Source organism: Trachypithecus francoisi, unplaced genomic scaffold (assembly GCF_009764315.1).
Source record: "Trachypithecus francoisi isolate TF-2019V2 unplaced genomic scaffold, Tfra_2.0 Lachesis_group1, whole genome shotgun sequence".
NCBI lineage: Eukaryota > Metazoa > Chordata > Mammalia > Primates > Cercopithecidae > Trachypithecus > Trachypithecus francoisi.
The window spans coordinates 58603192-58747370 of NW_022681454.1; the positions used below are offsets into that span (position 1 = coordinate 58603192).

At 38.1% G+C, this 144179-nt stretch overlaps 1 protein-coding gene and 1 long non-coding RNA gene across 2 annotated transcripts; one reads left to right on the forward strand and one right to left on the reverse strand.

Moving 5' to 3' along the window:
- Window positions 1–2838: 2838 nt before the first annotated feature.
- BTC (betacellulin) lies at window positions 2839–53872 on the forward strand. Its single transcript, XM_033214431.1, has 6 exons — window positions 2839–3263; window positions 27247–27345; window positions 42406–42523; window positions 48186–48332; window positions 50496–50605; window positions 51960–53872. The coding sequence occupies exons 1-5, from the start codon at window positions 3200–3202 to the stop codon at window positions 50602–50604; spliced, it is 537 nt and encodes a 178-aa protein (XP_033070322.1). The 5' UTR covers window positions 2839–3199; the 3' UTR covers window position 50605; window positions 51960–53872.
- Window positions 53873–68596: 14724 nt separating this feature from the next.
- Window positions 68597–102201, reverse strand: LOC117086357. Its single transcript, XR_004438302.1, has 4 exons — window positions 102100–102201; window positions 74603–74818; window positions 73660–73803; window positions 68597–68690 (listed from the first exon to the last, which is right to left on the reverse strand). It is a non-coding gene; the product is annotated as an uncharacterized LOC117086357 (long non-coding RNA).
- Window positions 102202–144179: the final 41978 nt, after the last annotated feature.

Sequence of the window (144179 nt, forward strand, 5' to 3'; positions counted from 1 at the left end):
TGAGACTTTGTCTCAAAAAAAAAAGAGAGATACAAGTCAAACACATTGAGAAATACATATAAAAATGGATCCCCTAGAGTGAAGAGGAAGATACAGGAGAGTAGGCAGGAAAAAAAAAAAAAAAAAAACCTCCCTCAGAAAAACTAGATTATAAAATAAAATTACCTGAATACAACATTTGAGCAGTGATTTTTCATTGATATTTTCTTAGAGACCAATTTAGTAGTTTTAAATAAAATATTTGAAAGTTCTCTCTATATAACTATATCACTAATAATCTACAATGCATGATGCTTATCATTACTATAAAAATTACAATTTTAAAAATGTCTTTCTTCATTTTCATTCACCCATTCTTATTAAATTAAATAAAGTTTATGGTCATCAGGAAATCTTCCTATACTACTGAATGCCTTAAAGTCTTAATTTGGAGAATACATGTTGACCTAGAAGGAATGCATTCCAAAACTTTCCTTTCCATCATAGCGTGTGTCTTTTTATGTGTTGTGCCAGATAAGTAACTACACGTTTATTTTGTCCTGTACGGAAGACAGGGAGGACTGTCCCAGCTGCAGGCTGTTCTGTGTGGGAAGAGAAAAGGCTGATGCTTAAAGGCCCTCCAAAGGAATCTACTTAAGCCTCATACCAGATTTGGGAGGACTGGTTATACCTGCCTAAACCCGGCACAGGAAAAACAGCACTCAAGCAATTCCTAGCTTGGGGTTACTAGAAATACAAGTTTTACCTTGTGACTCTGGTGCAACTTTGGTCTATTTTTCTCTTAGTAACAGCTCAGCTTGCAAACTAAAGCATTGAGACACAACTCAGTTACATCATTGAGGCCCCAAGAAAATCGATTGTTACCTTCCACTCTTCCAAACTTGATGGTTGTATTCCAGATGCCTCATAAGCAAATGACTTGAGAGAGACAGGTGGTTGGAGGGCAGCGGGGGTGGGGGGTTGGGGTTGGGGGAGGGGGGGAAGAAAAAGAAGGAGGAGAAGGAGAGGGAAGAAGGGGAGGAAGAACAGAGAGAAAGAGAGAAAAGAAAAGAAACAAGCAAGCAAAAAAAGACAGGAAAAGTCTCCTAACCTTGAAGAGATTGGATATCCAGTGTCAGAAAATTTGGAAGGCATAGTCTTGGTAGTACTTATTTTATTTATGGTGGTAAATAAAGCCCTCAGGGAAGGTTATTGATTTATCTGTCCTATTTAGTATATTAAATTATACTACTTCATATTCTAGTGGCCTGAAAAAGTTAATTTACCACTTGAATGGCATGAATGATGAATACTTACACCAAGTCCTGGAATTTTCCAATGCTCAACAAACATTTAGTACTTTTTGTTTAGGTCTCACTTTTTTTTTTATTAGTATCTACGAAAAAGGAAAAGAAAATTGTAACATTCTGTTGGGGCTAACAGGGCAGCTGTTGGCTAGGCTAAATGTCATCTTGGAGTAAGAAATACTTTAACTTAGGGCACTGATGCTGGGAGATGGAGAGAATATCAGAAAGGATAAAGGCAGGGTGGAAGTGTTGAGAGGGAGGGAGATGTCAAAATCCATTGGCTTCCAGTGTTTCTGCTCTTTTTAGCTGGGGTGCAGTAACCTTCCATCTTACAACTTAGGGTTTCTCTAAACTTCATGCCTGCCCTCTCTACCAATGTTTTATGAGCTGTCATGTGGGACTAGAATAGGATTCTGAAAATTAAGAGCTGCTTTTTATTCCACTGGATATATCAGTTGCCTGGGGCAGTAAAATGATTTGAATTAGTTTTGAAATGAAATGTCATTCGTGGGAGAAAAATACACAACAATTTATTTAATTTAAACAACAGGACGGCGAGGAAGAAGCAGACACCCAAGCTACATTTCATATGTAAAATAAGGCTTATGTGACTTTTGGATGCTATAGAAATAAAATTTCTATACTGAGGGGCATAATTATCCACATAAATCTTATATGAGGAACACAGATCAGTACAAAAACAGCTGTACTTTTTGGTTATCTTGGAGGCAATATCTAACTACATAAGGTAAAATTGGATGCTGTTTGCTTTGTCAAAAACCTGTGAGGATGTCTTTCTGTTCCAGAAAGTGCTTAGTGCAATTAAATGAAAATATACTGAATACATGAGTAAATTCATAAATAGAAATAAAAATGAAATTTCTAAAGTAGGTCCTGGTGAGTCCAAATTTTACAAATTATTAGACCACAATGCACCTAGAAACTAAGACACTAGCTTGAAGGCTTTTTTCATTTCCTTTCTTTTCTTTCTATTTTGTTCCTTTTTTTTTTCTTTTTTTGGTTGTCATTGTTTTGAGACAGTGTCTCACCCTTGCGCCTAGGCTGGAGTGAAGTGGCTCGATCTCCGCTCATTGCAGCCTCCATCTCCCAGCCTGAAGCGATCCTCCCGCCTCAGCCTCAGGGAATAGATGGGACTGAGGGTGCACTTTACCGTGCTCGGCTATTAATTTACCTTTGTATTTTTTGTAGAGACAAGGTTTCGCTATGGCTTCAAGACTTTAAAAGGCAACAATGACTCTTTTGAAATTGCCTGCATTATCAAATGCCTGAAGTCAACCACAATGAATGGTGACTATGGTTTCTCCATGACACTAGCAATCCTCTGAAATAAAGGAAGTTAGAATTTCAAAACACCTTTGGGTCTCTGACTCTTCCTCGGTGGCTTTCAGGAGTTTAGGTCAGCCTGCAGGCCCGACGAGCACCCCGGACACCCCTCCACATGGATTCTTTACATCTTCCTCCCTACCTTGTTTACGCTCTAAGGGGGAGGGAAATGAACAGTCAGGTGAGACCCAGCAGGGGGAGTGGTGAGCTGGTCCGAGGGCAGCCCGAATATGTCCCTGAGTGTGGGTATGGGTGTGGGGCAATTTGGGTGGGAGCAGCGTGGAGGCTCCCAGGACCAAGTCCTGCGCCTCTTTGGCGGGGTGTGTGCAGGAGGAGCGGGGATAAATAGGAGGCTCCCTCCTCCCGGCGACATTCACGGAGCCGGCCGGCAGCCCGCCCTGGGTGTTTCCCTGCCCTGTAGCCAGGGTGCCAGCCTGGGAAGTAGTTTCGTTTCCTTCTGGCTCCGGGATTAGTTTCCAGGCACCCTCTCAGGCGCCCGAGGCCCGGGAAGGGGGCGAAGAAGGAGGGAGACTTGTCTAGGGACTGCCCGGCCCCGCAGAGCGGGTTTGATGGACCGGGCCGCCCCGGGCAGCGGCGCCAGCTCCCTGCCACTGCTCCTGGCCCTTGCCCTGGGTAAGTGGCCATGCTGGGCACTGGAAACCATCAGGAAAGTCTGGGGCTGGAGTCGCGGGGAGGGCGAACCCTGAACCGAGCTGGCATCTGGACAAGAGGGCGCGCTCGGGCTGGCAGGCGCGGGTTGGAGAACTTTGAAAGCTGGGAGAGCGCGAGGTTAAGGATCTGGCACTTGGGCACCTGGGGCTGCACCTGTTGGAGGCAGTCCCTAGACGCGTGAGGAGGCCCGAGGGCGGAAGCGATTCCGAGGTCCTCGCTGCCAGTGCTGCAAGTAGGCCGCCAGCTGTTGCCTTGTGCGCACAGCAGAGGGCCTGGCGGCGCCGGCGGGGTGTCCACCGGGGTGAGGCGCTGTGCCCGCGAGTTAGGGCGGGGTGGGGGCGAGCAGGGAAACCCACTAAAGAAGCTCACGTGGGAGTATAGACCAAGAAGCATATCCTGCAGGAGGCAGAAGAACGGGAACTCTTTGACTGGAGGTGTGATCACCTGGCGTTAGGAAACAGTGCCAGCGGGAGGGGAAGTAGCAGGATGCCTAGAGCCCTCCAGAGGCTCTCTCCTGCCTCCTGAGGAGTCAGAACTCACAAAGCAGAGCTAGAACTTCAGATGTGGCTGGAAGCAGGCCTCCCCTTCCCCTCTCCCGAGGGAAGGTAATGAGAAGGCTTCTAGGTAGGAAAAATCCCAACTCCTCAAAGTATACTCTCTGCATCATGGTCATTTTGCAGGGCAGGGAAGGGAAACCAGTGACATTTTCTAATCTTAGCTGGGCTGTAGACATATCTGGGTTTGGAGCATTTATGTGGTAGGAGGAGAGTCTCCACAGCTGAAGTGTCACCACGATATCACTCCTACCTTCAAGCCTGGGAAGGGGACACCACAAATGAAAAAGAATGGGAATTCCTCTTATGGAGGAAAAAGAGGGGGAGTCTAAATGAAAACTTTCATTTGACTGTGTCCTTGGAGTAAGAGAGGTGGCTAAAAAGGTACAGTGAACTTGGTTGGAGGTGGATTAGACTTAGGACCAAGGTCAGAGAAAATAAACTTATTTAACAAACCCTGAAGAGGAAGGAGTCAGTAGCAATTTAGTGGTAGAGTGAATGTGTACGTTCACGAAGAAGACCAATGGGGCTGAAACTTAACCGTAGAAATAGTACTGATGCTTTTGCCAGCATTGCTTGCATGTTCTCTTCCTTCGCCATGTCTAAACTGTACAACAGTCAAAATATTCCCTGAGAATCTGTCATAGTCAGCAAGGTGCTGAGGTATGTAGGAATGGAGGTGGGGAAAGGGCTCATGAGATTCCTAAAATAAAGCATGATTCCTGCCCTAGAACTTACACTGAATTTGGAAATGCAAGCCCAGCAGTGTAACCTGTGGAAAAATTCATGAAATCAGAAAAGGGAGAGAGAGCTCAACAGTGGGGCCTGAAATAGTGGGGAAAGGCTAAATGGAGGGCACGAATGGGTGCCTTGAGGCTTGGGTAGAGTTTGCAATAGTAGAGAGGAAAGAGGGAACAGAGACCAGGGAAAAAGCAATTAGTAAAGGGTTGGTGATGTGAATGAGAGTGCTTTACTGGAAAGAGTAGAATTTCTGAGAGGCAGATACATTATGAAGAACTGAAAAAGCCAGATTAGAATATTTGGAAAAGAATCAATAAGCTATTACACACACACACACCATCACAGGGCTTGACTAGGGAGTGATATGATGCAAACAATGATTTAAAGGTGATAAATCCGGCAGTGAGGTGCAGTATAGGGAGTGGGGTGCCTGTGGGCCAGAGGACCTGATTGTCTCATAGGTGTAATATGGGCATGAGCTAATTGGGGCCTAAATTAGGGTGATGTTTTAGCAGAAGTGTCATAGTAGAAATGACTATTTAAAGTCGATGGACATTCTTTCCCCTTTACTATCACACAATATTTTCTTCTCAAAACTTGTCAAAAGACAGAAATGAAAAACAAAGAGCAAAACTCTAATTTAGTGCTGTTGTACACTCAGGGTAACCTAAATGTACAACCCTCCTGTTAAATGATTGGCTTGGGAAATTGAATTTGGTCTCTAGATCCCCTTAAAGCTCTACTTCTTGCAGAATGCCAAAGGATGTAATTTGTTGGCATCACTGTTTCCATTAAGTGGTCTTATTTCTGTCATACATACTTTACTTTTAAGTCCCTTTCCTAAATTATGTCACATATTGTTCTATTGACTTTTCGAAAAGAATGTGAGCAATAAGATGCATGAGGCACTGGTGTGTGTGTGTGTGTGTGTGTGTGAGAGAGAGAGAGAGAGAGAGATGGTGGAAATGCAATGAGAGTGGGCATTGAGCAGACATGAGCCCTGGTTCCAGTTCTACCATTTCATGACTCTAAGATGTCTGTAAGTTATAACTTTCTGGGCATTGTTTTTCTCATTTGTAAAATGAAGAGGTTTCATTAGATGGTGTTGCTCTTTCCATGTCACATTCTTTTCAAAAAGTAAACAACACAACATGTGATGTAAATTAGAAATGGCTTATGTCTATTATAAATGTAGATGCTTCTTACATACATCTGGCATTTAGTAGATGGATCTTTACAGGATAACTTCCATTCTAACATATTGAAATTGTGTACTACTTTCTTTGGGAAATTTTATAAAAACAGATGTGGGTTTGGAGATATAAAAAGAATGTATACCATAAGCAGATTATATGGTACAAATGCATTTAATATAAATATAAATTATGTTTATGCATTATCGATATTCTTTATATGCATTAATTTGGTTTTATTTTCTAAAACCATTTAAAGGTGTTTTCTAAGTCAGTAGAAATCCTGAACCATTTAATCTTACTTTCTCAAAAAATGAGATTTTCCAAAAAGGGCTCATATTTCTCTACTGTATTTTCTTTTTCTTTCCTTCTTTTCTTTTTTCTTTTTTGTTTTTTTGAGACAGAGTCTCACTCTTTTGCTCAGGCTCAGGTACAGTGGCATGATCTCTCAGCTCACTGCAACCTCCACCTCCAGGGCTCAAGTGACCCTCCTGTCTCAGTCTTTCCAGTAGCTGGGACAACAGGCACTCGCCACCACACCTGGCTAATTTTTGTATTTTTTGAAGAGATGGGATTTTGCCATGTTGGCCAGGCTGGTCTTAAACTCCTGGTCTCAAGAGATCTTAGCAGATAAATATTTGTTGCTGAATTAAGTAGGGAGAGATAGGACATTCAAGTGCAGAATGTCCTATCTAGGGAGACATAGGACACTCAAGTGCAGAGATGTCACATTGCGTATAACAGGAAAAACCAATACTGGAAACTAGTTCTTTTGACTTATTTAAAAAGCATGTAAGCTCATCCTAGCTGTCTCCTACACCTTTGCTTCCCCTACTGCCTACCCACACATTTGTGCCATCCCTGGCTCTGGCTATTCTCTGGCAGATTCTTGGACTCCTGGCTCTTCCTTGCTTCCAGGAAACCCTGCTTCTCCTAGCTCAGGGCTAGGCTAGCCTGGCTGATAATGTTCAATTGCTATTGGTCAGACCAGGTGCTTTATTTTGGACTGAGTCTGGCCTGTGTCAGTCTGGACATCCTAGTCTGATAGTCTGATTCTATCCTTGAACTTGTGGGTGACTCCTGTATATTCTCTAGTCTGCTTAGAGCACCAACACCTAGGGGATGCTCCTTTGGGGAGATGGAGAAGGGGTGACATTGCTTCATAGTCTCCCTGATAGAACCCACATGGTAATTACTGAAAATTGGTAAAAAGAGCGTATCTTGAGGTAGGGTCATGTAGTGGTCAAGCCTGTAGACTTTCAACCAGACCTTTGGGGCATGGCCTCCTAGTGCTGTGACTTGCTGGCTCTGAAACTTCGGGCAAGTCTCTTAAACCTACTTGGCCCAGTTTCCTCACCTGTAAAACCTAATAGTAATAGACCAATGCAATTATGTGAATTAAATGCATTACTATGTAAAGCACTTAAAATGTGCCCAAAACATAGAATAAGCATGAGTTATTATAATAGACAGTAGGAAAGCACAGGACAAATCATTAATTGTTATCAATACCTCTTAAAATTTTTTGACATTTTGATTCTGGATACTTCCCGAATGTCATCAGGTTCTACTAATTAATGGGAAGATTTTTGTTGCCTTCATTTCTCAAATTCCTGCTCCCACTAGTTATGAAATAGGTAATAGATAAAAATCCTCAAAAAGAGTTTTATTTTGACTGGTTTTGTTAAAAAGCAATAAATGTAAAAAATAAAGCTGCAAAAGGAAAAGGCATATCTACTCTTGAAAAAATAAATGCCTCTACAGATTCTTCTTCCCCTGCCAATTTTGATCCTAATTTTATGCAATGAAGAGCTTTACTGCACTTGTCTAGCATTGATATCAGACAAAAAAGTTAGACTGCACTAGCAGAGTGAAATAAAATATTTAGAAGGTAATTTTAATATTTTAGGAAATCTCGTCAAAATCGGGTTGTCAGATTTATTTGAATTATATAAGTAATTACCTTAATTAAAAAGAAATAAAACTGTCATTTTAGAAGAATGGATGATGATGCAATGTCAAAAGTTGTTTCCATATATAAGAAAAATACATTAATTTAGGAAAGTTTTCTTAGGACAAAATAATTTCTTCAGATGCTTAAGAACAGATAGCCATGCATAAATATTGTTATTCTGTAATGGTTGCCTTGTAACATTGAGAAAGCTGCTTAAACTCCTTTTGTGTAATTCTCTCACCTATAGAATTTTAATAAAGGTAACTACCATTTAGAGACACAGAATTATTTTGAGGATAAAATGAGAAAATGTAGGAAAAGATTTTAGAAGTATAATTGGCAGGTAATATTCAATGTATTATTACTATTTTATCTTCATGAATATCCAGATAACTTTTCAATTATTTCATGGGTATTTGTCTAAAAAGAACTAGAGTCGGTGTTTATTAAGCCAATTGGAGTGTTAGAGTTTGTACTTTGATCAAAGGAAACTGCCATAATAGTCAACACTGGAGGCAAGCAAAGGAAAATAGGGCAGGAATTTGCCCACCATGGCCACGCTTTCAAAAGTGCTTTGAATTGTTTCCTTAGAATGTAAGCTCCATGACAGCAGGGGTTGTTTACAGTTAGAGCTCAGTTCCTATGTATATAGTAGGTGCTCAATAAATACTGGTTGAATGAATGAATCTCAGTGGGGATAGTCCAGGAAGTCCTTCTAGGTCAGTGACTTCTCAGAGCATATCACAAAGATGTTGATGTGAACTCTTCTGTTTCCTCACATACATAGTCACATCCACTCCCTTTCTCCCTGACACACACTTTCCTAGTTTTGATAATCAAAATGTAAGAAACTCGCTTTCTCCCAGAACTCTTTGTATCCTATCTTTAATGTCTTCAGATTTGCTAACGATGACTTATTTTTGATATACAGCTCCTTGCTGAGATGGCAGCTGACTCTGGTTTTGCCAAATAGGCTGACCTGGTATGAATTTTGTTCATGAAAGGTGATTACTGACTATCGCCATTAGCAAAATATTAACTTAACTAAATGCATAGCTCTTTTGCTCATGGCACAGTACTTGGCAGGTTGATGAAAAGTACTATCATTATTTCTAAACATGTGATACTGAGGAAGACAGACCTAAAAGTTTTTACTAATTTAATTTTACTATTTTAAAGTATGTATAATATTGTTTACAGTGTGTCTAAATTGTATTAAACATTAAAGAGAAAAGTCTAAGTGTAAGCTATTGTCTTTCTAGAAAGACTTACATAGGATAGAAATGTTCATTCCAAATGAAGCATTGTATAATAGTTCAATCCTTAAGGAAGTTTAAATTACATAGTACGGATTAAATATGATCTCAGAAAAGGAGAATTTATTACGGGCTGCAGAGATTGGGGGAAATTCACTAATAGTGACAATTCTTTCTTGGTAGTGGTGAAGGAAAAAATGGGAGAAAAATTAAAAGGTGGACAAATTAACAAATTAATAGTTATCATTTTTTTTGTGTGTAGCAGTAAGTAGACCCAAATATCTCAAACAAAAGTTAACTTTGTGCAGTTTTGAAGGAAATAATGTCTGGTTAAGAAAGCACGATTTCCAAAATGAGGGCATTAGTCAGAATCCTGAATTCTTGGTACAGTTCTATCTCTGTAGGATATCCTAGGAATTGGAGGCAGGGGATTTTATAATTTAGACAAATTCATGCTTTTTGTTACAAGTTAGACTTAAAATATTACATGGTCTCCTATCTGAGGAATTTATTAAAATACTCTGGAAATATCTAGACTTCCTTTTACCTTATTCCCTACAGCTTGGGGACAAGCTGGCCCCACCTTTTGTGTAAGGTCCAGATGAGTGGTTTACTGGTTTGCTGGTTTGCTTCATGTTTCTTTTTCTGTGTTCCCTAATCATGTATTGCTAGGCTTTCTTAGGTTGGAGATGGCTCATAATCAGGAGGTCCTCCAGGTTCATCTTAGGGTTACAACAGCACCTGGGAAAAAAAAGACTTTACAGATGTGGGAACTAACACTGTGAAAGATTAAGTAGCTTCCCTAAAACATAGTATATGCTTAGAACTCAAATTCTGATCTTCATGACTCCGCATGTGCTTTCAACTCTACCATGTCCTGCTTTTATGCTTATTGATCTTAGGCTGTGCCAGACCCCAGCTGGTACTGGATCTTCAAAAAATTATACAAAAGTTGGTCAAGAGTGCTCTCAAGTCAAATTTAAGAGGAAAGCAATTTGATTAAAATTCATATGTTTTATATTGCTCAAAATGGCTAGCCTTTCCAGGCATATTTATATCTTAAAAAAAGAAATCTTAGTATTTCAATGGTATATCTAATTGTTATAATTTAAAGAAACAATGAAATACTTTTTTAGATGGTTGGAGGGAGATGCAATATTTAATCTTAATTCACATCAATTAAACAAGGTCAAATAACCATGAAATACTTTCATTTATTCTCTAGATTTTCTTTCCTGAGGATATGTAGTATATTACTTACCTGACTCATAGACTAGAGGTATTAATTACAAAATGGGGAGGAGAAGTTTAACAGTATTCATATTCAGTCGCCTTGTTTTAAAGTGATGAGCTTGTTGCATAACAGGATGAATTACTAATATAACATTTTCCTCTTTGCAAGACTGTGGATTTATTCACTTGTTTAACTATTTAGTTTTGAAGAGTTACATAAAACGTATTAATTAAATGAATGAATGAATGTAAGTGGCTATTGGTAGAAGATGCCCAGTCAGTAAAATGACAACAGGTAAAGTAAAAAAAAATTTGTATTTCTTGTTGGCAAAACACTGATCCCAGATTCAGAGATGTGGTAGAAGGACAGGTTTCTCCATCCCTTGTTATATGGGACTTGCTGCTAGCAGTGCTACAGATTCTTTCACAAAAGGACTTTTCTTTTTCATGTAGCATTTCTTCTATTTCTTATGTTTTGTATTGAGGATTCAGACTGCTACATGTTTGGTTCAGGGCAGATTTTACTGGTCAAAATGTAAACTTAAAAATAAGTGTCTAAGTCGGGGAGGGAAGAGCAATGAACTCAGGGCACTCTCCAGTGGTTTATTTAAAAATACCCTTGAATTCTGTGAGATGTCAGATGATATTTCTCTCTTGTGTGATTAAAATTGTTTTTAACAGAAATGATTTTCATGAATAGTGAGTAATCAAGTTGTTGAATTCATGGGTTTATGTTTAGTATTAAACAGAAAAACAAACTTTTGGTGGCTCCTATAGAAATAGAAATAGCTTTGCTTTAGAGACTGACTGCAGCCTGAGTTGTTAGTGTTGAGAATCCCTAACTTATTTAGTATTATGTATAAAGATTTCATTACAATCGTCTGAATTTTTTAATAGTTAAATTTAAGCACATTACACACGGATCTTTGTTCTCTACCCTTTGGAGTGAGCTACATAGTCCAGGCCATACTAGAATAGGCGAGAACCACTTCCCTCTGTCTTCTAGTGCAGAAATCCTGTAGCACCACCAGGAAATTGTCATCAGAGCTGAATTAAGCACTTACAGGACACTTACACTTGACTTGTTCACGATCACCTTCCTACTGAAATGCCATCTGGGTTTCTGACACTCAACAGGTCTCATCTCTTAGGGTGACAGACACAGGATGTTACTACATATTCAGGTATCTCCTTGACCTTCTCTATAGAGTATCAACATAGTTACTTACATTTTGGGGAAGGTTATAATTGTAAAAGCATTTTGCTACCCATTATCTCATTTGATCTTCACAATAAAAATAATAGCAGAACAGTTATGTAATATGTGAGAGACCCTGTTCTAAGACCATAATAATTCATTTCATCCACATAACATTTATCTAACACAGGAGCTAGGTTGATATCATTATTATTCCCATTTATAGAGTAGGATATGAAACACAAAGGGATTAAGCAACTTGCCCAAGGTTCTGGCTTTAGGAGAACTATGTGTGTGAGGTGACAGTTTTTTCTTAGTCCTGATAAATTTACCACCGTAAATATAATGATAACATTAGAGGAAGCTGAAAGTGGGTAAAGGGTGTGTGAGAATTACCTGCACTTTGCAACTTTTCTGTAAATATAAAATTTTTCCAAAATAAAAAGTTTATTACAAAAAAAAGATACTGCAGGAAATTCCAATTACTAGCCAGTTTAGCTATTCACCTGCTTAGAAAATAGGACTTGACACATCAAAAATCTAGAAAGATCTAAAGTTAACACCCTAACATTACAACAAAAAGAACTAGAGAACCAAGAGCAAACAAACCCCAAAGCCAGCAGAAGACAAAAAAATACCCAAGATCAGAGCTGAGCTGAAGGAGATAGAGACACGCAAAACCCTTCAAGAAATCAATACATCCAGAAACTGGTTTTTGAAAAAATTAATAAAATAGCTAGCTAGACTAATAAAGAAGAAAAGAGAGAAGAATCAAATAAACACAATCAGAAATGATAAGGGAGATATCACCACTGACCCACAGAACTACAAACAAACATCAGAGAATACTATAAACACCTCTATGAACATAAACTAGAAAATCTAAGATAAATGGATAAATTCCTGGACACATACATCTTCCCAAGACTAACTCAGGAAGAAATTGAATCCCTGAACAGACCAATAATGAGTTCTGAAATTTAAGCAGTAATAAATAGCCTGCCAACCAAGAAAAGCCCAGGACCTGACAGATTCATGGCTGAATTCTACCAGAGGTACAAAGACGACTTGGTACCATTTCAACTGAAACTATTCCAAAAAATTAAAAAGGAGGGATTACTTCCTAACTCATTCTATAAGGCCAGCATCATCCTGATACCAAACCTGGCAGAGATACAAAAACAAAAAAAGAAAACTTCAGGCCAATATCCTTGATGAACATCAATGCAAAAATCAACAAAAAACCGGCAAACCAAATCCAGCAGCACATCAAAAAGCTTATCCACCACAACCAAGTTGGCTTCATCTCTGGGATGCAAGGTTAGTTCAACATATGCAAATCAATAAATTTGACTCATCAAATAAACAGAACTAAAGACAAAAACCACATGATTATCTCAATAGATGCAGAAAGGCCTTTGGTAAAATTTAACATCCCTTCGTGTTAAAAACTCTCAATAAACTGGTATTGAAAGAACATACATCAAAGCAGTAAGAGCCATATATGACAAACCCACAGCCAGTATCATACTGAATGGGCAAAACTGCAAGCATTCCCCTCAGAAAGCAGCACAAGACAAGGATGCCATCTCTCACCACTCTTACTCAACATAGTATTTGATGTTCTGGCCAGAGAAAGAAATAAAGAGTATGCAAGTAGGAAGAGAGGAAGTTGAATTATCTTTGTTTGCAGATGACAGGATCCTATATGTAGAAAACTCCATCGTCTCAGTCCAAAAGCTTATTAAGCTGATAAGCAACTTCAGCAGGCCCAGGTTACAAAATCAATGTGCAAAAATTCCTAGCCTTTTTTTTTTTTTTTTTTTTTGAGAGGGAATCTCGCTCTGTCAACCAGGCTGGAGTGCCGTGGCACTATCTTGGCTCACTGCAACCTCTGCCTCCCAGGTTCAAGCAGTTTTCCTGCTTCAGCCTCCAGAGTAGCTGGGATTATAGGTGCCCGACACTATACCCAGCTAATTTTTGTATTTAAGTAGAGACAGGGTTTCATCATGTTGGCCAGGCTGGTCTCAAACTCCTGACCTCAGGTGATCCATCTGCCTCGGCCTCCCAAAGTGCAGGGATTACAGGAGTGAGCCACCACATTGGCCTAATCCCTAGCATTCGTATACACCAACAACAGTCAAGCCAAGAGCCAAATCAGGAATGAACTCCCATTCACAATTTGCTACAAAAAGAGTAAAATACCTAGACTACTCAACTTCAAACTATACTGCAAGACTACAGTAACCAAAACAGCATGGTACTGGTACAAGAACAGACACATAGACCAATGGAAGAGAATAGGGAAATCAGAGATAAGACCACACAGATACAACCATCTGATCCTCAACAAACCTGACAAAAACAAGCAATAGGGAACAGATTCCTTATTTAATAAATGGTGCTGGGAGAACTGGCTAGTTATATGCAGAAAATTGAAACTAGACATCTTCTTTACACTATATACAAAAAATAACTCAAGATGGCTTCAATACTTAAATGTGAAACCCAAAACTATAAAACCTCTAGAAGAAAATCTAGGTAATACCATTCAGGACAATGGCATGGACAAAGATTTCATGACAAAAACACCAAAAGCAATTGCAACAAAAGCAAACATTGACATATGGGATCTAATTTAACTAAAGAGCTTCTGCACAGCAATAGAAACTATTATCAGACTGAACAGATAACTTGCAGAATGGGAGAAAAATTTTGCAATCTATCAATCTGACAAAGGTCTAATATCCAGAATCCACAAGGAACTTAAGGAAATTTACAAGAAGAAAACAAACAGCCCCATTAAAAAATGGGAAAAGGACATGAACAGGCACTTCTCAAAATACATACACATGGCCAAGAAACATATGAAAAAAAAACTCAACATCACTGATCATTAGAGAAATGCGAAGCAAAACCACAATGAGATACCATTTTCACACCAGTCATATTGGCTATTATTAAGAAGTCAAAAAACTACAGATGCTGGTGGAGTTGCAGAGAAAAGGGAATGCTTTTACACTGTTGGTGGGAGTGTAAACTAGTTTAACCATTGTGGAAGACAGTCTGGCTATCCCTCAAAGACCTAGAGGCAGAGCTACCATTTAACCCAGCAATTCTATTACTGAGTATATGCCCAAAGGAATATAAAGTATTCTACTATAAAGATACATGCATGCATATGTTCAGTGCAGCAGTATTCAGAATAGCAAAGATATGGAATCAGCCTAAATGCCCATCAATGATAGAATGGATAAATAAAATGTGGTACATATATACCATGGAATACTATGAAGCCATAAAAAGGAATGAGATCATGTCCTTTGCATGGACATGACAAAGTTGGAAGCCATTATCTTCAGCAAACTAATGCAGGAAAAGAAGACCAAACACCACTGTTCTCACTTATAAGCAGAAGCTGAATGATGCGAACACAAGGACACATGGTGGGTAACAACGCACACTGGGGCCTGTTGGGGGATAGGGAGAGCATCAAGAAGAACAGCTAATGGACGTTGAACTTAATACCTAGGTGATGGGATGATGTGTGTAGTAAACTACTATGGTACATGTTTACCTATGTAACAAACCTTTATATCCTGCACATGTACCCCTGAACTTAAAATGAAAAAAAAGAAAATAGGGCTGGAAATATACCTGAATCATTTCACTGATTATAATTTCAGGGTCTAGCACAGTGCCTGGCATGCAATAAATCCTCGTAAATGTTTGATCAAATATTGATTCCATGGATGTTTTGTGAGATTATGTGACATTACAAAAATGAAAATCACTGACTTTTTTGGTCATGTCTATGACGGAGACAAAGTCGCAGAGATGGAAAGCAGAATAGGGGCTGGGAGCAGGGGCAAGTAAGGTGTTATCGTTTAATGGTTATAGAGTTTTAGTTTTGCAAGATGAAAAGAATTCTGGAGATGCATGGTGGTGATGGTTGCACAATGTGGATGTATTTAATGATACCTTAAAAAAGGTTAGGATAATACATTTTTTGTTATATGTATTTTACCGCAACAAAAATAGTGAAAAAAAAGAAGACAGAGGTAGATTATTTGTGGCAACATATTTATGGTGTAGGAGTCAGCAAAAGAGCTGGTGAAGCTGAGTAAAAAGGAGAGGATAAGTAGGAAGCCAAGAATAGGGGTAGATTTTAGATGGAAGATTTGGGAAAGTCAACCATATCAAATACTCTAATGTGGATGTGAAGGAGGATGAGGCTAAAGAAGAGGCCACTCTTGAGTGAGCTATGAGGAAATTATTGGTGCTCTTGAAAGACAAGAGACAAGAGATTATTGGTAACTGAAGACACACACACACTCACACACACACACACACACTCGACTGAGAGAATAGAAATTGGGGTTGTGGATGGAAAAGAGACAAGATTTGGCTTATGAGAATCAACTTCAAATATGTGAAAAGTCATTTCAACCAAGGTTTCCCCTGTATAGTTCAGAGAATACAGCTTACATTAGTGAACTAAAATTCCAGGAAGGCAGCACTTACCTTCATTTGGAAGAAATTTTTTCCCAAATGGAGCTTTGAAAAAAGTGGAGCCAGTTGCCTTGGGATGTGGTGAGCTTCCCCTGCCTGTACACACACGTGGTCTGGATGGTACATAAATGGAGTTGTGTAAAGGTGATTCTTAAGGTGGGTAGGGACTGGGCTATGACCATCAACTTTTCTTAGGTTCTTATGAGTACAGGATGATATTACTGCACTTTGGCAATGTTTTTGAGGTTGAAAGATAAAATTTCAGAATAAGCAACTCTCAGTAGATTTCCCTGGGAAGGACAGAAGACACAGGCCACTTGGAATCTGGGAAACCAAAAATGAAGAATTTTTAAAAAGACAATTGAGTTTTTCCCCCAAAACTGAATTCAGTAACTGTGTTCTCTTATGGTCCTCATCTTGGAATATAGGTCCTCATCTTGGAATTCTGTGCCCCAGGCTTAGTTTTTGTGTTAAAGACATTGCATATTTCAGATCTTACCATCTATTAAAATAAGAATGACAGACTGATAGCTTACTATGAAGGGGACAAATTAAGCACAACTACAATAGGTAAATGACATTGACAAAAATTTCAAACATTGTTACATCAGGAGACAGTTATCTGTAACATTGCCATCCTCTGATAGAAGACTTCTGTGAGGAAAATCCCGGCTCATTTTTAGGTAAAAGACAATCATCATGCAATGGAGGGTCAGAAGAGTGATTGGAAGTTTGGTTGAGATATGAGATGAGACTACACACAAAATAATAAACTTCACTTCCACTTGCCTTTGCAGAAACATAACAAAGAATACACACCTCACTCTTAGTGATTTCCACACAGCAGTTGTCTTCACTATCAAATACTTAGTGAGTGGTTTTCTCTACTAGTCAGATTCTTAATTGGGAATCTGTCTTTCAGGATGTGGTGGGCAGGCCTTGAGAAGCTTCTGGCAATATGTGTTGTGACTATTTCTTAAGGAGTCTTCTTTTCATAGGCCACACAACAAAATCAATTGAATTGTTTCATAGTCACACCAAACACACCAAGAAGGCCATTGTTTCTTAATACTTTTTTGTATAATTCTTCACTCTGGCTGAACAGTTTTACTCATTGTCTCCCAAAGACACCAAGCTCATTTCTATGTCATTTCCTTTGGTCCTCTGTGTTTAAGTTCTGTGAAACTTTTCTTTTTGATTTCTCCAACTTAACATATTGCCACTTTTTGGAATTCCAATACAATTTATGTTCTAAATACCTGCTGCCTAAAATATTCTGCCTAATCTTTCTTTCTTTATATTCCTAGTCTCTGCAAATGGTTTTATTGATAAAGATGATAATAAATTCAATGCTAAGTTGTGTTGGCTTACTCTAACTCATTCAAAGGGTTTAAGTACTGGGGCTTTTTCAGGTTGGGTGAGCATCTACTCTGAAATCTTATGTTCTTTTCTTTACCATTATTAACGTTTGATGCCTATTTCCTCATGGATCAGAGACCGTGTTATCACTAGATCCAGAAACCAATGCCACAGTTTCACCTCACTTTGCACTTGGATAATCCTCCTTGAAAACAAATTGTCCTTTTTCCGTGGTTCTTTCACCTCCTCTCTTTGAATTACTATGGAAATTCAGTGAGCCCAAAACTTTTCATTCAAATTGTCACAATGTCTAACTGCCTGGTTTGGCCTTACTATAAAGGAATGGGAATCAAAAAGTCAAATTTTGACAACTGATGATTTCTGAGAAACTGGCTTCAGGTTATTTTGGAGTTCCTACTAAATTTAGTCATTCAATCAATTTGTCACAAATTTAATAACGGTAATAGTAAAAAAAAGTGGTGATTTACCGGCAAAGGCATTGTCATGTTGACAGTTTTCAGATACCTGAATTAGTTTGTATATGACAGGTTGTTAAATTACTTTCCCTTCTGGGTTGTAAAAATATAAGATTGTGAAGTACTTTTATGAGTTAAAAACCATATTATCAATCACTTTTAGCCTTTCCTAAACATCAAGATATTATTTCTACCAATTCAGAATAGAGCTTTACGTTGGAGGAAGAAGGAGTTCATATTTTATTTTTCTGAATTTGAATGAACACACACTATTTGTAAAGACCCTCTTCTTTTTTTTCTTTGCTCCTGTCTCTGCTTCCCATGTTGGCCCTGGAAACCCAGAAGCCTGTCTTTCAGTTTTAGAGAATAGGCGGTTCTCCAGAAGATATGATTTAAGAGAACTTGGAAAATCCCTCTTTGTCCTGGAAAACTGTTTCCCAGGAGATGTACTGATGTTCAAATTGCTCACTGTGTTGGGACACAAATATTGTGCACTTCCTAAGAGTCTTTCAACCACCTTCATTGCCTCTTGGTCAGCTCCTCCCATGCCAGGTTGCTCCACTTTGAGACTTGGATAAAACACCATGTCCCGGGTCGTGAGTTCTGGCCTCTCAGTCACCAAGGGGTCAGAATAGAGGGAGTTAATACTCAGTGGTGTGAATTTTGTCCAGTGGGAAATTGGCGATGAAAGTGATTGGGTCTGATACATTCTTCCTTCTTTCATTTTTTTTTCCAGTGGACTGCTTCAAGGTGTGAGTCTTTTTCTTGAACCATTCATGTGGCCTACATACTAGTGAACTTGCTGTCTGAGCGAATTTCTGTGTTTCTCTGCATCTCGCTTTGATACTACACACTGCATGATAGATGCACACATTTTATTGTTCTGTCCCTTTTTTTTGCTTCATTTCCTTTCTTCCTTATTCTCACTACCCCAAGCTTGTAACTCTCAAATAAAGTGGTAATCCCTTAGTCTGTATATCAGGTTCTGCTTTCAAGGAAACCCAGGTTGAGACACTCTAGATTTTAGAGTGTTTCTTTTGAGTTTTCTTAATTTCTCTCTTTGCAGGTCTGCTTTGAAAGCAAATACATTTAGAAAGAAAAATCTGTTCAAGTATTGTGTTCTCCTTGGGACCATGTTAAAGCAGAATGAGGACAATGGTTTATAGGTGGGCAAAAGACAAGAAGAAGAAAAAGTAGAAAAGAGTTAACAAAAAAGGAGAACACTGTCACGTTTCACCCATTTCACAGTTCTCATCTCAGCTAACCACAAACCCAGTGTTAAACAATATTTTCACTCCCTATTTTTTTTTTCAAACTCCACATTAGATAGGGTCTCTTTTTGGACTTGGAAATTACTCCGTGTATATAGTATGCTTATTTAAGATTCTGTTTTCTTCCTAACAATGAAGATGTAATAAGAAAGTTCCCCAAATGCTTATTGCTTTTACTCCTAGTGTTGATTTAAACTTAAAAACTTTATTTTTTACAAATTAGAGATATGATTTATAATTCACTTGATTTTTAGTCATTACTCTCTATGATCTGACTTTATCAGCTATATTTGTATTATTGAATCATTTAACCAACCAACTGAATCAGTAATCCCAACTGACATAAATGGTATGCTGAGTCACTGGCCGAACTCTTCTGAAAACACAAAAAACTATGCATATAGAAGACGCCATATTCCTATTAATTAGCTGAGGCACATTAACTTCAAATTTTTTTCACAAATTAGAAAGAACATGCAGATAGACCAAGATATAGTTTTGTCTCATTAAGTACATACAAAAAAGCATACTGTTGAATGTATGCATATATATGTGTATTCATCTTTCATAGTGTATATCAGAAACATATTTTATACACAGTGAAATCACACTATAAATGTAGAAATTTGTCAATATCCACTTATGAGGCTGCGAATCTAGTTTCCTACCAGCGTAATTTAAATTTTTGTTCTTTTATTTCTGGTCACTTACAGCTACTATTTTTTGAGCGCTTACCCTGTGCAAGGCATTACCTAGGTTAAAAATTCATAATTTCTACCCTCCACCTTGTTTTAAGCACACAGCTAAATTTTCGCCAGGCTATGTAAGTTAGGTATTATGGGCCTCAGTTTACAGAATAGGACCCTGAAGCTCAGTGGTTGAGAAACTCAATCCTAATTATAAATGTGGTGCTTAAAAGGTCCTAGGATTCAAAAACAGCTCCATTTGAACCCAAAGCTGCCTTTTCTCCATTACTCTGCACTGCTTCTCTTTAATATAAATAAAATTATAGTGGGGTGACTATGAAATATTCTTCTGATTTCTGCTTATGTTCATAGGTTGCTAAATTCTTCTTTGACTTAAAGCTAGATTTTCTAATGAGACATGGAATGTGATTCTAATCTTTTTTTTTTTTTTTTTTTTTTTTTTTTTTTTTTGAGACGGAGTCTGGCTCTGTCACCCAGGCTGGAGTGCGGTGGCCGGATCTCAGCTCACTGCAAGCTCCGCCTCCTAGGTTCACGCCATTCTCCTGCCTCCGCCTCCCAAGTAGCTGGGACTACAGGCGCCCGCCTCGTCGCCCGGCTACTTTTTTGTATTCTTTAGTAGAGACGGGGTTTCACCGTATTAGCCAGGATGGTCTCGATCTCCTGACCTTGTGATCCGCCCGTCTTGGCCTCCCAAAGTGCTGGGATTATAGGCTTGAGCCACCGCGCCCGGCCGATTCTAATCTTAAATAACACAATTTGGCAAGGAATCACTGGATTTAGTATACATAAGTAGAAGTTTGGAGTGTATCTAGGAAGATGTCCTGAATCATCAGAATATAAATGAATGGATATTTTGTGATATTATATTTATTTTTAAAATACAAAATGCACTTGGCTCTAAAAATGGAAAATTCAGCTCAGAGATGAGGCAAATACAACATACATGACTGTTTAAGTTGGTCATATATGATCTTTTTAAATAGTTGACCCAGCTGGTGTACTACTTACCTCAGCATTAGCAGTGACTTTGAGACAGCGTGTCATGCTCCTTGTCAGGCTGCCTCTTTTTGAATGCTCGTATTGTTTACGCTGACTTCATTCCCCATGCTGACTGATGGGGATAATACTTTTAATACATTCTGTAATATTTAACTTGAGAATCTCAAAATGCATAAAAGTAAATACAGCCATGATTCACTGAAGTAGAATTGGGTTTATTTTCCTTTTGTCTTTAATTTTATGAGTGAAGTTGATATTTTAAAACTATCCCCAGAAATAGGGACTAATTTCTAGTCACTTAGCAAATGCAGTTAACATTATTTTATTTTGTTTTTATTGCTTTAATGCACCTGAGAAATTCTTCAGGTCATGCAAAGCAGAGAGGTATGGACAATAGGTTGAATGAAAGAATCAGACAACAAAAAGATTGTGAAATATTTGAATGATAGGTGAAATCTGACCAAAAAAACATTCAAAAGGAAAAAGTATAAAAACCATTTTCTTAAGGTAAAGAAAAATGCAACAAAACAGAACTACAGTAATGAAAAAAGGAAACCATAAATACATTGCTTTCCAGCATTGTAAAAGATAGTGGAGCTTCATTTTACGGTAAGGAGAATAAAACCCTGGTATTAATGTGACAGGCAAAAAGGGCTGCTATGTTATGGGGAGCTCCCAGTGTGGGGTCTGAAAGCCCCACTTTATTCTATCTTTACCAGACCATGTGGGATGGCACTTTATTTTGACTTTGCATTTAGAACAGGATGACAAGGCTTGTGAGGGGTCTTGATGATACCATAAAATATGATAGAAGGAACCAGGATGTTTAGCCTGAAGAAGTGAAATTCTTTCAGAAAGACTTGATAGCTGGCTTCAAGTATATGAGAATCTGTCAAGGAAAAGAGAGCTTAGACTTATTTTAGGTGACTACAAAGAGCAGAGTAAAATAACAGGAAGGCAAAAAACCAGCTCAATATAAAGAAGCATTTACAGCTTTAGAAGTAGGTGGTTAATTTTTTTGAATGAATGAATGATCATGATTGAAAGAATTGATGAATTGTCTCCTTGAAATGGCATATATTGGAAGAGATTGTAATTTCTGTGCTGAAATTTTAAATATAGGCTTGATGAACTTTCCCAGAGGATGATTTCTGGGGAGTTGAGAGTTAGTTGGTGGGAAATTTTAAACTTTTAGTTTTTACTAATTCTAAATTTTAACATAACCTATGATCTTTTTGAGTGGAAATCTTACTATGTTTTCTACAGCTGAGTATCATATTTTCCTTCATTTTCTTTAAAATACAATTCATGCTTTCCCTGATAAAGATGATTATTTTAATAATGTATGTTCCTTTAAACATTCTTATTTCGCTGGATTTTCAGAATTCTGCCCTTAATCAGCCTTTTCTTTTCACATTGCCTTTTTTTTTTGAGAAGTCTATTCTCATGGAATTAAATTCCAGTTTATTTTCCATGATTCCCCAAAATAGAACCTGTAGCTTGGCTTTGCTCCAAAGTTCTGGATCTACACCTCATCTACTGTCTTCTAGATGAGCCACAGTCATCTCAAAGTCAGTGACCCAAACTGAATTCCTCTCTACACCCAACCTGTTTCCCTTCTGTGTACCTTGTATCTTTGTGATTGGTACCACAATCCAGACAGTTATTCAAGTAGCAAACTCTGGGGTCATCCCAGACTCCTTTTTTTCACTTCCAGTCACCAGGTCTTTCATATTTCATTTATGGCTATCCCTTATAGGCCTTTCTTCTTTTCTGCATACCCGGAGCTACAATCTTGGTTTAGGTGTGTCTGAATCACCCATGCTGATATTAAAGTAGCCTTTTCAAAATGGAAAAAAGTAAAAAGATGATTCTGTTGTTTCTCACTTGAAACTTTTCAGTGGTCTCAACCTAACTGCATAACAGAATCCCAACTAATCCACATGGCATTTAGGCCTTTTGTTGCCTACTTGCTTGCCAGGCTCCTTTTCCATCACAATCCCCACCTACCCTCCAAAGAAGCAGGAAAAGTTGTGCTGTTTCATGCCATGTCTTTTAAGAAGTTATTCCTTTTGCTTACTACAAATTGTTCGTCTTTTTTTTTTTTTTTTAAGAATGCCCTGGTTAACTATGACTTTATTTATCCTTTTCTTAAAAATTAATTATATTTTTAATAAAATGATAAGTATACGTTTTTTAATTTAAAAAATCAGTACTAAGAGGCTTATAACAATAAATAGCAAATCTTTGCACCATACTTCTCTGCCTCTCTACCAACCACTTTTGACTCTTTTTGATGTTTCTTCTGGTATTCAACTGTTTACTGCAGATAATTTCCTTATAATGCTACTTCTTGACTTGTCAGGTTTAGACTTTATGTGCTGACCTTATCTTCTCTCATAATTCCAGGACCGATACTCAAAACATTTAAGAACTGGCACAGCACACACTGATTAGTCACAACAAGTTATCCCATATGGTATATGTGGGCTAATTACTGGCCCTGAGTTTATGAACATATTTTGTTAAATTATCAATATTGACATTATAACCACATAAATATTATCCACTGCTGAAACAATTAACATATTATGATTATTATCTTGTTTACACATTTTTTTGTTTTTTAAAAAAGTTATTAACTGATGCTTTTAAAAATCATTTATTCCTCATTAAGAACTCATGGCAAATCTCAATTTCTCCATGAAGTCTTTGCCACTAAGCAGAGTTGATTCTCTATCCTATTACTTCTGCATTATCATTGTTGTTGTACATATTATGCTGTACCTTAAAGATTTGTGTGTCAGGCCAGGCTTGGTGGCATGTGCCTGTAACCCTGGCAGTTGGGGAGGCTGAGACGGGTGTATCACTTGAGGTCAGGAGTTCAAGACCAGCCTGGTCAACACAGTGAAACCCCATCTCTACTAAAAATACAAAAATTAGCCAGGCATGGTGGCAGGCACCTATAATCCCAGCTACTCGGGAAGCTGAGGCATGAGAATCGCTTGAACCTGGGGGGTGGAGGCTGCAGTGAGCCGAGATTGCACCGCTGCCCTCTAGCCTGGGAAACAGAGTGAGGCTCTGTCTCAAAAAAAAAAAAAAGAAAAGAAAAGAAAAGAAAAAAGACAAAAGAAAAAGAAAGTAAAAGTGCGTGTCTATCTTACCAGAATGTGATCTTCTTGAGGTTAATGATAATACCTGTGTCTGTTATCTTAGAGCCTTCAGTGTCTTGAGTCTTGCACCTGTGTCAAATACATAGTCTTAATAAATATTCATTGTATTATGAATGAACAGGAGTGTCCTTTTTCTTTATGGCAGCCTTTATTGTTTAGTAGATAGTTTTGTGAGCATTTATCTGGTTTCTGAGTCTCTTTTTACAGATCACAAACTCAAATACCTGTTAGGGCCTGAATAGTTAAAATAGATAAGTGCAGGAAGCCTCATGAGTTCTGGGGCACTTAAAGGGGTCACCTGCTTTTTAGTTTCAGCCAGTTGTTGCTAGGAAAGTATTTTAGATCTGTCTTGCCAGATTTTCCACTATTTCAATGGAAGAAGAAAATTCAGGTTTAATATGAACTGCCTTGATTCAATTATTAAAAACTGTGAAGGTCAGGCAAATGCTTCTTCAGGCTCACTTTGGTTCACACCCACCAACCTGTGACCTATAGGTTGCTGGGGTGGGCAGGAAGAGGAGCAGTGTATGCTCTGCTTGGTTTGGGAGCTGGCTTGGCTGAGGATACCTCCTCCCCATGCTTTGCTTCCACCTGTGAGGACACTAACCTCCTTTTGCCAACTGACACCAGCATGTGAAAAGAGGCTTAGCAGAAGGAGCCTGAGCCGTAGCCCCCAGACTATGGGGATGTTTGAAGGCCTCAGCAGAGTTTCAAAGGAATTGGAACTCCCTCTGTGAGTGGAATTGGAGAATAATGGGTTAAATTATAAGTGATAGTGAGAAGGCGTGCAACTGGACTGCAAATTGTATAGCATGTGCCAAGCCATGTGCTCTTTTTAAAAATAAACTTAAGTTTTACAATAACCCCAAGAAGGGGATACTACCATCCTCAGGTTGCAGATGCAGAATCTCTATGAGATTTAGAGATTTTTTATTTTTGTTTTTAATTTTTAGTTCCCATCATTAGAAGAGATTAAGGCCTCCTATTACTGCCCATGAAGAAAACCCATGGATGAGATTTTAGAAATGAATTAAACATATTTTATTATTTTCCACTAGAAATTGCTCCTGGGATTTTTGAATATAAAGAGTTTTTTTCTTGTTCATGTATAGATTGATTCATTCAGTCTTTTAACATTTGTTGAATATTCGTTAAATTCTGTATTAGGCACCAGGATTACAGAGATGAATAATATAAAATTCCTGTGCTTCAGAAGCCCTAAATGATTGCTTGTTTCTATTTGTTCTAAGTGTGAAGGAAAGGGCAGGTGCTGGGAGAAAACGTGTAAATAATCTAGAAATTTGGTAGCCAAATTACAGTTTACAAAAGAAATACATGAGTCACCTCTTTTTTCTTGTTGCAACAGATAAAATGTGCTTTTAGAAAGCTTAGAAAGTACAAATAAGGAAAAATTAAGAAAAGTGTTGCCTTCAGGAAATTGTGAGCAACTCTCTACTTATTCACCTTTTGACTATATGGATAGGTTTTTACATATGTTTGAATATCATCTTTTAATGGCTGAATAGTATTTTGTTGCATGAAGGTAGTTCAATGTACTTAATCCTCTATTGTCAGTTATTTAGGTAATCTATATTTTTTTTAAACTCATGCCATTTTGTAGCTAAATGTCTTTATTTAACGTGAATTATTTCCTTAGGAAAAACCATTAGCAATGTAATTACTGAATTTAAGACTTATACATTGTGTTTTCATTTGCTTTAGTGTTTTGTATAGTGCTAAATTGTCCTCAAGGAAAGCAGTACTAATTTACCCATCACCAATGGATTTGAGTTTCCATTTCTCTTTACTGTTACCCATGCTAGGTACAATTTCTTTCTTTAAAAAAATGTTCCACTTAGATAGGTATAAAAGAGTCTCTCTTTTAAAAGACCCTTTTGAAAACTCTTGACCTTTGAATTTGCTAGCCGCTATCACTTTCTGGTACAGTAGTAGCACCTTGTGTTATGGTTAATTGGCTCCACAGCTTGGGGGCAACTTGAGGATTTTGCGATCTAGCACATTCTATTCACCTGTGTGTTCCTGAATGTCCATGAATGTTTGTTGAACAAAATTGAGTTGGAGAACATCTGTAAGTTTAGAAATCATTAAATGTATAAATTTCAATACAACTGGTGGACAGGCTATTTTATTCTTGTCAGTTGCATAATAATAAGTAATTTTTATTGCACGTTGCTTACATACCAGCACCGTGTTAAGTGCTTTTCACAGTTATCTGGCAAAAACAGCTCTTAAACTCAAGACCAGCTAATTTCTAAGCCATCTTTCTCTTTCTTGACTTTCCTCCCTCCTCTCTTCTTTCTTTTTCTATTCTTTCCTCCTATTGTTATGGACATGTTTAAACATATACGAACTAGAGAGGACAACATAATGAACCTTGATATACCCACCATCAGCTTCAGCAATTATCAATATGTAGCCAACCTTATTTCATCCATGCCTTTTCATCACTTCTTTGTATCCTCCTTCTCATGTTGGATTATTTCAAAGCAAACATCAGATACATAAATTTTATACATAATTACACACACACACACACACACACACACACTATAGACCCTGTTTTTTAACCTAAACCACAATATCATTATCATACTTTAAAATATCTATAACTTTTTAAAATATTATCTAGTGTCCAGTCAGTGTCAAATTTCCCTGATTATCTCGTAAGCGACCTTTTCTGGTTGGTTTGTTTGAATCAGTATCTACACAGGTACTGCACATTGTATTCTGAACCATTCTAACCACAGCATAACATTCTTCTCTACCTTGTAAAACATGTGGCCTGTCCTTCTCAGAAACAGAGATTCTTAGCTGAAGGAACTAAAATTTTTAAAGAATTCCCATGGATCAAATATCTCCCCAGAAAGAAGCACACTCAGTTGTTAACACCTGAGAAACGCTGGGTCTATATGGAATGGAGAAGGCACTCTGCTTGCCATGGAAGTTCACCATCCACTCTCCCTGGAAATTCATCAGTATATTCACTGAGGGACTGGGAATTCAGCTACTCTTACTTCTGTTTTTGTTATAAGGCTCTTTCACAAGCTATGGCCACGTTTCTTCCTTAAGATCCATAGTTAGATATAAGTGATGGTGACTTGAAAATTCATTCTTAAGCAATGAGCTGAAAATGTGCAGCATGCTGGCCTCTGTATCTCTTCTGGGAGTGAATGACTTGGAAATGGAAACCATAGGTTGTTATTTTCATAAATGTGTGAAATGGGTGATGACTTTGATAGACTGTTTCACAATAAGCAAATTTTCATGTCTGGTTTTGGTTGTGTTTTGAACTTGAAGGTCTAGTGATCCTCCACTGTGTAGTGGCAGATGAAAATTCCACCAGAAGTCCTGAAACCAATGGCCTTCTCTGTGGAGACCCTGACGAAAACTGTGCAGGTAATGTTTAACAAACTTTATATTCAAATCTGAGTTTTAATTTTCTGATAATAATAGAACTCACAATACTAGGTAATTATTTGAGCACATATTGAAGTACCAGCCACTGTGCTAAGTGCTTTATATACAGTAATTCATCACTACTCACAAGAGCCCTCTGAGCTAGATAATGTTTTTCATTTTATTTCAAGGAAAAACCTACAAAGATTAAGTAACTTGCCAAAGGTCATACAGCTGGAAAATAGCAAATCTGGAATTCAAATGCAGGTCTTTCTGATTCTAGTGCCTCTAGTCAGTCACTGTATTTTGGGTCACAGATGCATGTTCCAGACTCTAGCATGTGATATCTTAGTCTGGATTCATGAAAAGCTGACATATTCTACTCAAATTTAAATTCCTTTTTTCTTTTCTATTTCTTAGTTAAAAGAAGGGAATAAGGCAAGGATTTTACATATTTTACCTTGGAGATGCTTGAATTAGTGTTCTGAAACTTATCAGTCTAAGGCAGGAGTTGGCCTTAGTAAAGGGTTAGGTAATAAGAGTTTTAGGCTTTGTGGGTCATGATGTCTTTGTCACAACTACTCAACACTGCCATTGTACTGTGAAAGCGGTCATAGACACTGTGCAAATGAATAGGTTAGGCTCTGTTCCAATAAACCTTTAGTTAGAGAAACAGGCTGTGGGCCAGATCTGATGCTTGCACTACAGTTTGCTGACCCCTGGGCTAAGGTTATGTTTGCTCTGTATAGATTGTATGGTCTGGTCTTCTACTGAGGTTATTTCTGACTTAAAAAAAAGAAAACAAAACACAGGCCAACTAAAAAAGTAGGGTGCAGTGGAGAAGAGCCTCCTGTATTCCCTGGAAACTTCTATGAACTGGGAGCATGGTGACTTGGTGTAAACTGCTCCTTTCCTAGCACTCTTGGGAAGTTGTAACAGAGCCAGGAACACACTGAGCAAGTCTTCCTGATGTGACTCATCAGTTCCAGCCCAATTTTCCCCGTTCATCCCTCACAGTAGTGGGTGGTCAGAGGGTGCTCATCGGCTGTAGAATCTAATGATGTCTTAGGTCATGTTTGGGTCTTGTCATCCTTGTAGGCAGAAGAACAAGGCCAACTTTATGTGTTCATGTGTTTTTCTTCAGTCTGGTTTCAAATGTCTTCAATGATGGCATTTTTTCACATTTCCCTTGGGAAATCATTCCATAATTTGATGACAGACAATGTTCAAAACTCTTCCTCATCATCATCCTAAATGTGTTTTCTAATTTTATTTTTATGGTAGTAAGAACATTTAACATGAAACCTACCCTTTTAACAAATTTAAAGTGGGCAATACAATATTGTTAACTATAGATTAGCAGATCTCTTCAAATGTATTAATCTTGCACTAACTGAAACTTTGTATGCATTGAATAGCAACTCCCCAAGCCTCCAGCAACCACCATACTACTATCTGCTTCTATACATTTGGCTATTTTAGTTGCCTCATATAAGTAGAGGCATTCATATTATATTTGTCTTTCTGTGACTGTCTTATTTCACTTAGTAAAATTTCTTTCAGGTTCATTCATGTTGTCAGGATGGCGGTATTTTTCTCTGAATAATATTCTATGTATGTACCATACTTTCTTTATCCATTAATCTATCAGTAGACTCTTAGGTTGCTTCCACCTTTTGACTTTTATGAAATAATGCTACAATAAACATGGGAATACAAGTATCTCATTGACATCCTGATTTTTATTAGGTTATTTGTTTTCTTGTTATTGAGTTGTAAGAATTCTTTATGTATTTTGGATATGCGTAATCAATATGTTTTGTATAGTGCTAAATTGTCCTCAAGAAAAGCAGTACTAATTTATCCATCACAATGGATTTGAGTTCCCATTTCTCTTAATTGTTATAACTTCTAACCTTGTCTCCGCACAGCCCAAACTCTGTTGTTTCTTTTTCTGTGAAGAATCTTTTTCATTTGACATAGTCCCAGTTACTTATTTCACTTTTGTCACCCGTGCTTTTGGTGTCACATCTAAGAAATCATTGCCAAGACCAATGTCAAGAAGTGTTATCTTATGTTTTCTTGCAGGAATTTTACTGTTTCAGGTCTTAAATATAAGTCTTCAGTCCATTTTGAGTTGATTTTTGTGTAATGTAACAAGCGAGTCCAATTTCATTCTTTTGCATGTGGGTATCTAGTTTTCAAACATCATTTATTTAAGAGACTACCCTTTCCTCTTTGTGTATTCTCAGTACCCTTTCTGAAGATCAGTTGTTCATATATTCATGGGTTTATTGTTTGGCTGTCTACTCTGTTCTATTGGTCTTTATGTATGTCTTTATACCAGTACCATGCTGTTTTAATTATTGTAGCTTTGTAATATGTTTTAAAACCAGGAAGAATGATACCTCCAACTTTGTTCTTGCTCAAGATTGTTTCAGCTATCCAGGGTCCTTTGCAGTTTCCTTTGAATTTTAAATTTGATTTTCCATTTCTGTAAAAAAAAGTCATTGGAATTTTGATAGTCAATCTATAGATCACTTTGTGTAGTATGGACATTTTAACAATATTAAATCTTTTAGTCCACAAAAACAAGATGTCTTTTTATATACTTTTGTCTTTTTTAAATTCTTTAATTAATATTTTATAGTTTTCAGTGTACAAGTCTTTCATTTATTTAGTTAAGTTTATTCCTAGGTGTTTTATTCTTTTTGATGCTATCGGAAGTTAGTTTATTTTTTACGTTGCTTTTTGAACAGTTTGTGATTAGTGTATACAAATACAACTGTTTTTTCATGTTTATTTTGTATCCTACAACTTCGCTGAATTTGTAAATTAGTTCTTACAGTTTGTGTGTATTTGTATATTTGTGTGTATCTGTTTGTAGTCTTTAGAATTTTATGTTTAAGGTCATGTCATCTTCAAGCAGAGATAAAATTCTTTTTTTTTCAATTTAGATTCCTTTTATTTTATTTTTTCCTAATTGCTCTGACTAAGACTTCCTGCACTATGTTGAATAGAAGTGGTTAGACTGGGCATTCTTGTCTTGCTCCTGATCTTAGAGGAAAAGCTTTCTAATTTTTTACCATTAAGTACCATGTTAGTTGGGGGTTTACATATAAGGCCTCTCTTATGTTGTGGTAATTGCTTCTATTACTAGTTTGTTAAAAGTTGTTATGAAAGGGTGTTGAGTTTTGTCAAAATGAATTATGAATGAGTCTATATTCATTAAGGACATCGCCCTGTAGCTTTCTTTTCTTATAATGTCTTTGTTTAACTTTGGTATCAGGGCAATCCTGGCTTCGTAAAATGTTTTTGGAAGTGTTTCTTCCTCTTCAATTTTTTGAAAGAGTTTAAGGATCGGAATTACATATTTAAATGTTTGATAGAATTCACTAGTGGAGGCATCTGGACCCAGGCCTTTATTTGTGGAGGTTTTAGATTATGACCAATTTCCTTATTAGTCATAAGTCTGTTCATATTTTCTGTTTCTTTATGATTCAATCATGGTTGATTGTTTGTTTCTAGGAATTTATCTGCTTCTTCTTGGTTATTCAATTTTCATAGTAGTCTAATATAATCTTTTTTATTTCTGTGACATCACTTCAAAAAGCACAAAAAATAGAAAAAGCTTATAGAATAAGATATAAAGAAAATATTTTTGTAGAGCTGTACAGTGTGTTTGTGTTTTCGGCTGTTATTACAAGAGTCAAAGGAAAAATTAATAAAAAAGTTTATACAATAAAAAGCTATAGTAAATTAAAGTTAATTATTGAAGAAAGAATTTTTTTATAATACAAATGTATTGTAGCCTAAGAGTACAATGTTTATAAAGTCTACGGTGGTTTATGATAATGTCCTAGGCCATCATGTTCACTCACCACTTCGTCACTGACTTGCCTAGAGCAGCTTCTAGCCTTGCAAGCTCCTTTCATAGTAAGTGCCTTATATAGATATACTATTTGCAAACTTTTATATCATATTTTTACTGTACCTTTTCTGTGTTTAGATACAAAAATACTCACCATTGTGTTATGATAGTCTACAGTGTTCAGTACAGTAACATGTGATATAGGTTTGTAGCCTCAGAGCAATAAGCTATACCATATAACTAAGGTGTATATAGCCTACACCATCTAGGTTTGTGTAAGTACAGTCTATGATGTTTGCTCAATGAGAAAACTACCTAATAATACATTTCTCCAAACATATTCCTGTCATTAAGTGATGGATAACTATATATCATCCTGGTCCTTTCTGGCCTACAAGGTTTCTGCTGAGAAATACACTGAGTGTGATGGAGGTTCCTTTGTGCTTGAAAAGTAAATTTCATCTTGCTCCTCTCAAAATTGTCTGTTTATTTTGAACGTTTGATAATTTGATTGTGAGGTGTCTTGGTGCGGATTTCTTTGGGTTTATGTTTTTGAAATTTGTTGGTCTTCTGAATATGTATGTACATTTCTTTCCTTAGATTTGGTAAGTTTGGGGCATTATTTCTTTGAATAAGCTTTCTGCCCCTTTCTATTTTTCCTCTTGGACTACTATCAGATATATATATTGGTCTGCCTGTAATTATGGTGTTTCGTAAGTCCGTTAAGCTTTTTCACTCTTTAAAATTCTTTTTAAATTTTTGTTCCTATGATTGTGTAATTTCCAATTATCTGTCTTGAAGTTTGCTAATCCTGTCTTTTGCTTGACATAGTCTGCTGTTGAACCCATCTATTGAATTTTCCAGCTGAGTTACTGAATTATCCAGCTTGAAAATTTATGTTTGATTAAAAAAATATTTTCTACCTCTTTCTTGAAAATTTCACTTTGTTCATGTATTGTTCTCCTGTCTTCACTGAGCATCTTTATGATAGTTATTTTAAATTCTCTGTCAAATAAATTTTACATCTTCATTTCATTAGTGTTTTTTTTTTTCTTTAGGATATATTTACCTGTTCCTTCATTTTTCTTAACTTGCTGTGTTGGTGTCTGTGCATTAGAGAAAACAGCTACCTCTCCTGTCTTCATGGACTGGCCTTATGAAGGAGGAGACTCTCATTAATCAGTCTGATTGAAGACTTGGGGGCCCTTCGAGGCTTTGTGCTAGTCCAACTCTCTTTGTTCTGAGATCTAGGAACTTTTCTTCTGATCATGCAGTGCTGTGTTAGGGGTAGGGATTATGATCAGAGACTATCTCAGATTTTTTTACCTTCTTCAGTGTGGCTGCTTTTGCATTCACTTAGCGGACAGGAGCTTCTCAACTATTTTCTGAATTTCTTACAAGAGAATTTGTCTTTGTTTTGTAATGTTGACTTAGTGTGTTTGTGGAGGGTAGGATAGTTGGAGGCTTTCTATTCTGCCATCTTGATGTTACTCCTCTTTTTTCTTTTCTTTGAAACAGTTTTTATTTCAATAGTTTTGGGGAAATGCCCATCAATGATAGACTGGATAAAGAAAATGTGGCACATATACACCATGGAATACTATGCAGCCTTAAAAAAGAATGAGTTCATGTCCTTTGCAGGGACATGGATGAAGCTGCAAACCATCTTTCTCAGAAAACTAACACAGTAACAGAAAACCAAACACCAAATGTTCTCACTCATAAGTGGGAATGGACACAGGGAGGGAAGCATCACACACCAGGGCCTGTTGGGGAATGGGTGGCAAGGGGAGGGAGAGCATTAGGACAAATACCTAATGCATGGGGGGCTTAAAACCTAGATGACTGGTTGATAGATGCAGGAAACCACCGTGGCATGTGTATACCTATGTAACAAACCTGCACATTCTGCACATGTATCCCAGAACTTAAAGTAAAATTAAAAAAATAGTTTTGGAGGTACAGGTGGTTTTGGTTGCATGGGTAAGCTCTTCAGTGGTGATTTCTAAGATTTTAGTTCACCCATCACCCAAGCAGTGTACACTATATCCACTATGTAGTCTTTTATTCCTCACTCTGCTACCAATCTTCCCCTCTCAGTCCCCACAGTTTATTATAGCTTTCTTGTGCCTTTGCATCTGATATTGTTTGACTGTGTCCCCACCCAAATCTCACATTGACTTGTAATAATCCCCAGGTGTCAAAGGCAGCAGGGCCAGGTGGAAATAATTGATTCATGGGGGCGATTTCCCCCATACTGTTCTCATAGTATTGAATAAGTCTCACGAGTCCTGATGTTTTTATAAACGGGAGTTCCCCTGCACAAGCTCTCTTGCCTGCTGCCGTGTAAGACATGACTTTGCTCCTCAATCACTGTCTGCCATGATTGTGAGGCCTCCCCAACCATGTGAAACTGTGAGTCAATTAAACTTCTTCGTTTTATAAGTTACCTAGTGTTGGATATGTCTTTATTAGCAGCATGAGGACAGATTAATAGAGCATCTTCATAGCTTCTCTCCCACTTATAAGTGAGAACATACACTATTTGGTTTCCCATTCCTGCATTACTTCTCTTAAAATAATGGCCTCCAGTTCCATCAAAGTTGCTACAAAAGACATTATTTTGTTCCTTTTTATGGTCAAGTAGTATTTCATGGTGGATATAAATCACATTTTCTTTATCCATTCATTGGTTGATGGGCGCTGTTTTCTAATTTTTTATGTACTACAAATGGATGTAGTTTTTATATGTCTCTCTAATACCCTTTAACAAAAAGAGGGGTCTAAGAAAATCCTTGAACAGAATAATCCCCAGTCTCTCACTCTAAGCCATTTTGTTGTCTTAGGCAGCTTTCTGCTTCCAGCACCAAAATTTTCATTTTCGAAGTCTATGCCCATCATTGCAGACCTTCCCATCACACGTCTTCCATAGTAACTCAGTGACAAGTTGCAGCCTTCATGGTCTTAGCGTGCCACAGGTCTAATCACTCACCGTGTAAAAGCCGGTTTCCCACAGTGCAGAGGCTACAGTATATGATCTTTATTTTTAATTTTTTAAAATTTAATTTTACTCATTTTTGCATTATTTGCATAGTTTTAGCTTTTAAATTTATCTCTAATTTTTTCTCTGGAGGATCACTGAGGAAGTAGTTATTTTTGTTCACCCACTCAAATCCATAATGTTCTCTGAATTAGTTGTAATTTCTTTTCTGAGACATAGTCTGGGGACATGTCCAGATAATTATTTTTTGGTATATTTTCTGTTTTCTTTAAAATTTATTATGATTATTTTTAATTGACACAATAATTATACATATTTATAGGATACAGTGGGCTATTTCAATGCATGTATACAATGTGCAATGATCAAATCAGGGTAATTAGCACATATCTATCACCTCAAGCATTTATCATTTTTATGTGTTGAAAATATTCAAAATCTTCTCTTTCAGTTATTTTAAAATATGCAGTAAATTATTGTCAATTATAGTTACCCTACAGTGTTAGAGAACATTAGAACTTTATTCCTCCTATCAAACTATAATTTTGTATCCTGCAATCAATCTCTGACTATCTCCCCACCTCCTCAGCATCCATGAAAAGCGAAATTTATTAATCTCTGATTCTTTTTTATCACTATTGCTTGTATGTTCCCTTTCCCTCCCACTCAGGAGGTTAAGCCTGCATTTATAGATCTGATAAATATTTTCGTAAAATTATTGTAAATTTTGTAAACTATTTTACAAATATTAAATATAAACATATTATTTACAAATAGTAAATGTCAAAGCTGAAAACTATGCAAATAAGGCAAAAATGAGTATGTGACTTAAAAAAATTAAAAATAGAGGCCATATACTGTAATATCTACATGGGGAAACTTTCTTTTACACCATGAGTGATTAGGCCTATGGCACGCTAAGACCATGCAGGATGCAACTTGTCACTGACTTACAATAATTTTAAGAAAATATTATTTGTAAATTATTTTAGTAAAGTTATTGGCATAATTAAGATACAAATACATTGGTGATTTGGTGGAAGATCACTTTGCTTAAATATCACAATAATAACATAATGTCAGAAAAATTATTTTGTATTTTCCTGTAGGGGATATAGAATTTTTTCTTGCAAATGGGCTTAAAAACATAGTTACACATTTTACTATTTGAGGAGTATTATCTAGAGATGGAGAGAAGACAGACTTCAACATGGCTATATGTTGAGAAATCAATGAGAAACCAGAAATACAGAGCAAATATGCTTAATTATTTCTTTGGTTTACTCTTCTTCTCCTAGTATCCTATTAGAAAACAGAAAACAAACAAAAAACATCTCAAGAACACAATTCTAGAGGTGTTGAAAATCAACTGATTTGATTTTGAAAATTTTAATCAAGGATGGAGCTTCTTGAAACTTTTGTGGCACTGAGTAGCGTTATTTATGTTACTACTGTCCTTTCACATTATCAGGCTAAAATAACTGCATTACCTTAAAATATCGGGTAAAATTAATAGGTAGACTATGCTAAATATCTTTGAGCTTGATCTCTCAGAATCTAAGGTAGATGGGCCTACTCTTCTATGATGGTCACAATAGCATTAATTAACTTATTTAAATCAATTTTCTTCCCCTTTCCACCCTCCTTCTCATTCTCCTTCCCTCTTTACTTTTTGTTTCCTTCCTTCCTTCAGCCCTCCTTTCCTTCCTTTATTTGGTGATTTATTTTATTATACTTTATTCCTTTGGGGCATAGCATCATCATCAACAATGACACTTTCAATAAAAAGATAGCATCCATCATCTATTTATCTCCTACTGTGTGCCAAGGACTGTTCTGAGTGTTTTATGTATATAAATTCATTTAATCCCATGGGGTACCTACATTACTCCCTTTTTCAAATGAAGACACTGCGGCACAGAGAGATAAAGTAATTTGTTCAAGATCACACAGCAAACAAAGTAGCCTGACATGAATTCAGAGACATCATCTCTCTAGAAAGTGTGTTGTTAATGAGCATGCTAAACTGCTTAGAATCATGTGGGAAGATCAAAATGTGGAACGTGTGAGAAAAATGTTAAAAGTAATAACAATCATTTCCTGAAGGTAAAGTGCAAATGAGAACAGTAGGTTCTTGAAAAATAAATTAATAGGGTGCTGGAATAGATCTTCTGTACTGACTATATCATTTTCTAACTTGGGTGATGCATTCATTCATCTTACTGATATTTGTGAGCACCTACTATGCAGCAGGCTGTCGTCCAGGTGTCAGGGATGCAAAAATGAGCAGTGGTCAAATACGAAGTCAGAATGGTAACGGAGAAAGAGAAGTAATGAGTACTGTATAACAGAGCCTTGCCAAGGAGTATAAGGCCTTCAGCTTTTTCTCTGAGTGAGTTTTAATGGCATTACTCTGGTTTTTGTATGCAGATTTGATAGTCAAGTGGGCAAAGGCAGAAGGAAAGAGACTAGCTAAAGGTGTTGTTATAGAAGCTATTTCCAGCCTGAGACGCTACTGGGCTCAGACCAGGTTAGTGGAGATCGTGGGATTATGCTGCATATATTTTGAATGCAGCCAATAGGATTTGTTGGTGCATTGGATGTAGGGTAAGAGAGAAATAAGTCAAGATAATTCCAAGATTTTTGGCAGAAATAATATAAGAATGGATATTATTTACTGAGATAAGGAAAGACCAAGTTTCAACGGGAAAATCAAATATTCGATTTCAAAAGTGTTAAGTTGAAATGTCAGTTAGATATCCAAGTGAAGATGTTAGTTGGACAGTTGGGATTGAAGGATGATATCTAGGATGTAAACTAAATTTAGAAATTGTTATCATAAAGATGTGCTTAGGACAGGAGACTTCATGAGCTTACCCAGGAAGGAGAAGAGATGAAAGAGTATCCAGCCCTGCTGTATTTGCAAAATTTTAGAGGTTGAGGGAGGCGAGGAGGAACCTGTAAAGGAGAATGAGCAAAGGATTCATCATGCGCACAAGAATTCTATAGCATGCATTCTTGAAAAATAAGGGAAAGATAAATTTTCTTCCTGTCCCTTCATCTTTATTTGCCTCTAGCCATGAATATTTTTAAACATATGCAAAGATACCCAAGCTTCAACATTGATTCTTTTTTTTCCACCAAAGGGACTAAATGAGAAAGGGCAGCTCTGGGTGAAGGCCCATTCCTATAAGCTCAGAAATGGTTGGCAGGGCCTTCTTAGTTAAAAGACATGCTATTCTGTCCATATTGGACCACTGAACTCCTATATAAGCAAATTCTGGTAGCTCAGAAAAAGTTAACATGTACCTCTGTGAGATGTAACGTCCCCTTTCACTTCTCTGGAGGAAATGTCATTGGATGTAAGACAAATAGGAATCCTAAATTAAAATAAATTTTCAAAGTTTGTATTTCTTTTTTTTTTTTGAGACGGAGTCTCGCTCTGCCCCCAGGCTGGAGTGCAGTGGCGCCGTCTGGGCTCACTGCAAGCTCCGCCTCCCGGGTTCATGCCGTTCTCCTGCCTCAGCCTCCCGAGTAGCTGGGACTACAGGCGCCCGCCACTACGCCCGGCTAATTTTTTTGTATTTTTAGTAGAGATGGGGTTTCACTGTGTTAGCCAGGATGGTCTCGATCTCCTGACCTCGTGATCCGCCCACCTCGGCCTCCCAAAGTGCTGGGATTACAGGCTGGAGCCACCGCGCCCGGCCCAAAGTTTGTATTTCTTCAAGGACACTGTGAATTTACATTCCCCTGACCAGAGATAGCTGGCAAGATAAAAAAGAAAATTAACTTTAAATATATAAAACTCTCTTCTTCACATTTTGGCCTAAGAGGTTTGTAAAAGGAGGAAATCCCTATTGGGAAGATGCCTGGAAGCCAAGGAGTAAAATAATAAAGCCCTAGGCTCTACTTCCTATCTGTGTGGGAGTATGAATTTATAGTTGTTTTTCTTCCTCAGTCTCCTTGTTAACACCTGTGAGACATCTATTTGAAAGTTTAGCCTTTCCCTTTACATTTGTACACAGAGATTTAACTATGCATCTAACTACAGAGCTAGAGACACTATAAGGCTATAACCATTGTAATAGGTATTACAAAAAAGCACTGTAATAACAGTTGTAGTATTGACTGACCTTTGAGTTGACTTCAGAATACAGTTGCTGATATTAATGTCATCTACAAAATTATTAAATACATTTGAGTGAACACTGTTAGAATAAATAAGCAAAGGTTTTATGAAAGATACACCTAATGGATCTACTCCTCAGAGTTTTAGTCGCAAAGGCATCACAAAGCCTCTTTTGTCTTGAGAACTAGAATCATATAGAGACTAAGGAACTATCCTGTGTTTAATCAAAATGTCCATGAAATTGAGGACAATTCTATATGGAAACTAAGTCATTTAGGTGTCTGCTGTATTCCTCCACTTTGGCTTAGCCCAAGGGCATCTAGTACATCTCATCTAACTACCCATATGACCCAAGAAGGATGACTACTTCTTGTTTAATTGCTGTGTGATCTAAGAAAGATATCCCTGCTTTCGATTCCTTTTGCAAACCTTAGAGTTAGGTTTTTACACCCACTGACCTGCAATAACCCTAATGGTTTCTTATTTAATTGGTGTTTAGCATCTTTGGAATATAGAGTCTTATGAAGAGATTGATATATATTACCTGTGGTGCCCATCCACTTATGAGATTGTGTTGCAGCCTGACCTACTAGTGGATGTAATTTTCCAGTGAAATTCTCTGGAACAGGGGTATGTTTTGTTTTGGGAATTTGAGTTGGAAAAGGGTAATGTGGGAGGAGAAAAGATCAATTGCATTCCACCACCTCTAGGATCAGAGGGATATTTCTGGTTGCTACCTTGCTACATTTTCAAGACTATGTCATTCACTTTACAACAGAGAAACACAACAGTTAGAACATATCCCTCTTTTGTCATAGAATTAACTTTTCCTTCTTCTTGATAAGTATCTCTGGAATGGAAGGGTATATTCACCCTCCTGTGCCCTATATCATCAGGTCTCATGACGGGCAGAAAGCATTGAGTTCTATAGTTCAATTTTTAGATAACATGAATTTGATGAATAATGGATTATAAGGAACTGAAATTTTAGATGCTGTTCAAAAAAAAAAAAAAAGAATGCTGATAAGCTTTCTCATTTTGACAAGGACAAGATGATCCCATCTGGGTTTGTATGTGTATGTGTGTGTGTATGTGTATTTATGTGCATGTGTGACAGTATGCGTGATTTACTTTGCTTTCAGGTTTTAAAGTTCCATAAAGAAATCACTGGACATTTTCTGCCTGGTGGCATGGAAATGTTTTAAAATCTAAATAATGTTGGGAATATTTAAGAGCATGCTTACTTGGCAAAGGAGAGAGCTCTGTGAGCGATCAAAACAAGACCTGGCAAACATTTCCTTGGCATAGATTTGTGCTGCTTGGATGAACGAAGGCTGATCAAATCACTGCATTCAGCAGCTGCTGGTTAATTTGCTTTTTGGTATCATACTCTGCATGGTGTTTATCAAAAGCCTGGGTGCATTTAAAGGGGCATAGCAACTAGAGAAATAAGTAAAGATTAGGATATATAGCCAAATGACTTTGATATTTAAAGACAGGTATGCTTTGCAAATCTGGAAAGGTCTTTCCGGTTCTTACAAGATCTGTCATTAAGTCTGCTGCCTCTTGAGTTAATCTCCTTCCCCTCCATCTCCCTAGCCCAGACTCTTATCCCATGTGTCTCTTTGCCCCCACTAAGAGTCCACTCTATACTCTCCTATATAATATGGCGATAAAATGCTCCACAGTTTAAAGTATTTTTATATGTACCATTTAATTTCATCTGTAGGAATCATCTTCAGCTCTCTCTTGCTTTGTGTTTCAAGTGTAAACACTTCAGCCTACTGACATCTGAGGTTTCTAACTTTCATTCACAGCCATTTTTTGCTGTTCCCCTTCAGGATCCTTCCATTTCAGTGAAATGTGCCTCCCACTACCTGCACTAGACCTGCATATTCTTGACTCTGTGCCTTTGCTATTGACATTCTCCATAAATCAATTGCTTGTTCACCTCCTCTAAAAAATCTACATTTTCCATACATTTCTCTTTGATTAGGTCAGCATTCTTCATACTTATATGAGATTGCTGTTAGAATTGCCAAGATTTTAAAATTCTGGGATTAACTCATTTACTGAGGAGATTGCTGTCCCAGGAATTCTGCTATGAACTTCTACATATCTTTTTTTTATTGCATCTCTCAACAGCCCTTCAATGTAGATATTATCATGTCTGTCTTACAGATGAGGAAACAAAGGTTCAGACAGCGTAATTAGCTTGCCCAGACTCATACAGCTAATGAAAGGCGGAGTTGAAAATTAAACACAAATTTTCTTTCTCTGAATCCAGTGTTCTTTCCACTGTTTCCAGTGTACTAAAACTATTATCTGGTTATGATGGTTGTTTTTGCCAGTTAATTGCTTATTCTTGTTTTTTGTTTGTTCTAATCTACCAATTTAAATAATAAGATAGGGTATCTTTTATTTCTTTGATGTTTTCTACTGCGTATTATAGAGCTCTGGAAATGGAAACACTCAACAAATGGAAGTTGACATCAATTTATTTGTCAAAATACACATGTCTTTGTCTTTGATACATTTTGCAGTTATTTCTGGAAGAAATTTCAGTCCTTCTGATGAGTCTCATTGGTTGACATGTATCAAGCAAATATCTGGCATGTAGTTCAAGCAGCCAGCATAGGTGGTTATCAAGTCACCAATCAAACCAGGTTAGCCAGTTCCTCAGTGAGATTCTGCCATCCCCTGAAACTCTGCACTGTGACCTGGAATCACAGGAATTTGCAGCGTATAGATCATCCAAACTCCTTTGAGATTCCTCTCTCTGGTGGCCTAGGGCAATTATATGTACCCTTTGCATAATATTAATTAAGATGTTTAGTAGTCATTGCTATTCATAAAATGATTATTCAATGTCATTGGGATGACAGGTGCCATACCAAACCTAGTGTGACATGCCCTTCTGACATGAACACATTATGGTCCTCCTGGCTCCACAGGCACCTGGATCCTGCAAGCTGTTGGTTATATCATGAACATGGAAAGTTTGACCCTGGGCTGGAGCTGGCTTGTTAGTTGTTTTCTGTGGATGTGGGCATATGTCCTTGTAAATTAACAGACGAAACAGCTAGTTAGTATTTCTGTTCTGTTTCTCTTGATGATTGTTATTTACTGAAATTTTACATGTCAGTGATGGGGAAATGGCTACATGTTACTACCCTCGTTGAAAAATTAGGCAATCAAACCCCTAAAAGGGTAAGACAAGGAAGTCAGTTCAGGATTGAAATCCAGAGCATGAAGCTTTCAGTATTTTCCTCCTCCTTCAGAACAGCAGAAAGAATTCATGGGCCAAATGAGAGATACAATTGCCCACGGAGGCAGGTGTGACTTCTGCATACCTCAGGCTGAGAGCCAGTGACAGACACCTGCTGAACAGCTGGCTCAACAAAATGCCAGAGTGTATGTGGCAGTCAAGATCGTGGACTCAGTGGCACACTCCCTGGGTTTGAGTCCCAGTTCTGCCACTTTATATCTGTGTGATCTTGGAAGGTGACTTAACCTCCATGTGTTGTGCTTTGTACATCCATAAATTGGAGATTAAAATGGTGCTTACCTCACAAGGCTATTATGAACATTAAATGAACAATATACAGAAAGCAAACAGACCAGCATCTAGCACCCAGGAAATACTATGGAAATGTTTAAGTTAAATAACCACAACCAAACCCCAAAACCAACCAAACAAAAAACCTCTCTTCTCTAGCATGGCTCTTCTCTAGCATGGCTCATGGTTCATGGAGTGAAAGCCTTCTTCTTATTATACTTGTGTTTTACCCTTTAAATGACACTAAAGTTTCTGAAAGGTAGGTTGAAGTCAATTCTTAATTAAAGTAGGTAACATTCTCACCATGATCCCCATTGTCCAATCTCTAGAGCTATTTTGGAGTCACAAAAGTCTGAATTTTATCCCAATGCAGAGAGAAAGAAAAATGAGAGATTCAAATATATTCTACAGAGAAACTGGCAGCAAGATAGGAATATGATTCTATTTACAAGCAAATATTTAAAAAGAGTTGATTTATTGAACTTTTTCTCATTTTCCAGCTACCACCACACAATCAAAGCGGAAAGGCCACTTCTCTAAGTGTCCCAAGCAATACAAGCATTACTGCATCAAAGGGAGATGCCGCTTCGTGGTGACCGAGCAGACGCCCTCCTGTGTGTAAGTGGAGTGTCCTCAGCCAGCAAGCAAAAGGGTGCAGAATGGTGCCCGCCTGGGGCTTGCCAGGACTGGAAAGTGTGAGCTAACCATACCATCTGTCCGAACACAGTTCTCCCTCGTTCTACCCCCAGCCACTTGTTTAGGGGCCCACTCAGCAACAACTTATGGAGAAACTGACGCACACTTTCCTCCTGAAATATGAGTATGTGAGAGTTCAGCTTCACTTCCGGGCTGGGCAGTGTCCTCTGATTTCTTGGGCAAGCAGAACTGATTCTTTTCGGCTCAAATAATCTCCTGGGTGGTTGAAATGGAAATGAATTATTCTGGCAAGTGTTAGGTGGTTTATAGTTAGTGTAAATACGAGGAAATTCCTGCCAAATTAAGAGCTACTTTTGTAGGTGACAGTTAAGTGCAAGGAATTAGTCTTATTTATAAATAAGAGATTAACGAAGCCTATTTAGTACAGTGGGGAATTGGAAGAGAAGTTTTCTTTTCAACTCTTTGTATTTGAGCCTAGTTCAATTTTACTCAGGCATACACAACTTTCTTTTTGCATCTTTTAAATATGTGTTTTCTTCTAAAAAGATGTCCCATTAATGTGCTTCCTGGGACCTTTCCTTAGAGAAGTGGAAGGTGATTCTCCAAGTGCAATTTTTACTTAAAGTTCATGGAATGTTTATGTTCTTCTGCATAGTTGCCCCAGTATATAAGTTTTCTTCCCATAAGTTTCTCAGAAAAATGATTCCAAATCCTAATTTTGTGGAAACTTTAAGGGTCATAAACTTTTTAAAAACTTAAATATATTTAATTTAAAAAAGAAATATGCGTGGATAATACTTGGAGGCAGATAACAATTCCTAATGTAAGAAAATAAGGAAGTGTGTGTGTGTGTGTGTGCGTGTGTGTATGTGTGTTGAGAGGGATAGAAAAATTCATTTAATTGCTCCCTGGCTTGGAAGCATATATTGAATTTTAAAAATGTTAATGATCTTTAACCTAATACATTTTTGTGATTGGTTCCTATGTCTGCAAATTTATTGTTCTTTGATATTGCTGCCCTCTAAAATGAAAATCACAGTGTGTAATCTACCTGCCTAGGATCAACACACAGATTGTTCCCTTCATTGTAAAGTTTACACTCGATTTCTTAGCCTTCATAGATCACCTGATCCTGGCTTAATTTTTTAGCTATATCTCACCATATTCCTAAATGCTCTTCTAAAATTCTACATTTCATTTCATGATTTATTATATGCTCTTATTCTTGCTATGGTTTAAGATGCACCGCACTCATCATCTCCTTGTGCACCCCTTCACTGACTTCCTCCTTCTCAGGCACATACCCAGGTCTGAGTTAGATGGCCTTCCCCTGTGATCTAGCCACACCTCTATGAAAGCTCTTATCCACTGGAGCATAACTGGTGGTTTCTTTAAATGTGCCTTCTGTGACTGTGAGCTCCTATAGGGCAGGGCTCATGCCTTATTCATTTTTGTATTTCAGTGTCAAACACAGTCCTCAGAATTTACTAGGTGCACAATAAATGACTGATGTATGAACAAATAGTGCCTTTATTACAGTCTATCTAATGCTACACTAAATTTCCAGACCAAGGCCTTAATCTGAACGGAACATCTTCTTAGTAGAGGAATAATACACAGTCAATGGGAAGCAGAAGATCATAACAGACGGGGCACAGATTTTGGAGTCAGATATACCTAAAGTAAGATTTTGTTTTCCCCAGTTATAAGCAGTGTTAACAGTGGGTCAGTTACCTTTTCTGAGCCTCAGTTTTATCATCTACAAGGAGTAACAATACTGTCCTGTCAAGTGGTGAAGATAGCAAAATAATAAATGCAAAAAACACTAATTGTGGTACCCAGCACAGAGCAAGAGTTTAATAATTTTTAAAGTTCCAACTTTTTAAGAACATATTTAAGTATGCCATAAATAAAAAGTTCCACTTTTTTTTTTTTTTTTTTTTTTTTGACAGAGTCTCACACTGTTGCCCAGGCTGGAGTGTAGTGGGGTGATCTCCGCTCAGTGCAAGCTCCACCTCCCCAGGTTCACGCCATTCTCCTGCCTGAGCCTCCGGAGTAACTGGGACAACAGGAGCCCGCCACCACGCCCGGCTAATTTTTTGTATTTTTAGTAGAGACGAAGTTTCACCGTGTTAGCCGGGATGGTCTCAATCTCCTGACTTCATGATCCGCAAGTGCTGGGATTACAGGCGTGAGCCACCGCGCCCGGCCCCAACTTTTTAAAAACATTTTTTTTTTTTTTTTGAGAGAGTGTCTCGCTATATTGCCCAAGCTAGACTCAAACTCCTAGGCTAATGTGCTTCTCCTGCCTCATCCTCCCAAGATAGCTATGAGATGGGTAGTAGAAAATCAACCTAGGACTGATGTTTCAGTTGATATAGCACAGATTCAGGCAAAACTCTCTTGCCATTGGTGATAACGCTGTCTTGAGAAACCAGAAATATCTCCTTTTCTTGGGATCATGGGATCCCACAAACATGGGAGTTTGTGGGCTCTTGTTTTTACATGAAAAACCAAAGTGTGTTTCAAATCATGCACATCTTCTCCTAGTAATCTTCTCAGTATTTCCTTTGAAAAGGAACAATTTGTTTCCATATATATAATTTTTATTTATACATGCAGCACAGCATATCTACTATGCAGTTAAGAGCATGAACTTGGGAGCCAGACTGCCTGTTTGAATCCCCATTGCCTTATCTTCTCTGTGTGTCAGTTTCTTCATCTATAAAATGGGGTTAATGATAGCACATACCTCAGAGGTGGTAATAAGGATCAGGTTAATGTTTATAGATCTTTTACAACAGTTTCTGGTGGTTATTTCAGAATAGTGATCTCAACGCCCAATTTTGCAGTACCCTTAAGGATCATGAACATCTTTTAAAATTATTTTTGATTTTAAATAGTATAAGATGCTTATTAAATAAAAATCCACTTTATCACCATATAATAAAAAAAAAGTTAGAATCTGCTCTCTTTGCCTCTTCTCTTACGTAAGAGATACACTCACTGAAAATAAACATCAGCTGATATGTTATTGGTTTGCTGAAGAGCATAAATAACGTAAGAACCATTATAACCAGCTATGTTAAGGTTTGACCTTTTAGCATGGATTCATTGGGGTACAACTTACAGGAAGTACTGCTTAATGAGGAATTCAATTAAAGCATTGTTAAACCACCAATCCCACAGCATATAATTAGGAAAACATTCTAGAAGAGTAGAAAGTAATTGTCGTGCATTTTATGGGCAAAGCTATTGTTTAAAAATATTACATTTAGTAAATTTGTTAGAGGAATATTTAAGCTAGTTGGGAAAGATTATATTTGTAAGATTTAATTCCAACCTTATAAAAACTCTGACAAATCTTTCTCCTATACATGCAATTAAAAGTGATTCCCGGCCAGTTGGGTTGGCTCACACCTGTAATCCCAGCACTTTGGGAGGCCGACGGGGGCGGACCATGAGGTCAAGCAAACTATCCCAAGAACAGAAAACCAAACACCTCATGTTCTCACTCATAGGTGGGAACTGAACAATGACATCACTTGGTCTCCGGAAGGGGAATATCACACACCAGGGCCTATTATGGGGAGGGGGGAGGGAGGAGGGATTGCATTGGGAGTTATACCTGATGTAAATGATGAGTTGATGGGTGCTGACGAGTTGATGGGTGCAGCACACCGACATGGCACAAGTATACATATGTAACAAACCTGCACGTTATGCACATGTACCTTAGAACTTAAAGTATGATAATAAAAAAAAAAAGGAGAACTAGAAAAAAAAAAAAAGAGAGATTGAGACCATCCTGGCTAACATGGTGAAACCCTGTCTCTACTAAAAATACAAGAATTAGCTGGGCATGGTGGCGCACGTGGTTTCATCCCAGTTACTCTGGAGGCTGAGGCAGGAGAATCACTTGAACCCAGGAGGCGGAGGTTGCAGTGAACCGAAATCGCGCCACTGCACTCCAGCCTGGTGACAGAGCGAGACACCATCTCAAAAAAAAAAAAAAAAAAAGTGATTCCCCCATCCCTAGTTTTAGTCTTATGTGTGACAGATTTTTGATATCTCATGCAGGAAACAATTTTCTTTCATTCATCCTTGGGTCCTTTTATAATAGATGCCTTTAGGTGTCTTTTCTCCTTTGCTTGCATTATGCCTCACCTTTCAACTGATGGCTGTTACTGAGCTTGTTTTTTGTTTATTTGTTTTGAAGCACTGTCTCAGCTACAATATTGGCATTAAGGGATCTCTTCACTTGAGAAACACAGGCTTTGTGAGGATTGACTGCCTTGGCTTTTGTTGAGCATAAAGTATAGAACAGCCCAGCAGTAAATCCTTTCTTAAAGGAAAATGGGGGTGCACAGAAGTTTTCTAAGGAGAAAAATTTAACCTTTTTGACATTTAAATAATTATGCATATGACCAGTATCACTTTGTGTTTTGACTTCATTTGAAATATTCTCTTAAGGAAAATATTTATTAATATTTTCTACTACTATTTCCCTAATATTAATAAAGGAAAATATTAATACTAAGGTAGTAAGGTTACAACACATAATTTTGGTTAAAATGTCCCCAAACTTTTAATGTACCTTAATTCTCTGATGCAGTTCAGATAATTCTATGAGGAGTACTCAGATCACTGAGTTGTTAGCCCTGGGCGTTACTCAGACAAGCCCCAGCTTGGTCAAGTGGATACATAAGTGTAAACTCAGATTTAGGACATCTGTTTATGTTAGATATATCCTAAGGCAGATTGATAGAAAGCTGAGAGAATGAGGGAAATGAAGAGAGATTGTTGATTTCTAGTCATTCCCTTGAAGAGGGCCATGGAAAAAAGGGAGGCCGTTTAGAGGAGAGTGAAGGGAATGGTGAACAGATCTGCAAATGTGGTTTTAGGAGTCAGATAAAGGAGCTAAAGAGAACAAGAACTATGTGTTTCCAGTGATGTAATGAAGGAGGCAGTGAATAGAAGAGTAATAGAAGGGCATGACCTAATCTGTGATGCCCTCAAGCAGTAGAACTAGAATCAATGGATAGCACTTACAGTGGAGGAAGGAGGAAAGAAATTCTGTAGAAACAACATTTATGGAACATTCTCTCTATCTAATGTTTATGGAACATTGTGTTATGAACTTTCACCTGCATTAGGACATTTGATCATATAAAACCATACAATTTTTATATAATTTATAAGAGAATATGAACACATCAAAACTATTTGCGTTATCCTGTGATGAAATGGAAAGTCCTGGGGATTTTTGAGTTCCTTGTCATGGAGGTATTTAAGCACTGGGAATGCTGTGGAGGAAATTTTATCCTCCTTTCCTTTTTGAATTCAGAGACTAAATTTTTAAAATATGTTTTAGTTAATTGTCATCCTTGCGTATTTATATTAGACATATTAATAATGTCTAATGATCAAGTGGTGACAGGTTTTCAGCAAAGCAAAAAAAATTGAAATCACTAGTCAACAAAGTAGTGTACCTTTTTTTAAAAAAGGAACTGTATTCTTTATTAATTTCAAGTAATGAAAACTGTTAATTTCTTCAGAAAAGAAGTAGAGATTCTTAAAAGTCTTGCATCTTTTGCTTCCTTGCCCTCTTCTTGTTTTACAGCTGTGATGAAGGCTACGTTGGAGCAAGGTGTGAGAGAGTTGACTTGTTTTACCTAAAAGGAGACAGAGGACAGATTCTGGTGATTTGTTTGATAGCAGTTATGGTAGTTTTTATTATTTTGGTCATCGGCGTCTGCACATGCTGTCAGTAAGTATTTTTAAACTTAATTTTAAGTAAATCTGAGAAATAGTATTGCTCATAGTTTTTCTTCTTTTCTTCCTTCCTACATTCTCTTTTGTTTTTTCTTTGATTCAAATAAATCTACTTTTTGAGCTTTGCCATTGTTGATATAGAAGTACATAATAAAACACATAATACATGATTTTTATCATTTACTGAATAAAATTGTTATAATTTAAAATAAAATCTGTATAAATTTTCTAGTTAAAAAAGACAATCATTTAGTCTTAAAGCCTTTATTTTATGTTTGCTAGTAGGTTACATAAGACTTTTATTTTCTAAAACTGTACCATAACACAACAACATTGAAAGATAAAAACAATTTTTTTTTGCTTTGCCACATTAAAATAATAAACTTTATGTGCAAACCACATTACTTTGTTTTTCCTTTTGCTTTCTATTATATATCAGAACTTTGAAAATCAGGAAACATCCTGTTTTTTCTCTGAGACAGAGCAGCTTTGCACAACTTCTATTTGTATTTATTTATTTATTTATTTATTTATTTATTTATTTATTTATTTTGTGACAGAGTCTCACTCTTTTGCCCAGGCTGGAGGGCAGTGGTGCAAACATAGCTCACTGCAGCCTCAAACTGCTGGGCTTAAGTAATCCTCACACTTCAGCTTCCTGAGTAGTAGGAAATACAAGTGTGTGCCACCACGCCAGGCTTTTTTTTTTTTTTTTTTTTTAGAGACTGGCTCTCACTATGTTGTCCAGGCTGGTCTTGAACTCCTAGCTTCAAGTGATCCTCCTGCCTCAGCCTCTTGAGTAGCAGGATTACAGGTGTGAGCCACGGTACCTGGTTCTGGGACAATTCTTAATTAAATTAGTTTCTTTTTGTAAACTTTATTTTTTTTTATTTTTATATTTTTGCAGAACAGGACTACCACCAAGTATGGTACAAAAAAAAAAAAAAAAAAAAAAGGTATCTTATTAAAGTGGTCTCTTTTTGTCTTAAGAAGCTTGCCCAGATTCCTAAACTCTTGGATCTACCCTTCACTGTGGACCACACATAAAGAGGATTCTCATGATTCCTTTCTTTGCAATGTGCTAGGGAAAAAAAAAAAACACTACCTTAAAGGGAGTCTTTGATTGATTATTTATTTATTTATTTGGAGACAGAGTCTTGCTCTGTTGCCCAGGCTGTAGTGCAATGGCGTGATCTTGGATCGCTGCAACCTCTGCCTCCTGGGTTCAAGCAATTCTCCTACCTCAGCTTCCCGAGTAGCTGGGATTACAGGTGTCCACCACCACACCCAGCTAATTTATGTATTTTTAGTAGAGATGGAGTTTCACCATGTACACCAGGCTGGTAACTCCTAACCTCAAGTTGATCTACCTACCTTGGCCTCCCAAAGTGCTGGGATTACAGGCATGAGCCACTGTCCCCAGCCAGAGTATTTAATTTTTGTCTCAGCTCCTCCATTATGTATCTTTGAGACTTTGGGCAAATTTCTCAACATCTTTGAACTTTTATTTTCTGTAAAACAAGAGTGTTAAACCAAATAATCTGTAGGATACTTTCTAACTATGAAATTGAAAGATATATTTTTATTTTACCTACTTAAGGTAGGAAGAAATACTATGCCAGGTTTGGGGCAGAGAGTCAGTTGGGCAAAGCTGGGAAACAGCCTATTTTGTTATATCAACTTGGAGCTGTGCTTTAGGAAAACAGAAATGCAGTCTGGAATATCTAACACATTTTTTAATGTATCTAGAAGTTTAGTTAATATATCCAAAGGCTACGTCACTCTTGTTTTCCTTATGCCTGTTTCCAATTTGTACTGTTTCTTGTACACCACATGTACACTATGTAATAGTCATTAGTCTATTTTGTAAAATAACTTGGCCTGAAAAATTTTCTTCTGCTAACTAAACTCCATCAATATAAGTGACATATTCTTTCTGTTTTGATAACTATTTTCTACCCACACTGTTGCCTATTATACCTATCATCTGAACCTAGAGAAGGAGATGGGTTAAGAGAGAACCCTAAATATATATTTTTAAAAGAAACCTATGCATTTTTAACAGTCTGTAAATAAGATCATAGGATCTTCTGATGGATAATTTTGTGTTCACATGAACTACTAGGCCCATAGTAATTTCTAATATGTATTTTCTAAGTCCTCTTCGGAAACGTCGTAAAAGAAAGAAGAAAGAAGAAGAAATGCAAACTCTGGGTAAAGATATAACTCCTATCAATGAAGATATTGAAGAGACAAATATTTCTTAATGTAAGTGAGGTAAACTTGCTGATAGAAAACTATTCAGGTGACATTTAACTGGTGAGACTGGGCTTACTTGCACCTAATAAATCATTCACTAGAGTTTGCTTTTATTTAAAAACATCTAAAAATAAATCAATGTTTTTTTCATAGAATCTGACACCAAATAAAATACTTTCTCGTATCTTTTTTCTGCCTGTTACCACAGAGATAGGCATCCTAATACCGCATGGTTGTGGGGATATTTATATAATTTTTCTTTCTAATTTTTGGGCACAGGAAAGAGGTATTTTATATAGACACCTCACACTGAAAGGAAATAACAATAGCAATAATAGCTACATATATTGAGCATTTACCACAATGCCAAGCACTGTTATAAGCTCTTTAAATGTAACATCTGTAAGGATTGTGCAGGAATCACAAATATTCTCAGATGATCCAATAGAAAGATTTTAATGAAAGAACCATGGATCAAGGTTAAGGAAAAGTACATTGAGGCTCCCTGAGCTTGAGAATGGTTGGGAGCTGTTGCCCTTCCTATAGGAATGGCCGAGGTAAATATTACCTTAGCATTCAGAGGCGCGTTGCGGGAGGGTCCCCTAGGCAGGAACTGTGGTTGTGGAGGGAATAGCCACTGTCAGATATAAACAAAGACAGAGGGAGGAAATAGGGGAAGAAATATTCCAAACTTTCTCTCCTTTTGCCTTCGGATCTTCAGCAGGTGCCTCCTACTAGTTAAACCTACCAGAAACCAGAGAGCAATGAAGCCCTGGTGATGGAATCTGAAGTGGTCAGTCTCCTGGAGACAGAGCAGGGCAGAGAAAGGCTCCAAGAAGGCACATGATGCATAACTAGCACAACAGAGCAGGATAGTTTGTAATAACATAAAATCCAACTCAAACTGGCTTAAAGTGAAGGCAACGTATTGGCTCACATGAATGGCAGTCCAGAGGTAAGGTGGACTTCACACTTGTCAAACCAGAGGCTCACACATAAGGAAACGTATTATTTCTTCCTTTCTGCTCACTGTTCTGAGTTGGCTTTCATCCTTGGTCAGTTCCTCTTAGGTTATAAGAAAGGTCAGTAGCAATTAGGGCTACAAGCTTCCTTGTTGACATCCAGTATGAGAGAGTAGTGTCTTTCCACAGCTCAGTTGTACAAAGAATCACTCCCAGACAATCCCAGCAGCTTAATGGGGTTGGTAAATGCTTGATGAAAAATTGTATGTGCTCCTAACTTATTCGAAAAACAACATTACTGAATTGAAAACAAAATCACTGGCTCTGGATTTTTAAATTATTATTATTATTGCATAGTCCATTTTTTTTAAGTGACATGTTGTTATTTTCTTCATTCTCAGAGGCTATGAAGTTACCTTCAGACTGGTGGCAAGCTGCAAAATGTCTTGCTCATTTGAAAATGGACAGAATGTGTCTCAGGAAAACAGCTAGTAGACATGAATTTTAAATAATGTATTTACTTTTTATTTGCAACTTTAGTTTGTGTTATTATTTTTTAATAATAAGAATATTAATTATATGATTATTGTCTAGTAATTGGAAAAAAAGCAGCTGGTTACGTAGCAACAACAGAAGGAAAATTTCAATAAACTTTCATTTAAGTATTGTCACCAGGATTACTAGTCAAACAAAAAAGAAAAGTAGAAAGGAGGTTAGGTCTTAAGAATTGAATTAATAATAAAGCTACCATTTATCAAGCATTTACCATGTGCTAATAAGTTTGAAATATATTATTTCATTTAATCCTTTCAACAATCCATGAGATAGATATTATAATCCTCATTTCCTACATATGGAAACAGGGCCAAAGAACTCAAGTCAAATAATCTAATCCAGATTTAGACAGCTGGAGATTGCTGGAGACAGAATAGAAATCAAGGTTTATCTAAATCAAAGTCTGTGCTTTTAACCATCATTTTTGTTCATCTGAATCAGTGCAACGTAACTCAATAACATAACCCAAGGTTTTATACTGAACTGTGTTTTGGTATGATTGTGAGATGTCAAGGCCATCTTCCTACAGGCACACAGACTGAGAAATCCTGGCCTATATTGCTGTTACCATCATGCTTTCTATAGAATTGACTTTTATTATGTTTCTTTGCTCCTTTATAAGTTCTCAATGACGTGACTACATTTTTACATTATTAAAGCAAACAGATTGGCCCCATAACTAAGGAAATGAATAGAGATGGAAAAGTAAATGCTTGGCATTCCTTAAGCCCTTGGTAAGTGTTTATGCTCAATAAAATATAAATAATATTACCGAAAGAGGCTATTTATGCGGGAGTAATGGTCAGTGACAACAGTGGAGAGACCAGGTAGGGACTGGTTGTGACCATATCCTCATTTGCATTCTTCTTGATGACAGCATATATGATTGCCCTCAGGTAAATTTTGATGCAGTAAATTCATGACCATATAACATCTATTACTTGAGACCATCTTGCCAAGTGCTCCTTTACTCCATGGTATATTTAATAAACACTGCTTTAAACCTGGAAAAGCACAATTTACATTTAGTCAATATTTCGTGGAATATTTAACTTTTTACATTGATTAGGTGGTTCACTTACAAAAATCAATGGAAGATGCCCCCCAAATTGTGCGTGTCAGCCAACTTCTTTTTTAGAGTCTTTGCAAATTTTACCTTGCAATGTAGATTCCATAGTGAAGTGGAGAATTCAGACAAATGCTGAAATCATATATCACCTTCTAGCTTCTGTGGTGTTTTGAGTGAAGCTGGGGCTGTACTTATATGTAATACAGAATTAGCTTTCCTATCAGTAAGAGCTAAGTCAAGCAACTGATAATTTTCAAAAATCTATTTTTTCTCCTGATTTAATGGTCATGCTTGAAACACAATTATATCCAACTTATCCATGTTGTATATGCTTTATTTTTAAAAGTTCATTCATGCCCTTTCTCTTACGTAGTCTTCTTTGATACAAAAGGAGCTTGGAATAAATATCCATTAGAGTTTTTAAAAACACAAAACAATGCTCTAAATGTTTCTTTTTTTCCTGGACTGAGTTTGGCTGACTAATAAAATCTCTCAAGCCATTTTGTTTTGATCCTAAAATGTCAATGGTGGCTCTCGAAATTTGGTAGATCTGGTATCAAGAAAGAATTTCAAAGATTTTTATATCTTTTCAAAATATGTTTTATAGTTGCTTTGCATACACTAAATAACTTTGTTTACGTAAACTGTCAATATTATCATGTAATAAAATAAATTTATTTTTAAAACAAAGTAAACATGTGGTTACTTGAGAATTTTTTATTTTACCATGAGTTACTAATGAAAATAAATTTGAACATTCTTGCTTTTAAACACCTTATGCTTTGTAAACCCTATCCATTAATATTCTTGAAATAATCCATCCTGACCATGTGTTTTCTTTAGGAACTAAAACATTTGGGAGTGTGTTTGACATCTATGGGAGTGTCTTCCCAATACCCTGGTCATATTTTTGAACTCCACCTCCAGCTGCGTTTGATTGGTCTGAGGTGGGCACTTAATAAACTTGGGCCAATTAGAGTCATTCCCAGAGAAATTGGAAACTTGAACTGAAGTCAGTCTTCTTAAGGTTCTTGGAGTATAAAAATGTGCATTTTGAAGCTATTGGCAGTTACCTTTTGTTTCATGTGGAACAGAAAAACAAAGGAATCTGGTCAGCCTACAGCAAGTGAAGCTTTAAGCAAACGCTGAGTGAAAAACAGAGACAAGGCACAAATTTCCCTACAGAACGTGAGTCCTGGTTACAGGCATTCTCAAAGTTTAGCACCGTTCCTGTCTATGGGCGCCATGAGACATGTTAGTGTCTTCATAATAAATTCTTCATTTGTCTTAAGCTAGTTCCGTTTGGGTTTCTGTAACCCGGAACCAAGATCCTGACCAACTCAGGTGCATCCTGAGACTGTGGACAATGGTTTCTTAAAGAGGAAATGACATCTTCTGTAAAACAAAATATCAAATTATTATTTTCAAATAGTGTATTTTATCATATTAAATGAACATTTCCAGCAACAGTATTGTGTTTGCACCACACAGACATTCATGGGAGCGTGGAGAGGGAGCAGGGACTTCAGCAAGCATTGATTGGGCACCACTGTATTTCAGGTACTGTTCCACCCACTGTGACAAATGCTAAGGAGGAAAGACTCTTAGAAGTTTAGAGTTTCTAAGTGGGGGAAACAGCTACTCACTGAACATTTCAATGCAATTTGTTGCTCTGAGAGAAGCTCAAAGTATTAAGGAACAGAGAGGAATGTCACTTAGCCCTGCTTAGTAAGAATCAGGGAAAGCTCCTGTAGGAAATTACACCTGAACTGATGATTGGCTCTGAGAAATAAAGGCCTCTGTCCCAAACCTTTGGTAAGCTCAAATATTTCTTTTCTTTTTCTTTTCTTTCTTTCCTTCCTTTCTTCCTTCCTTCCTTCCTTCCTTCCTTCCTTCCTTCTTTTTGAGACAGAGTCTGGCTGTCACCCATGCTGGAGTGCAGTGGGGCCATCATAACCTCAACCTCCCAGGCTCAAGCAATCCTTCCACTCAGCCTCCCGAGAAGCTGGGACCACAGGCATGTACCACTATGCCTGGCTTTTTTTTTTTTTTTCCTTGAGATGGGGTCTTCCTATGTTGCATAGGCTGCTCTTGAACTCCTGGGCTCATCAAATATTTCTTAAGTCTTTGTCAAATTCTACGAAGTTCCTCTGAAAGCACCAGAAGTGGAGGGACCAGGAGGTGGTGCTTCAACAAGTGAAGAACAAGTGAAGAGAAAGAATCAAGGCTTCATCCCTTGTTCCAGGCTGTCCTGGGTATAGCAGGGTAGAGCATGTGGGCGCATGAGCTGTGAGAATAGATGTTTCTGGTCCCAATAATGCTATCTGATTAAGTGATTTCCTGATGTGTCAGGGAGAGAGAGATTTTTATAGTTTCCTACAGTTTGTCATTTAGGGCTTTCCCATTTTCCACTTTATTTTATTGCCCATGGTTTAAGCAAGTCACATTGAGAGTGGAGTAAAATGTTCCAGGTCAAATAACCTTATTTAGATAAGACCTTGTTTGTGCAGTATTTTGTAAATGAAGTCCAGAACATATTTCAAAGCCCATGGCTTTAAGACCCAGCTATAGTTTTAACGAAATCTTAATTTGAGTATATTGTGGATGTACTTCGTTATGCCTAAACATATTGGGGCACTGCTATCGTTAATTAATTCACACAAAAATAATTATTAGGTTTCTACTAAATGCCAAGTACCTTAGGTGCTAGGGATATACCACTTGCATAAAACAATTTAAAAAATCCTCTGACCTCATGAAGCTTATCTTCTAGTGGATTTAATCTTTCATAGCATGGAATTTAAAACAAGACTTATGCAAGAAGTTATCTTATACTGAGGACATCGCCTCTAGACTTTAACTTAAACAAGTGTCCTGAAACATAAAACTCAAGATGAACTCGTGGAAGATCTCAGTATATCATAGGTTTGACAGATTTTCCTTGACTGAATAATATTCATATTTTAATAATGATTATGTAGAACAAAAAAGTATAACTATGTTTTTGCTGTCAAATGTTTATTTTTGCTATGCTTGATTAATATTGGTGCTACATTTGGGCATCTGCTCTTCTTCAAAAGATCTTCTATGCTTCAAAACATTTTTCTACAAAGGAACCTGTTCCCATGTGATCATCTTTGTTAACTAAATGTTAATGCCAGAACATAATGTGCAAATAGTGTATGCTTGCCTGTTTGCTAATGTTATTGGAGCCTAAGAATGTGTATCTTATTGGAACTTCTATAAGCTCCTATATAAGCTTCTGTATATCTAATTGGAACTTCTATAAGCTCCTTATTCTTCCCCAGGATGTGTCAGCTATTAGCGTTTGAAGTAGTCTGAAATTTTATATGAGGAAACTGTATAAACTGTACAACTACAGAAACTGTACTAGTGGTTATTTTCAAGAGCTGAATTATTGTTTTTGGAAATTTCAAAATGTGGACTTCAAGGTAGGTTTAATCAAAAATTATAGTCAGTAATTGTACTCAAATAGAAGTGTTAACAAAACATGTTTTTAAAGAACTTTCCTTTTATATTTTATTATTTTTATTCAAGTTTAAATTACAAGAAAAAATATACAACAGAAGTACTCAAGGTTTCTTTTCTTTATTTTTTCTAAGAAATTTATTAAAAACATGTCAAACAAAATTCTTCACAAACACAGAACTCTTTAGTGTTGCTTTCTCTAGCAAGTATAATTATTCTTCCAAGATATATGCAGAATAATAAAATATTCTGAAACTCTGTGAACCAAGCTAAATAATGATTTACAGTATTTTGGGCTTTAGTAAGAAGTGACAGAAAAGCTTGTATCTCTGACTTGTTCTCTAATACCATTTTTGAAATGCTACAATATGTAAATTAATTAAAACAAACTTGTTGCTAGCACATTCTTTTTTAACACCCTAAGAACATTTCGTTTACCCAATGAACCAGAACTAGCAATTCTAAAAAATCATTTCCACAGTGTTTTGTGTTTGGTTGCCTGTTGTCTTTTTGTCTGTTTTACTTTTAAAGATAATCTGGTCTCAGGTATTGTATCATCATCCCTCTGCCTCCTAACTTCAACTGGACTTCAAAATATCTGAGCTTTTAGCCCAGCCAGTGCTCCTGATAATTCTGTAACTGCAATAGGGATAGGAGAAATTTGCTACTGAACTATCATAACACAAAGGTTATGAACATAGGATCTTTATTCAGACAGATGTGGGCTTTAATTCTAGGTCTGCCATTTACTGTGAGGCCCTGGGCAAGTTATTTAACCTTACTAATGTTTTTGTCAGCAAAGTCAAAATAAATAATAAATAAGGTGGGTTGAGAAACTTAAATGAGATAATGTCAGTAAAATGCTCAGCTCAGCACCTGGAATATTTTAAATAATCTCTAGATATGGGCTCAACTGATGTTAATTATTATTACTGAGATCAATAATCATGGTGATAGTGATGATGATGATAATGATATTCTCTAATTACTCCTGTGGAAAACAAGAAATTATTTTCTGAAGTTGAGTCACTGCACTGATACATTGCAAAGTTTCTGTATTTTTAAGAATTCACCATCCCTGTGGAAAAGAATGTCTTTCTATTCCTATTAGAACAAGTTATGTTTAGGCGAAGAATTCCAGCTCAGTGACTAGTCCTATGAAATTGCTTCATTTTTCTCTCTACATTCTTCCTTTCTCCCTTCCCAACTCCTTCCTTAAAAGCACCCAATGAGAAAAAATAAGAAATAATCACTCTAAGGCTATTGAAAATAACTGAAAGCCCAATAATTTTCAAAATTATGCTGAGACAGAGATATGATAGACATTTTTGAAGGTGGAGTTATACTCTGTACTACTTGTATGTGAGATTTTAAAAATAACTTGGGCAGGGACTGGGAATAACCTCTGCTATTTGTTATTCACAATTGACCTACACAGTAAGTATTACGATACCATCTTCTGGATGATAAACCTTATGCTCAGGAAGCGTAAGTACACTGCCAAGGGTCATACTACTTGTAAACCATGCTCATCTATCTCTTAACTTCGGAATTTCCATCTTGAAATGCAAGTACACTGAAATTATCTATCTTCTAGATGGAAAGAAAAAGAAACTTATTGTTCTGGACCCTGCCAATTGGCTAAATAAATGATTACTGAGGCCGGGCGCGGTGGCTCAAGCCTGTAATCCCAGCACTTTGGGAGGCCGAGACGGGCGGATCACGAGGTCAGGAGATCGAGACCATCCTGGCTAATACGGTGAAACCCTGTCTCTACTTAAAAATACAAAAAACTAGCCGGGCGACGAGGCGGGCGCCTGTAGTCCCAGCTACTCGGGAGGCTGAGGCAGGAGAATGGCATAAACCCGGGAGGCGGAGCTTGCAGTGAGCTGAGATCCGGCCACTGCACTCCAGCCTGGGTGGCAGAGCAAGACTCCGTCTCAAAAAAAAAAAAAAAAAAAAAAAAAAAAAAAAAAAAATTATTACTGAAACTATGCATTTGACAAATCTTTAAAACCTTTTAAATATTGAAAACCTGTACAAGAACAGAAGAATCTGAGAATTTTGTATTAGTCAGATGATGATTGTTTTGTATTTAAAGAATTAAACCTTTCAATCAGATTTAACAGGCTTAGCAAATATGAGAAAAGAACACTGAGTACAGCATAGAGACTGAACAGTAGAGTTTGCACCCTCGCCAAGGGACGCTCTTACTGATGAGTAACACAACTTGATGGGATCACAATATTTTTCTCAATCAACACATGATATGAAGAAGCTGACCTCTAGGAAAGTATCTGGATGTTCCTAAAGCTTTTGCAAAGAGTAAAGTTTTATACAAATAGATGTAATTTAAAAAGTTTTATACAAATAGATGTAATTTTAAATATATGTTTATTGATAATCAAAATTCACCCCATAGTGCTTGAGTCTCTTGAATTCAATGTCACTTCATTAATTTAGACCCCTCGGTCTGTAAGTTGTCACCACTAAGGCACTAACTAGGTTGATGTTTACCTTCATGATAATTAAGATGTAGTAATCTTTAAAAACTCACGGGGGAGACATTATTGTTATAAACGTTTCCAATACATTGAAAGTTATACTTCAGCAGCAGCAGAGTCTTTTCAATTTTGATGTGGTAATGAAATCACCTTATGTGACATCTGTAACATGTTTAAAATCAAACTCATTATTTTTGTAAACTACCTTCAGGTTCTAATTTAATTATTTAAATATCACTGAACACTGACAATGGGCACATACACAAAGGTGTTCTAAGTGCAGGGGGAGAGTTAAAGAAGATTAAGAGACAGTGCGTTTTTTTTTTTTTTTTTTTTCCCAAGTGGGAGAAAGACATATACACAAATAGCTATAATAAAAGGCCAAATAGTTCATTCATTCATCCATGAATATTTAGCATCTATTGTATGCATTGTGCAAAGTGCTAAAGGGGAAAAGATGAACGAGGCTTAGTTCATTCTGCCAAGTACTTTGTTCTCCATTAAAGATGAGAGTTTTATGTGAACAAACAATACTTGCTAGTATAGATTAGAGACTGAAGGGATTAGAGAACACTTCTCTGAAGAGGTGGTATATACCTAGACCTAAAAGAATAAATGGCATGTGATAGGCAAGTATAAATGAGGAGACGTTCAAGTCTGGGTCAGTGTGGATAAAGAACAGAGGAATGTTCAATTAATTGAGAAGTGGCGAATACTGCTGGTATAAATCAGGTGCCTAAGACACCCCAAGAAATGTCCTGATGCAATGTTCATACAGATAATGATGAATGTAACAAGTGCTCATTTTGTTATCCAAATGAGTGTCTGTTTCCACATACAGTGAATTCTGTCTATTGGACAAAATATTCTTTGGGACTTCAATGGACAGAGTGGGTGTGTATCATCAATTTCACAACATATGGAGCATACCGTGAATCATAGGCCTTATGTAATTGATAAGAATACAATTGGTTGTCAACAGTGTCATGCCAAGCCATATTGGAGCCTGAAGCAAAAAGGAAAAAATATGTTCCTCTTAAATATACACATCAAAATATTCCCCTATATTTTGAACCAACTAAAAAATGTTAGTAAGCATTCTATAATCAGAAAACAAGACTATGCATAAAGCCTTTCATTGTCCACCCTGTTCGCATACTTTTGTCAACCCTCATAAACCTTGGTATCTCACAAGCTTCTGGGGACCTGATAGCCACAGGCCAGGGAACTGCAGGCTGATTTTAAGCCCCTGAGATGCACAGGGGCATATGCTTAAAATGAGGCTGTCTGGCACCTGATATGTTCGCATTTCATAATAATGCAAGATTGTAAAATAAATAACTATTGCCTGTCTTTATCTACAAGTTTGATATTTTGTTCACTGTGAATTTTTAAAAAATAATTTAGATTTTCTTCCATTTGTTTGTGTCCTCTTTGATTTCACTGAGCAGTGGTTGGTAGTTCTCCTTGAAGAGGTCCTTTACATCCCTTGTAAGCTGGATTCCTAGGTATTTTATTCTCTTTGAAGCAATTGTGAATGGAAGTTCATTCCTGACTTGGCTCTCTGCTTGTCTGTTACTGGTGTATAAGAATGCTTGTGATTTTTGCACATTAATTTTGTATCCTGAGACTTTGCTGAAGTTGCTTATCAGCTTAAGGAGATTTTGGGCTGAGACGATGGGTTTTTCTAAATATACAATCATGTCATCTGCAAACAGGGACAATTTGACTTCTTCTTTTCCTAACTGGATACCCTTGATTTCTTTCTCTTGCCTGATGGCCCTAGCCAGAACTTCCAACACTATGTTGAATAGGTATGTTTATTGCGGCACTATTCACAATAGCAAAGACTTGGAATCAACCCAAATGTCCATCTGTGACAGACTGGATTAAGAAAATGTGGCACATATACACCATGGAATACTATGCAGCCATCAAAAAGGATGAGTTTGCGTCCTTTGTAGGGACATGGATGCAGCTGGAAACCATCATTCTTAGCAAACTATCACAAGAAGAGAAAACCAAACACCGCATGTTCTCACTCATAGGTGGGAACTGAACAATGAGATCACTTGGACTCGGGAAGGGGAACATCACACACTGGGGCCTATCAGGGGGAGGGGGGAGGAGGGAGGGATTGCATTGGGGAGTTATACATGATATAAACGTTATGCACATGTACCCTAGAACTTAAAGTATAATAAAAAATAAAAAATAAAAAAAATAAAAAAAAAAAAAAAAAAAAAATAATTTAGATTTTGTAGAAGATATCACATTGCATATTGTTTACTTTGATTCCTGAGTTTTTTTAAACCCTTAAATTTTGGGCCAGAGCAAGTGGGTACCTCACTCTTCATACTCTGATTCCAGCCCCGGTTGTTAACAAAAAGCAGGACAGGAGAGTAAAACTAGCAGGCTGTATATGCAGTTTTCCATAAACAAACAACGACAAACAAAATATCCACTAAAATCTAAAACAATTAACGTTTCAGTGATTCCCACCAACACTCTAGAGATTTGGATTGGATTTTAATGTAAACTCTAGTCCTTGCTAGTGATATGAGTTCTAGTAAATAACATAGATTTACCCAGCCTCTGTTCCTTAATCTGTAACTTGATATGATATCCTCCCATGGGTTGGTTGCCAGGGTTTTTAAGAGCTTCATGGGCATGTGACCTGTGTGACCCACAGGCTCTGTATAGGGATGACACTGTAATTGAAATTCTCAATAATTTTTGAACAAGATTCCTAGAATTTTCATCTGGTACTGGATCCCCCAAATTATGTAGCTGGGCCTGGCCATGGCAGAGTGCCTGAGATACACTGTGCACTCAGGAAACCCTAGTGGGACCAGCTGTATTGTGGTTGATTTGTGGACACATGTTTATGAATATTTTCTCTGTTCTCAGCACATGAGAACATGGAGTTTAAAGAAATCATTGCATTAGTTATGGTCCTTGCCTTCTGTACAGGGAAACCCCAATGGAATGGAAGGAGAAAATGGAGACACTGGTGAGTACCCCCTCCCTTCCCTGTTCCCTGGGTTGTTTCCTAATCAAAGCTCAAATTCTTCGGGTTCTTCTGGTGTCTCACAAGCTTAGTGGCTAGAGCCATACCTGTGTCAGGATGCCTATGTGTTTTCACAGAAAGCGATGGCTTTGTCTTGGGGTCTGCTGGATTTTTCCCTACCCACTCCCTAGGCAAACACGGAGGCCTTCGACTATACCCCTATTAAGTATCTGATCAAGCAAATCTTGCCATTAGAGGGATTTATTCTCTTTATTAGTGAATTTTTAAGTCTGTTTTTTGAAAACCAGTACCTTGGCATTATTATGTTAGGTAAGCATTTCGGCCTCCTATCCCCCTCCTCTTGAGTTGTATTATAGATCATTTTATATTTAATAAAGACCACCTTAGGCAAGCAGAAAGTCAAGTCTTAATTGTATTCCACTACAACGCTTTAGACAAGGTCCATCCCATGAGGAAAGAGGAGATGGATCTTGTCTATTGGTTAAAAAATCTATAAAACAGATGATAAATTAATAGGTGAGAGAGTAGGGTGATGACTTCCATTTGTAGAGAACAGCCATTACAAACAAGAACACATGGGTTTGTAAATGTATGGCACATTTGAAATGTGCTACATGGAATAGTGCTGCCAGATAAAAGAAAGACATCCAGTTAAATTTGAATTTCAGACAAAAAAAATGCAGTGTAAGTATGTTCCAAATATTGCTGCTTATCTGGGCATCCTGTATTTTTATTTGCTAAATCTGACAACCCTCACGTGGAATAGTGGATTACAGGATGCAAAGGGGCATATGCTTAAAATGAGGCTGTCTGGCACCTAATATGTCATGGCAAGTTTTCTTGCACTTTACTGAATGGGAAAGACAAGGTTTTGAGCAGACTAGTGACTTGATAAGATGCCTGGTTTAGGAAAAATAATTCTGCAGGCATTATAAAGGGTAAAATGAAAAGCTGAGAGATGGAAGGCAGGGGAAATGATAGGAGCTGGAATTGAGAGGTAGAAATGGAAAGGTTGTGATATGCTCAAGATGTTTTGGTCAGAGAATCAATATAATTTTGTGATATGTTGAATTTGGAGACGTGAGGAAGGCAAGACTCCTTGAGAAGACTGTTAGCTCCACACTGGTGACCAGCAAGTTCTTGGTATGATTATCTGAGATATGGATTACAGGAGGAGGAGCTGACTGGGAGTGGACGCTTGGGTGCCATAGTAAAGAAAATGACTTTAGTTTTTAAAAAAATAGATTTGAAGGCCGGGCGCGGTGGCTCAAGCCTGTAATCCCAGCACTTTGGGAGGCCGAGATGGGCGGATCACGAGGTCAGGAGATCGAGACCATCCTGGCTAACACGGTGAAACCCCGTCTCTACTAAAAAATACAAAGAAAGTAGGCGGGCGAGGTGGTGGGCGCCTGTAGTCCCAGCTACTCGGGAGGCTGAGGCAGGAGAATGGCGGAAACCCAGGAGGCGGAGCTTGCAGTGAGCTGAGATCCGGCCACTGCAGTCCAGCCTGGGAGACAGAGCTAGACTCCGTCTCAAAAAAAAAAAAAATAGATTTGAGTACACTGGGGACATCTCTGTAGAGACATCCAGCAAACAATTGGCAATGTAGCCCTGAAGTTCTTGAAAAAGTCTTGGTAAAGAAAAAAAAAAAAAAAACTATCTTGGGCAGGGAAAGATATAATAAAGAAATCACAACTTCAAGAAGAATTACCTAAGAATGGTGGAGATGGAATAATGGGACCAGATACTGAGGTCATGAGGAGAAGCTGAGAAGATTTACAGTGTCTTGATGTGCAGCAGTAATGTGAATGTGAAAATGGTGAGATAGGGGGTAATACCTAGATATACACCAAAAGAATAAAAGCATCAGGATTTGACATTAGGTATGGTTGGAAATAAGGCAGAAAAGAAGGAGACGTAGGTGCCTTTGATGCTGTGGGCAACGGAAACTGGGACATAGAAAAGCCGCGCTCATGACAGCAAGAACAAGGTAAGATGGCGCCGACTTTACACTGAGCATCCATTGAGTTTCAGCTTCCCTATGAAATGTCAAAGTTAAGATATCCTTGATTCACGCCTGTAATCCCAGCACTTTGGGAGGCCGAGGCGGGTGGATCACGAGGTCAGGAGATTCAGACCATCCTGGCTAACATGGTGAAACCTCATCTCTACTAAAATACAAAAAAAAAAAAAAAAAGCTAGCTGGGCGAGGTGGAGGGCTCCTGTAGTCCCAGCTACTCGGGAGGCTGAGGCAGGAGAATGGCGTGAACCTGGGAGGCGGAGCTTGCAGAGAGCCGAGATCGCGCCACTGCACTCCAGTCTGGGAGACACAGCGAGACTCCGGCTCAAAAAAAAAAATAAAAGAAAAAAAGATATCTTGCTAGTATAAATTATACATTTGGGTTGAAAATATAGACTTTGAAAAGGAGTGTAATCATGTTGAGCAAATGGTATTTTGAAGGTATGAATATACAATGGGAATCTTAACCATCAGAGGTGCTGTGTGAATGCCTGAAAAAATTGCCAATTTTTGTGTATGTTTTGATGTAAAAAATGCAGCTCACATTCTAAACTGGTTGTGCAGGAAAAGGAAGTTCAATAAATTAATTTAGTCCATTACTAATCAGTTTTTCTCTCCTGAATGCTCATCTGCTAGTAGGGGGAAAATGAAACCAATTAAATGTCCAATCTGGTTTAAATTTAGCCTATTTGAGAAATATGAAAAGTCCCTTTCAGCAATTTCCTAACTTGCCGGGAATCCAAAACATGGGCTCTCAGAGAATCTGCATCTCCTATTTCTCTCACTACCATGGTAAGGAGGGGATGAGGAAAGGGCCTCACGTGGGTCTTCGGATTGTTATGGCAGGTATCCATTGTTATTCAAGGACATGGTCCCTGGCCCACCTGACTGCTGTGCAGTTCTGTGGGCCTTGAATGCTGAACTCTGAGGTACAGATATGATTCTAGGGAGCAGTGCATCCTGCCCTTGCTGACTTGACTTCTTTCATATCTCACCGGCTCTCAGCTCATCCTTCATCCAGCCTCTGTCTATCACAGCCTCTGTGGTGTTTGCTCACTTTGCCATTTGGCCTTTTGTGGCAGGGCTGGCCACATGGCAGGGTGTTTAGCTCTCAACCTAACATCCATACCAGGTAAGAACTGAGGCATGCGGGGTAACTATGCTTCCTTGTTGGCAAAGCTGACTGTTGTGACCACGGGATACTGGCACAGGGCTGTATGCTCAGTGAGGCAAAAGAAGAAGATGAAAATGTGGAATTAACTCCCTTCCCTGCTTCTTTCCAATACATGCTCATGTGAATTTTTCTGTGAATTGAAAGTCTGTAGGTTTATCAGAATCTCGAAGTGATCAGTTCTCAAAGTGATCAGTTATGCTTTCAAGTGTTAAGGACCTCCATAGAGATAGAGGCAGAAAAGTGCAGGTAAACCTGGAAGGAAGAAAGAGGGGATGAAAGAGAAGGAAAGGCTGGAGTTGGGAGCAGAACAAATGAAGTTCAATGTAAGGAAAATGAAAGCAAAAACGGAAGGAAATGAGCAGGACAAGGTGATCTGTGGTAGCACACGACACTGAAAAAAAGTTGGAGGTTTATACCAGTCAAAAGCAATGATCAGTTCTGTAGAAAATATGAAAACATTCAGTTTTCCATCAGTCTGCAGATGGTCCCACTTGGAATAAAGTGTGAAAGAGTCAGTTATCAATAGGTGCCTTAAAGTATATGAACAAGTACATGCTTACTAGACTGATGTAACTTAGAGAACTCCTCCGGGAGGAGGAGAAGGATTTAGGAGTGATAGCAGCCATAGTGGGATGAAGTGGTGAAAATGATGTAAGATTTGCATATACTAGCATGTTTTGTAAATGCTTGGCTGCAAAGCCTGTGTAGGGATAGCTGACCAGTCAAGGGAACTGGGTATGTAAGTTTTGGACAGCCTTGTTGTTATAGACATCTTTGATGGCCAAACGAGAACCTCTCTGCCTAATCATGTCAAACAGTATGATAGATAATGGTCCTCGTAGAGTTTAGAAAAGAAGACATTGGGTAGCAAGAATTTGTCAGTGTTTATTCAGCACTGTCTATGTATCAGGCTTCTGGCCTCTTCTGATGAGATTCTACCTGATTGATCTGCATTATTTGCTATACACATAAATTTATCACATTCTTTTCTGCATTTCCCTCTGCATTGCAGGGCAGAAACCTGGAACCCTATTTTTCAGAATCCTTTTCCTCATATAGTTCTAGATTAGATTCTTCTAATCTGCACAGTATTTGGAAGGTGGAAGAGAAGGTGCCATTCTCCAGCTGCAGTTGTAAGCTGATGTCTGAACAGATGGCAGCCGTATGGTTTGCAGTGGTTTCCAGGTGTGTGCCTGAGAATCACATGCTTCTAGCTGTAGCTTTCCTGACCTTTGATTCCCTAGCTTTTCCAAAGGCTGCATAAGCCTCTAATGCCCTGCAGTACAACTCTTCTACGTGGAGACCTAAGGTGATTCTGTTTCCCTGATGAAATCCAGAGTGAAGCATTGGAGCAGTGTCGACCCTCAAAAATATTGACTTCCTTTTGCTTTAATAATCAACATTTAAGAATTATTACTAGTAATCTAATTATTATTATATTGTGGACACATTGATGCCAAGAAAGGCATATGCTAGTATCTTGGTTTGAATTCACCTAAAAGAAGGTTTTGAGATGAGTACTTGAAAGAAACTGTTTATTTGAGAACTAGTTCCATGATACACATGATGAAATGAGGCAGAAATGGGGAAAATGAAGTGGAGAAGCCACTGAGGGTATGTTAATGAGATAATTACTTCTATGGACAGCTGAGCTTAATCCCACTTGAGTCTACCTGAGGAACCGTTGAGATTGCCCTTAAGAAATATTCCACTAAGGCTGGTGTCAAGATGGAGTATTTATTCACCTACACCTGTTCCTCCATGGATGAGGGTTACCCCTGGGGGTGACAATCAATCCCCTGCACCTGCAGGGTCTCCTGCTCACAGGTAAAGAAATGCCCCTCTGTATTGGAAAAGGACATCAGGCAGAGAGGTAGAGAAATGCGAGGTGGGGAAGGGGAGTTTCTGGGTTTGTGGCACTGACATCCAGGCCCCTGTTGTACCATCGGCATATGGCTTCCCTACAGGTCAGCTTGCCTCTTCTACTTCTGTGCAGTGGCAGAAGCGGAAGTCAGAGTGCAGAAGGGTGAGGGGGTGGAGAGAGGAGTGAGTGCAGACAGAATGCCCTAGGAGTGTGAAGGCAAGCGCCAAAAATAGCAAGAATTTAGCTTAGGGGCCTCAGGGGAGCGCCACACACACTTGTATTTATTCCCTTCCATCTTCTCTCTCTTTTTCTCTCTCCTCCTCATCTTCTTCATAATAATTTATGTTTCAGATAATGCATACAACAGAGCTTTAACTCAGTCACTTTTAAAGACTTTAGCCTAAGATTTCCCATAACATTAAACAAGATTCCTTCTTCTAAATGGCCTCTCTCTGGACTGCTTCTTCCCCGCATCTCTACCAGCCTGAGGGAAAGCAATCACTTGCCTTCAGCAAATACACATAAAACTGCTCAGAAAATATAGGTTGCCTTGGAAACCAAACCAAAAGAGAAGAGAAAGATAAGCATGAATATTAAGGATTTTTTAGGCCTTAATGACTTATTTTTCCCAAATCCAAATTTTCTTGGCCTATGAAAATGTGAAACACAGTCCCCTTTCAGGCATATACCAAGTGAATCCTAAAGTCACTCCTAACCTCAAGTTTCTACACATTTTAATGCTTTCTCACCAGTCCTTCTATCTCTTTTTCTCCCTTCCAGGAGATTATAACAGAGTCATTGTAAATAACCCCTGGTGGCACCTACATTGATAGGAGTGCTGTGGTGGACAGCACAAGAGTTTGGAGTTAGAGAGACCTGGGTCTGACTCAGCTCTGCTGTGATATTTTTCCGTCAGCATTTGACACAGACAACTTATTACACAGGGACATCTTATTTATTTATTTATTTAATTTATTTTATTTTATTTTTTTTGAGATGGAGTCTCGCTCTGTCACCCAGGCTGGAGTGCAATGGCGTGATCTTGGCTCACTGCAACGTCCAACTCCTGGGTTCAAGAGATTCTCCTGCCTCAGCCTCCCAAGTAGCTGGGATTACAGGTGACTGTCACCACTCCCGGCTAATTTTTGTATTTTTAGTAGAGACCATGTTGGCCAGGCTGGTCTCAGACTCTTGACCTTAGATGATCTGCCTGCATCGACCTCCCAAAGTGCTGGGATTACAGGTGTGAGCCACCACATGTGGCTGGGGCATTTTGACTATTTACTTTATAAGTTAAAAAGCTCTCATTTTACCTTGTAAAATGAAGAGGGCTTCAAGGTCCAGGGCATTTTTTTTGTCTTTTCATCTTACAGTTTATATTCAAATCTGAGACGTATTTCTTGTTATAAGCATGATTTTCTTAGTGCTGTAAAGTATTGTAACACAAAAAATTCAGTTACGCAAAATACACATACACATAAAACTCCTTTTATTTCCCCATTTATTTCTCCATAGCTCAGGACTATCTCAGAAAGTTAGTCTTTACTGATTTGGAAAAGAACAAGGGACACTATTGCCAATGGCAATATTATTATGTCAATTATCCAAAGGTCCTTTCTTGAAGTTCCAAGATGACATTTTTTACCGAGGCTTGGGGAGGCCTCATGGAGAGAGCTTCAAATCAGAAAATGTGTGTTTGAGTTTCAAATCATGTAATTTGTTAGCTAAGTAAACTTGAGCAGGTACTTACACTTTTTGAGTCTCAATTTTCTTAAAAGTCATAGAATGATTTCTTTTTTTTTTCTTTTTTTTTTTGAGACGGAATCTCACTCTGTTGCCCAGGCTGGAGTGCAGTGGCACGATCTCTGCTCACTGCAAGCTCCGCCTCCCAGGTTCACGCCATTCTCCTGCCTCAGCCTCCCAAGTAGCTGGGACTACAGGCCCCCGCCACCACACCCGGCTAATATTTTGTATTTTTGGTAGAGACAGGGCTTCACCGTGTTAGCCAGGGTGGTCTCGATCTCCTGACCTCGTGATCCACCCACCTCAGCCTCCCAAAGTGCTGGGATTACAGGCGTGAGCCACTGCACCCCGTCCATAGAAAGATTTCTTTCTTTTTTTTTTTTTTTTGAGACGGAGTCTTGCTCTTTCGCCCGGGCTGGAGTGCAGTGGCCAGATCTCAGCTCACTGCGAGCTCCGCCTCCTGGGTTTTACGCCATTCTCCTGCCTCAGCCTCCGGAGCAGCTAGGACTACAGGCGCCCGCCACCTCGCCCGGCTAGTTTTTTGTATTTTTAGTAGAGACGGGGTTTCACCGTGTTAGCCAGGATGGTCTCGATCTCCTGACCTTGTGATCTGCCCGTCTCGGCCTCCCAAAGTGCTGGGATTGCAGGGTTGAGCCACCGCGCCCGGCCTCATAGAATGATTTCTAAATGCCTAATCGAACTGTTGTGAAATTTCTTTATTCCTAATAACAGCTAACATTCATGGAGCATCTACTATGTGCCAAGAACTGTTTTAATGCTTCCCATAGGAACTCATGCAAGCCTCCCAGCAATCCTATGATAGTTGAAGTACTTAAGGTTACCCTGATGTTATCTCTAGGAAGCTAAAGGACTTGGGTGAATGCCTTGCCCAGGATCACACAGCTAGTTAAGTGGCAAAGGCAGAATTCAAATTCAGGAAGCCCAGCTCCAAATTGTTACCACTAACAGAAAATACTTGTTAAGTACTTACCAGGTACTATGTTAAGCATTTTATTAAAGAAGTCTAATTCATTCCACAGTATAGGTATAATGATTTCCATCTCTGCTGTGCAGATAAGAAAATAGGCTCAAAATCTGAGCTGAAGGAACTTGTCCAAGGTGCTATAATTCACAAGTGGAAAATATTTCTTTTGCTTATAATATTGTTTCTTTTGCTTATAGTATCACCGCCTCCTTTGTCTGGCTAAATGCTCATTATTTTTCACGTCTCAATTTAAATGTGCTTCTTTTGTTTGTCTCCTCTGATAGTCCTACACTAGGCTAGACCTCCTTTTATATGTAGTTTTAGTAATCTGTGTATTCTCTTTGTAGTAGCTACTATAATTTGATTTAGTTGTCTTTATGTCCCTATTTGGTAAATACTTGCCTCTCCCACAAGTACAGAGTTACATGGAGACAGGAATTGCATCTATTTCTGCTTACCAGTGTATCTCTAACATTTAGCATGTATTAGGTGTGCACCAAATATTTAATAAATTAATGCACTTTAAACTTTCTTAGATTGATGCTGATAAACACTAGAACATAAACTGGACAAAAAGATTTCCATGCTGTATTTCTGTAAATAATAGCGATAGGAGTCTTGAGAAGAAAAATAGAAATGAGATGAACTCAAGGGAAAGTCAAGATTCTACTATGAAAAAGGATGTAATTTTAGGAAGATGAAGGTAAGTGACTCATCATTTTAAGTGGAAAAAAAATCCAAAACCCAGATTTAATTCAAAACTATGTAGGCATTCTCTCACAGCAGCCAGACACACCCTAAATAGAGACAGGTATGTCAAAAAAGAATTGTGGCGAGTCATGAAGTGGACTCAAATTAGAATCATCACAATTTACCAATGTTTTTAAAGAGAACTGCTGGGCAAAAGCACTGTAAATTTGGGCAAAAATGGACAGGGATGGTTCAAACAAATTTTTGCTGGGTTCCCAAATTTTTACAAGTAGAAAGGAAGCAATCTGAGAACACTTCTCAGTTTCAAACATGTGTCATTTCTTACAGAAAATGAAGGACATCTCAGATGGTGAGAACAAGAGCGTAGGGAGTGGAACCAAGAAACAAAGGACAGTGGGGGTGGAAACCATTCCCTGGGAACAGAATTGCATTCTAATCAGGAATCATTCCTTGTAATTCTATGTGGAAAATCTGACAGTATATGTCCAGCTGGACTTCAGAATTACTACAAAACAGCAACTACCGTATGTCTCTCCTTTCTTTTCTTTTCAAATGAGAATCTCTGTGATGATTATTTTGTCCCTGTTTCAGTATTGCATGTTAGGCATGTAAAGAGCAGATATCTTTTCTTAAGTTTGAGAGGTCTCTGGGTCAACATGCAACATGTGAGGACCCTCATCCACATATGAAGAAGATACAAATTGCAAGATATTAGATTTTGAGACTGCTGTCATGTTGGATCAGATTTTGAGGCAGTCATAGATGCGCAGTGTATTTTGCATTGCAAATAATTTAAATAATTTAAACCAGAGAGTGGACTGTGGTAAATTAAAACAAAATAGACACAATATTTAGCAGTTTCTCTCATTAAGAGGTGGAATTTACTTCTCAACCCCTTAAGTGTGGATTTAACTATGTGACTTGCTTTGGCCAGTGGCACATTGGAAAACATGATGCAGGCAGAGGTTTGAAAAGTTCTTGTGCATTGGAGTCACTCTTTCTTGTTCTGGGACTTCTCCATTTGAAAAGAAGGAACTAGCTTCCTGTAAGATGAGATCCAATGTGGAGAAAGTCCCATCAATCTCAGACAACTCAGAGGATCATGAGCTAAATACAATAGTGTTGTTTTAAACCACTACATTTTGAGGCGTTTTGTTATGCAGCAAAAGCTAACTGATATTGGTTGGATTTGCACAGATAGACAGAAAACGAGAGGTTAAGGAGTTCCATTTCTATCTTCCAATAAAATAGCACTAATGGAATAACATTTGTTAAGATAATGCAAAGAGATCTATGTGCTATAGCAACTTTTTCCCCCTCCAGCTTATAAATTTAACTAACACACAGACAGCTACACAAGTCCAGAAGGTACAGAGATTTGCATCAGCTGTTAATCAAGGCCTTCCAGTTAGGATTATTTGTGAGATAATGCATTGGAAGAAAGCTGAGGCACCAAACCAACTTTCAATCACACCCATGAGATAATCTAGAGACAGAAAGTGTACTAAATGAAGCAATAAAAAGAAATTTTATTCATTCATCGAACATTTTACTAGGTGCTATATCTGGGCAAAGAGAAACAATATGTGATTCTACTAGGGTATTGTAGTTACAACTTTAAAAATTGCTTTCCAAGGCATTTGCTGTAATCTGAATCTCTAACTAAAAGGCTGAATAACTAGGAAATAACTCAATAAAATAGACCTAAGCATTATCTTGGCAGTAATTTCACAGTAAAGTTGGTCTAATAAAAATTTCACGTGGATTATGTCTTAATTGATTCTCAACCACTGTGACTCTTCGGAAGATACACGTCAGAGAATAAATGTTACACCTTGCTAATTTTAAACACACTTACAATATAATGTCTAAAACAAAGCAAAGATTTTATCTGCTTGTTTTGCAAGTTGAAATAGCATTTTTAAGTTGAAATAGCATTACAGTTATTCATAAACTTTCTTTTGTTCCCTCTAATACAGATTTCTCACACTTTTGCTATGTGAAATGCTTAGAAGACATAGGCAAAAAATAATTAAAGTATTCTTAATATTTTTGCATTTAGAGTCTGATTCATTTAAATCACTTTTTAGAATAAACTTTATTTTCAGAACAGTTTTAGATTTACAGAAAAATTGTGAAAACAGTGTAGGGAATTCTCATATATCCTCACACCTAACTTCTCCTATTATTTTCTTATGTTAGTATGGTACAAATTGTTATAATTGAAAAATCAATATTGATATGTTATATCATCTAAAGTCTATGCTTTATACAGATTTCCTTAATGTTTCATTAGTGTTCTTTATCTGTTCTAGGTTCCTAACCAGAATAACATTGCATTTTGTCCTCGTGTCTCCTTAAGCTCCTCTTGGTCATGAAAATTTCTCAGGTTTTTTGTTTGTTTTTTTGTTTTTGATGACCTGAGAGGTTTTGAGGAGTAGAGATAGGGTATTTTGTAGAGTGACCCTCCATTGGTATAGGTCTGATGTTTCTGTCATGATTGGATTGAGATCACAGGTTACCAGGGAGACCCATAGAGGTAAAGGTAAATGGTATAGGTCTGATGTTTCTGTCATGATTGGATTGAGATCACAGGTTACCAGGGAGACCCATAGAGGTACAGAGCCATTTCATATCAAGGTTACCAACATGACTTGTCATTGTTGACGATAACCTTGATCATCTGCCTGTGGTAATATTTGTCAGGTTTCTCCATGGTAAAGTTATTCTTATTTTCATCTTTTTCCTATGTTTGGAAGGAAGTTACTGTGTGCATCCCACACACAAGGGGTGGGGAACTATGCTCCACCTTCTTGAGGGTGAAGTAGCTACATAAATTATTTGAAGTTATTCTCAATGGAATATTTGTCTACTTTCCTCTGTTTATTTAATAATTTATTTATATCATTATGGATTCATGAATATTTACTTTATACTTTGGGGTATAAATACTTACTTATTCATTTCACCAAATTGTTCAGCTTTGGCCATTGAGAGTTCTTTCAGTTGATATCTGTGTCTCTTTGACATTTTAACTTGACACATTCTCTCTTTTGTTCTTTCTTTTCTTTCTCTTTCCATTTCTTTTGTTCATTATGATCTGAAAATAAAAATATCATATGTGATCTCAAATTTTGCTGTTTGAGGATAAAGTAAGTTTCTTTGGAGCCTAGGCAGAAGTTCCTATGCATCCAGGGACAGATAAGGAAACTGTTCTCAGTTTTCTCATATCTAAGTTGAGGGAACTGGTTTCAATATAATTAATAATCCCACCGGATTTAAAGGTGCCATGATTATGATTTTTGGTCACTTCCAGGCTGTTGCTAACAAATATCACAAAAATTGTGAATTCATTTATTTCGTTATGGTTTTCTTTCCATTCTAGAACTTTGCCTTGGGTTTCAGAATACATTTTAGAACTGGAGAAGAGTTTCAGGCCTTTCGAATTTCTTTTGTTTTATGATCTACTGAAGGCCATTTCATAAATGAAGTGCTCAGTACAGCAAAGCTGGCCAGTACCTTTAAGCTGTAAAAGAGATGGTCTCTCACATGATGGCCACGTGCCAGAGAGCTGTGTGTATGCATGTATGTGCATGTGCGTGTGTGTGTGTGTGTATAAGGAGGGATCTTTAAGTAGAAACTGAGAGCACACATTTATAAAAGATACATATGTATTTATATATTGTAAAATATAAAATATTTATAATATATTTATAAATTATATATAAGTAAACTATATGCATATATACCTAATAATTATAAATCTATAATAAATATAAATATATAATATATACTTACATATCAAGGATATATAATTTTATATGTAAATCAGATCCTTTATATATCTGTACACACACACACACACACGTTATCACAGAAGAAGAAAATTTAAAACCAACTCATTGAAACTCCTCTTTCTAGAATGAGTCATACTGCGGCAAGTAGACAGGAATCTTTTGCATCTTTGTGAGGCTGTAACATGATTACATCACAGAGTATCTGGCCTTTCCTTCCCTCTGGCTTGGCTTGGCATCCTCAACGATTTTCCATCTCCTGCAATCCAAGGATGTTCCTTTCTTGCTGAGCTGGCAGTTTGGACTTTTGTGATGAAGGGTCTAGAGGACATGGAAACAAGGAGAAAAAGGAAGGGGTTAGCTAGAGGCAGTCAAGGGGTTTTCCAGGGAGATTGGGTAAGAGCAGCACAGTAGAAAGGATATGAGAAAAGTGGTTGGAACAAAAAGGGGGTACTAAGAAATATTATCCTGGCTCAGGTACCCCTTTCCCGTAATATGAGAAATCTAATGACTTTGAAACTCCTTTTTGCTGTTGGAGTGTGTTTTCAGTAGTGATACATTTTGTCTCTGTGTTCCCACCCAAATCTCATCTTGTAGCTCCCATAATTCCCACGAGTTGTGGGAGGGGCCTGGTGGGAGATAATCATGGGGGTGTGGGGAGGTCTTTCCCGTGCTGTTCTCCTGATAGTTAATAAGTCTCACAATATCTGATGGCTTTAAACACAGGAGTTTGCCTGCACAAGCTCTCTCTTTGCCTGGCACCATCCACATAAGATGTGACTTGCTCCTCCTTGTCTTCTGCCATGATTGTGAGGCTTCCCCAGCTAGGAGGAACTGTGAGTTCTCCATTAAACATCTTTCCTTTGTGAATTGCCCAGTGTTGGGTTTGTCTTTATCAGCAGCATGAAAATGGATAATACAAATGGCAATGCTGCTTGGTAACCAAAATGCATAATTAGTGGCTCTGTAAGTGTCACAAAAGTTTCAGCTCTTTGCAAGGAAAATCAATGGGTTTATTGGAGGAAGTCTTGAGAACTACTTTGGAATTGATCCTGTTTTCCTTGGAAGTCAGCATTAAGGCATCATTGATATGATGTTACAAAGACAGGAACTATACTGCAGGGGCACAGATTGGAAATCCCGTGAGGATGGGTCTTTACCTGTTCTGATCGCTGATATATTGGAGGAGCGACATACATCTTTTTGGAATGAATGAATATTGAGTAAATAGGAGAATCTGTGTATTAAGCATCTCTGATTCATACTTATTGAGGGCAGTTTCTCTAAAGAATGGTTCTCTGGACCAGTCCTAGGGAATTATATCCTAAGTTTGTTGAGAGAGAGAAGCAGCAAAATATGTGAGAAGTTTAGAGTTGAGAAAAAAATGCAACTATATGAGAAAATAGAGGTGTTGGTGATAGAGGTGGATTATTTGCAATTCTTATCTATAACGCGTGACATTCTTAACTGGATGTAAGAGAAGAAGAAGAAACTACATGTGTTTGAGATCATCAATCTCCTCTGTAATAACTGTCTCTCCTGCAACATGAGGACTGGGAGAAATGGTTGTTGATATAATTTATGGGGCCAGGCACCATAAAATGTAAAGATTTTTTTTCTTATAGTTACTATTAACCGGTCTTATTTTTCAGTTTGTCTTATACAAACCAACAAAAAGCCACATCTTATTTCTTTCTAAAACAAAAATCTTATGTGAGTTAATGTACATAACAGATAAAAGCTGAAGGGTGTGGAACTTGGGCTGCCCTTAAGCACATGCTCACAACCCTTCAAATGCCACTGAGTACAGCATGGAAACTGCCCAACTGGCCCACGGCTCTGATTTCCAGTGATAGGAACTGAGGGTCAGAGACAGTTCATGATTCACTGAGAAACCCAGTTCTCTTCTGCAGTGTGTCTCAAGTCAGTGAAATTGGTTTCTGTGTTAGCAGGGTAAAAAACATCGTTACGTGATTGCTATTTCTCTGATCTCAAGAAAAATGCTTAGTCTTTTCTTTTTTCCTTTTACTTAGCTTGGCTGTTTCTCTTCTCACCCTGCCCTGCTTCCTTTAGTAATTAGTTTTGGAAAGAAATAACTCACATGGTAAAAATGATCTGGAAACTCAAATTAAAATTTTTTTCTTGCCCACATGGATTTGTGTGATTCATAGTTGCTTTAAAGCCATAGAAATGGGCTTGCACAAATTAATAACAACTTTTCATAAACAGACTTCATTGTTCCCTGCTACAAATATTCCAGTCAGGCTTTAATTGAAAGGAAAGGTATGATAGGAATCTATCTCCATGGCAGAAATGCTTTAAAAGTAGTTTATGCTTCAGCGATAATCTGTGACAGGTTTTGAAGATATTTGGGGGTTTGTGTTTCACAACTACCTAGGCAGATGAGAGGAAAGAAATAGAAAGGACACAAAGCTAATTATGTGGATTTTGAGTGATCACCCAGCTTACGTGGCTACAACTGGGTGAGTCTTCGCTTAATTATATGCAGAGGTGAAACTAATGGTGCTGTGATTATGAAACTGAAACTGGTTAGGAAGGTAAATTACCTCTCTCCGTGTGTAACTTGCCAACCTTGTGGATTAGTCTCTACCTGAATAGAAGACCACATGTAAGATCTTGATAAGAATAATAAAGACTTACAGTTATTTAGAATTAATTTTGAGTTAAAACAAGGTTCCTCGGGCCATCTCACAAGTCAAAGGGAGACCAAGAATCAAATCTGTTTCAGTTAGAAGGATGTTGCTGTAGGCCAGGCATGGTGGCTCATGCCTGTAATTCTAGCACTTTGGGAGGCTGAGGTAGGTGGATCACTTGAGGTCCAGAGTTTGAGACCAGCCTGGCCAATATGGTGACAGAGCAAGACTCTGTCTCAAGAAAAAAAAAAAGTTGCTGTATAAATGGTAGGTTTTGTTAGAAAGTGTTAGAAAGTGTCTCAGCACTGACTTGCTCAGTTATACCGTGATAGAGACCTTAATAAGCCATACTCTATGGTGCTCTTTCCTGCTCTAAGTGACAGAGTAAAGTGGGGCATAAAGTTTAGACATAAAGTCAGTATGTCTAAGGAACCAGGCCAGCAAACCTTAGAGCAGGTTTGGGGCTCAGTCAATACAAAGGAGGCTTCTTTGATAGCAAGTAAGCACTGAAGCAAAGTAACTGGGGTCCAAGGTTCCATATTTGAGCATAAATAGAAACTAAGTAAATTTAGGATATTCCTCTTTATTTCTATTTTTTTCTGATTCGAGAGGGAATTATTGCTTATTGTTAAAAAATTCAAGATACACAGGAAAGTATAAGACAGGGAAAAAATTGTTCAATGCCACAAGCCAGCTGTAATGTCAAACAGATTTTGACATCCTGAGATTTTGACATTCTACTTTTGCGATTTTGACATTCTACCTGTCTACTTGTTGTACTTGGGACTACCTAAATACATTTCATAACTTGGACAGAGTTCTTGTGAAAATACTAATTAATAGTAAAGCTAGGCTAAAAAAAGTTATTCTCATCAAAAATACATTTATTTTTTCCTCTGGCCATGTGCTTAATCTCCCTATTCTTGTATGTGGGAGCATCTCAGGACCCACAGACTCAGGAACATGTTAAGACATTTATTCATGATTTGGCTCTCTGTTTGTCTGTTACTGGTGTATAAGAATGCTTGTGAATTTTGCACATTAATTTTGTATCCTGAGACTTTGCTGAAGTTGCTTATCAGCTTAAGGAGATTTTGGGCTGAGACAATGGGGTTTTCTAAATATTCAATCATATCATCTGCAAACAGGGACAATTTGACTTCTTCTTTTCCTAACTGAATACCCTTGATTTCTTTCTCTTGCCTGATTGCCCTAGCCAGAACTTCCAACACTATGTTGAATAGGAGTGGTGAGAGAGGACATCCCTGTCTTGTGCCAGTTTTCAAAGGGAATTTTTTCAGTTTTTGCCCATTCAGTATGATATTAGCTGTGGGTTTGTCATAAATAGCTCTTATTATTTTGAGGTACGTTCCATCAATACCGAATTTATTGAGCGTTTTTAGCATGAAGGGCTGTTGAATTTTGTCAAAAGCCTTTTCTGCATCTATTGAGATAATCATGTGGTTCTTGTCTTTGGTTCTGTTTGTATGCTGGATTACGTTTATTAATTTGCGAATGTTGAACCAGCCTTGCATCCCAGGGATGAAGCCCACTTGATCATGGTGGATAAGCTTTTTGATGTGCTGCTGAATCCGGTTTGCCAGTATTTTATTGAGGATTTTTGCATCGATGTTCATCAGGAATATTGGTCTAAAATTCTCTTTTTTGTTGTGTCTCTGCCAGGCTTTGGTATCAGGATGATGTTGGCCTCATAAAACGAGTTAGGGAGGATTCCCTCTTTTTCTATTGATTGGAATAGTTTCAGAAGGAATGGTACCAGCTCCTCCTTGTACCTCTGGTAGAATTCAGCTGTGAATCCATCTGGTCCTGGACTTTTTTTGGTTGGTAGGCTATTAATTATTGCCTCAATTTCAGAGCCTGCTATTGGTCTATTCAGGGATTCAACTTCTTCCTGGTTTAGTCTTGGAAGAGTGTAAGTGCCCAGAAAATTATCCATTTCTTCTAGATTTTCTAGTTGATTTGCATAGAGGTGTTTATAGCATTCTCTGATGGTTGTTTGTATTTCTGTGGGGTCGGTGGTGATATCCCCTTTATCATTCTTTATTGTGTCTATTTGATTCCCCTCTCTTTTCTTCTTTATTAGTCTTGCTAGCGGTCTGTCAATTTTGTTGATCTTTTCAAAAAACCAACTCCTGGATTCATTGATTTTTTGGAGGGTTTTTTGTGTCTCTATCTCCTTCAGTTCTGCTCTGATCTTAGTTATTTCTTGCCTTCTGCTAGCTTTTGAATGTGTTTGCTCTTGCCTCTCTAGTTCTTTTAATTGTAATGTTAGAGTGTCAACTTTAGATCTTTCCTGCTTTCTCTTGTGGGCATTTGGTGCTATAAATTTCCCTCTACACACTGCTTTAAATGTGTCCCAGAGATTCTGGTATGTTGTATCTTTGTTCTCATTGGTTTCAAAGAACATCCTTATTTCTGCCTTCATTTCGTTATGTACCCAGTAGTCATTCAGGAGCAGGTTGTTCAGTTACCATGTAGTTGAGCAGTTTTGATTGAGTTTCTTAGTCCTGAGTTCTAGTTTGATTGCACTGTGGTCTGAGAGACAGTTTGTTATAATTTCTGTTCTTGTACATTTGCTGAGGAGTGCTTTACTTCCAATTATGTGGTCAATTTTGGAATAAGTGCGATGTGGTGCTGAGAAGAATGTATATTCTGTTGATTTGGGGTGGAGAGTTTTATAGATGTCTATTAGGTCTGCTTGGTGCAGAGTTGAGTTCAATTCCTGGATATCCTTGTTAACTTTCTGTCTCGTTGATCTGTCTAATGCTGACAGTGGAGTGTTGAAGTCTCCCATTATTACTGTGTGGGAGTCTAAGTCTCTTTGTAAGTCTCTAAGGACTTGCTTTATGAATCTGGGTGCTCCTGTATTGGATGCATATATATTTAGGAGAGTTAGCTCTTCCTGTTGAATTGATCCCTTTACCATTATGTAATGTCCTTCTTTGTCTCTTTTGATCTTTGATGGTTTAAAGTCTGTTTTATCAGAGACTAGGATTGCAACCCCTGCTTTTTTTTGTTCTCCATTTGCTTGGTAGATCTTCCTCCATCCCTTTATTTTGAGCCTATGTATGTCTCTGCATGTGAGATGGGTCTCCTGAATACAGCAGACTGATGGGTCTTGACTCTTTATCCAGTTTGCCAGTCTGTGTCTTTTAATCGGAGCATTTAGTCCATTTACATTTAAGGTTAATATTGTTATGTGTGACCTTGATTCAGCCATTATGATATTAACTGGTTACTTTGCTCGTTAGTTGATGCAGTTTCTTCCTAGCCTCGATGGTCTTTACATTTTGGCATGTTTTTGCAATGGCTGGTACCGGTTGTTCCTTTCCATGTTTAGGGCTTCCTTCAGGGTCTCTTGTAAGGCAGGCCTGGTGGTGACAAAATCTCTAAGCATTTGCTTATCTGTAAAGGATTTTATTTCTCCTTCACTGATGAAACTTAGTTTGGCTGGATATGAGATTCTGGGTTTAAAATTCTTTTCTTTAAGAATGTTGAATATTGGCCCCCACTCTCTTCTGGCTTATAGAGTTTCTGCCGAGAGATCTGCTGTTAGTCTGATGGGCTTCCCTTTGTGGGTAACCCGACCTTTCTCTCTGGCTGCCCTTAAGATTCTTTCCTTCATTTCAACTTTGGTGAATCTGGCAATTATGTGTCTTGGAGTTGCTCTTCTGGAGGAGTATCTTTGTGGCGTTCTCTGTATTTCCTGAATTTGAATGTTGGCCTGCCCTACTAGGTTGGGGAAGTTCTTCTGCCATTCACAATTGCTTCAAAGAGAATAAAATACCTAGGAATCCAACTTACAAGGGATGTAAAGGACCTCTTCAAGGAGAACTACAAACCACTGCTCAGTGAAATGAAAGAGGACACAAACAAATGGAAGAACATACCATGCTCATGGGTAGGAAGAATCAATATCATGAAAATGGCCATACTGCCCAAGGTTATTTATAGATTCAATGCCATCCCCATCAAGCTACCAATGAGTTTCTTCATAGAATTGGAAAAAACTGCTTTAAAGTTCATATGGAACCAAAAAAGAGCCTGCATTGCCAAGACAATCCTAAGTCAAAAGGACAAAGCTGGAGGCATCACGCTACCTGACTTCAAACTATACTACAAGGCTACACTAACCAAAACAGCATGGTACTGGTACCAAAACAGAGATATAGACCAATGGAACAGAACAGAGTCCTCAGAAATAATACCACACATCTACAGCCATCTGATCTTTGACAAACCTGAGAGAAACAAGAAATGGGGAAAGGATTCCCTATTCAATAAATGGTGCTGGGAAAATTGGCTAGCCATAAGTAGAAAGCTGAAACTGGATCCTTTCCTTACTCCTTATACAAAGATTAATTCAAGATGGATTAGAGACTTAAATGTTAGACCTAATACCATAAAAACCCTAGAAGAAAACCTAGGCAATACCATTCAGGACATAGGCATGGGCAAGGACTTCATGTCTAAAACACCAAAAGCAACGGCAACAAAAGCCAAAATTGACAAATGGGATCTAATTAAACTAAAGAGCTTCTGCACAGCAAAAGAAACTACCAGTAGAGTGAACAGGCAACCTACAGAATGGGAGAAAATTTTTGCAATCTACTCATCTGACAAAGGGCTAATATCCAGAATCTACAAAGAACTCAAACAAATTTACAAGAAAAAAACAACCCCATCAAAAAGTGGGCAAAGGATATGAACAGACATTTCTCAAAAGAAGACATTCATACAGCCAACAGACACATGAAAAAATGCTCATCATCACTCGCCATCAGAGAAATGCAAATCAAAACCACAATGAGATACCATCTCACACCAGTTAGGATGGCAATCATTAAAAAATCAGGAAACAACAGGTGTTGGAGAGGATGTGGAGAAATAGGAACACTTTTACACTGTTGGTGGGATTGTAAACTAGTTCAACCATTATGGAAAACAGTATGGCAATTCTTCAAGGATCTAGAACTAGATGTACCATATGACCCAGCCATCCCACTACTGGGTATATACCCAAAGGATTATAAATCATGCTACTATAAAGACACATGTACATGTATGTTTGTTGTGGCACTATTCACAATAGCAAAGACTTGGAATCAACCCAAATGTCCATCTGTGACAGACTGGATTAAGAAAATGTGGCACATATACACCATGGAATACTATGTGGCCATAAAAAAGGATGAGTTTGCATCCTTTGTAGGGACATGGATGCAGCTGGAAGCCATCATTCTTAGCAAACTATCACAAGAAGAGAAAACCAAACACCGCATGTTCTCACTCATAGGTGGGGACTGAACAATGAGATCACTTGCACTCGGGAAGGGGAACATCACACACCGGGGCCTATCATGGGGGGGGCGGGGGGAGGGATTGCATTGGGAGTTATACCTGATATAAATGATGAATTGATGGGTGCTGAAGAGTTGATGGGTGCAGCACACCAACATGGCACATGTATACATATGTAACAAACCTGCACGTTATGCACATGTACCCTAGAACTTAAAGTATAATAAAAAAAAAAAAGACATTTATATTCCTAGGATCTTTCATTTTTAGAGGCTTTGCTTTTCACCACATCAGACATATTAAAATATAACCACACTTCCCATATTATGTATAATTTTGGGCTATTTAATTTATGAAAGAATTTTTATAAAGTTGAGAGTTGTTATGAGTTGAGAGTTGTTATGAGCTTCATTATGTTATTGTTATGATAGCTGAGATGCAGACCAGTTGGCATCTGTGTCAGTTTCCTATAGCTGCTGTAACAAGTTGGGTGGCATAATACAATCGAACGTATTCTCTTGGAATTATGCAGGCCAGAAGTCCAAAATCAATTCTGGTTGGCAAGACGACCGAATAGGAACAGCTCTAGTCTGCAACTCCCAGTGAGATTAATGCAGAAGACAGGTAATTTCTGCATTTCCAACTGAGGTACCCGGTTCATCTCACTGGAACTGGTTAGACAGTGGGTGCAGCCCACGGAGAGTGAGCCGAAGCAGGGTGGGCATCGCCTCATGCAGGAAGTGCGAGGGCTTGGGGAACTCCCTCCCCTAGTCAAGGGAAGCCTTGAGGGACTGTGCCATGAGCAACAGTGCATTCCGGCTCAGATAGTGCACTTTTCCCATGGTCTTTCAACCTGCAGACCAGGAGATGCCCTCGGGTGTCTACGCCACCAAGGCACTGGGTTTCAACTACAAAACTGGGCAGCCATTTGGGCAGTCACCAAGCTAGCTTCAGGAGGTTTTTTTCATACTCCAGTGGCTACTGGAATGCCAACGAGACAGAACCTTTCACTCCCCTGGAAAGGGGGCTGAAGCCAGGGAGCCGAGTTGTCTGGCTCAGCAGATCCCACCCCCATGGAGCCCAGCAAGCTAAGATCCACTAGCTTGAAATTCTCGCTGCCAGCACAGCAGTCTGAAGTCAAACTGGGAAGCTCCAGCTTGGTGGGGGGAGGGGCATTCACCATTACTGAAACTTGAGTAGGCATTTTTCCCCTCACAGTGCAAACAAAGCCACTGAGAAGTTCAAACCAGGCAGAGCCCACCACAGTGCCACAAAGCTGCTGTAGCCACACTGCATCTCTAGACTCCTTCTCTCTGGGCAGGGCATCTCTGAAAGAAAGGCAGCAACGCCAGTCAGGGGCTTATAGATAAAACTCCCATCTCCCTGAGACAGAGCACCTGGGGGAAAGGGTGGCTGCGAGTGCAGCTTCAGTAGACTTAAATGTTTCTGCCTGCCAGTTCTGCAGAAAGCAGTGGATCTCCCAGCACAGCACTTGAGCTCTGCTAATGGACGGACTGCCTCCTCAAGTGGGTGCCTGATCCCTGTGCCTCCTGACTGGGAGATGGCTCCCAGCAGGGATCAACAGACATGTCATACAGGAGAAGTCCGGCTGCCATCTGGTGAATGCCCCTCTGGGATGAAGCTTCCAGAGGAAAGAACAGGCAGCAATCTTTGCTGTTCTGCAGCCTCCGCTGGTGATACTCAGGCAAATGGGGTCTGGAGCAAACTCCAGCAGACTCCAGCAGGCCTGCAGCAGAGGGGCCTGACTATTAAAAGGAAAACTAACAAACAGAAGGGAATAGCATCAACATCAACAAAAGAGATGTCTACACAGAAACCCCATCCAAAGGTCACCAACATCAAAGACAAAAGGTAGATAAATACATGAAGATGAGGAAAAACCAGTGCAAAAAGTTTGAAAATTCCAAAAACCAGAATGCCTCTTCTCCTCCAAAGGATCACAACTCCTCACCAACAAGGGAATGAAACTGGATGGAGAATGAGTTTGATGAATTGACAGAAGTAGACTTCAGAAGGTGGGTAATAACAAACTCCTCCAAGCTAAAGGAGCATGTTCCAACCCAGTGCAAGGAAGCTAAGAACCTTGAAAAAAGGTTAGAGGAATTGCTAACTAGAATGAAAAAAGAACATAAATGATATGATGGAACTGAAAAACACAGCATGAGAACCTCATGAAGCATACACAGGTATTAATAAGCAGGAAGAAAGGATATCAGAGATTGAAGATCAACTTAATGAAATAAAGTGTGAAGACAAGATTAGAGAAAAATGAAAGAAAAGGAATGAACAAATCCTCCAAGAAATATGGGACTATGTGAAAAGACCAAACCTATGTTTTATTGGTGTATGTGAAAATGGTGGAGCCAATGGAACCAAGTTGGAAAACACTCTTCAGGATATTATCCAGGAGAAATTCCTCAACATAGCAAGACAGGCCAGCATTCATATTCAGAAAATACAGAGAACACCACAAAGATACCCCTTGAGAGGAGCAACCCCAAGACACATAATTGTCAAATTCACCAAGGTTGAAATTAAAAAAAAAAGTTAAGGGCAGACGGAGAGAAAGGTTGGGTTACCCACAAAGGGAAGCCCATAAGATTGACAACGGATCTCTTTACAGAAAGTATATAAGCCAGAAAAGAGTGAGGGGGCAATATTCAGCATTCTTAAAGAACAGAATTTTCAGCCCAGAATTTCATATCCAGCCAAACTAAGCTTCATAAGTGAAGGAGAAATAAAATCCTTCACAGACAAGCAGATGCTGAGAGATTTTGTCACTACCAGGCCTGCCTTACAAGATCTTCTGAAGAAAGCACTAAATATGGAAAGGAACAACTGGTACCAGCCACTGCAAAAACATACCAAATTGTAAAGACCATCGACACTATGAAGAAACTGCATCAACTAACAGGCAAAATAACCAGAAAACATCATAATGACAGAATCAAATTCACACATAACAATATTAACTTTAAATGTAAGTGGGCTAAATGCCCCAATTAAAACACATAGACTGGCAAATTGGATAAAGAGTCAAGAGCCATTGGTGTGCTGTATTCAGGAGACCCATCTCTTATGCAAAGACACACATAGGCTCAAAATAAGGGGATGGTGGAATATTTACCAAGCAAATGAAAAAAAAAAAAAAAAAAAAGAACAGGGTTGCAAACCTAGTCTCTGATTACACAGACTTTAAAACAACAAAGATCAAAAAAGACAAAGAAGGGCATTGCATAATGGTAAAGGGATCAATTCAACAGGAAGAGCTAGCTATTCTAAATATATATGCATCCAATACAGGAGCACCCAGATTCATAAAGCAAGTTCTTAGAGACCGACAAAGAGACTTAGACTCCCACATAATAATAGTGGGAGACTTTAACACTCCACTGTCAGTATTAGACAGATCAATGAGACAGAAAATTAACAAGGATATTCAGGATTTGAACTCAGCTCTGGACCAAGCAGACCTAACAGATACAAAATAACTCTTCACCCCAAATTGACAGAATATACATTCTTCTTAGCATCACATCACAGTTATTCTAAAATTGACCACATAATTGGAAGTAAAACACTCCTCAGCAAATGCTAAAGAATGGAAATCCTAACAGTCTCTCAGACCATAGTGCAATCAAATTAAAACAAGGATTAAGAAACTCACTCAAAAACACACAACTACATGGAAAATGAACAACCTGCTCCTGAAGGACTACTGGGTACATAACAAAATGAAGGCAGAAATAAATAAGTTCATTGAAACCAATGAGAACAAAGGCACAATGTACCAGACTCTCTGGGACACAGCTAAAGCAGCATGTAGAGGGAAACTTACAGCACTAAATGCCCACATGAGAAATGGGAAAACGATCTAAAATCGACACCTTAACATCACAATTAAAAGAACTAGAGAAGCAAGAGCAAACAAAATTCAAAAGCTAGCAAAAGACAAGAAATAACTAAGATCAGAGCAGAACTGAAGGAGATAGATAGAGACACAAAAAAATGCTTCAAAAAATCAAGGAATCCAGGAGCTGGTTTTTTGAAAATGGTAACAAAATAGACCACTAGCCAGATTAATAAGAAGAAAAGAAAGAAGAATCAAATAGACAAAAATGAAAAAAGATAAAGGGGATATCACCACTGATCCGACAGAAATACAAACTACCATCAGAAAATACTATAAAAACCTCTATGCAAATAAACTAGAAAATATAGAAGACATGGATAAATTCCTGGACACATACACCCTCCCAAGACTAAAGCAGGAAAAAGTCAAATCCCTGAATAGACTAATAACAAGTTCTGAAATTAAGGCAGTAATTAATAGCCTACCAACCACAAAAAGCCCAGGACCATACGGAGTTACTGCCGAATTCTCCCAGAGGTACAAAGAGGAGCTGGTACAATTCTTTCTGAAACTACCCCAAACAGTAGAAGCAGAGGGACTCCTCCCTATTTTATGAGGCCAGCATCATCCTGATACCAAAATGGCAGAGACAAACACAAAAAACAAAATTTCAGGCCAATATTCCTGATGAATATCAATACAAAAATCTGCAATAAAATAATGGCAAACCGAATCCAGTAGCACATCAAAAAGCTTATCCATCACCATCAAGTTGGATTCATCCCTGGGATGCAAGGCTGGTTCAACATATGCAAATCAGTAAACATAATCCATCACATAAACAGAACCAATGACAAAAACCACATGATTATCTCAATAGATGCAGAAAAGGCCTTTGACAAAATTCAATGCCCCTTCATGTGAAAAACTCTCAATAAACTAGTATTGATGGAACGTATCTCAAAATAATAAAAGCTATTTATGACAAACCCACAGCCAATATCATACTGAATGGGCAAAAGCCAGAAGCATTCCCTTCGAAAACCAGCACAAGACAAGAATGCCCTCTCTCAGCACTCCTATTCAACATAGTATTGGAAGTTCTGGCCAGGGCAATCAGGCAAGAGAAAGAAATAATAGATATTCAAATACAAAGAGAGGAAGTCAAATGGTCTCTGTTTGCAGATGACATGATTGTATATTTAGAAAACCCCATCATTTCAGCCCCAAATCTTCTTAAGCTGATAAGCAACTTCAGCAACGTCTCAGGATACAAAAATCAATGTGCAAAAACCACAAGCATTCCTATACACCAATAACAGAAAAACAGAGAGCCAAATCATGAGAGAACTCCCATTCACAATTGCTACAAAGAGAATAAAATACCTAGGAATCCAACTTACAAGGGATGGGAAGGACCTCTTCAATGAGAATACAAACCACTGCTCAACGAAATAAGAGAGGACACAAATGGAAAAACATTTTATGCTCATGGATAGGAAGAATAAATATTGTGAAAATGGCCATACTGCCCAAAGTAATTTATAGATTCAGTGCTATCCCCATCAAGCTACCATTGACTTTCTTCACAGAATTAGAAAAACTAGTTTAAATTTCATGTGGAACCAAAGAAGAGCCTGCATAGCCAAGAAATCCTAAGCAAAAAGAACAAAGCTGGAGGCATCACGCTACCTAGCTTCAAACTATATACAGGGCTACAGTAACAAAAACAGCATGGTACTGGTACCAAAACAGATGTATAGATGAATGGAACAGAACAGAGGCCTCAGAAATAACGCCACACATCTACTACCATACGATCTTTGACAAACCTGACAAAAACAAGCAATAGGGAAAGGATTCCCTGTTTAATAAGTGGTGTTGGGAAAACCTGCTAGCCATATGCAGAAAACTGAAACTGGACCCCTTCCATACACCCTATACAAAAATTAACTCAATATGAATTAAAGATTTAAATGTAAGATCTAAAACTATAGAAACCCTAGAAGAAAACCTAGGCAGTAGTATTCAGGATATAGGCATGGGCAAAGACTTCATGAGTAAAACACCAAAGCAGTGGCAACAAAAACTAAAACTGACAAATGAATCCAATTAAACTAAAGGTCTTCTGCCCAGCCAAAGAAACTATCATTAGAGCAAACAGGTAACCTACAGAATGGGAGAAAATTTTTGTAATCTATCCATCTGACAAAGGACCAATACCAGAATCTATGAGGAACTTAAACAAATTTACAAGAAAAAAAAAACCCCATCAAAAAGTGGGTGAAGGATATGACAGACACTTCTCAAAAGAAGACATTTATGCAGCCAATAAACATGAAAAAAAACCCTCATTATCACTGGTCATTAGAGAAATGCAAATCAAAACCACAATGAGATACCATCTCATGCCAGTTAGAATGGCGATCATTAAAAAGTCAGGAAACAACAGATGCTAGCAAAGATGCGGAGAAATAGGAACACTGTTGGTGGAAGTGTAAATTAGTTCAACTATTGTGGAATACAGTGTGGTGATTCCTCAAGAATCTAGAACCAGAAATACCATTTGACTCAGCAATCCCATTACTGGGTATATACCCAAAGGATTGTAAATCATTCTACTATAAAGACACATGCACACATATGTTTATTGCTGCACTATTCACAATAGCAAAGACTTGGAACCCACCTAAATGCCCATCAGTGATAGACTGGATAAAGAAAATGTGGCACATATACACCATGGAATACTCTGCAGCCATAAAAAAGGGTAAGTTCATGTCCTTTGCAGGGACATGGATGAAGCTGGAAACCATCATTCTCAGCAAACTAACCCAGGAACAGAAAACCAAATACCACATTGTCTCACTCATAATTGGGAGTTGAATAATGAGAACACATGGACACAGGGAGGGGAATATCACACACTGGGGCCTGTCATGGGGTGGGGGGCTAGGGGAGGGATAGCATTAGGAGAAATACGTAATGTAGATGACAGGTTGATGAGTGAATCAAATCACCATGTCATGTGTACACCTTTGTAAGAAACCTGCACATTCTACACATGTATCCCAGAAATTAATGTATAATAGTAAATGTAAAAAATCAATTTCACCAGCTTAAAATCAAGAAGTTGACAGGTTTGTGCCTGCTCTGGGAGCTACAGCAGAGGATGTTCCTGGACTGTCCCAGGTTCTGGAGGCTGTTGGCATTTTCTGGTTGAATCACTTCATTCATTGCCTCAATTTCCACATCACCTTCTTCTCTGTGTGATAACTTCCTCCTCTGTCTCCCTGTTCTATGGACCCTTGTGTTGGCACTTAGGACTGGCTCAGATAATCCAAGATTATCTCCTCATCTAAACATCCTTAACTTATTTCTGCAAAGATTTTTTTTTCTCAAATAGGTAATATTTATGGATTCTGGAGGTCAGTGCTGGATATCTCATTCAGTCCACTACAGCATAACATTATGCTTTGTAGTTAAGTAAACTTTTATCAGTTTTGATTTAGTAAGATTTTTATTTGCGTATGCCAGTACCAATACATTTTTTCAGGTCTCAAACTTTCCTGTGAGCCCTTCGGAAGCTTTCATCCTAGGCACCTTGCTCATAATGTATAAACAACTATGATAGAGACTTTCTCCCTACTTAAAGCAAATTTGACTGAAAGAAATCGCATCACCTATAGCTAGAGCAGGTGTTTTCTTTAATAAAAAAAAAAAAAACTTTTAACTTCAGGGTACAAGTGCAGGTATGTCACGTAGGTAAACTGGTGTCATGGAGGTTTGTTGTATAGATTATTTCATCACTCAAGTTTGAAGCCTAGTACTTGGGTGATGAATTACTTAGTTATTTTTCCTGATCTTCTCTTTTCTGCAACCCTCCATCCTCTGAAAGTCCCCAGGGTGTTTTGTTCTGCTCTATGTGTTCATGTATTCTCATCATTTAGCTCCCACTTATAAGTGAGAACACGTATTACTTGGTTTTCTATTTCTGTTTTAGTTTTCTAAGAATAATGGCCTCCAGCTCCATCCATGCCCCTTCAAAGGATATGATCCCATTTTTTTTATGGCCTCATAGCATTCCATGATGTATATGTGCTACATTTTCTTTTTCCAGTCTATCCTTGATGGGAATTTAGGTTGATTCCATGTCTTTGGTGTTTTTCTAAGAGGTATTTTGCAGAGGGAATTGCTAGGAGGCATTGACAAAGGAGGAGACTTCTGTCTACAGAGTCTTTGGATTTCATATTTCTGTGGCAACGAATAAGAGAATTATAGAGAGAGTGAAATACTTAATGCTAACTACAGCTCAGAAAGAGAAGCATTAAACTTTAAACCTCAAGCTTTAAGCAAATTTTTGCATTTGCCAGCTCTCAGGAGCTTACTGTGCTGCTAGGCACTATACAGAGCCCTTTTTACATACTAGTTCTACTGCTCAATTTCTTCAAATGAAGTATAATCTCTTCTTATAGATGAAGAAGCAAGGTACAGAGAGGCTAAATAATTTGTTCAAAGTCACCCAGCAAGTGGATGGCAGAGGCAGAATTTGAACCCAGGTCTGTCTTGCTATAAAACCCTACTTATCTTGTGTGCACTATGCTGTATCATTTCAAAAAATGCATAAAGCACATGACAAAGAAATTAAAACTGTAGCGTAAATCACAAAAAGATTACAATCAGAATAGAGACTTAACCTCTGGCACTCCAATTTAGTTTTCACTCATTCCCTGAGATAGGGAAACAATAGTCGATACCATTACTTGAACTACAGATGTGTGTGGTTATTTACATTTGATAGACTATATATAATTGATTTCATTATATAAGTGTTGATCTTTGCAACTAAACTTTTTCTGTAATCTTTAGTCTTTGAGGGTCTTGAATTAGAACTTCCTCAGATAGCATTCATATCCAAACTTAATGTATTCAGTTAATATTAACAGTCATTATCACTGTGCCCGTAGTGGATGAGCTAGGAAAACCCTTATCTCATATTGAAGAATTTCCCAAATGTTGGGGTCTTGTTTAATAGTTATACTTTTTACTATAGTATTATTTACTTGATATTCTTTTATTTCCTGTGTTTTAAATTCCTACTTATTTAAAAGGCAACTATATCACTATTGTAATTAGAATATCAGCATCTCTGTAAACAGAAGGTAAACAACCAGTATTAATGCAATGAAAAGGAAACAATATTTTTAAATTCTGGGTAGACGGTATTAACTGCCCATGGAAAATGTTTGGGACTTGCCTTGTTATTGTTTGAAAGGGAGATGAGCAAGTCTTTGAGAGCTGGTAAATGCACAATGGTATCAATTCCAAACTTCCTCCTTGACAAAATCTGAGGATTTAATGAAACCCTCATTTAATTCTAGCGAAAGGAGTAATGTTCTCACTAGATAATCAATATACCTATGTGTGCATTGCGAAGCACATGAACACATCTTGCTACCACCCATGACTGTCCTCCGACTTTTGGTAACAGGCTTGAAATTAAGATTCAGCATTATGTGCTTCTTTGCCATCTGAAACTGGGAGAGTTTTTAATGGCCTAATCACAAGCTCCCCCCTCCTCCATCCTACTCCTGTGGATAAAGTCCTCCAGCCAAACAACACTCCTTATCAGAGGAACCAGGCACAGTGTCTGCTTATCCCTCAATAGCAGGCTTTAGTTCCCTGCCTGCAAGATTACTAAAACAAGCCAACCATGTGATTCTGCAGGAATCAAGGGTCACCTCACCCTCTTGGTTCTACAAAGCCTGCCTCCCACAACCCTGCTTGTTCACTCTATTCCCAAATGCAACTCTCCCCTACTGCCCTGAGTGGAGTGTGGTGTTCCTCCACAATTTGTGCATCTATGTGACTGATAAACTGCTGGGATATAATCTGCCCAGTGCTGGGTGTTGTGTGTTCTGCCATCCCTGTAAGTCCAGGGTAGGAATGCCTCCCTCACCAATGGAGTGAAGAAGAGACAATCAAAACGTACTCCAGTTTGGGAAATATTGCCATCCTACAGAATGTCACCCAAGCACATCATCTTCCTATTGATAGGAGTGCACTCCTTCCTTAAAGGAGCACCAGATCATCCCTGGAACAGACAGACTACAAGTGTCATTTGGGTAGCAAGTTCTTGAGACGAGGGAATCTTTTGTCTCCTCAAGAGTCTTCATTTAACCTTGTGAAGAGAAACAGTGCACTTGGTTTGGCACGTCTTTGGTAGATTTTTATCTACAAGATCTGATATGAGGACTTTTTATGCAAATTATCTTTTCTTATTGCCCTGCCAAAGTAGTTTTAACTCCTGTGAGCACAACACTTAGCATTAAAAACTCTTATTTTCCAAAGATGACTGACAAAATGCTAAAAGTTGTGCTGTATGCAGTTAAGAGGATAGATTCTGGATGCTCAGGAATCAGGCTGCCTGGGTTCAAATACAAACCACTTATTTGCTGTGTGAGTTTTGGGCAAATTTCTGAACCTCTCTGAGCCTCAGTTTTCCTACTAACAGTACCTTTGTCATGGGATTTCAGCGAATATTAAATGAGTTACATAGAAAGAGCTTAGAATAGTACCTGGTACATAGTAAATGTTCAAGAAATGCTAGCTATTATTATTAAAGAAGCAGCACCACAGTACACCTTTAACACCTGTTAAGTAAGAACCAGAGACAGTAAGAGCCTGAGGAACAAAGAAACTTGACATGCATATATTGATGGGAGTATGGGCATAGGGTATCATCCAAAGCTGCTGGGACACTGCAAGGGAGGTTTATAGAAGACAGAAGGCTCTGGGTGCCTGGGAAAGGAGGAAGAAATATGAAATAGGCAAAAAAGAGGGGTGTAAATAAGCTTCACCGCCCTTAGCATTTTCATGGAGGCTGGCTTGTCATTCCACATACTGGGCATTCAAGAAATGATGTTGGTTACAGATTTACGAGATTGACAGAATTTTATGCTGTCTTCCTTCTCTGATGCATTCTTGCATCCTCCCTTGCTTTGTAGTTTCTTCTGTGCATATCGTTTTCTACCAGTTTTTAACTTCCTTACGGGCAAGAAGTTTATCTTCCCATTTTTTTCCCACTGAGAGTAGCACAGTACCTAGCACAAAGAACGGAGATAATCAAATACATGCTCAATTAATTGCTGTGCGTGCTAGTATGGATACTAATTGAACTTCTGCCATCAATAAACTGAAAACACCATTGTTTAAACAAAATAGAAGTTTATTAATATTTTTCTGTCATGCAACAGCTCAAAAGTAGGTGGCTTTGTTTCATGATGTCATTCAAAGAACCAGGATCCTTTATCTCATGGCTTTATTACTCCCTAGGGATTTGCCTTCATCTTGGGGTGGTCAGTGTTGTTCAGTCCAAGGAGTGAGGGAAAGAGCAGCGTAGGGGATGCAGTTTCCTTTGGGGATAGCTTCTGCTCACACACCATTGGCCAACACTCAACCACACAACCACACAACCTCACTTAGCTGGGAGAAGTGGACTGTAGAAGAGCAGCCATTCACTCAACTAATACTCAGATATAAAGAAAGAAAGGGAGAACAATGTTGTGAAATGATTAGAAGTCTCACTTTGCTAATTCTGGAATATTCACCCAACACTTACTTTGTGTGCCTTAAGTGCTTCTTAAGAAGAGAGATTAGATGGGAAGGGAGAGGATGAGAATCTTCACTCTAGCACCCTCCTGACATAAGGAGGCTTTGTGTGCCTCAGCCCCTGAACCAGGACCTCTGTGACTGACACCCATCTTTCTAGGAAGTCACAGGTCCTCAGATGATTTTTGGTCTGAGGCCAAATGGCATGTGTCATCCGTACCTTGAAAGCATTTTTTTCCCCATGAAAGAAAAATGTAAAGGGAAGGGGGAGCTGGAATGTTAAGCATGGTGTGATCCTTCAAGAAATAAATGTGCATATTTTTGTTTCTGATGCAGTCCTACCAAATATAGAAAGCATTTCAGAATTCTCTGAGAGCAATCCTGGATTGGAATGTAAATGTAGAAATCATTTTTAGCACCAATAGACAGACACATAAATGTGAATAGTCTTTCTAATTCAGGAGTTTTCCATTTTCAAGTCATGAAAACTTTGCAATTAAAAAATTTTGAAGCATGAATCAAATGACTAAATTTTACTGATGTAAATGTACAAAGTAAATGACAATAAAACTAAGAGTCCATGTTTGTGGACAATCCATGACCGTAGGATAGTCAATTGGCGGTTTTAGAGTTGGAATAACTTTTCTCTTCTTTCTTTCTTTTTACCTGATTCATGCAATTCAATTATAAGGCAGTCTGCCTGTACATGGTCACAAGGACTTTCTGTGCTCATTTTTTAGCTTCTTAATTATACTTGAGGATAATTGCCCTAATATAGTATATAAATGGAAGTGGAATTGTTGAGTTAGGAGAATAGAAAATAACTGATTTCAGAAATAATATTCTTATGAAATGTAATCACATAAAAATTTGAATAATATTACACACATACACACACGCATACTCACATTATCTTTAAAATATATTACTTAAAAGTCTAGGGTTATTCTTTAGCTGAATCTCTTTGAGCTTGCGGTTAGAATAATTGGAGTCCTGTTATTCACCCTGATATGATTTCTCCATGTATGTACCCAAACAACCAGCAGTTGAAGGGATAATGCTGTGTTCACAGACTCTGCAGCCTGGGATCACAGGACACTGACAGAAAGCTGCATTTCTGTAAAGCAATCTTTCCTTCTGAAGGCATCTTTCCCTCTGATGGGTCACTCTCGGGCAGCTGCTTGTGCAGGTCTTAGCATAGCTGCCTCCTGTTACTGAAGTGTCAGCTCTTCTTAAATAAGCTCACTGTGACTATTTTTCTTAAAGTCACTCTTTACCTTACCCCAGGCACTTGGTGATATCACCATTGGATTGTCCTCTCTGTCTCTGCTTCCATTAGACTGTGAACTTGGTGGCAGGAACCATATCTGTAGGGCATAGCTATGTCTCGTGTGCCTAGAACAGTGCTTGGCACTGATCAAGTACAGGATAATTGTTGGTTGAATAAACAAATGATCCTTGATTGTGATTTATGCTTCATCCTGGTGACTTTTACTTTACTATATCTTCACAATAAAAAGTGTGATTATTGTAAATAGTACATTTATTACTTAGGAGATGCAGCTGCTGAAGGAGAGGCCCAGAGAGCTTAGGCATTATTCCCAAGGCACACAGGATGTGTGGAGCTGGAATCACAGGCCAAATCCTTCCTAGTCTAGGACTCCTTCTCTTTCAGCTCCCTCAAGTTGCTGCCCAATCTGATGTGAATCCAGTGATGTAAGGTATGTGAAAATACCTTGGAGAATATAATGGATTACGGAGGAGATATCTTTACTGTATTTTTGAGTATACAAAATTCCCACCATTGAAAATAGTTATTTAATGGCAAAGTGGTTTCACCCTCTAAGTAGAAATAGAGATGCTATCAGGGTACTCATTAGAAAAAAACTATACTGAGACAATGCCTTTCTGTAGCAATGTAGCTTAGCGTGGGCATTAATAAATTGGTTCACAGTTGTGTGGGCTTGCAACTGATATTTCTAGTGATCTGAAACAAGTGTGGAGAAGGTGATGAGTAGAATTTAGTATAGTGTTTTGCTTAATCATTGATTTAAATGCATTTTTATATTTTTGAAATCATCACAAATTTACAGAAAAGTTGCAAGAAAAATACATAGACCTTTTTTCTAGAAGTTTTTGAAAGAAAGTTTCCAAGTGGATGTCCCATCATTTCCAAATACAGTAGTATGTATTTCCGACAAAAATGACATGTCCTACATAACCACAATACAACAATTAAAATAAGAATATTAATAGTTGTACATTTTCCATTGAGTTTTAGACCTAATTTAAGTGTCTAATATCCCCATAGCAAAATAATTTTATAATTGAGTTTGTATTTCATTTTAAATTTTCTCTAGAAACCTTGGAAAGAACCATTGTCTAAATAAATTACAAATAATTGACTTTTTTGGTGGCAAATTAGTTTTGGCCACCTTACAATTATATATGGTCACTTAGATGTAGAAGAAATAAAAGTCTGATGGTTTTAATATTCCTTAATTTATTCCTTAATATATTTTAACATTTTGACAGAACTGAAGGCACCCGTACTCACCATGAGCTTGTCTGACTGCCACTCGTGTGAGGACCTTCTTCAGAGTATTCTTTATGCAACAGTTTCTATCGTCTCCTCAAGACAGTTCTGCTAGTGCCAGAGACTAGTCTGAACTGAGGGCTTCTTACTTTCTCAGGAACAAACAGAGAACCCCAGCCCCCACCCCCAATCCCTCCCATGTCCATCTCCCTTAGCTGGTCATGTGCTCTGTCAGCAGGTTTTTAAGCAAACAGTAAGCTTTTGTTTTTGTTTTTGTTTTTGTTTTGAGGCAGAGTCTCACTCTGTCACCAGGCTGGAGTGCAGTGCTGCGATCTCAGCTCACTGAAACCTCTGACTCCCTGGTTCAAGCGATTCCCCTGCCTCAACCTCCCAAGTAGCTGGGACTACAGGCGTGCACCACCATACCCAGCTAATTTTTGTATTTTTAGTAGAGACAGGATGTCACCATATTGGCCAAGATGGATTCGATCTCTTGACCTCGTGATCCATGAAGCAGCCTTAGAATAGTGATGCTATCTAAGGCAGATAAATTACTGGAATGTAGTTCTATTACTTAATATAGCATGCAAGAACTTAACACCTGTTTCCACTCATTCCCCCCAAGTAAGCAGAATTCTACTGAGAAAACGGTATTGTGTTTTTTTTCTAATTACAAGAATGAAAGTAGTAGTTATATTTTATTTAGATAGTATGGAAAAGCAAAATAAGTAAATAGATAAAAATGTTTGCAAGACATAATCTTAGTAAACATAAATACGTACTATAACCTGTTTTATTTACTTAGGAAAAAGTCATTAATTATGTCCTATGTTATTGACACGTCATACATCAGAATTTCCCAAAGTTTGTTCTAGTGCATTGAAATTGATAATGGAATAAGTGAGGGAAATGCAGTATCCTGTACTTCCTTAAATAAAGTAAGCTGTTTAATTTGCTTTAACTTGGTGTTTCCCAAACTACTGTCCATAGGACTGACTTTTGATCAAAATCTTTTAACACACTTTGATAAATACTCTTATTTCTAAACCAAGTAATTTAATGACTTTGGAGCATGTAATCTGAGTTGATGGGTGCTGATGAGTTGATGGGTGCAGCACACCAACATGGCACATGTATACATATGTAACAAGCCTGCATGTTGTACACATGTACCCTAGAACTTAGAGTATAATAATTAAAAAAAAAAGAATTAATTCAGATCCAAATAGCAGAAGATTCAATCACAGTAGTTCCACCAGATAGTTTATTTTTCTCATATCATAAGAAGTGAGGCTGTGGAGCAGCCTCACTTGTGGTGTCATAGGAGCTCTTTCCATCTCATTCCACCATTTTAAAATTTCTACTTCACTGTTGTAAAATACCTGCTACACCTCCAGGTATTAATTACCTAGTCTAGGCAAGAAGAAAAAGGAAGGGGTCAGGAAGACTGATGGACGGGCCAAAGGGAACGGCAGCCTTTGACCAGACTGCCCCTTAAAAATCAATCATATTTCTCAGAAATCTCACCAGTAACTTCTACCCATGCCTCACTGGCCAGCTCTGGGCCACTTGATTACCCTGAGCTACAAGCATGTCTGGGAAAGTGAGTGCTTTAGCTTTCCAGCCTCTGCAATTGAGGAGGTCAAGAGATGGGTATAGGGAAGAGCCTTTGGATAGACAAACCACCACATTTGCCTCTACCCATTCCCTTGACTACTCAACATTCCCAGGCCCTTGTTCCTCATCATTGCTGGTCTCTCCCCTTTCCAGTGAAGAGCACACCGAAGTTTCATTCAGTTACCACATCCAGCTTGAAATTCAGGACCTCTGTGTGATATGCTGTCCTATTTGTCAAGTCTAAGTGTAGATTATGTTCTAGTGACCCATAAGTCAAAAGATAAATTATCTGTCTTCAATGTGTACAATATACAATGAGAGAGAAAGAATTTTCATATAGGAAAAAAACTGTGATAATGGCAAACAAAAATCAGTTTCTATCTGTAAAAAATAGTAAATCTTGTTTGTTAAGAATTGCAGGGACAGGCCGGGCCCGATGATTCATGCCTGTAACCCCAGCACTTTGGGAGGCCCAGGTGGGTGGATCACCTGAGGTCAGGAGTTCAAGACCAGCCTGGTCAACACAGCAAAACCCTGTCTCTACTAAAAACATAAAAATTAGCTGGCCATGGTGGCGGGCACCTGTAATCCCAGCTACTTGGGAGGCTGAGGCAAGAGAATCACTTGAACCTGGGATATGGAGGTTGCAGTGAACTGAGATCACACCATTGCACTCCAGCCTGGGCAATAAGAGCAAAACTCCATTTAAAAAAAAGAATTGTAGGGACCATCGTACTTAGAAGGGACTGCACTTCTTGGTTAACCAAACTGGCAGTTCCTAGTTCTGCCATAGTGAGGTTCCTCATTGTTCATTGTCCTCCATAAACACAGGGAAGATGACTTTCTGGGAGGCTACACATCTTTTTCAGGTCCTTCCCAGTGGTACAAGTTTAAGGAACCCTAATCCAGCTTTATGGATTAAGTACTCACAAGGTTACCATTAGCCAGGGCTGGGATTCCTCTGTAACCACAGTTTCTTTAAAAATTTAGCTTTCTTCTCTATTTTCTCTGGATTAATTCCATGTGTGAAAAATCATAGCCAAAGAACTTGCATGTGGCGGCAGGCCCCGAAGTCCATCCTTCTCTCCTTTAGATAAAGTCATTATTACCTTAAGACAAGGAGGAAAACAGTCTCTATTGGGGCACCTCATGTCTCTCATTTGGAAATAATCTTCTTGCCCAAACTCACACTTCTGTCTTTGCCTCCAGATATACCCTATATCCTGGCCATGCCCTGGCTAAAATATCCCCCCTACTTTTTCTACAAATCTTGCTCTCCTCTTTTATGTACATGCACAGGTCTGGTTTTAATAAGAGAAAATGCAACCTGAAATCAGTAGGCTAAGAAGAAGAAAATGGTTTAAGTTTTATCCCACTGCTTCCCTCCAACATTCTGTTTCTTATCTCCCTTCCATACCTTAGATGACATTTTAGGCAGAGCCCCACATACCTATTGACTTCAGCTCTTAAATAGCAGTCATTTTTGTTGACTCTAAATTTCACCAAAGGCATTAAAAAGTGCAGTACAGTTAATATTTCAATGCCACCTGCAATTAAAAATGTTCCTCCTCCCCAGTACTTTCCGCCCTGACTTTTGGCCTGGAGGCTGCTGTGGAAAGAGGGACCATGTCTGTTTTTCATTCTTCCTTCACTCATACACTTTCCTGCTGCTGGCTTCAGGAACCAGGAAGTTGAAGTTTAGGGAAGAGAAAGGAAAAATTAAAGGAGAGGTATAGAGTTGCATCTGCCTGGAGCTGTGGTGATAGGATAGTTGGTGTCTTCTGTTGCCTTTGAGGGAGGCAGTGTACAAACACTTGGCCTATTGTGAACTCCACAGATGTACCCTCTGAAACCCTAGTGCAGCTCACTCATTCTACAAGTGACATGTTTGAATGAGATCTACTTCAACAGCTTATGCTTAACTACTTTCTGTGCTATCACTTAACTGACAGGATGAAGTACACGCATCTTCCACCACTAAATGGTGGCAATATAACTTGCCCAACTGTTGGCCACTTTCTTTTTGCTCTGCTCTTCTCTACCACTGCAGCATTTCTTCTGCCTTTCGCATTCTCCATGTGGGAGACAGACATCAGTCTCTATATTCTTGTAATTCTTACATTCATGGGGATCTATGTGATATATTTTCCTCTTTAGCTCTCTCAGCATGTTTTTCTCCTCTCTAGTGAAAGCGCCTAGACTTGCATTTCTGTTGTTTGGTAAATAGGAGTGAGGTGCTCATCTCTTCTTCCGTCTCTAACAGAGGTCATGGGGATTCTCTAATAGGGGTCTTTGTAAGGGAAATCTTCCCTTTTATGACTGAGGGAGAGGAAAGAAGACTGCCACTCACATCTCCCTGATGCTCCCTCTATGAATTGCCTTCTTGCAGCCCCCATTTTGAATGTCAATTTTCCTCTCATAGAGCCTAGAAAGAGTGATGATCACAATACTGGGATGACTTTTTTTTCTAATGTATTGCATGGAAATTGTAAAGAGTGATCTCTTCAAAGACTGTAGGTCCTTGTCACTAATGTTCTTAACTGCAGGGGTTTAGCCAAAAAATGCCAAGACCCCCGGGAAAGTCCCTTTTAACACCCAATAAATTTTACTGAGTGTTTTCTATATACTAGGCATTGCACTCAGGCATTGTATAGATTCTTTCATTCTCATAACTCTATGGAGTGGATATTAATATTCCCTTGTACAGATGAGAATATTGAGGTTTAGTTGAAGTGCTTATTCAAAGTTGCACAGCTGACAAGTGTCTGAGCTGAAATTCAAAGCTCAGCAGTCTGATCCCAGAGCCAAGACCATTAAAACTAAGCTATCTTGTCTCCCTTTCTGTGTAAGCCCTCTGCATCCAATAAGAATTCTGTATTAGATGAAGTGATAATTCTCTTGCTGTAATCTCTCTAAGAAAATCCAGGGGAATCATTAGATTAGGGGTTGGACTATTTTTGTAAAGAAAGTTGAATTGGAACACACCCACACCAATCTGTTTATGTAGTCTATGGCTGTTTTCATGCTATAGCTACAGGGTTGGGTAGTGCGACAGAGGCAGTATGGCCTGTAAGCTGAAAATATTGCCTATCTGGCTCTTTACAGGACAGGTCTGAAGCCTGTTCTAAATAATTAAGGAAGTTAACTCCAGCTCTGCAATTTACATAGTCTATTATGCCACTTCAGGTTGTGTCCCTGTTAGCTATCTGTTTGCTCCCTGGGGTCTTTGTGAATATTAGCTGTGCAAATCTCAAATCTCCTCATTTGGGTTGTGCAAATCTAAAATCTCTCAGACTTTTAACAGACTTTTTAAGCTGAGAGTTGATTATGTGTTAGGTTGTACCATATGAAGTTGCCAATATCTGACTACCTTTGATCTACAAAAATGGTAATTTCATATGTTTTAACCAAAATATTATGTAGTTTTCAAATGAAACAGACATAGGGTTTGAATTCTGTGCTCTTCACTTATCAGAGATATGACTTTGGAAGACTTATTTAACTTCCCCAAATCGCTATCTCCTTACCTATACAATAAAGAATAGTAACTTCTCTCTTCTCAGAATTGGTACGAGAATGGCGAGTATTATATAAAATATTTAGCTGGAAATAAAAGTTCTTAATAATCTATAACTGAGTTTTTATTGCTGTTTATTATCATTATCAAGAAGGTGTAGATCAGGGAACCCCTTTCATAAGATGTTATGAGGTCTGGCCTTGCTGGGGGCAATTTACCTGCCTCTGTGTATACAGATTTCCCTAGGATTCTCCTTACCATATTTCCTCATAGACAGATCCCATACATGGAAATAGTTAGCTCCAGTCTAGGAGACATGTATTCTCAGAGAAATCTAAAATTGATATGCTTTGGCTGGGATGGTAGTAGTGAGTACATGTAAATGAGACGGGTGACCTCTACCATCCGAAGCAAAATACAGGATATTGAGAAATAGTTTTAGAATTGACCAATTAGGTCATGATATCTCACCTCAAACTGATGTTTTTTCTCTTTCTTGTCTAGTGGGTTGAGCCTCTTTTCTATAAACTCTCCTTCCTGTTCAACTAAAGACTGGAACACTCATTTATTGTCACTCAATTTATTTGCACTCAGGAGCAGAAAAACTGTTAAACTGCCAATAACAGCTACTGATACACCCTGGCTCCTTCAATCTAAGGCAGTTCTATTCTAGATTAAATATGAAATTGATCTGTCTTGTCTGGAGTGGTGGTGATGGGTACACGTGAAGAAGAATTGGTCTTCTAAAATGTAGAGGAGAAGCCAGAGCTTAGAACTCTTATGCTAAGTACAATGGAAATAAAGCATGTTCATTAAAAAGCTATAGGCTTTAAAATGTTGTGAGAAAACATTATTTTATTTAGCAAAATACATTCTAACATCTTCAAGTTGTGAAAATTGATGTTCTCATAAGAAAAACACTACAAATTGAAGTGTTGAGGGGGCTGGCAGCGATGAAAGGAAGGAAGATAGTGAAAGAGAAATAGAGAAATGAACAAGGAGCTAATAAAGCTAATGATGTCTAGGCTTTGGGGCACCTCATTTGAATGAGCTCCTCCTGAGGCCCTGTATCTACTATTATATTTATAATTTTGTACTTGTCTTTTAAAAGGCCCCAGAATACTACAAGCATCAGGCCCTTAGGAAACAGTGAAACATGAAAGAAGAGAAAGAGGAGGAGGAGGAGTTGTTTCTAGTTGTGGGAATGCAGGAGAAAATTTTAAGAACCAGGAGAATTAATTTGGATTTTAGGCTGATTGCCTTGTTGCACTGAGATACAATTTCCTTTTGTAGGCACACGTTTGGTGACTCTTTTAGGAAGTTTAAGAAGCAGGGAAATGTCCACTGTGAATGGACACAGTGAGGGAAAGGGCCAGGGTGAACAAGACCTGGGATGCCAGAGGTGGAGGTCAAAAATTTGGCAGGAGATGCATGGCAAAAAACCACCGTAATCTCCCTTTGCCCTCCAATCTTTGGAGACATTGGACTTTCCATCATACATAATAAGGCTATATTTTTTCCTTTACATGTTAAAAAAGACAATTCTCACAGGGTGAAGTGCTTGGCAGCCATGGGCATCCCTGACACTTGGGATACGTCTTTAAATACAATGTAGGAATATTCACTAATGCTCACATTTGGTTTAATCACAGTAGTCCTGGGAAGTGACTAATGGTTAAATAAGCTGAGCCATGATGGGTTGAGAACATTCTTGGTGCTTATCTATTAGATCAGGAAGGTAAGTAGCCTGGAGTATATGGGAATTAACAAAGCAAGACATAAGCTGGATATAAAAGGTGAAGACAATTGGTCAAGAATTTCATATCAGGCAGAAATAAAGAGCCCTGGATTTTTCTGCAAAAGAAACCAATGTTTAAAAGGAAGCTTTACCTGACACCTCCTATCCAAATTCTGCCCCCTGCAGAGTTAATTACACCTTCTGCTCTTATGTTACCCTGGGGATAAATATCTGTTACTGGACTCATTTGTTAGTATTATCATCTCTTGTTTATGTTAAGCCCTCCCTTTTGCAGCAAGAAAGAACAATACAGATAGTTACTGAAGGAGTGCACTGCATGTTGTCAACACTGAAAAACATCTTAAGGATGGATGACTAGCCTTTTGCCTAGTGCGTCTCTGGAGTCTCTTTGGTACTCCAATTCTTGTGAAGCTCCTGCTATTTCTCACCATGTGTATTTTGTGAGTGCCCAAAAAAGTAATTGTTTCATGTGGTGAACGGTAAGATCTGGATGTAAAATGCTTCCAAAATTGCTCATAAATTTTCTTCTATTGTTGATGGAGAGGTACTCCAGAGACTCCTTTCAAATACTCATATTTCATAAGTATTAGTAGATTAATACCTAAAAACTCATTTTATAATAATTCTTGGTGAAATCTTTTCTCTATGGAAAATCTTTGTCCAGAATCAATTTCCAAGTTTCTTCTTCCTCCTCTTGGCTCTCTGAAGTTCTGCCTTCTCTGGTCAGACATTTCCCTGGAAGGGATGCAGATTTGCTGGCATTCCTCTGAAGACAGAGATGGATGAAGTGTGTGGGTTTGTTGATGTTCATTTGGTATTTTTAGCTCATGGTTAATAAAAGTAGAAACAGCGGCAGGGTTTGCTTTTATTGCACATGAAGTTCCCATCTCTCCCGTCAAAGTCCTTTTCTTCAGGAGAATCCATTTTAATTGGCTGCTACAGCAGCTGCTCCTGGCCCCATGGCTGGGTTTGCTGCCTGAATCCTGTCATCTGGTGCAGTGGGCCTCACTGTTGCCAGGAGCCTTCCTAGTCCTTAAAAGGTTTGGTGTCTAGTCTATTGTAAGACTCAGCCTTAAAGACTACAATTATAAGTAATTTAGTTAAATGTGTTTCTAAAGGATGTGGATTTTTCTCCATCTTAGGAAGTCCCTGCCACAGGACTTTTTAGGATCAGAGTGTAGTACAGAAGGAACACTAGCTTCCAGCTGCCGGGTCCATCTCCACCCTCATCCAAATAATAAATGGCTGCAATATTGTTTTAAAGTTTCCTTACTTAAAGAAAAAAATGAATATGCAGTCATCCCTTCGTATCTGTGGGTTCTACATGGATTCAACCAACCATGGATGGAAAATATTGACAAATATAGATGGTTGAGTCTGTACTAAACATGTACAGAATTTTTCTTGCCATTATTCCCTAAATAATATGCTGTAACAATTCTTTATGTGACATTTACATTGTAGTAGTTATTATAGGTAATCTAGAGATTATTTAAAGTATGTGAGAGGATGTGTGTAGGTTATACACAAATACTACACTATTTTACATAAAGGACTTGAACATCTGTAGATTTTGGTATCTTTGGGGAGTCCTGCAGCAAATCCCCAATAAATACCAATGAACAAATGGTATGCATCTCTACTCTATGTCTAAATAAAGAAGAAGGTGTATGTGTTCATGAGAGTGTGCTTGTGTATGTATGCACACACATGTAGCATAGATGTAGCATATATATGTATATGTCCAGTTCCACTTGGGTACTTATGCTGGGCTTTCATTCCTTTCTTTTTTTCTTTTTTTAATTATATTTTAAGTTATAGGGTACATGTGCACAACGTGCAGGTTTGTTACATATGTATACATGTGCCATGTTGGTGTGCTGCACCCATTAACTCGTCATTTACATTAGGTATTTCTCCTAACGCCATCCTTCCCCCTTCACCCTCCCCACAATAGGCCCCAGTGTGTGATGTTCCCCTTCCTGTGTCCAAGTGATTGCATTGTTCAGTTCCCACCTATGAGTGAGAACATGCGGTGTTTGGTTTTCTGTTCTTGCGATAGTTTGCTCAGAATGATGGTTTCCAGCTTGGGCTTTCATTCTAACACTCCTACTATTTATTTAGGTATCAAGGACCCCAACCTTTGATTTGCTTCATGTTTCATGTGCTGTTGAAAACAGGATGATGGTATCCATAGAGGGTAGTTTGGATAAACTTCAATGAAGTCTTGTGTTCTGCTGGATGATGCACACGCGTCATGTAGGCAACTGACCAGGGCAGGTTCATACCACAGGGCAAGGAGTAAACAGGTTTCATTCTTTCCTGAAGAACCAGAAGTCTGCAGGTGCTTGGTTCCCACAGATCTCATGTCCTGAGCTGCCAGCAGGGAGGCTTCCTGGTGCTGCCTCTGCTCCTCTCCAAATGATTCCCTTACATCTTCCCAATAACCCAGGCATCTCTCCTGTCCTCGCTAAGGCGACAGGGCTTCAGGGTTAAGAGGACAGAGAGGGCAAGGTGGATTGGTTCTTTTCCTATTATTTTTTCCATTCTTTTGTCATAGCATAATCTCTGAGTTTCCTAAAGACCTTCCCTCTTGATTATCAAAAGACTTTTAGCATAAACCTACACAATCCTCCCTTCTTCCATACACAGACTCTTTCTTCTTATTATTTTTGCTCCAATGTGCAATTTTAGGCACTGTGAATGCCTTCAGCAGAGAAGTGGAAAGGTCACACACATAGAAGTGAGAAAAGAGAAAGCAAAAGCACAAGAGTTCATAAATCAGGCTAGTTGGTAAATACATTTAAATATGTGTACAGTGTTGATGTGAAAATCCAGGGATTATTTCATAAAATGAGCTTCAAAAGGAATTCACTTTTAAAAAATTTGCTGATTTCCATTTGTGGTCATACAGAAGACTGGAGACTCTGAACAACTCTCTTGCTGAAAACAGTACTGGAGTCATATAAAAAATAATCTTTTAAAATATATCACGGAGCTAAAAAGCAAGTAAAAAATACAGAATATGAGGCCTGGTCTTAAGATGTTTCTGTTGAGAGGATTTGCATTTACTTGAATTGACTAATAGAACATAAACTCCACAAAGGCAGAAATTTTGTCTGTTTTTTCACTTCTCTGTCCTTTTTACCTAGAGCAGATAGTAGGCAATAGTAGGCATGTAAGTAGGCAATCAAAATTATTACTAAATCTATTAGAAAAAAAATCCCCAGAAGGTGCAATTTTTCAGTGTTGCAGTAAAAGATTATAGACACACCAGGAGGAAGGCTGGAATGATCCATGTGGTGATGGATTAGAGTTGGAGGGGTTGGCATGAACTTCTGTTTGGATTAATACTGATCCAGGTGGATACATATAGAAATATTTGTAGGTATGTGAATATACATGGGTTAGTATACATGCATATATTACCTTGATGTCTGCACGGAGAGGGCCTTGAAGCAACACCACCACAGTAACAATGAGCATACTCAGGATCCAGATTTTGGTTTCTTCATTCTTCAGTAAAATGAACCAGGGATCCTTGGAGAAATGGCTGGCACTAGGACTGGAGCAGAAAATACAAATATACAAGATGAGTCTGGAGCATCTTTTTTTTTTTTTTTTTTTGAGACGGAGTCTTGCTCTGTCGCCCAGGCTGGAGTGTAGTGGCCAGATCTCAGCTCACTGCAAGCTCCGCCTCCCGAGTTCACGCCATTCTCCTGCCTCAGCCTCCCGAGTAGCTGGGACTACAGGCGCCCGCCACCTCGCCCGGCTAGGTTTCTTTTTGTATTTTTTTAGTAGAGACAGGGTTTCACCATTTTGGCCAGGATGGTCTCGATCTCTACCTGTGTACGCTTCCTCCCTAAAACACATAACTCTAGTCTAATAGTGAAAAAACATCAGACAAGCCCCAACTGAGGGATGTTTTATAGAATTCCTGACCAGTACTCCTCAAAACTGTCAAAGTTACCAAAAGGAAAAGACTGACAAACTGTCACAGTCAAGAGGAGCCTAATGACACAAGATGACAAAATGTAATGTATCTGGTTTACGACCTTAGAACAGAAAAGGACATTAGATTAAAACTAAGGAAATATGCCAGCCTGGTCAACATAGCAAGCTTTCATCTCTATAGCTGAAATAAATTAGCTGGGCATGGTAACATGTGCCTGCAGTCCCAGCCACTTGGGAGGCCAAGGCAGGAAGATCACTTGAGGCCAGGAGGTTGAGGCTGCAGTGAGCTGTGATTGTGCCACTGCACTCCAGCCTGGCAACAGAGGGGAGTCTCCATCTCTAAAACAAGCAAGCAAACAAAACAAAACAAAAAAATCTGAATAAACTATGGACTCCAGTTAAGTGTAAGGCACGAATATTCACTGCTTAGTTGCAACAAATGTACAATAATAATGTATGATGTTAGCAATAGGGGAAAGTGAATGTGAGATATATGGGAACTCTATTATCTTTGCAACTTTTCCTTAAATCTAAAACTATTTCAAAATAAACCATTTATTCAAAAAAGAAACTGAAATGGTTACATTTAAATTATAGTGCCTATGTATACACATTTGTTGATATCAGTCTTTTAAAAAATAAAGAAGGGATTACTATCAAATTCAGAATAGTGGTAGTTTTGAAGGGAGAGAAATGTCTGTGATTGGGATGTGGCACTTAATTCTCCCAATAGCTTTAAGATGTGGGAACTAATATTTTCTCCATTTTAAAAAGGAAGAAATGGAAGTTGGAGAGGTTATGTTACTTTCCTAAGACCACACAACTAGTATGTGGCAAAGTTAGGTTTAGATGCAGATGGCTTGACTTTGAAGCCTAGTCTTTTAGCCCCTGGCCTGACCAATTGAAAGCTGTCTACGTAGGCAGTAAAAATTTAAACATAAAACTAAGATATACTTTCTTCTCTATTTTTCCTTAACTAAAAATTAATTTCAGGAAATTATTTGCTAATTGGTTACAGAAGCTTTTATTGCTTTTGTTTTTAAAGCAGTGATGTGAACTGAATTTACCTTAGAAGTCTAGAAACAAAAGCTAATAACAAATGGAAATACAAACAACTGGGAGGAAAGATGTTGGTGAAAATCCTCAACAATTTAAAATGGCTTTGCTTTATTTAAGGTTTCTGTTCAGAGAATCAAAGGCATGGCATTTGGAAATTTTGTTTCTAGAAAGAGAAAGTTGGCATACTTTTTCCTATTTCTCCTGATAAGTACATCTAAATAAAACAAACACAAGAAGATGAAAGATGGACAAAAGGCAACACACTGGCTATAGATTTTGGGACCTAACGAATTACATGGTGTTGAATTGCCTAGCTTCTATTTTTGCTTCACATATCCCAGACTCAGAGCTGAAGAAGCTGGTAACTGAGAAGAACCAATGGGTGCAGACAGAACACAGACACAAACACAAAACCATCAAGCACCTGCTCTTCCTAACCAAAGGAGCAGAAAAGGGGTAGCCTAGCAAGAAGACATGATACTTTAGAAGTCAATCTACTTCAGCCCAACCCTGCCGATGCCAGCAAGAGAACCTGGACTTATAACCTCACCAGTCTTCATGCTGGTGTCAGAGAAGGCCAACAGGGAAATCAGGACTTCTTTCCTTGCCAAGTGGTGATGAGGTCCCACCCCTGCAATATCAGTGGAAACCACATACTTGTGGTTGTACGTGGATCTTGTACAGTTATGTCTTGATATCCACAGAGAATTGGTTCTAGGACCCTTTGCGAATACCAAAATTCACAGTCTAAAGACCTTTATATAAAATGACAGGATATATGCATATAACCTATGCACATCCTCCGACATGTTTGAAATCATCTCTACGTTACTGTTTTTTTTTTTTTTTTTTTTTTTTTTTGAGACCGAGCCTTGGTCTGTTGTCCCGGCTAGAGTGCTGTGGTGCGATCTCAGCTCACTGCAACCTCTGCCTCCTTGGTCCAAGTGATTCTCAGCCACAGCTTCCTGAGTAGCTGGGATTACAGGTGTGCGCCACCATGCCTGGTTAATTTTGTACTTTTAGTAGAGACAGGGTTTTATCATGTTGACCAGGCTGGTCTCGAACTCTTGACCTCAGGCGATCTGTCTGCCTTGGCCTCCGAAAAATGTTGAGATTACAGGTGTGAGGCACTGCGCCCAGCCGTCTACATTACTTACAATGCCAAATACAATGTAAATGTTGTATAAATAGTTGTTATACTGTATTGTTTTTATTTGCATTATTTTTACTGTTTTATTTTTCAATTTTTGTTCTGTTTTTGAGTATTTTTGATCTGGGTTGGTTGATTCTGTAAATTCACCATCTGTTTGAATTCACAGAACTTCATAGAATTCACCATCTGTTTGAATTCATTGCACTTCCGCATTTACTTACCAGGGATGAGGTACTCTCCATGATGAGGCATTGCCAGAGAAGACCTAGTGAGAGTGACGATTTTCATGATTGCCCGGTAGTAATGGGGCCACTATCCCACTGTGGTATTAATGGGAGCCATGTGAGGCAAAAGCAATAAGGAAGTTCTACTTCTCCCAGCCGTGGAGACATTGGCCTAGTAGGGGGCCTGGAATTCTCACCCCCACTCAGTAGTAATGAAGACCCTTGGCTGCCAATAGAGGCCAAGTGGGGAACCTGAACATCTGGCTCCTCCCCTGACAGGTACAAAGCTGTGTCCCTCTTACTCTGCTGGATAGTATCAAAGAAATCCAGAAAAAATAGAAAGTTTAAATAACATCCAGATTCTTACAATATAATACCAAAAATGGCCAAGTATTAAGCATTCATAATGGCAAGAACCAGGAAAATCTCAAACAGAGTAAAAAAAAATACAATCAATACTAAAATGACAGGCATGTTAGAATTATCTGACAAGTACTGTAAAGCAGCAGTCATAAATATTCTCCAAGAAACATTAAGAACATGTATGAAGTAAGCAAAAACTAGATAGTCTTAGTAAAGAAATAAAAACCACCAGCAAAGAGGCAGAAGATATAAGAAAAACCAAATAGAAATTTTAGAACTATAAGATATGTAACTAAAATAAAATAAAATAAAAAATCTCAATGCATAAGCTCAGTACCAGAGTGGATGGGGCAGAAGGAAGAATTAGTGAACCAGAAGCTAGAATAATAGAATTACCCAATCTGAGAGGAATAGATGAAAACAAAAAACCCAAAACAAAACAACAACAAAATTATCAGAACCAGCCAGGTGTGGTGACTCACGCCTGTAATCCCAACACGTTGGGAGGTAGAGGCAGGCAGATAACCTGAGATCAGGAGTTCAAGACCAGCCAGGCCAACATAGCAAAACCCCATCTCTGCTAAGAAATACAAACATTAGCCGGGCATGTTATCTTTTGCCTATGATCCCAGCTACTTGGGAGGCTAAGGCGGGGAGAATTGCTTGAACCCTGGAGGTGGAGGTTGCAGTGAGCCGAGATTGCGCCACTGAACTCCAGCCTGGGAGACAGAGTGAGACTCTATCTCAAAAAAAAAAAAAAATTCAGAGCCAAAACCTCCTACCTGGGACCTCGGATATGGGACCTGGGAGAGTATGAAACAAGATCCAACGTTTGTGAATTCAGATTCCTGGGAGATGAGAAAAAAGATAAGCCTGAAAAAGTATTTGAAGAAATAATGCTAAAAATTCCCCAAGCTGGAAAAAGACAAGTCTACAGATTTAAGAAGCTGAGTAAACCCCAAACTGGATAAACCCAAAGAAGTCCACATTAAGAAACGTCATAGTCAGATTTCTGAAAACTAAAGACAAAGCAGTTTTTGTCTTGAAAGCAGTGAGAGAAATGGCACCATACCCATAGGAGAGAAACAATTTGAACAACAAGCAGCTTGTTCATCAGAAATCCTGGAGTCCAGAAAGAAGTGGCACAAAAACATTCAAATACTGAAAATCAACCCAGAATTCCATATCTATTGAAAATATCTTTCATAGGAATGAAGAAGAGATCAAAACATTCTTAAGTAATGAAAACTAAGGATGTTTTGCCAGTAAATCTACCTGAAAAGAGTGGCTAAAGAAGGGCCTCTAAACAGAAAGTAAATTACAAAAGAAGAGTCTATTTTGGCATATATTACATGGGAATTGAAAAAAATATGTATTCCACTCTTGTCTGGTGAATGTTCTACACATGTCTGTTAGATTCTGTTGTTCGATGGCACTGCTGAATTTTATATTCTTAATGGTTTTCTGTCTAGTTATTCCATTAATATGGATACAAAATTAAAAATACACTATGAATTAATAATCACTCAAAAGGATGCAATAGTTCTGTGTAAATCTGATAAAGATATTCACAGAATTTGTATACTGGAAATTACAAAATGCTGATAAAATAAGTCAGAGAAGATGTAAATCAATGAAGAAACAAGAGATTTATGGATTGGAAGACTCAGTTAGTAAAGATGTCAATTCTCCCAAAACTGATGTACAGGTTTAGTGCAACTTCCATTGAAATCTCACAAGATTTAGATTTACACATATGTGTGTGTGTGTATACAATTACCCTAAAATTTATGTAGAAGAGGAGGAATAAAAGAAGTCATTCCACTTTATTTAAATATGTATTACAAAGCTACAGTATCAAAACTGTGGAGTATTGGCAAGGAAAACACAAAAAGATCAACAGAGCAAAATAGAAAACAGAAAAATCCCACACAATATGTCCAACTTTTTCCTTCTTTTTGTTATTGTAAAATATACATAACACAAAATTTACCTCTTACTCATTTTTAAGTGCACATTTCAGTGGTATGATGTGTAACCATTGCCACTATCCAGCCACAGACCTCTTATTCTGCAAAACTGAAACTCTGTACCCATTTAACAATAACGCCATGCTTTACCCTACCCCCAGCCCCTGGCAACCACAATTCTATTTTATGTCTCTATAAATTTGACTACTCTGGGTACCTCATGTAAGTAGAATCATACAGTATTTGTCCTTTTGTGACTGTAATATTTTACTTAGCATAATGTTCTCAAGGTTCATCCATGTTATAGCATGTGTCAGAATTTGATTCATTTTTAAGGCTGAATAATATTCTACTGTAAATACCAGGTTAAGTTTATCCATTTATGTATTAGTGGATATTTTTTCCCACCTTTTGACTACTGCAAATAATGTTGCTTTGAATATGCATTATTAACTGTTTGAGTTCTTGAGTTCTTGCTTTAAGGTCTTTCAGATGTATGCCCAGAAGTGGAATTGATATATCATATGGCAATTTCATTTTTAATTTTTTGAGGAGCTGCCATACTGCTTTACAAAGCAGCTATTTTACCTTATCACCAACAGTACATGAGGATTCCAATTCCTCCACATCCTCTCCAACACTCATTTTTGTTTTCTTTTCTTTTACAAAACATCTAGCCATTCTAATAGATGTAAAGTAGTATATCATTATAGCATTGCTTTGCATTTTCCTAATGATTATTGATGCTGAGCTTTTTATGCATTCCCTGGCCATTTTTATATCTTCTTTGGAGAACTGTCTTACAAATCCTTGCCCATTTTCTAAATTTGAGTTGTTTACATTTTGTTGCTGACTTTTAGGAGCCCTTTATATATTCTGCATATTAATCCCTTATCAGATATGTGATTTGCAAATGTTTTTGACTCTTTCTTGGGTTTCCTTTTTATTCTGCTGGTGTGTCGTTGTCCAACATATTTTTGACAAAGATGCAAAAGCAATTCAATGGAGAAAGAATAGCCCTTTCAACAAATGGTGCTGGAGCTATTCCACATTTATAGAGAAAAAAAAAGAAAAGTGAATCTCAACCTGTCTCACACCTGATACAAAAAATAACTAAAAATGTATCACAGGCATAAATGTAACACGTAAAAATAAAACTTTTAGAAAAAAACAAGAGAAAATTTTTCAGATCTAGGCCCAGGCAAAGAGTTGTTAGACTTGATACCAAAAGCATAGTCTCTCAAAGGAGAACCTGACATAGTGGATTTCATCAAACTGTAAAACTTTTGTTTTGTTAAAGACCCCGTTAAGAGGATGAAAGACAAGCTACAGAGTAGTGGAACATATTTGCACACCATATATCTGACAAAGGATTAGTATCCAAGTAACTTTCAAAACTCAACAGTTAAAGAAAAACAACCAACAATTGAATTTGAAAATTAACCAAAGACAAAAAGAGACATTTTACTGAAGGCTATATATAGATGACAAATAATCACATGTTCAAGTGAGGCAGAGCTAGAGGGCTGAATAAAACACTCCAGTGATCATCCCCTTCACAGGAATACCAAATTGAACAACTATCCACACAAAAAAGCACCTTCATAAGAACCAGAAATCAGATAAGGCATCATAGTACCTGGTTTTAACATCATATTAAAGAAAGAGGCACTGAAGAGGGCAAGAAAGACAGTCTTAAATCACCTACAGCACCTCTCCCCCACCTTCTGGCAGCAGTTGCAAGACACACAGAGAATATGGTGCTTGCTGGAGGGAAGGCACAGTGATATTGGGACTTTGCATTGGAACTCAGTGTTGCCCTGTCACAGTGGAAAAAAGCACATGTCAGAATTCAGTTGGTAACCATAGGGGCACATTTAGACCAGCCCTAGCCAGAGGCAAATTGTCCATCCCAGTTGTCAGAACTTGAGTTATGGCAAGTCCCACTATCATGGACTAAAGTGCTCTGGAGTTCTTAATAAACTAGAAAGTCAGTCTAGGTCACAAAGACTGCAATTCCTGGCAGGTTCTGGTGCTGTGCTAGGCTCAGAACCAGTGAACTTGGAGTGAACATCAGATACAAGCCTGAATGGCCATGTAGTACTTGTGTCACCCCTCCCTCAACCCCAGGCAATATAGCCTGCAGCTCTAGAAGAGGCTTCCTCCGTCTCCTGGAGGAGAGGAGGGGAGAGAATAGAAGGACTCTGTTTTGCAACTTGAAAACCAGCTCAGCCACAGTAAAATAGGGCACCAGGAAGAGTCCTGAGGCTCCAATTCCATGACCTACCTCCCAGAAAACATTTCTGGACACACCCTGGACCAGAAGGGAACCTGCTGCCTTGACAGAAAGGACCCAGTCCTGGTAGGATTCATGGTCTGCTGACTCACGAGCCCTTCATTCCTGAATAATCAGCAGTGGTAGTCAGGTAGTACTTGCCAGGGGCCTTCGATAAGACTCAGAACTGTGCTGACTTCAGGTGTGACCCAGCACATTCCCAGTTGTGGTGGCTGCAGTGAGAGAGTCCTGCTTGAGGAAAGGGGAGGGAAGAGTGGAAAGGGCCTGGCCTTGTGGCTTGGTTGCCAGGTCAGCCACAGTAAAATAGTGCACCAAGTAGATTCCTGACTCTAGGCCTTGGCTCCCAGAAGGCTTCTCTAGACCTCACCTGGAGCCAGAGGCAACTCACTGCCCTGAAGAGAAGGGCACCAACCTGATTGGATTCACTACCTGCTGATTGTAGAACCCTTGGGGTTTGGGTGACTATAGGCAGTGCTAGGCAGTTGTCACTGCAGGTCTTGGGTGAGACTCAGTGATGTGCTGCCTTCGAGACTGACACCATACAGTCCCAGTGGTGGTGGCCACAGGGCAGCTTGTGTTAAGCCTCTTCCTTCAGCTCCAGGCAGCTAAGCAGAGAGAGAGAGAGAGAGAGAGATCACTTGTTTGGGGGAAAGTAAGGAAAGAAGAAAAGTGTCTATGCCTGGTAATCCAGGGAATCTTTCAGGATCATATCCAAAACTGCAAAAGCAGTTTGACTAAAAGTCTGCAAGAGCCACTGCATTACTGGGCTTGGGGTGCACCCTAATGCATATATATCTGCAGTGACCAAAGACTTAGGTTATAACACCTAAGTCCCTTCAAATACTTGGAAAGCCTTCCCAGGAAAAATTGGTACAAACAAGCTCACACTATGAAGACTACAATAAATACTTGACTCTATGAACATCTAGACATTAACGGATGGCCACAGGCATCAAGACCATCCAGGAAAACAAGACCTCACCAAATGAATTAAGATGCTCACTAGATACTAATCCTGGAGAGGCAGAGATATGTGACCTTTCAGACAGAGAATTCAAAATAGTTATTTGAGGAAGCTCAATGAAATTAAATATAACACAGAGAAGGAATTCAGCATTCTATCATATAAATTTAACAAATAGATAGAAATAATTTAAAAGAATCAAGCAGAAATACTAGAGCTGAAAAATGCAATTGACATACTAAATAATGGATCGGAATCTTTTAGTAGCAGAATCGATAAGCAGAAGAAAGAATCAGTCAGTTTGAAGACAGGCTACTTGAAAATTCAGACTCAGAGGAGACAAAACAAAAAAGAATAGAAAATAATGAAGGATGCCTACACGATCTAGAAAATAGCCTCAAAAGGGCAAATTGTAGTGTATTGGCCTTGAAAGAGGATCTTAAACAAGAGATCGGAGTAGAAAGTTTATTCAAAGAGATAATGACAGAGAACTTCTCAAACCTAGAGAAAGATATCAATAATCAAGTACAAGAGGGTTATAGAACACCAAGCAGATTTAATCCAAATAAGACTACCTCAAGACATTTAATAATAAAACTTGCAAAGGTCAAGATAAAGAAATGATTCTAAAAGCAACAAGAGAACATTAAAAAATTAACACACAAGGGAGCTCTAATATATCTGGCAGCAGACTTCTCCACTGAAATCTTACAGGCCAGGAGAGAGTTGCATGCCATATTTAAAGTGTTGAGGCAAAAATGTTTGCCCTAGAATAGTGTATCCAACGAAAATATCCTTCATATTTGAAGGAGAAATAAAGACTTTCCCAGACATATAAAAGCTGATGGATTTTATTAACACCAGACCTGTCCTATGAGAAATGCTAACGAGTGTTCTTCAGTCTGAAAGAAAGGGTATGAATGAGCAATAAGAACTCATCTGAAGGTACAAAACTCACTGGTAATATTAAACACACAGAAAAACACTAAGTTATAATACTAATTACTAAACATTACTAATATTACAACATTATGATTGTGATGTATAAACAATTTATATCTTTAGTAGAAAGACTAAATTGAACTGACCAGAAATAATAACTACAACTTTTCAAGACACAGACAGACATAATACAACAAGATACAAGTAGAAACAACAAAAAGTTAAAAAGCTAGGGAATGAAGCTAAATTTTAGAGCTTTTTAGTTGTCTCTTTGCTTATTAGTTTGTTTACACAATCAGTATTGTCACTAGTTTAAAATACTAGGTTATAAAATATTATTTGCAAGCCTAATGGTAGCCACAAATTAAAAATCATGCAACGGATACACAAAATGTAAAAAGTAAAAAATTGGAACATACTACCAGAGATTCCAAAATCACCTTCACTAAAAGAAATTCAGGAAGAAAGAAAAGAAACAAAACAACCAGAAAACAAATAACAAGATGGCAGGAGTAAGTCTTTACTTATTAATAATGACATGGAATATAAATTGACTAAAGTTGCCAAAGAAAGACATAGAGTAGCTGAATAGATTTAAAAAAAGAAAGACCCAACTATTGGTTGCTTACAAGAAAGACACTTCAACTGTAAAGGCAGACACAGATTAAAAAGAAAGAGAAGGAAAAAGATATTCCATGCAAATGGAAAAAAAAAAAGAGCAAAAGTAGCTCTACTTATATCAGACAAAATAGGTTTCAAAACAAAAAACAAAAATTATAAAGAAACAAAGAAGGTCATTATATAATGATAAAGGAATCAATTCAGAAAGAGAATATAACAATTGTAAATATATACGCACCCAACACTGGAGCACCCAGATATATAAAGCAAATATTATTAGAGCTACAGAGAGAGACAAACCCCCATACAATAATAGCTGGAGACCCCAAAACCTCACTTTCAGCATTGGACAGATCATCCAGACAGAAAATCAACAAAGAAATAGCACGCTTAGTCTGCACTGTAGACCAAATGGACTTAACAGATATTTACAGAACATTTCATTCAACAGCTGCAGAATACACTTTCTTTTCCCCAACACATGGGGAAGCAAGTCTTAAAACATTCAGAAAATTAAAATCATATTAAGTATCTTCTCTGACAAGAATAAAATAAATCTAGAAATTAATAACAAGAGAAACTTTGGAAACTATAAAAACGTATCAAAATTAAACAATAGGCTCTTGAATGACCAGTGGATCAATGAAGGAATTAAGGAGATTGAAAAATTTATTGAAACAAACGTTAATGGAAACAAAGCATTACAAAATCTGTGGGATACAGTGAAAGCAGTACTAACAGGAAAGTCTATAGCAATAACTGCCTACATTAAAAAAGTAGAAAAACTTCAAATAAACAACATAACAATGCATCTTAAAGAAATAGAAAAGCAAGAGCAAAATAAGCCCAAACTTAGTAGAATAAAATAAATAATAATGATCAGAGCAGAAATACATGAAATAAAAATGAAGAAAAATACCAAATCTTACCAAAACAAAAGGTTGGTTTTTTGAAAAGATAAACAAAATTGACAAACCCTTAGCCAAACTAAGAAAAAAAGACAGAAGACCCAAATACATAAAATCAGAGGTGAAAAAGGAGATATTACAACCAATACCACAGAAATTCAAAGGGTCATTAGTGGCTACTGTGAGAAACTATATGTCAGTAAGTTGTAAAACCTAGAGGAAATCAGTAAATTTTCAGAAACATATAACCTTCCAAGATTGAACTATGAAGAAATCCAAAACCTGAACAGACCATAACAAGTAATGAGATTGAAGTTGTAATAAAATGTCTCCCAGCAAAGAAAAGCCCAAGACCTGATGCCTTCACTGCTGAATTTTTCCCAACATTTAAAGAAGAATTAATACCAATCCCACCAAAACTGTTCTGGAAAATAGAGGAAGAGGGAATTCTTCCAAACTCACTCTATGGAGCCAATATTACCCTGTTACCAAAACTCGACAAAGAAACATAAAAGAAAGAAAACTCCATGCCAATATCCCTGATGAACATTGATGCAAAAATCCTCAAAGGAATATTGGCAAGCTGAATCCAACTACACATTAAAAAAAATTCATCAGGACCAACTGGGATTTATCCCTGGGATGCAAGGATGGTTCAACATATTATCAATGCAAATCACTTGCAAATCAATGTGATACATCATATCAACGTAAAGTACAAAAACCATATGATCATTTCAACAGAAATCAATTAGAACTGAAAAAGAAATGAAGAAGCAATCCCATTTATAATAGCTACAGATAAAATAAAGTACCTAGGAATTAACCCAAGAAATGCTAGACCTCTACAGTGAAAACTATAAAACGCTGATGCACCAAATTGAAGGGGCTGCAGAAAAAAAAAAAAGAAAATATGTTCCATGTTCATGGATTGGAGGAATCAATAGCATTAAAATGTTCATATTACCCAAAGTAATATGCAGATTTAATGCAATCCCTAACAAAATATGAATGACATTCTTCACAGAAATAGGGAAAAAACAGTTCTAAAATTTATATGGAATGACAACAGACCCAAAATAGCCAAGAGTATTCTAAGCAAAAACAATAAAACTGGAGAAATCTCATTACTTGACTTCAAATGTACTACAAACCTTTAGTATCCAAAACCATATGGTACTGGCATAAAAACAGAAACATAGACTGATGGAACAGAATAGAGAACCCAGAAACAAATCCACATCTATAGTGAACTCATTTTTGACAAAGATGCCAGGAACATATATTGGGGAAAAGACAGTCTGTTCAATAAATGGTGCTGGGAAAACTGGATATCCATATGCAGAAGAGTGAAACTAGTCCCTCATCTTTTACCATATACAAAAATCAAATCAAAATGGATCAAAGGCAAAATATAGGATCTCAAGCTATAAAACTGCTGTAAAAAAACATTTGAGAAACTCCCCAGGGCATTGGATTTGGCAAAGATTTTTTGAGTAATGCCCCACTAGCACAGGTATTCAAAGCAAAAATGGACAAATGGAATCACAACCAGTTAAAAAGTTCTGCACAGCAAAGAAAAGAATCAACAAAGTGAAGAGACAACCCACAGAATGAAATAAAATATTTGCAAACTATCCATCTGACAAGGGATTAATAACCAGAATATATAAGGAACTCAAACAACTCTACAGAAAAAAACTAATAATCCAATTAAAAATGGTCAAATGATCTGAATAGACATTTCTCTGAAGAAGACACAATAATGGCAAACTTGTATATGAAGGGGTGTTTAACATAATTGATCATCAGAGAAATGCAAATCAAAACTATAATAAGATATCATCTCACCCAAGTTAAAATGGCTTTTATCCAAATGCCAGGCAATAACAAGTGCTGGCGAGGATGTGGAGAAAAGGGAGCCCTTGAGCGCTGTGGGTGGGAATGTAAATTAGTACAGCCACTATGGAGAACAGTTTGGATATTTCTCAAAAAATTCAAAATAGAGCTACCATATGAACCAGAAATCTCATTCCTTGGTTTATACCCAAAAGAAAGGAAATCAGTATGTTGAAGAAGTATTTGCATTCCCATATTTGTTGCAGCTTTGTTCACAATAGCCAAGATTTGGCCACAACCTAGATGTCTATCAACACATGAGTGGATAAAGAAAATGTAATACTATACAGCTGTAAAAAAGAATGAGATCCTGTCATTTGCAACAACATAGATGGAAATGGAGGCCATTATGTTAAATGAAATAAGCGAGGCACAGAAAAATAAACATTGCATGTTCTCACTTCTCTGTGGGTGCTAAAAATTATGACAGTTGAACTCATAGAGATAGAAAGTAGAAGGATGATTACCAGAGGTTGGAAAGGGTAGACACTTGTTGGAGGACAGGGGGAAGCATAGGGGAGAAATGGGGATGGTTAATGGGTACAAAACAATAGTGAGAAAGAATAAATAAGGCCCATGATTTGCCAGCACAACAGAGTGGTTATAATAAGACATAATTTAATAGTACATTTTAAAATAACTAAAAGAGTATAATTGGATTTTTGGTAACACAACGAAAGAATAAATGTTTGACATGGTATATACCTCATACATCTATTAACACATTGCATGCCTGCATCAAAAAATTTTATGTACCTCATAAATATACTTGCTTACCATGTACCCACAAAATTTAAAAAATAGAATCAAATACTTTTTAAAAGATGTTCCACACCATTACCCATCAACAAATTGTAAATTTAACCCACAATGAAATGTTTCTAGCCACCATCAGAAGGCCTAAAATAAAATATAGTGACAGCACCAAATGATGGCATGGATGCGTAGGAATTAGTTCACTCACACGTTGCTGGTGGGAAGGTAAAATGCTAAAACCACCCTGGAAAACAGTTCTCAAAAAGGTAAACATGTACTATACAACCCAGCAGTTGTACTCCTAAGCATTTATCCTAGAAAAATGAAAACTTGTATTCACAAAAAAACCTGCATAGAGATGGTTTTAGCAGCTTTATTTTTAATAGGTCAAAACTGGAAACAAACCAGATGTTCTTTATTGGGCAAACGGTTAAACAAAAAAATGGTATATTCACACTATGGAATACTATACAGCAATAAAAAGGAACAAACTGATGTGCACAACAACCTGGGTGATTTTCCAGAGAATCATGCTGAGTGAAGAAAAGGCAATTCCCAAGAGTTACACACTGTATGGTTTCAGTTATATAATAACATTCTTGAAATGACAAAATTATAGAAATGTAGAAAAGGCTAATTAATGCCCAAGATTAAACAGTGGCTGAGGATAGGAGAGTGGTGGGGGTGAAAAAAATAAAAGGGAAAAAATGAGGGACCCTTGTGGTGATGGAAAATTTATGTTTCTTTACATCAATCTCAATAACTTGGTTTTGATATCATACTATACTTTTTCAAGATATTACGGTTGGTAGCAACTGGGTAAAGGGTACAGAGGATCTCTGTATTATTTCGTATAACTACATGTTAATTTATAATTATGTCAAAATAAAAAGCTTAATTAAAAAATAGACAAATCCCTTAATGAAAATGGAGGATAACTTACTTTTTAATGTCTTACAGTGTCATCATCATTATTTCCTATGGATTTGCCTGAATCTTCGTCTAGGGGTGGGGAAGACTATCCCCGTGAATAAAGCTTAAGGGACAGTAGAGGCAAGAGATAGGGATAATGTCATCAGCAAGAGATCAATTGCAAATGTATGTAATGGCTTTGGAATTGAAATGTTAAGTTCACATTAATTTCAGACAAAATCTTTTGGTGAAAATTACTTGAAGTATAGAGATTTAAATAAAGTTATTTAGAATACTCATATCACTCACATTTAAGCCCATGACGAATACGTGAGACCCGTACAGCCTCTAGGAAGTAAAATGTAGATGGGAAATGGTCCAAAGCTGGACAATCATGGTCTACAATTCTGCAGGACTTAGACTTTACCACAAGAGGGTGCAATGATTTCAGCTATTACATGGGCAGAAGAGAACACGTACAGAAACTTGAGACAAGAATAGGGAGATACCTGGAAGTGATACTGTTTTATAAACAACCTTTTTAAACGGTATGCTTTCTCTGGTGGATATACTTGTGGTTATTTTTTTTGATGACTGTAAATCAGTTTTTGAAAATTGTTAATTACTGAGCAAATCAAGGAAGGTGAAGCAAGATGGAAACTATGCAAGAAGAAAATGGTTTTGATTGAGACTCAGTCTCTGAAGGGTCGGACAGGAGATCTCTTTCTTACTTCTGTGGCGTTGCTTCTCCTACAGCAGGTTACACATGTGCAGGGACTTGAAAGCATCAATACGAATAGGTATCAAATATCCATTTGGATGTGAAATTGACTTCCCCTGCTTTATATATAGATTTACAAAGAAAATGGTCCCAAAGAAAACCTAGCCAAAAACCTTTGGCCACTTTGGTTAGAACAGGGTTATAAAAAGAGTAAGAGATGAGAGGGGATGTTGGTGAGGGATGTAGCTAAGATACTGGCAAAGATAATTCTTTCTAGAACATATGGACCAACTGTGAGTTCCCATCCTCTTTCCCTAGCCCCACTCATGTAAACCCTGGTCTAGTAATTGATTCCAGGAGGCTACTCAGAGAACTCTGCAGTGGGTTCCTCCATAGAGGACTGGTGCCCAACTGATGCCTAGAAAGCTAAGAGACTCTGGACAGAGTTTGACTCCCTCCCACCCACCAGGAAGTTCAGAGGGAGAAAGAGGTTAGCTGCTGGATACTCAAGAACTGAATAAGGAGTTGAGAGTGCCCAGCCCACCTAGAGAAGCATTTACCTTGGTCAACGGAAGTGGAGGAAGTTTTCTGAAGAACACATGCAAACTCTCCTTATGCAAGAGAGAGCTTAGTTTCCTGTCAGACCTAGAGAGTCTGTAGCCTCCAGTCACGTGAGGACCTCTTCATTTCCTTAGAGCTTCTCTCTTTCCTCTGCTTCGTCCTTGGTACTGAGCAAAAAAGTAACCAGAAGCAGATCGGAGCTAAGAAATTTCAAGCTAAGTTCAGAATTTTGATCATTGCATAGATTTGAACATTTTATTTTTTAAATAGAGATTGTTTGTGTGACTAAAATTTGTCTGAAATACTATCTAAGAGTAATCGGAAAAGTTATGAACTTGCCTGAATCGTCATTTAGGGTCAGGGAAATATCTCTATGAATACAGTTCAAGGGAAAGCAGAGCCAAATATTAAGATGTGCTTTTTTATCGTAGAGTTACACTGACATAATCTGAAGTTTAGCTAATTCATAAACATTGATTTGGTGCTCAGCTTTGAATATGTATTGTTTACCTGGCTGGTTGAAAAAGTGTTTCCGGAAAATAAGTTTTGTCTCTTCTGAGTTTTTGATCTATCTGGTCAATTGGTCAATAACATGGAGTGAATTTTTAAAAACACCCACAGAACTGAACTACCTTCAGCAGCAATAGAAATAAGAGGCATGATGATCTATACATTAAAAGTCCAAAAAACATCTCAACCTGTACATGTCTCAGTGGAATTCCTGATTTCCTTCCATTCCTACCAAACCTGTTATTCCTTTGGGCTTCCTCATCTCAGCATATGGCACCCACTTCATTTGGCTTCTCTGGTAAATCCCTCACAATTCTTCTTTATCCTCTCCTTTCCTACACCCTCCATTCAAGTAGGCTGAGAAGAGTCAATTATCTCAGTCTTCAAAATGCATCACACATCTGGCTGCTTTCCAGCACTCAGCTCTCCATCCTGGCCCATTCCTTGATCTCTAAGATGGACTCTTGCAATAGCCTCCTAGCAGGCCTCTGTACTCCTTCTCTTGCCCCCTTACAATCCAATCTGCTAACATGTAGGTTGATCTTAAAAGAGTTAATTCCTACTCCAACACCATTCATGTAAGTATCTAAATCTCTACAGTGGTCTCCAACACTTTCCATGATCTGACACTTTCCAGAATCATTTACATTATGTTCTCATTCTATCCTTCATGACTCTGTGATCACACCAAGATCATTCACATCTCAGGGCCTTCATTCTTTCTTCCCCTTGTTACATCTTTCACCGTGTGCTCCTTAAATCACTCAAAACATGATTTAGTTTTCTGTTCAAATCTCATATCTTCAGATAAATCTTTTGTTACTAGCACTTCTAAAAAATGCACCCTTTCTCAGTCATTAGCCATATTTTTGTATTGCTTTATTTTTCTTTTTATCAGTTACTTGACATGTTATTATTTATGCTGGTTTATTGTCTGTCTATGCCATGTGAACAGGGACTACAATTGTTTTGTTCCTTGAACACCTGGAACATTCCTAATACTTAATAAGCATTCAACCTTTTTTTGTAATTAAATAATTGAGAAATTAATGTTTGAGGAAATAAATATGTAGGATAATAAAAAGAGCATTGGATTTGGAAGTGTACATTTTAGGCTTTTATTTTCATTCTTTAATTGTGTAGATTTGAAAAGAATAACTTTAACTTTCTGTTCCTGTCTTTCTTCTCCTTAAGGAAGGATAATCTTCAAGGTAGCCTGAAATTCTATGATGTCTAAAACACAGAACCTTCTCTGATATAGGATATTACTTTTGTTTCTTTGCATTTTATATGCAAATATTATAAATCAATGAATTTTCATGTCTTTCTTGGATATAGTTAGGTATCTGTGAGACTTCTTTCCTTTCCCTCTTTCATCATTAAAGTTTTGTGGGCCATCCTTATGTGACAAGCACTGTGCTAGATACTTGTGAGGCAGATGATTCTGGCATTTTTTCTACTTGCAAGAAGCTCATAATCGGAAAAGGATGACAGAAGTATAAGCATATTCATTAGAATGTAATGTGAAAAGTACAAAAACAGAAATGTGTTCAACATACAAGGTGGAGTCACTTTGTCCAGGAGCTCCAAGTAAAATAATGAAGGAAGATTGTGTGATGCATCTTTTTTGAGTGTTGTACTGCTAGGAGGAAGAGAGGGAATGGTGGTGGATGTGGAGGATGGTGTCCAGAAAGATAAATGCGCAACAACCAGTTCACTGGACCACTGATCTGGAAATCCTTGGCAATAGCTGTCATTGTGGTTCTGGTAAAATGTTGGGTACAAGACCCAGATTTAGCGAATTGAGGAGTGACTGGGAAGGGTGGAAGAGGAGACTTGTTGCATTAGCCTGTCTTCTGAAAAGTTCGAGAAAGAGAGGAGAGAACTGGATACGGAAAAGGGGCCACGGAAGAAGCTTTAAAGATGGAACAATCATAGGTGGTGTTGTGGAATAAGCCAATAGAGCCAGAGGAAGAGCTGGAATTAGTAACAGCCATGGAGCTGTGTGAGAGCTTTTGTTTCTTGGTAGGAGGTTGCAGGAGAATGAGATCTGGAGTGCCGAAAGGTGAGGAGAGCCCACTTTCTTCTGAGACATAGTAGGAAGGGGAAAGAAAAGAATCAGACTCAGGGCATTTTTAGGACACAGTGAGGAGGTGAAATCCTCAATGGCCTGCTTTTTTTTAGTGCAGTAAATGTTAAGGTCATGTGCTGAGCTGAAGGGAGTGAAGGTTTGGTCAGGAGATTTGAGGCAGTTAAACACTGGAATAGCCTCTAAGCGTGAATGTTACCCCTGAAATCCATTGGCTCAGTAATGCCTGGCTGATGAAGAGATAGTGTTTCTTTTGACAATTATACTTTCAACCTAATGGGGTAGTTATTTTTGATGAGTCCTGTCTTTATCATGGGCTGTTAGTAAGCACTATGTTGTGCGTGGGCTTACTCTTATTTCCAAGGCTAATTATTGTTAATACTGTTTTGCTGTTTTAATTTCCTAATAAGAAAGCACAATAAACAATGATGCTTAGAACAGAAGGCTCAGCATATAGCGCCCCAATCAAGAAGTCATGGATGCACATTAGTCAGCTGGAGCATTTTAACTGTCAGCCAAGCAAGTGCACATAATCATCTTAAAACATATGGGCATATGTATGCATTCGTTCAGTACACACTTGTTTATCATCTACTCTGTGCCAGGTCCTCGGAAGCCAATGAGGATTCAGCAATAGAAAACCCAGTCCTCATCTATGAGGAGTAAATACTTTTGTAGAGGTAGATTTGGGATTTATCCAATACATCTGCTGGATTTCCAGTATTAGACTTAGATACTACAGGTGTTAATGTAACTGATGTGGAATATTTTAATTTAATTTAATTCAGGTTTCTATAATATCTTTGGTGGTGCTACTCACTTACAAATCACCGAGACTATATTTTGTTACTAAACTGCATTTTGTGTCCCAGAAGCAAATAAATAATATGAAAAAAATAGCCTCTGGTACACCACTTTGTTTTTTACCCTCTGCCCTTAGCCTTCAAATTTCCATTTTATGTGGGAACCTGCCCTTTATTTTAGTCACCCCCTGTATAGATATCCTTGAGCACTCTGCCAATAGAAGATGAACGATGGCTGCTTTCCAAGCTCCTGCCTTCAGCCTCTGGGGGGCATCGTTGCCCTTTTTTACCCATCCGTGTCTGTAAACAGGCTATTTAGGTGGAATAGAAGGTAATTCATATGCAATAACAGAAGAAACCTTATAAGAAATTTTAACTTTGTTACAATCATCTTGATCTGAGATAACGTATCTGCCCATTTCTTCTCTATTTTTATCATTGAAATAGTTATTTCATATCACACTATTTATCTTTCAGCCATTGAGGTTGGAGAGAAGTTGTATTGACAGTAATCTCCAAAGGACAATGCCAATTTTCTTCCTTCTTCCTTTCTCTCCTTCTCTTCTCACCACCTCTTTCTTTCTTCATTTCTTCCTTTCTTCATATATTCATTCATTTCAGAAGTATTTAATGAGCACACATTCTGTGGTAGGTTCTGTGTTAGATTTTAAGGATGTAAAGTGAACTAAGAAACTCTTTGCCCTCAGGGACCTTAAATTCTACACAGAGACAGACAATACATGCAATGATTGCACTACCGAGACTTAAGGCTGTGATAGTGGTAGACACAGGACACTGTAAGAGAACATAAGAGAGGACTTACAGAACAGTGTGAGAGTCAGGTAAGGCTGCCTTTAAATTGATTTGTTGAGGATGAGCAGGAGTTAGAGGAAGCTGGGTAGAGGGAAGGGAAAAATCTTGACTATCAATTTATAGTTTTTAGTTGAGATCCTTGATATGGAGGAATTTAATCAGAGGATTACAATAAAATTATTGTAGCATCTTCTGAAAAGGCCCAAGGAAGAATCTATTTCTTTCCTGTACTTCTCCTTGAAACTCTGACTTCCTTTCCCATCTATCAATTCAGATTTGAGTTGGGAGATATTGGAGCACTATGCACCATATTTACTTCTCAGGTTATATGGAATGAAAGATATGAGATTTAATTCTGTCCACTGTGCTGTAGCTCATTGTTTCTAATACTGTAGGGTCTTTTTATAAGGATGAATATAAGGACTGGATGGAAGCATGATCCATCACTCTCCCAACTGATGAGCAGGAGTGTGGATTCCTTCATTTCATTTAGCTTTCTGATGTCGGCAGAACTTCGTTCTTACCTCCACGAAGTAGCTCCTCAACTCAGCCTACACATCAGAATTTTTCAAGGATGTTTTGAAAAGCATCATCACTGCTATTCTTCCCCAGGAAATCCTGACTTGGGAAATCTGAGATGGGACCTAGACATTTCTGCTTAAAAAAAAAAATCCCGTAGTAATTTTGATATCAAGATGGTGTTGGGAATCAACGTTTTTGACTATACTACAGTAATATCTTGTGGTGGAAAGGTTTTACCATTTGAGGTCACATGAATTTGATTGCGAATTGTAGTTTTGTCACATAGTCACTGTGTGACCTTGGCCAAGTTACCAAACCTCTCTGAGCTTCAGATTTTTAATCTGTGAAGAGGCAGCAATAATATCTAGCTCATGGGCTTGGTGAACCCAGTAAAGGCTAGAACACTCCTGTAGGAAACACAGGTGATTTATTGTGCATGAGGTTTGTAATAAAAGTGGAATTGTAGGAACCATCCTTTGTTAACTAGATTAGTGAAACAACTATTAATAAAACACCAATAAACATTTACAATTCTTTTCTCCTCCTGAAGATGAGGTGAATCTGAAAGTGATTGAAGTCACAGGAGTATTTGACAGCCAGCACTGTATTGTTGGTCCATGAATTTTTTTGTTTGAAATAGAGACTTTCTGAGCATCTCTTTTACGCAAGGCCTATGTATCTTTTTCTCTTAAATATGTATAAGTTTTATCCCTTCTGATACTGTTGTAGATTAGTCTCTCACCTGCTTTCACTATTCTGAGACTCCTAACTGATCACCCTGGCTTTAATCTCATTCATCTCCAGTACATATAATCACACAGCTTCCCTATTTAAATTCCATCTCCTCCAGGATCACATCCAAGCTCCTTAGCATGGAAAGCAAAGCTCTTAAGAGCTACTTATTTCTTTATCTTATCTTATATCATCTTCCTCTTGAGCAAGGATTCTAATGAAACTTTAATGGTTCTGAACAAAATCTCTTGTGTTGGTACATTTTAAGCAGGGCACTCCCTTGGTCTAGAAAACCTTGCTTCCCTTTGCTCCCCTTTTTCATGAGAGACAAAAGTTTACCCTGTATTATTGAGTGCTTGGTTTGAGTGGATCATTTTGAGGACATTTGTGTGTTTCTCAGATCCCCCTGTGCGGTGTGTGTTGTTATTTTCGTGTTACAGTAAGGGAACGTACTGTATAGAACATCCTATAAAACCTTAGACTTTCTGGGCTTCAGTTTCCCTATCTTCTCTGAGACCTTTGTCCATTCTTTGTTATCACACTTTTTTGGTATGAAAAGAGAGGGGAGGGAAGGAAGAAAAGGAAGAAAAGAGCCAGGGAGGGAGAAAGTTAAGAAACAATCAATTTGATTGTGAAAGCAGGAACTGGGATTTCATCTCTTTATCGTCTTTGAATCCTCCTCAGGCAGTGCAGTGCTCGGTTTGTAGTAGTTACAATATATAGCTCAAATAAATACATAACATAAATGTATGACTGCTTCGTTACTAGGTGCTAAGTTTTATGAAAATATTTATTCCTCCATATCAAGGACTATGACTGGCATTTAAGTAATTTCAAATTCAGTTCAAGTACCCTCTCTGACATCTGTGAAAAAAAAGTACACTGAATTTTCATTTAGTCTGTACAACTGCTCTAATAATCCTACTTTTTGTCATTAGAACAATGTACCTCACCCAGTCCCCCTAATAACCCTTATCATCCCCACTCACTTCTACCTACATCCTCAATGAGGGCAAACTAAGCATGCAAAAAACAAAAACAACTTTGAATTTAAAAAAAAAATCTGTTAGCAGGACTTGTCCAATGAGATAGTGTTTTTGTTTTTATGAAAGGGACTGTCGTTTACAGAAAACACACCCTGTTCCCAAAGCCTGTCCCCTGTTAAATGCTGTCATGTACTAAGAGTTAATTACGAGTCTTTTCAAACAAACCTGGGGACCTCTGCTTCTTTGAAGATGATTTTGTGTTTAGAAATCCATAGAAATCTTGCATGATATGGAACTATGTATTATAGATCATAAAACTCCATGATTTGCTAAACAAACATTTCTTGGTTAATAAAACTCAGCAAGTGTTTCAACAAAAAGGGTGCAGCACTATATCACAGAGGGTTTGCAGTTCACACATCTCAGTTTTGCAGTGATAAAGCAGTCATTAAAACATGAAAGCTCCTTAAGAATTACAGCTGCCAGACCAGATTAGGTTTATCTAAAGACTGATTAAATATAAGAGCATTTACCTCATATTCTAGAGCAATCCTTGGAACACAGCTATAAAAATAAAAGAGAGAGGGTCAGAGAAATGGGGGCACAGACTTTGAGCGTGGCAGTTCTTGAATGTTGCCTTGAACATCTTCCGCAGAAAGCAGGGTGCCTGCTGAAAGATTTTTAAAAGCCCTTTGTAGTCAAGGAGGTATTGGGTTAAAATTCCAATCCTTTCATTTCTCAGGTAGATCTTTTATTAAAACGAGAAATCACATACGATCTCAAAATTTACTTCTTGCTGACCAGAATTTCTTACTAACAATTTCTGATCTTTCAAGAACCACTTTCTAATGAAGAGTAATGACAAAGAAAAGTAGAAATTGGAATTTGAGGAAAAAAGTTACTTGTAATTATCTAAACACCTCAAGACCTAGTTGGGTCATGAGTGAAAGAGATAACTTCTCTGTACTCACTTTTATGCCAAACATTTGTTTTATTTTCCATTCAATTTCTATTTAATTTATATGCATATATCTCTTGCTATTTCATTAAATATGTATATAATATACTAATATATAATAAATACTTATATATACATATATATAAAAAAATATACTTAGTGTACAAAGAGCTCTTCAAGGTCTAAAAAAAACCTTACCGTTCTTAGTTTTTCTTTTTTCTTCTTTCTTTTTTTTTTTTTTTGAGACGGAGTCTCGCTCTGTCGCCCAGGCTGGAGTGCAGTGGCCGGATCTCAGCTCACTGCAAGCTCCGCCTCCCGGGTTTACGCCGTTCTCCTGCCTCTGCCTCCTGAGTAGCTGGGACTACAGGCGCCCACCACCTCACCCGGCTAGTTTTTGTATTTTTTGGTAGAGACGGGGTTTCACCGTGTTAGCCAGGATGGTCTCGATCTCCTGACCTCGTGATCCAACCGTCTCGGCCTCCCAAAGTGCTGGGATTACAGGCTTGAGCCACCGCGCCCGGCCTACCGTTCTTAGTTTTTCTAAGAACTCAATATATAAATGGTTAAAATGTCCCCAAGAGAATGTTTGAAAAAATATTCCACCTCAGTAACAATTGAGTTTAATTTAAAAGAACAGTCAGATACCAATTAGCAAAGATTATAAAAAGAATTATCACTCCATGTGGCTGACGGTAGAGTAAAACAGGCAGTCTCAGACACAGGTGACATGAGATAGATTAAACAGAGTAAATTAAAAGACACTTTTCAACAACACTTTGGCAGCTCTTATGCAGAGTTTCTAAGATATTATGTGCTTGGAAACAGTAATTCCACTTCTGATCATCTATTTTAAGAATGATTTAAAAAACTCTTTGGTGCACAAAGATGCTTATTGTAGCATACCTTAGTCTCAAACTTAAAACAACGTATTTAACAGTAGAGGAACAGTTGAGAAAATGTGAATGCATCATTTAAAATAATATTGACAAAGATTTCGTTGTTGGGGAAATGTTAATAATACAATGTTATTTATTGAGTATCAACTAAGTAACAGGTACTCCTGCTGCTCCTCTTTCTAATATTACTAATAGAATCCAAAATGTTATCTAGCACTTGCTGTATGTGAAGCACTCTTCTTTTTTTTTTTTTTTTTTGAGACGGAGTCTTGCTCTGTCGCCCAGGCTGGAGTGCAGTGGCCGGATCTCAGCTCACTGCAAGCTCCACCTCCCGGGTTCACGCCATTCTCCTGCCTCAGCCTCCAGAGTAGGTGGGACTACAGGCGCCCGCCACGGCGCCCGGCTAGTTTTTTTGTATTTTTTAGTAGAAATGGGGTTTCACCGTGTTAGCCAGGATGGCCTCGATTTCCTGACCTCGTGATCCGCCTGTCTCGGCCTCGCAAGGCACTCTTCTAAGCAGTTTCCATCTATTAATTTATTTAATTCTTACACAATCTGGGGAGTGAGGTGCTACTATTATTCCCACTTTACAGATGAAGAGAGTAAGACATACAGACATTAAATGCGTGTATGTATATATATTCATATATGTACATGTATATATACACACACCACGTTTTGTCATTTTGTTCATTCATCAGCTAATGGACATTTGTGTTGTTTTCACTTTCTATTATAAGTAATGGTGCTCTGAATATTTATGTGTAAGTTTTAGTGTGGACATATGTTTTTCTTTATTTTGGATCTATAGCAGAGTTAGATTTTGAACCCAACAGTCATGTTTACATCCTGTGCTTTTAACTGTGATGCTATGCATAAAAGGAGGGAAATACCTCCAAATAAGTAATAGCTGCTAATTCTAGATGATTGTATTAAGAATAACTTTTTTCCATTATATGGATTTTTAATAGGAGTTTTCCATGATAAATACCTACTTTTACAATCAAGTAAAACCATATATTCGTAAATCTCATAAACTTCCTCTGTAAGGCTTTCAAACTTGTTTTTTTGCCCTTTTCACTGTCTGAACCCAATCCGAAAAGTTACTAGAAGCCATAATATTTATGCAATCTAAAGACTTTCAGTTTATGAATGCAAGCAAACCTAGGAGTGAAAATAAAACTAGAATATAACAAGATGGCTTGACATGACAAGAACAAATTAAGTACACTCACGAGGGTGAAGCTGAATAGACACTGGTGTGGGAAGTATTTGGGAAGTGAGAGTAATAAAAGAACAGAATTTGTTGGAATCTGGCAAGTCCCTTGCACATAGTACACAGCATGAAGAGGAAATGTGTCTTTTTCTTTCCTTACCATAATATCCTAGGGCCTAACAGAGTGCCTGGCCCAGAACGGATGCTAAAATAGATTTTTCCTATGAATGAATAAATGAGTGCCCTGCTGACCTGGAGACTAATCCCTAATGCCAACAATACCCAGCTGGCTAAGCCTGGGTTTCCTGATTCCAGACTGCCTCTCTGTCCTTTCGTCAGGGTTGAGCTCCTGGTTTCTGAACTGCCCACCTGGTCCTGACCCACTGCCACTGCCTTGTCTGACCTACCTGTGCTCTGTGACTCAGGCTGACTGCTCATGAGCTCTGAATCGCAGCTCCATTTGGGGACAGGCCAGCCCTTCCCTGGGTTCCTGTTCTGACTCTCTGCACTGCTCACTCAGCTCTGGCTGGGCTCACTCAGGTGGTTTCCACCCTGTCTCCATTATCGCCAGTCATGCCTGATTGCAGAGAAGGATTCTCCTGGGCTGGTTCAACTGCTTCCCGTGAATGCCCCCTACTTGTGTCTCCTAGTCCCCAGGTTACCATGGAATTCGGAATTTGGTGAAGAAAGAGGCTCTAGGACCTTTACCCCTGCAAAGTCCTTCTCTTTTATATTTATAAAAGCAGTAATCCCAGCACTTTGGGAGGCCGAGACGGGCGGATCACAAGGTCAGGAGATCGAGACCATGGTGAAACCCCGTCTCTACTAAAAATACAAAAAATTAGCCGGGCGCGGTGGCGGGCGCCTGTAGTCCCAGCTACTCAGGAGGCTGAGGCAGGAGAATGGCGTGAACCCGGGAGGCGGAGCTTGCAGTGAGCCGAGATCGCGCCACTGCACTCCAGCCTGGGCGACAGAGCAAGACTCCGTCTCAAAAAAAAAAAAAAAAAAAAAAAAGCAGTAACAACTTGGTATTTGGTTTAGGTTTGTTTGAAGTAAAAATTCTGCTGGAAAAAAAGGTTAAAATAATCACTGTTCTACATTTTTCCTTAGAAATACCCATGTGACAGTGTCACCTGTAACTCCATACCTGTGCTCTCGCTTGATCTATAGGCTTTTATTTTACCATCTAAATAAACATTTCTACTTAAATACCTCATTATCCTAAGCTCAACAGCAACAAAAACAAAGTTATCATCCTTCTCACTCCATTTTTCTTTCCACCTCCACTAATTGAAGCCACTATTTACATAGCTACTCAGGCATTTCCAACTCACCCTTGCCTTCTATGTTCTTAACTTTATCCAATTAGTATTCTCAAGGGATTTTTTTTTTCATCTTTTCTTTTGAAATGCCTTTGGCATCAGTCCCTGTTTTTTATTTAACATCTAAGATCCTGCCACTCATTCATATTTAAATAGAAATGTGTCTCTATTGACCCCAGTGGCTGTGGATTTTTTTCATTCTCTAGTTTTCTTTCGTAAGATTACTAGACTAACCATTGAATGTTGTTCTCCAATTCAATACTCCTCAATTTAACTATCACCACTATTTAATGTTACAGTCTTTTTATCGTCCCAAAAAGAAACCCATATCCATTCTAAGAATTTTGTCCTTAAAGTATCCAACTAAATGCATGGCTTCTATTTTTCAAATTTCTCCATTATCCCATTGCAGCCTACCAATTCATAGCAATTAGATTCTACTTCTCAAATGTCTCCTTGGCTTTAGACAGACCCTTGGACATATATATACACCATGACGGCACCTGCCTCTGAAGCTTTCCTCTGACCTTTTTCTTTGTCTAGAATCTACTCCCCAGTTTCTCTCTCCAATTCAAAGTCCACTCATTCTATAAAATCTTCTTTTTCAAGGAAAACATACCTTACGAAGTCATCAGCATTCTAGCACCGATAATCTATAGAGCAAATATTGCAGTTTCTAACTGTATTAATTGCTCTTTTATTAACTATTCACTCTTTATGTCAATTGACCTTCTTACCCAAGAAAAATGTACTCTCCTTTTCGACCATAAAACAATGCCATTCAATTCCCCATTATCTAGCATATGTGCATAAGAATACCTACTGCTTGAATGACTCCGGATGAGGAAAGATTTCACTTGACAAAGAGAATTCACAAAACACTTCAGAGGAACTTTGTTATTTCCTTTGTAGGTAACATCTGATCTATAGATGTTAACACATTAGGATGATCGGACTATTTTTGTATGCTATGTTTAATAGTATTTAAATGAGATGTTTAACTTTTAACTTTATATCTTTATAATTATTTGGTATTATTATAGAATACTTTAATTCTATTCTGGACGTGTCAGTTAATAATCTTTTAAATCAAGCATACCACCTTCAGATAAAGATAGCTGCCAACTGCTTCTCCTGCGATTGTGATCTTGTAGGTCATGGCAGAAAACTCTGCAACTTGAGTTTAGACATTTTAAAATAGGCATCCTTGAGCATATCCAAAGCTAATGTTCTCCTCATTCCAGGTATTTCCCCTTCCATCTTCTAGGAATATCTCCTTCCCTTTTCTTAACGTCTGTCTTTTTTCCAATTTACTTCTACATCATCATTAACAGTTCCCTTCTCTAGTGAACTACCTGGAACCTATGAGGTGTGAATCCTATGTGTTCCCTCAGTCCTCTGTGTATGCCCCACATTGTAGCACTTACAAGGTATTGCCTGTTAACTAAATCCTCACTAGACTGTAAATCAAGGAGAGCAAGGTTAAGCCTATATGGAATGAATATGAGCTATATAACGATGGATCTTTGCAATATAAGAGAAGTGACTGGTTAAACAATCACATTCACCAGTTGTTTTTCATAATAAAATTCCAAACTTTATGGAACTTTCCCACAATATATATGGTTTTCCAATTATATATTAATTTTTAAATCATATATTATAGAAAAAACTCCATAAAGTGTGGATTTAATTATTTCTCTCTATAACTGTCAGTTCATTGGAACCTTTGTCACTGTTCTTGCACTCTGCATCATTGTGGCAATACTATTTTGTGCTCTTCTATTTAATTTATTTTAGGCACATATGACTTTATATTAATATAGTCAACATAAAATCTTTGGTTCATTCTTAAATCACTTAAGTGCCCATGCTTGACAGTATTTTAAGACTACTTATATTTCCAAGGAGATAGGTTTGTTTCTTTTTATTTGGATTCTATACACAGCAACAATTATGAACTTTATACCTTGTGATTGTTCCTGGCAGAACCTTTAGTAAACAGTTATGCAGGTATCTTGAGAGACCTGGTAAATATGTAGAATCTGGTCATTGGGTCGTTGATAAGGATAATTACTATTAAGTTGGGTTGCCTTCACTGAAGGGCAGACTTCTTTTTAAAAGTGCTTTCCAAATCAAGTCATCATTTGTCTAGAGGGAGGTTGTCTTCTGGAATAAATGGAGTAATCAGTTTTTAAACTTTGTATGTAAGTAAATCCCTTTAGGGTGGAGGGACAGTGGTACAAACTCTTACTCAGATTTTGTCATAGCAGTCATCGCACCTGAAGAGCCAATTCACACGAGAACTCAAGGTTAGGCTGACATTTCTGGGAAGTTAGGATAGGGTGGGGTCAGTGGAAATTAAACAGTTTGTTATATATTAATTTATTTTTCTTTACACAAAAACTATGTATAGAAGAATGAGTCACATTCTAGACCCCAAAGTGGCACTCATGGGTCAGTCGAACAGTTTCCTGCAAGATTTCATGATGGGCTGTGCCCCTAGACCACTAGTATGTGAAAAGTAATGGCCTCCATTTCAACTGAGTGAGTCAAACAAAGAAGGAATCTTGCAGTAACTGACATTTGACACCATTCCCTCGCTTCCAGGACTTGTGTTTCATCACATCTATCTCTTACTTGTCTTATCCTGTAACAGTTGAAAATTCCATCTTGTTTTGCTAGCAATTTGTGTCACAGCCAACTTCCACTTTTTGGGTCAAAGATGACTTTGAGGAAAGAGACTGTGGCAACCTGAAAAGATGGCGATGACTCTGAGTAGATAAACGAGGTCTCCAATTGTCACAAGTCAGCAAATATTTGCTGAGACCCAGAGGCTGTAACAGTAGTCTACAGTTAATGACATTGTTCTACTGCTTTGTAGCTCTGTCAATTAACTGAGACAGAAAATATGATTATGTTACCAATAGAACCATGGCCTCCAGAGCAGCCCTTTAAAGACTTAGAAGCCTGTAGGCAAAATGGGTCCCGAAAGAACAATCATCTATTAGTCATGGTATTAAAAGTCAGTGCTCCAGGCATTTACTCATTTGCAGCTTTTTCTATTTTACAAGTTTAAGTATCTCAGAAGATTTCACTTACTCCATAAACCCTTATATTTAAAAAAAAAAAAAAAAAAAGGAAAGAGAAAGCTCATTTCAAGTTTCTAGTAAAACTTTCCAATTTGGCAGAGGTGCTAAATTAATTTTCATTAATTACTCAGCATGACAATTATTCACACAGTACCTAGCTTTGGGGTAATTGTAGTGAGCATGTCTGAGCTTGTAGGTCAGGGGTTTCAGAGGTGTGGGTTCAAGTCTTAGCTCTGCATCTGCATAACCTGGAAAAGGTCACTAACCCATCTAGGCCTCCATGGTTTTTGTAGTGTACATTTTCAAAGAGTTTTTAATATGTCTGACACTGTTCTGAGTACTTTATGTTTAATCTCCATAACAACACTATCAAGTAAGTATTGTCTTTATCTTCATTTTAAGGATGGGGAAAGTGAGGCACAGAGAAGTGGAAAGCTGTCTAATGGAATGGAGTAAGGAGAAGGCAAAGTAGGATTCCATTCCAAGCAAGCTGCTATAAGAGCCGGTGCTACCGACCACAGTGAGCAATCGCTCTTCATAAGATCCCATGCTACAAACACTAGAGAAAAAATTCCCTGGGAATAGTCTGTCTGTTTCTCATAAGTTTATTATCCAATCAGGCCTTGAATCAGTAGAAACTTGGATATATCTGCTTCAAATAATAAAGGTAAGGCAGGCTTTTTGGAAACTTTTCTTGGGAGCTAAAAAGTTAACTAACATTATTACAGATTTATAAACAAGGTTTTATTTGACATGGGTCCCCAAGAGGTTCATAAATATCTTCCAAAATATTGTGGAGACTTACTGGTTAAATTTCTCACTTGTGGCTTTGGCCAGTGCTGAACTAGTGTTTTTTGCTGAGTATAGTCAGTGATTTTTATACTCTTATCTGATCTACTGGGTTATAACCTGGGGCCCATCTTTTATCACATTATTTTGAAAATCCTAAATTACCTGTAAATAGAAAAGAAATAAATTTGCCTGTGCTCTGCTGAAAATTAGGTTCTGGTTGAACTTTTAAAAAATGTATTTTTCTTATCAATAACCAAACTGTGCTCTTAGAGTTTAAATTAATTATTCTAAGAGCATACATTGTTCAATGGCCAACCATGGAGTTGAAAAGCCTGATTTCATTTAGTTTATCTATAACCAATGATTCGGAATGTTAAACTTAGCCATATGATAGAATAAGCATGAAGAAAATCATGGGAAAAGTATATTTTCAATAAGGGATTTGAGAAGAGAATCAGATCTCTCTCTCTTTATCTTTCTGTCTCTCTTTGTGTGTGGATATCTGTGTGTTGTGTGAAGGTTAAGGAAGGTGACCTTTCAAAAGTCAAGAGTAGTCATCAAAAGTCTATTTAATTACTAATATCTTCAAAAGTTTCTAGGGTAAAATATGATCTTTTTTATCCTTTGACTACCTCTTGTGAAATGCATTTGGGATATTGACCTCACCTTTCACCTCACTCCTGTCTCTCATTCTCTTATGACTCATATAACAACTCCACCCCTTCTTTTCCAAAAATGTGTGGCAGTTGTGACGGAAGTACTTCTGAGTCAGTCAGAAGTAGGGCAGAATGCCAAATGGCTGATTCACTCCCCAGAACTTGGAGGAGGAGACAATTAGGGAATTAACTTCAGTTGTGGGGGTAATGGTTTATACAGTGGCTTGTGCAAGCTCACTTACTACTGTGACATGACAGGAAATTCACCTGAATTTTTTAATTCAAACACCTACACTACTCTTGTCTTAACCTCTTGGGTATGGGTACTACCAGGAAAAAAATCCTTTCTTTCTTTCCCTTTTTTTTTTTTTTTTTTTTTTTTTTTCTGAGACGGAGTCTCGCTCTGTTGCTCAGGCTGGAGTGCAGTGGCATGATCTCAACTCGCTACAACTTCTGCCTCCTGGTTCAAGTGATTCTCCTGCCTCAGTCTCCCCAGGAGCTGGGATTACAGGCACAGGCTACCATGCCCAGCTAATTTTTTGTATTTTTAGTAGAAATGGGGTTTCACCATATTGGCTAGGCTGGTCTCAAATCCTGACCTCAAGTGATCAGCCCGCCTTAGCCTCCCAAAGCACTGGAATTACAGGTGTGAGCCACCACGCCCAGCCTACAATCCTTTCTTTCTTTCTTTTTGAGACCGAATCTTGCTCTGTCTCCCAGGCTGGAGTGCAGTGGTGTGGTCTTGGCTCACCACAACCTCTGCCTCCCAGGTTAAAGTGATTCTCCTGCCTCAGCCTCCCAAGTAGCTGGGATTACAGGCATGTGCCACCATGCCCGGCTAATTTTTTTGGTATTTTTAGTAGAAACAGGGTTTCCCCATGTTGGTCAGGCTGGTCTCGAACTCTCCACCTTGGTGATCCGTTCACCTCAGCATCCCAAAGTGCTGGGATTACAGGCGTGAGCCACCGCGCCCTGCCAGACAATCCTTTCTAAGACTTTCTTTATAAGTTTTAGAGTAGAAAAAAATGTCAGCAACTTAGGATCACTGCTATTTCATTTTTCTTGAAATGGGTCCAATAGGGTAGCCAAATTCCTTGGGTGAGGGTTCTATAGAAGACTCACAAAATGAGGATCAAGTACAACCAGGTATGTACTATTACATGTTATAATTGCCTTGTACATTTGGGCTGAGAAGCACTCCATTGTGAAACTTGAAATACCCAAGAAGTAAAAAATAAAAACAACAAAAAAAAACTGTTATAACAACCTCCTAAATAATACATTATTGCACTTATTTGTCTTATATTTGACCTAAAATTGAGTCTAAAATTTGATAAGGTGTTTTTAAATTTCACTTGAATAAAGTAACAAATGTTTGAAATATAGGGGGGCAAATCAAGCATAGTTTAATCTTTAACTCATTCAGATATCATACCAGTAAGTGATTCTAGACTTTATTTCCCGTAGTGAAGATGCAGAGATCTGTGTTCCATTTCATTGTAAGGCTGACAAAATCACCTCTCTCTACCATATATGTCTCCATTATGTCTAGGCTTCATTTTTAGACATGAATTTAAATTCATCTGTGTATCTCTCACCTTTTCCACATGAGAGTTAGGTAGGAAGTCACAAAGGAGGGATTCTATTATTTGGGTTGAGAATGGAAACAGGCTTTGAATGCTACGTGGCAATCTTTCAAATGTTACACAGTAGAGCTTCAGCAATGTACTACATTCAAACGGGCATTGTGGAAAGTTTGAGAAAAGGAATCAAGAGTAGCAGCCCTCTGTCATTGTTTGGTATGGCAGAAGGAGTCTGGTAAACACAGATTTGAAAATAACTGAGATGGAAACAATGTTCAGAGTCAAAGCTTACAGATCAATATTTGGAAGACGAGAGTCAATGACCGGAAAAGAAGAATGTTGTCTTTCAGTCTATGTAGAGTGCAAAAGTGGGCATTCTTTCCATTGGTCCTTTCCTCTGTGTCTACCTTGTATGATTGTCCAGTTCTTTATAGAGCATGTGACAGAGTCTTGGGAGACTCCAAACTGGTCAGTTTGTTTCTTTGCTTTTTTGTTTTATGTTTCTTTGCTTTTTTGTTTTCTATTCTGTCTGAGAACCTGCTTGCTTGTCAGAAAGGCTTAATATTTTATTAGAAAGCATTGTGAATTTTCTCAGTAAAGACAGTGTGTTTACTTCTTCCTTTATGTCTTTGATAGAAACTAAGAAGTGCTGTGTTCTCAGTAGGTCCTAATCCTCAGTGAAAATGATACTTCATCTTTCCCATGTTGTTTCTGCATAAGGTGAAAAGGAGTAGACATGAAGGCTAAATTATCATTGTCTTCCTAAGAGAGATCAGGTTAGAGTACTGGGCTTTAGATTTGTTAACCATATGGACTTGCTAATGTTGAACTCAGATTTAGGAAGACCCACTCCAGTCACAGCAAGGAAGGTACAGGTGGGCCACAGGATGGGACTGTCTAGGCAATGCTTTTTTCAAGGAGGCACAAAGCAGAATTTCTACTCTCCATGGCTAGATTCATTCTCATCAGGAATACCTGGGAGCTGAGTTGGGCAGACCCAGTTATTTCTGCAAATTTACCAGATAAGTCAGTCATCTCTCTAAATATGAAATAGGTAAAGATGTTAAGAGAGATTCATGAGCATGCAGTTTGAACTCCCTTCATGGGAAGGAAATGCCAGGATTTGGGAAGAATCATCCTGCATTTGTATTTGCCTTTTGGTGAATGTAATGAATGGCCATTTTTGGACACATCATATGTTTAGGTTGTGCGTGTACGTATACTGGGAGGATGCTTTATGCTGGAGATAATTTAAAGAAAATGTAAATAATAGAAGTTTGTTTCAACTTCTATTTTGTTTCATTGTGGGGAGTTTGGATTTGGTGGCAGGGAGTTATTCCTCTTTTTTCCAAATTGTATGTTTTCTGTATGTGTTATATAGTAAATCCCACCATATCACGTGCTTATTTAAATTGCTCCGACAGCTTTGCACTGCACTTAGACTACAATCCAAACTCCTGTGATGGCCAGAAGGCCTAGCAGGCCTCCACATGTGGCCTTTGCCTACTCTGATCTCTCATATCTCCATGGTTACTCTGCTCCAGGAACAGCAATAACTTGTTGTTGATGGCCATTTTTTAAAAAATTGATTACACAAAACTCATTTCTACTTAAAGCATAATTGTTGCTCCCTTTACCTGGAGTCTTTGCATGTCTGAGTGCTTCTTGTCTTTCAAGTATTTGCTCAAATGTCATTTCCTCAGAAAGGACTTCCCTGACCACCTAGGCAAAAGTAGTCACATGGTGACTTTGTCATCCAGTTGTTCTATTCTCTGCACAGCACTTACTGCAGTCAGACATTTGTGTTTGTTGTTTATTTCTTGTTTATTTTATTTCTCCTGTTGGTGGACTGAAAGTTCAATGAAACCAGTGGGCCTGTCCATCTTCCTTGCTACTATATATATCCCAGTCATGCATTTGTTAGGAGCTCAACAAGTGTTTGGTGAACGAGTGAAGAGTTCCCCTCATTGCACTACTGCTGAGCATAATCACCCTGGGTATACAGCAATTAGTTCAGAGGCCACGCCAAAGTATAATGTCAGTTTTGGACATAGATGAAAGTGAGGATGCATTTCCTAACAAGCTTGTTGCCAGCTAACACAAAGAAATGAGTGTGTTAACCAAAATATGCCTTCACAAACTTGAGAACAATCATTATAGTTTCAGAAAACTTCATGAGATTTCACTGGCTAAAATATTTCAGTACCTAGTAAGTATTCCCATGGGTCAAAAGCAGTTTTCATTCAACATTACTTGTTTTACCAAAACGATTTATGTTGAAAAGATTGGCATGGGAACAGACCCACAGACATTAGTCTAGATATCAGACATTGTCTGTAAAAACAAAGGTACTATGCAGATTTCAAAAGCCAGGTGTATCATTGTTTGGGGATAATGAACCAGTGTGGATAATCAAGTCTCATATCTTACATTGGAACTGCCTCTTATGACTGACTTTTGGGGAATTTTATTTTTGGGGCTATGATTTGACTTTCTACTCCCTGCTTTATCCCAGTGGATCAACTTAGAAAGGTTGAGTATTTCAGGGGTAACTCTGATACAAGATTGAATATTATTTGAGATTGAATTTCAGTTTTGAAGATTTTGTTTGCTGTGCATCTCAGTGTCCTGAACGGAGGCAGGCAAAGTGTGCATCACTGTAGCATAAGTATGTTTGTGCATTTCCCTCTTTCATCATCTTCCCTCCAACCAGGTCTTCTACACACATATGGACCATTACGTAGTAGTGGTGATACTCCTGTTTGTGTCCTTCATCTCAAAGTATTTGTTTAATACCCAGGAATGTGATGAGGAAGCCAAGAAGGTGAGGCCTCCTCCAAGAGCTGGAGCTGCACATGGGTGAGTTCATGGTACCCTCAGGTTTAGAGCATGGCCCTGGAAGGGAGAAATTATTTTCTTTTCTTCATCTAGATCTGCTTAATTTATGTGTGTGTGTGTACGTGTGTGTGTATATATGAATTGCTTTTCCACAGGAATTGCTTTTTCATTGTGAACATTTGCTAAATTCTGGTCTCTCATGCTTTATTTCATGTACCTGTAATTCAGGTACACAGATTTATCTAGACTATGCCTCAAGGATCTCTGAGGTTTATACTGAATTTCTAGACTTAACTTAGTTTCGTCTTTGTTAATATGAAGTGGTTCTATGGATGAACAAAACAGTGTCAAATATGAGGTGAGGTATACCAACAGTCCATTTTTACATTATCATTTTGATTCTATTCACCACCAGCTTGAATACTGCCAGATGTGGCGCCAGAGTGAAAATGGTGAAGAAAAGTTGATACAACTGAGCCAAAAGGAGGAATTCCACTTTAAACTTAGAGGACTACTTAAGGAAGTATTGCTTCTTGAGTTGAAGGCAATAAGCACCATCCAGTAAGTTCAATCTCTTTTGGAGGGGAGTCTGCCTCAGGACCTGGTCTCTTAACTCGTGTCAAGACCAATTCCTTCCTAAATTCCCCTGCACAAAGAGAATGCACGGACTGAGGGGCTATGTCCTAGAATCTGCCTCATTTTAAGATTTTACCCTAATTGCCAAGGATTAGAGGGTAAAGAAGTATAGTTTGTGGAAAGGAATTAAGATAAAGTCATTGACCTGCATGTTATGTCTCATACCATGAAGAAAAGCACTAAAAGTTCATTGTCATCCTTAGTATATACGAATTGTCAGAAACCCACTCAATGGGGAAAGGGATTTTGTCTTTTTCACTGGTGGGGCTAGAAAAGTACCTAGTAAAAGAGCAATGCATGTTTATTGAAAAATTTAATCAATGCCTTGATAAAGACCTTACATTCTGTCACATTTATCTGAGTCAGTGTTCATTTGCCCCTGATAAATAAATTCTCCTGCTTCAGGCCTCAGGTCAGAACAAAAGAGGAGACCACATCAGAATGAGGTGATTTACCAGCTCAGATCCACATCACACTCATCATTTTTCACTTACAAACACATTACAGTTTGAGGAACAGAAAGCATGACCATACATCCCTGCAAATACTTGTCAGCTTGTGAACAGGTCCAGAGATAACCCACTAGATAAGCCTGTTGCATAATTCAAGAAAATAATTTACTAGACCGAGAAGGAATCCAGCTTTTTCTTGCATGCAATGGGCAGGTGAGTTCAGAGAACAAGGGGACATGCTGTAGGATTTTCACTGCATTTCAAGCATTGCAGGACAGTTACAAGCTGGTCAGGATAAGCTGGGTCAGTTTACTTAGCACAGCTTACCATTGAGTTTTCATCAGAGGATTGATAGGTAAATTACTTGTAACCGGGCTCTGGAAAACCCAACTCTCACCTGGAAAGGTCAGAAGGGAAGAAAATACATAAACAGTTAACATTACTTTTCTATGGGAATTAGCCCATCTTCCATTTGTAGCTCTAGGTTTGTGCACACATTGATAAGCCGCCAGGTAATCCTAGGAAAAGTACTGCAATCATCTTCATGGATGTTCATCTGGACTTGATGCTATATTCAGCTCCTGAGTTATTAA

Coding starts and splice junctions, on each gene's coding strand:
- BTC (XM_033214431.1), top strand. CDS start 3,200: ATGGACCGGGCCGCCCCGGGCAGCGGCGCCAGCTCCCTGCCACTGCTC. Junction 3,264..27,246: donor GCTCCTGGCCCTTGCCCTGG/GTAAGTGGCCAT, acceptor TTGAACTTGAAG/GTCTAGTGATCCTCCACTGT. Junction 48,333..50,495: donor GGCGTCTGCACATGCTGTCA/GTAAGTATTTTT, acceptor GTATTTTCTAAG/TCCTCTTCGGAAACGTCGTA.